This window comes from Triturus cristatus, chromosome 6, assembly GCF_964204655.1.
Source record: "Triturus cristatus chromosome 6, aTriCri1.1, whole genome shotgun sequence".
In the NCBI taxonomy this organism is placed as follows: domain Eukaryota; kingdom Metazoa; phylum Chordata; class Amphibia; order Caudata; family Salamandridae; genus Triturus; species Triturus cristatus.
Window position 1 is genome coordinate 1,632,325,988 of NC_140589.1, and position 144,179 is coordinate 1,632,470,166.

Here is a 144,179-nt window from a genome sequence, read left to right on the forward strand (position 1 = left end):
GTAAAAAGTGGGCCTATGATAAACAAAAACAATATGTGACTAGAGAAGGTAAAGTATAAAAAAAATGTTTTATTTATTATTTATGAAAATAGGGTATTTATGAAAGATATTTTAAATATGTTACCTTTTTTGATTATTAGAAGGATGACAATGAAAAATAATATCAATAACAATTTTGGTAGACATGCAATTTCTCTCTAGGTCTATGTATTAAGTACAGGATGAATATAAAATTGTTGCTAATAATATTCACACATACTGATTCATTCATACATGGCCTTAGAATACATCATATTTTATTAGAGCATGTCAAACATGATGTTATAATTCTAAACATAAACTTATATAATAAAATAGTATCAAGACAAAATGTTCAATACATATATTATTTTGAGCAACTAAACAGTGTGGTCATGGCTAACGTAATTCGTATCGCTATGCGCGTTTCAGCGGTATGCCTTCATCAGGTAGCCATGTTGGTCTTAAAGGATCTAAAATGAAACACAAGAATAAGGAATAGTTCTGATCGCATATTCAGGGTCCTACTAGAGTTTTCTGCTATAATATAAGTCAGAAACATGATTTAAGAGAAGGGAAAAATTTTAAATGTCACAGGAAAAAGATTCAGTATATTAATCAAGGTTGGAAATAATAAATAAAGAGAAAGAAGGAAAACGGTGCAATATTGATAGAATAGAACCGATTCCAAGTTTTAACTGATAGACATTTCTTAAAAAACCAGTCACCATAAGATTGTGAATAGATGATGATAGGAGAAAAGACACTTGAACAGGGAACCGTGTATATACAAGATTATGCCTTGATCGTCAGGTAGGGCTAAGAACGTCAACAGTTATGAGGTGACAATATGGCCAGCAAATGTGTGGAGGTTCATCATAATCTAAAAAGATTTTACCTTATTAGATGTAGGATATCATCTAACAGAGAAGTTTAGATTGAAACTGATGGCAGCGCTAAATATGAAGGGAACACCTAAGAGGATAATAAAGAAAGACATATGATACTGAAGTTTATACATGTAGGCAATCTATTTAGGAGAAAGAAAATCCTGGTGATATGGATAATTCAAAGGCGAGTGTTAAAAACTTACCCAATATTCATAAAATCGTGATAATTTTCATCACAGCTCTAAGCTTGTGTGAATATACTGATTTTTCAGTGATAGTTGTAACACCATAGATGCAGCGCGATGAAAAGATGATACAGTTCACTTTGTGGTGAAAATGATGGGAGAAGATATTTGTTATAATACTTATAAATATAGTCCCATGCCAATATAATGGCAATGCAAATGTATTAGTTTAATGTTCAAAGTTTGAACTTCAAGTGTCTAATGTCTTACCTCTTTTAATTCTGTTATGAAGAAATCCTGTGGATAAACTAATATTTCTGCCAAATACTCGATGCGGTATTAAAATGCAAGTTTCAGACATAGTTGAGGAAACACGCAATGAATTTCTATTTGGAAAAATATAATTGGCAACTTGTAATTAAGATTGTTTAACCGATATATAGCGTAACACTTTATAGCTCATGCAGGTGGCTCTTGAATTCAGAGCTTTTCTATACCTTCAAACGATGTAGATCTTATATGAGGGGGTGGAACAATCCCGTGGATAGACTAGAATTTGTGCCAACAGCCCGGTATGATATTAAAAATGCATATTTCTGACCTCAGTTGAAAGGCAGACGACAAATTCCTGTGCAGGAAAACATCATAGGCAACTGGTAAACGGAAATGTATGACCGACTTGCAGCGCCACAATATATAGCGCGTATCAAATTGCAGGTTAAATCTAGGTGTTTCCCGTACCTTTAAACAATATAGATGGGCCGACAATGGATAGCGCTAAAAGGTCCACCACAGGTAATGGTGAAGACACAAACGCGGCCTCCACATCAAAATCCAGGCATCCGCAATCTGTCAGTGTGGCTTCAGGAACCACGGTGAAAGACTCCCACAATACTGTGCCATAAAAAGCACACCAAAGGTGTTACCGCTTTATCGCGAAATTTAAACTAAATCCAGGCGCGCTCAGGCAGCCCAACCATTTCCAGATGTGACGGTGGTCAAGTCAGATAGGTTGTATATAATGAAGAAGTGGGTCCTGATTCTTCTGAAGTACGACTGGAAATTAGGGAATACCAAATCCGCCATTTTGAACCGGTGGTAATGAGTTTATCTGTATCCGCGAAATCGTGGAAAGTGTATAAATTCAGGGGATACAAAACTAACCACCACACAATTACTTGAAACAGCCACTAATCCCATATTTTCATAGGTTGTTATTAAAATTAGAATTAAGATATAGCAATATTATGACCACCTAAATGGACTGTCATAGAGGGTTGATAAACATGACCCGATCCAGAGACCAGCTTATCTGCCCAGGTGTGGGTATGTGTTCCCATTAAAGACGGATAAACTACATTGATGAAACCAACTATGTAGCAGACCATCATAATAACTGCAGAAAACTAATACTTAGCCCGTTAGATGAACGGGTGATACCCCATTCAAACGCCATGTTCAGAAATATGAGCCAGTTATATAGAATGGATCCAACATGCCCCAATGTGAGAAATGAAATAAAAAAATAAAAAAATAGTGAATGAGTATAAAAGGAGACTGTCCTGGGTGTACCATATTTAACTTTTGACTGCACTGAATGGATTTATATTTGAAGTGCAACATGGCCACAGAATTATCTGAATGTCCTCTAGTCAGTGATGGCGCGAAATAAATTTGGGGGACAGACCATAGTATACAGGAAAATGAATTCTCAGCTATTATTATATCAAATCACCTGATCCCAGGGGATTTCATTATTCATTCCGTGTTTATATGTATCGAGAGTGTAAATCCAATATACCTCTCTTCGTTTACATATTTCCGTACTCTGGCTTCCAGAATTAATACGTATTTTTTCCAGAATGAGCCATTTTATTTCCTGAGTAGAGTGTTGGGCTTCCATATAGTGTTTAACCAACGGGCCAGCAATTTTCTTCGTTCTAATGGATGACCTATGTTCAGTTAAACGGGTAGCCATAGAACGGGAGGTTTTCCCCAACATATCCAAGGTTGCAAGGGCATAAGATGAGATATATAATATTAGTGGTCTTGCAGTTGGTTAATGATTTCAATTCAATATTGATTCCGTGTGTGTGGTAGTTTCAATGGCAAGCTGGCATGCAACACAGGACATGCATTTGAAATTCCCAATAGGGAAATCATTACGTAATAGGGATGTCTGTGTAAGATTTCTCTGAGAATTTTTAATTTTTGAATGTCATATCAGATCTTTAAGAATTTTTTTTTCTGTGTGTAAAAAGAGGTTTGGCTATAGAATTTTTGCATTCTCTGGTTGCATTAAGGATGTGCCAACTACTGTGATGTGACGAATTTTTCATTCACCGTAAAGTGGCGTGTAACAAATACCAGTCTAGGGTTAAGTGTTTTAGTGTGCGGTGTCAGCAGATGTTGTCTATCGTCAAAATGAGCCCCTTTGTTCGAATCCCGCACTAGGCGTCTGGGGTAGCCTCGAGCCATAAACTTGGCTTTCTTTATTATCCTCTTGGGTGTTCCCTCCATATTTAGCGCTGCCATCAGTTTCAATCTAAACTTCTCTGCTAGATGATATTCTACATCTAATAAGATAAAATCTTTTTGGATTATGATGAAACTCCATGCATTTGCTGGCCATATTGTCACCTCACAACTGCTGATGTTCTTAGCTCTACCTCACGGTCAAGGCATAATCTTGTATATACACAGTTCCCTGTTCAAGTGTCTTTTCTCCTATCATCATCTATACATAATCTTATGGTGACTGTTTTTTTAAAAATGTCTATCAGTTAAAACTTGGCATCGGTTCTATTGTTTCAATATTGCACCGTTTTCATTCTTTCTCTTTATTTATTAATTCCAACCTTGATTAATATACTGAATCTTTTTCCTGGGACATTTAACATTTTCCCTTTCTCTTAAATAATGTTTATGACTTATATTATAGCAGAAAACTCTAGTAGGACTCTCAATATGTGATCAGAACTATTCCTTATACTTGTGTTTCCTTTTAGATCCTTTAAGACCAACATGGCTACCTGATAAAGGCGTACCGCCGAAACGCGCATAGAGATACGAATTACGTTAGCCATGACCACACTGTTTGGTTGTTCATAATAATATATGTATTGAACTTTTTGTCTTGATACTATTTTATTATATAAGTTTATGCTTAGAATTATAACATCATGTTTGACATGCTCTAATAAAATATGATGTATTATAAGGCCATGTATGAATGAATCAGTATGCGTGAATATTATTAGCAACAATTTTATATTCATCCTGTACTTAATACATAGACCTAGAGAGAAATTGCATGTCTATCAAAATTGTTATTGATGTTATTTTTCATTGTCATCCTTCTATTAATTAAAATATCTTTCATAAATACCCTATTTTCATAAATAATGAAAAATATATTTTTGATACCATACCTTTTCTGGTCACATATTGTATTTGTTTATCATAGGTCCACTTTTTACTCATTTCCTAAATGTTTATTCACATATATTATAGCTTCAGTGTAGTACCCAGACCCATATGCTGACATCAAGTGTGCATGCTGTGTGTGTGTGTGATGCATCTATACTAGTGACACTGTGTGCAATGTGGTTATTTGCTGGCACCAGTGGGATTCATTTTGAATGGCCCTTGGTTTAGCATGACAGAAGACTGAGGATGGGTTTAGCTTTTACCAGACAGTTGAAATGAATTATTTGTATACCTGAAACCAGCCAGAGGGGATGACCCAGACACTGCATTGAAGTGAAGCAGGATGGAAATAGGTCCGCCTTTAGAAATTCCATGAGGAAACTATTTCGCCAGGGTCTGCTGATTAGATTTTGCTGTGCTTTGCCATTTGGCAGATGGTGTTAGAGAAGAGGTGAGTTTGCAGATTCAGTTGTTAATTGCGGGAAAGTTTCTAGACAGGGTCTGCCATTTTTTCTGTCTCTGACTGCTACTTCAGGAATACTGATGACAGCCTGCGCCGAGTCTTCACACTTTTTGTGCTCATGTTCTGAATACTCTTGCAGATGTCAGAACGAGAGCCATCACCTTGCACAAATGGTTTGTCTGCATGGTAGCGAGAAAATTACATTTAAAAGGGAACCATCCTAAAGCGGTTCCAGGACCTTAGACAGTGAATCCACATCCCAGTGTGGGAAATGAGTATAAACATGTGACCCAATTTACTCCACTTTGTTCAAGTTCCAAGTTGTTATTGATAAGAAAGGAAGTACTTAAAGAGCTGCTGTAAGAGCAGTGGTGGTAGCTGCATGCCAGGCAGTCTCCAAGAGTTGAGAGATGACAGGACATCAGCTGAAGTGTGCAACTTACTGAAGAAATGCTAGTTCTGCTTAGCAGCTAGAAGCTTGCTTGCCTCCATGCTCAGAGAGGGAAGGAGAGAACCTGGATCCGCAGGAGGAGAGGCTGTCTATAAGGAGAAGCCCAGCTGTTCCCCTGGTGTGTGGGACACCTAGAAAAAGCTAACTAACCAGTTGGAACATCACAGACATCAACCTATGCTGGGAGAGGTCTTCCAGGCCCGAGAGTGGTTCTAGTGGGAATCTGCTTGAAGAAGATCACATAGCGCTTTGCCGATTTCCACTTCGGCAGTCAGTAGACTGGTGCTGCCACTGCAGAAAGGGGGGTGCAACTTCGAAATATCAGTTACTGCCAAAGTCGGAAGTCTGTTCAATCTGAAGGCAGACCTGCCAGGGACACCCAGCTTGAAGGCCACATCTACCAAGAAACCCAGCCCAGGGGCTGTTTCTCATAAAGGAAAACCCTCAGCAGTACAGCAGTGAAGTGGTGTGTGAGTGAGAGAGAGAGACAGCACTATCGCCATGGACAAAGAAGACATCACCAAAGACATTGACCGGTTTATGTCAATCCACACACCAGCCAGAACCTGCCAGGTCGAATCCTTCACCAAGCAGGTAACAGCAAGGCACAGCATCCTCCACAGACTGAGATCCTAAATGCATGCTTAGCAAAACTGTGATAAAGGTTTATTCTTGTCAGTAAGATTTGTTCGTGCTAGAGAACTATGCAAACTGATTCACCAGTTGCGCTGGGGCAACCACTTATTGAAACTTGCAACTATGCCTAAATTGCCTAACCTCGACTTACAGAAGAGGACCACCGTCGACAACAGGGGATACCACAGGGCTATGAGGAGGGCACCGAAACGTATTCAGCATTTCAGTATGACATCATTTAACCTTATATCAGATACCTATCTTTTTGTGGAGTGTTTCAAAATGCTGTGATATTAAAAGGTATTTTCTCAAAAGACAAGCACTGGACTGGAAAGTGATTTATTGCATCTGTTGATTGATCTTTGAGGTCTGATTCCATGCTCCCCCACGCTACATCCCTGAGCTGGCTTTGACTGTCTCCCTCGTTACCCTGAGTGCCAAGTACAGAAGGGGTATACTTGGCCCAGTTTGCAGAACCATGGGGTGGCTGGGGGCCAGTAGCCTCTGTTTGCTATCTGGTCCACTGAACGGGATCTGATATCCACCTTCTCAGATCAGTTGCTGCATAGTAATTTACTGGTGTCATAGATAGTATTAGTGGACATACTTCCTGGTGTTCTTCATTATTTAGGGCTGTTGCCATTGGGGCAAATCCTACGTATTTCAGCATTGAAGAATGTCCTGGAAATCCACTCCACTCTTCTTCATTAATCTCTCCTGCCCCCCTGTTCATGGAAAATGTTATAAAGAATTACAGCACATTTTTAAAAATACATTAACAAAGCATTTCATGAGGCAGCCCATCCATTTATAAGAGCAGCCGCTATCTTACAGCCCACAGGAAATGCTAGAAAGCCCACACGGTCAATTTGGCCATGCAATTAGAACTAAGAGAAGGGACATGTAAGCCTATCACTCTCCAGTGCAAACAATGACAGTTTGAAAACAAAACAAAGTCAAAAGCACTCTAATACATCAACCAATATTGAAAAATATAGTTATAAAAATATCATATTTGGGAAGAAAACAAAGTAATTCAGAATTGTCATTTGTTTCAAACTACTGTAATCCATTCAACCTACCAGGACAGCAAAGGCAAGTACATGCCTTATGATTTACAAGGGACTTTATTGTTTCGGAGACATATACAATGCTACATGTCCCCTTGGGTATGAAGACTCTCTGCTGCATTCCTTTCACTGCCAGTCCTTATCCTGCCTGCACTGCACAGTGGGATAAGGCGTTGCAGCAGGTGCAGCCAGGGTAATGAAAAAAATTAGAAATGGGATTGGGGACACAGGGAGGCCTCCCACCTTAAAAGATAAAAAAAAGTTGCACAAATAGATGGGGATCACAAAAGCTCACTAACGAAAAACATCTGTGTGGCAGTCTGCCCCCCTACCAAAGGACCATATTACGGACGCTCTTCCACAAATACAAATACAAAGAGGGAAAAGAAAGAGCGATTAACTTTGAGGAAGAGTAGTTCATTTTGAGGAATAGCAGACCCTGAAAAAAGTTATAAGGAGGGAAGATCAGCAGGGAAAGCCACTAGGTAGAGGATTCACCGGAGAACAAACACCAGTGCTAAGCATGCGTCAGTGAAAATCCTGTGGTGAAAAGTCTTAGAACTGTCCCATGGTAGTTACTTCAAAGCACTGAAGGTATGGCAAAAAGTGTATTTTGATCAAGATTCAGATGTTAGGTTGGTTGGGTGAAGTGAGATGTGCAGAATATGACACATGTTTTTCAGTTGCTGTCCCTATTCTCCATGAAGTTCAATTGTGGGTAAACAGATTGAATTCTCATATGGTTGAAGAGAGAGATTGCTATCAAAGTGGTAACTGTCATGATCCATGGCCCATACTCACTGTATATGTTGGGTGGATGTAGAGACGTGCTTCCCAAATGTTAGGAGGCGCTTGAATCTTCCGCTCATGAGTAGGTCAGTAGTACATGCAGAATATGGGTGTTGCTTGGTGTGAAAGACTGCTTGCACTATGTGAAACTTGCAAGTGGAGTCAAGACAAACTACACGTGTCATGGTTGTAAAGAGGGCTCACTGTTTCCATAGACATATCTTATCAGACATCAGACTCCACATACTTATGACTAGGACATGGAGACTACGGAGACCCATAACACGACTTTAGATGTGCCAGCAATGTGTGCATCCTTCCCATTCCATCAGGTTACCTGTTTCCATTGGAGAGTACAGTCATTTCCCAGTCCAAGATGATTTAGGACTACTTTCAGGTCAAATGGGGAAGAGACTGTATTTAACCCAAAACATGAGAACACCTTGCTTGGCAGCTGTGCGTTTTGTTGTGTTTTTCTGCTCTCGTACCTGTTTACACCTGACTTTTCCTTTGTATGCAACTTCATTGTTTTGGTCACTCCCTTCAGTTCCCCTCTGATGATGTTCTGCTTCACATTTGCAGTTCATTCTTCCAGGTCTCTACCTCCATAACCAAGCTCCTGGAATAAAACTGCTAAGACCTCCTCCTCCTCTCTTCTGAGTCCACTATTGAAGTGTTTCTTCACTGTGTGGAGGACACCTTACCCATAGCAAACAGTAGTGAGTACTACCAACTAACTTGCCACGTATCAATAATAATGTGAATTCAATTTATGACTACAGATAATATACTCATTCTTGGCTTAGGTGGTGGACAACCACAGAGTAAGGGTAGCAGTCCTAACACTTACCAGTGTTTCTTCGCTATATCCCCTGACTCTTATAGATAGTGTTAGTTTTATTAACTACTTGTAGTCACATTAGCTGGGGGGAACGGGGTTGGCAATAGCAGCCATACCACAGAGGGCTGACAACATGTCCCAGAGCACCTTGGGACAAGACTTGCAATGTTGGTGGCCATCCTAGATGCATAGAGTATAATTTCCTCATGATTCAGAGCATTCTTTGCTCAGCAATTAAGATACTAAGGGGCATATTATCAAGGTAATGAGATAAACATCGCAAATAGCGCTTATCGTGTTTACCATTATCGCCGTCTATCGCTGATTCACATCGCCGTGTTAGCGGCGTATTAGCAACGCTTTGCTGAATGGCGATGTGAAAACCAGCGATAGACGGCGATAATCAACAATAGCGCGTGAAATCAAGCGATGATTTCACAGTGCTAAAGGAATGCTTGATAATATGGGAGTGTGGACTTAACCTGTAAATCCACCTCCCATATTACAGATAGCTTAGTCAGGATTTTACCAGGCGTTAGATACCGGCGAAAACCGCTGTTAGCGCAGCTTTTTTCATCTCTTCACGGATCTGCTCCATGCTTGTAAATATCGCGAAGCCTTGTTAGCGATTATTTACATGGAGTAATGGTCAGGAATGCCATCTTTGCATCTCATTAGCGATGTATATCGCTAAGATGCGTGGCCTTACAAAAATTGCAGCTAACATGCGCTAATGCATGTTAGCGCCGTGTTGTTGATAGGGAGATAATATTATCGTCGCTTTTTTGGCTTTTAAAGCCAAAAAAGCTGCGAGATGGCCCTTGATAATATGCCCCTAAGTTTCTGCAGCCAAAACCTTGTTTGAAACTCATTGTGCTCTCATCTGGAGTTGTCAAAGCCTTACTGAATTCAGAGGGGTATTTTGAATAACGCTTGAGATTAAAGAATTTAACTTCCACATTATACTGGAGCCATACTTCCAAGTATTATGGACTCTATTGCAATTGTTTTCAAGAGAAGGGAGAGGAATCCCTAACTTGTACAGACTTTGGTTATATTTATTTAAGTCACGTACAGAATTAAGATATCGCCTGTGGTGCATGTATAGTGTCAGGGGTGAATGCACAAGATTGTGTATTCATTGTGTTACAGCTGATGAGCTATGTACATTGAGAATCACTCAGGCTCCAGACTTGATTTGCAGTTCATCGAAGGTAGTTATCTATAAAAGAGCACCTGTAATAGCTCAGGTTATTCCATCAATCTACTATAAATGTTTAATTTACCTTTCCGCTATGGCAAATCCTAAAGTTTTCACCAACCATACAGAGTCAAATATGCAGTGATTGTAACAATTTATATCATATGCAATTCAAATGATAAAATACTAAAAAAATGATTTCTTGTTGTAGACATCAACACTTCTGCAGTACAGGTTGAGCCCAACAGAACAGGCAAAGTAAAGATTTCCTGTGTCTCTGGTGCTATAAAATTTGTCCCATTTCCCTTTCCCTGGGTCAGCTGCTGACTGGTATAAATATCCTTTGCTTAGTCGTCACTGATTACAGGGAAGTGTGGATTCCAGGGTTGCTCCTCTTGGAACCAGATAACCAGGTTAATGCAGCCCTGACAGTAACTTTATACTTTTACTTTAAACTGATGCTAGGGGAATCTCCACTGTAATCCTAGATCACAAAGATCAATATTTTATTTAAGATTGTTACATAAACTACGTCTGTCCTAGTTCTACAAGGTTTGCTTTCCTACCCACGGGTAACCCAAGTGAACTTAGTTCAATGCACCAGAGCTGAATGCGAAAGACAAGTTATTATAGTCTTACAGAACCCCACTCAGTATATAGTCGCAGAGAAGTAATTGCTTTTGGGGTACTAACAACCAAAGAAAAGGGATCAGGGGCAGTGTGGTAACAGTAAACCTAATTCGCACTTCACAGTATCACACAAACAGTACTAAGAAGAAAATAAAATAAAAGCTCTTATTACAACAGGGCGAACCTGTTTCTTAGTACATCTTTAATATTCACAAAGGATATCATAAAAACAGCAAGAAGTAACGTCCCAAACAACAAGAATAAAATTAACGTTTCTAACACTGAAAAAATTTAATCTAAAAGCCAACGTCCTAAAACCTACTTCTGTGCGCTAACCTAGAAGAGCATGTAGTAGAGTAACTTGCAGTCAAGAGATTCTCAGGGAGAAGCGGCACACTGCACATATCATGTTGCAGCTCAGGCAGTTCTTTTTGGAGAAGCTGTGGAGGGATCGTTCCCTGAGAAAGGCAAGCACTCGCTGAGGTAGCAGCCTCCTTCCGGTACTCGGCTCTTATCAGTGTCAGGCAAGATACATCATCTTATCTGAGTGCCGGCAGTCACCAAGATCGACTGCAGTGTCTTGCAGGATAATCTGGGGTGAAGGACCTCTCTACCCAAGGGGTCGAGTGGTAGTCCTAAAATACTAAACATTATCAGTAATGAAAACCTCTGACTTAATTTCATAGATAATGAGCCCCAGAGAAAGGGTTCTAGACATATATTTAAGAAGATGGGAGACAAGGGGACTTTAATTTGAACTACACCTCCTTGATGAATTATCTAGGGATGTGTCTTGATGGCCCTAACACATTGATAAGGGAATACTTATTCCAGACTGGGTGTCTCACCAGGTGTTATATCTGGGTCATTATCAGAATGACTTGACACTCTCTCAGTTTTACGAATAATAAGGGTGAACGACATTCATGCTATTATTGTTTTTAACAGATACGACATTCAGTTGACCAAATTCAGGAGAAGTATTGTCCAAGATGGAATTGGGGACTGACTGGAATGGAGTCAGACCTTAGGGACTTTACATCATCCCCGGCTTGTAGATTCAAATGTGATTTCACAGTGGGCACAGAAATCAGTGGAAGGGATAATTAGTGTACCAAAATTTTCGCTCTCCATTTCAAAACTATATAATTCTATAGGTAATACCTATTTCTATGTAAAATCAGTAAAAATAATCTCTGATTTTAAGAAAAGCGAAACATGAATAATTTGAGCCTTGCATTGTTTCAAGTATTTGGTGTATAATCTCTATAGAGAGATACATGTTAGTGACCAAATACACCAGTGATAGAATGGAATAGGCCTCATAAAAAGTATTCGGTATAAAAAAAAAAAAACTTGAAGAAGTAGAGATGTGTTTCCATACTATGATCTAGGATCACTGTGGGATTGAGATAGAAGTTCTGTATCAAAAAGTCATAGTTCATTCTCCTCAGAGGACTATTGATATCCCTTAGTTCATCCATGGGATAGGTATGATCTTTGTAGAGGCCAGGCAAGGCATGTCTATATTCATAAGTCCGTACATTTGATGGTTCAGCACTAATTGCCTCGCCGGAGGCACTTGTTGATGAGCGAAACTCAACCTCGAGGTGGCTAATATGCCAGCAGCCCATCGAGCCATTGGTCAAGAGAGGCGTCGAAGAATGGGAAAGAGAGAGAAGCAGTGCTTGGCATTGTCTCTGGTGATCATGTAATAAATGAATCACGGCCTCTGTAGCAAAATAGGCCACCGGCAGTTTAGGTAGTTGTTCCAGTGGTAAATCCAGGATGATCTCAGTCAGACAATGTATGCACCAGAATACAGGTCTCACTTGTAATGCGTCCATTTTCTGTACATTTAGCATCCATTTCTCACTTAGCTCAGATAACCAAGCATGTCTGATAAACAAGAATTTCTCTACAGTTTTGTTCAGCTGGATACATGTGCGTCATGATGTTGGTTTCCTTGTAGAAACAGGAGGAAGACGATGATACCACAGCCAATTGGCAGTAGAATGGTCAGAACTCCTCCAAAATTACTGGAGAAGAGAGAGTGAGATAATAATGGAATCAGTCCAAATACTTCCTTGAACCCAGTCACCAGACTAGATCTGATATCCTTAAAAAGATGTACAGCACCAGTGGTCACAGATGAAATATATATAGTTCTACAATACCAGCAAAGTGCATGGGGTACTGTGTGCACAACAACCTCTGTATTTCTAAACCACTTCTGGATGTCTGCAGATTTATACCTTAGTCACTAAAGTCAAAGGGACTGCTTTTTGTAATAAAACTGACAATATTTATGTAGGTCTTCAAAACACGTCCCTCATACTAATATGAGGCCAAAGAACATTATTGATTACATGCTTGAGAGGGGGATACACAGTTCTTCCACAACATTGTATTGTTTTTGGAACCATTATCAGATAGGCCTCTCCTGGTTCCAAACCACAGTACGTAACATTGGTTAAAAGTAAATAGGAACCATTGTTCAGTAGTTCCTGATGTGTAAGGATGGACACAGTGGAATTACAGATAAGATACAGCACAACCTTGGCATTCAAGTTCTACACATGCTGTGCACAGTTACAGAATCACAGAGAAGGGAGTGTTCCAGAGGATTTTTGAAATTAGCTATACTGAGAAACACTTGGGGCCAGATGTACAACCCTTTTGCGTGCTCGCAAACGGGTGATCGGCCCGTTTGCGACCGCAAAACAGGTAATGGCATGTACAAACGCTATTTTGGTAGTCACTGACTTGCAAATTAGCATTTGGGACTCTCGGTATTAGGAAGGGATGCCGCTTCCTAATAGCGAGACTCACTGCCATGAACTATTGTTTTGCGACCGCATTTGTGGCTGCAAAATGCTCGCAGTTTACCACCTACTTCAAGTAGGTGGTTAACCACTTGCAAATGGGAAGGGGTCCCCAGGGGACTCCTTCCTCTTTTGTGAGTGTGTGATAAAATATGTTTTAAGAGCAGGCAGTGTCCCTTAAAAAAAAACAGGCTGCATGTAAAAAAAAAAACAGCTTTCTTTAAAAAGCAGTCCCAGACATGGTGGTCTGCTGATCCCAGCAGGCCACCATCCCTGGGAGTGCTAGCCATTCCCAATGGGGTCATAAACTGCGCTTGCCTCATGAATATTGATGAGGCATGCAATTTGCGACCCCATTAGGAATCGCTAACAGTGTCTGTGACACTGTTGTACATTGCATTTTGCGAGTCGCAGAATGTAAGGGTCGTACATCTGGCCCATGGTCATCTTCATTTAAACAAATGTGGGAAAAGTGAAACTTCTTTGAATAAAACAATTGTGTATTATGCATTGCTTCGTACCAGCCCATAGGTTTGTATTTGTTTCAGTTGTGAAAATGAAATGTAGTAACAGGTATACAAAAAGTGATTTGTATTAACCAGGTGATAAGTGGGATGTCACTAACAGTGAAAGGGTACTCATTTATTTGCTCATGTTTAACAATATGTATGTGGACTCTTTTTTGCCATTGTTCTTTGGATTGATGCCAAATTGTAAGGTTCAAAGATAGCTGTTTTGTTTAGAAGTTCCCAAGGCACAACACCTGATCTGAGTGTTTGTAATGCCCAATTCAAATGTATAATGGCTTGTAATTGAGCTTATCGATGTTGCAAAAAAACAGGTTTCCTCTCATGAGGTCTGAGGATGAGGACAATATATGATCCAATAAGTACACTCTTTTGGAAAGCGCATATATTCAATTGTCGAGAACCTTAAAACCTGCTTGCAGATTTTCTCGTTCTATCTGCCCAATATATTCCTCAGCCTCTTTATCTGTGTATTTATTTAACTCACATAATAGAGCATATATTCCTATTAACATGAATCATTTATTTCTGGTAGGACGTGGCCCCAAACGGCAGTCAGAAACAACCATGTTTTCTTTAATCAGGGAAAAATGCTCTTTCACAGTTGACAGGCTGGAATGCTCCAGCCATCTTTGGTATACTTTTCCTACACAGTATGTGGTAACTACTACAGGTGCTTGTGTGTTATAGCGGGGATCAGGACAATTAGCTTTAGATCCAGGAGTGTCGGAAAGGAAACAATGCATGCAGGTTTCTGAATCGTGGGGCCATAATGCCAAAACCTCACCAGAATATTTAGACAAGTAGTCTGTTGGACAGTTTTGTTAAAGAATATTATTTCTTTCAGAATCATGCATGCACGAAACAGGGCTACTTTACTTACATCTGCCCAAATTTGGTTCCCCCAATATTTTTTGCATCAATATTTATTTTCCAATACTCATATCTCTGTATAGACAGACTCTAACTAAACTCAGTGGAGTAAATTAGTTTGTTAGTGGTAATTAGATTTATTTGAAACTGTTGTGGCTCTTTTGAAAAATAAAAAGCAAAAGGGTGTGTTCTGCCCCTACTTTGGAAGTAGGAGAGCTTCTGTGAGAAATTAGGGTGTCTATCAGGAGGTGGTGCCTCACCATGTTCCTATTGTGTATAGTTTTAAATCTCTCTAGGTAAGCTGGTCCTATGTATGTGATAATTTGCATAGTGGCGATAACAATACATTTCTGGGTAATTAGCTACATTCAAATAAGAATCATCATCACTCAAAGTAAAATAGGCCTGCAAGTCAGACATCATTCATTTAACATTCTCTTTATCTCAGTCATCTGAACCAGAACCAGGAATCACAATGTCATTCATTGAAGCCTTAATTACATATGGTAATTGCAATGTCTCAGTGGGACCCATAATTTGATATGGGACTTTTCCCAAGCTATGCATTCGGACGCATGATAAGATATAAAGTGGAGGTCTCTGGAAGCCCTGTGGGAGGAAGAATGCGGCTGCAGTTCATGAACCACAGAGAATGCAATTGTTCTTCTGGGGACAAAATGACCATTTAGTAGCAGTATATAGGAACTCCGAAGAGAACCTTGCATGGAGTGCGTCCTCCCAATTCACATCTAGGCAGGTTATTCAATGCTCTTGGACCCCATACAGATTATGGTACCAACTAAGACCTGAACTTGGCACCCCAGCAGTCAAGGCTTGTTTAATCATGCCGTTGGCTCATTTAACAATGCTGTTAGCCTCGGCTCTAAAGCGGTTGTGGAATTGCAAGCAAACGCCCAAGGTAGACCTTAAATCCCTGTAAGTATTGGAGGAAAACACAGGACTGTTATCTGAATGAAATTAATGAACTGCCCCAACAGTTTGTGTACGAAGGGTGGGATCATACCAAAACTTTACATCAACGGCACTTAAGGAAGATACCACTGTACACATAGCGGGTGTAGGGCGTGAGCATTAGGAATTAGGATGACTGCCTCTAGTGCCGATACGAGAGAAGGAACAATCATGTTTTTACCCTGCGACAAAGGATGCTCCTTCAAAGTAGCTGTCTGTTCATCTACAAGCATTCTTTCAATAGCAAGTGGTAATTTGCAAGTGTTTTGCGACCGCAATCGCAGTTGCAAAACATTACTACATGGCTATCGAGTCGCTATTTGAAAAGGAACGCCCCTTCGCAATTTATTTGTGACTCGCAAAAAACTGTTTGTACATGAGCCCATGGTTTTTAGTGTTTGCAAACGGGTCTAAGACCCATTTGCGCATGCTAAAAACCGTTGTACATCTGGCCCTAAGACTATTCTAAAGGAGCCGTCAGGTTTGGAGATGGTAAAAAGGGGCACATTCATGGAAGAGAGGCTAGGTGTTTTTTATGCCTTGATACTGTAACGGATCCAGTATTATTTTAATCCAATGCTTGGCTTCTGGCTTCAAAGGTTATTGAACCTGTGCATGTGGCTCACTGCGTAAAGGAATAGCATGTGGAAGGGATTCTCCATCCCACCTTGTTTAGTTTCTTTATAAGAATAGTGCCTGTTTACAGCCCATTCACTGGTGTAAATTTCCCTAACATCTTCAGGTACTATGGGAGAGAAGGCTACTCTTATGACTTTCTTTCCCCAGGTTGCTTCCCTAACAAAGATAGGAGGTCAGTCTTCTTTGACTAGTATGATGTCACATCTAAACAAAAAGAGGGTAGCTGTTCCTCTGAAGAAGAAGTATAGATGGAATGTATGCTGAGTGAGGGAATCTTCAGAATTGGAAGATATAGCCCTCACACACAAATGTGGGTGTCATGCTTCATCATCGGGCCTAGCTCCTCGTGGGTCTGGCCCTGCAATGCCCCACGGGCCCCCCTAAAGAACACTTTAGCAGAGATCTACTCTTTTTAGCTGTGAGGTTGATGTGCTGTGCTGTGATGAGTGCGTTGTGTGGGGATTCAATAGTGTGTTTGGTGAAACGTATATTAAAACTCCCTTTGGAGTACCGTTACATGATAATCAGTGATCCCCTTGGTAGGGTTAAAAACAGGTGAGTGTAGATTGTCAAGGAATTGATACAAAAAGTGGCAATCTCTCGGTAAGGTCGACATGGTTCACTGCTGTGTGGTTCAGGAGGGAACTGTGGCATATCTTCAGGACCAACTGAATAAAGTGTCCCTACCCTATCTCTGGATGGGGAATGAGAATTGAGAATGACATGGGTATGTCTGATGATATCTAGGGATACCAAAAGGTAATTTGTGCTCTGCCCACATGGAGACCTAGTCCCACTCAGCAAGCCGACTCATAGCTGTGGAGGCATGATTTTTAGAAAGTCCTGCTGCTTTCTTCTTTTTCATTGGAGTTTTGGAGTCAGATCCTTCCTCCTCCCTTCTTTGATATACACGGATCAGGTCCCTCTTTCAGTTTGTTTACCGTCAACGTCCTTAAAAGAACGTGAAGAGTGGCTATCAGAATGCTGATGCCATTCAGAGTTTTTTATTTTTTCATAGTCCCTCAAGTTGTAATCACCCCTACCGGGTTCCCAAAATGCAGGTGATCTGGTCCATCTTTTCTCTTTCTCCCTGTGTTTCTTTTTGATTTCTGTTGCAGATTTCCCTTTAACAGAATCTTCAGTGTCACTTTTAGGTTTTAAATGTTATTTAATGGCTCCTGCCCCTCTTTATCACAACCCCCAGAGGTGAAGACATCAACGATTATTTTAGCTATTTCCTGTTTGTGATCTTGAACTGTAACAGCTTCTAGTGTCTGACGTATTGCCAGAACTGAAGTTTCTCTCTTAATATTGCTTATGATGATGGAGGAAACTGTGGAGATGATTCCTATTAGTTTCATACCTAAATCTAGAGCTGGTGCTGCACCATGCTCATTCTGTGCCTGTTTCAGTACATCAGAGAGTACTACCAGTGAAGGTGTATTATGTGTACTAGAGTAGATGCATGCAAATAGGCTTCCCCAGGAGTTACACTCCTCTACGCAACGCAACAGCCCAAGAGGAAAACACAGAGTCCTGTGCTTATCATGGGGGGTGGTTTATGGATATACCGCTTCCAACTGGTTAGTCTTTTAACCAATCCAGAAGGCCATCTCATCTTCCTTTGTGGTTGCCTTACCCTTGATAACATTAATAGTATGAAGACTAATAGTTTGTACTTGCGTTGGAGTTACTGGCCCTGCTGCGAGAGTGCAGGGAGAACTCAAAGTGCGCTGTACGAACTGTGCCAGTCTCCTGTATAGGCTACTGTGTAGTTAAGCACTCTAACCACCTCAGCAGGTGCTAAGGTATCAGAACGCGGAACGGGCATATAACAAGCCAAGATTTGCCATGTAGCCCCCTTCATTGCTTAGAGGCCCCAGGCAGACATTCCTGTGCATGTGTGGTAATTGACTAGCGAACCTGTTCTAGTGTTCCTGGTGAGTCAAAGGGATTTCCAAATCTTGGTAAGCTCTATCATGTCCGGCGGATCTACTGCTGTCAAGTCTTGAAACCGCCCTGTAGCAGCATCGATAGTTTCAAACTCCACCCATCAGCAAAATGTCTCAAAGGCATATGCTGCCTGTGCAACAACTACAAAAGTAATTGCCCCCTCAGTGACACCTCGAGATTTTAGATGCTGAGCGACTGCTTCCCTGTAATTGGCTCCTATCACCATTGGATGTTGCCATGGTGAGCCAATTCAATTGAAAATGGAATCAAAGAATTAGAAAACCCACAGAATGGGGAATAACATTTTAAAAGTCACGCTTGACAAAACTGCAGAAATAGATGCTCCCTTATCTCCAGTAGGAGGTAACCATGATTATGACAGATGTCTCCTTAAGGACATCGTAATGGTTCAAGTGTATGTGTGAATAGTGAAAGAACGTCTCAAGGCATGACTAAAATATATGGGTCCCGCATTGGGCGGCAAGTGTTGTGTAAACTACGACTTTGGTGTAGTTCTACTAGGTTTGCTGTCCCACCTACGGGTGACCCAAGTAAACTTAGTTCAATGCACCAGCGCTGAATGTGAAAGACTGGTTATTGCAGTCTCGCAGAACAACGCTCAATACATAATTAAAGTAAAGTCACTGCTTTTGGGTTACTAACCAGCCCCGAAAAAGGATCAGAGGCACCGTGGTAACAGTAAACCTATGTCACTCTTCACTGTATCACACACAGTACTAATAAGAACAAATATTTTTAACTAAAAGTGTTTGTTACAAGAGGGCAAACCTGTTTCTTAGTACATCTACAATAATCACAAAGGATATAATAAAAAAGCAAGAAGGCACGTTGTAAACAACGAGAATAAAATGAGCATTTCTAACATAGTTAAAATATAATCCTTTAATACATAAAAACCAACTTCTAGGTGCTACCCTAGGAAAGCATGTAGTAGAAAATCTCTACCGCACCGCTAAAAGCCTGTCTCAATGCAGCAGCTAGACTCATAACAGGGTCTAGGAAATTTGACCACATATCACCACATCTGAAAGCTCTCAACTGGTTACCCTACGATGCCCGAATCCAGCTAAAAATAGCTTGCATCACACACAAAGCGTTACACCACAACACCCCCCAGTAGCTAGCCCAAAAACTCACCTTATCTGGAGGAAACAGGAATTCAAGGAGCTCAAACAATCTACTTCTGAAACCCTCACGTTTCAAAAAGTCTAAAACTTCCGACAGAGCTTTCTCCGGGGCTGCGCCAAGGATATGGAACTCTCTTCCACCATTCATCAGGAAAATCTCCGCTACACCTCTCTTCAAAAAGGAAGCAAAAGCATACCTGATGAGCAAATTCCTACTTTAATTCCACACAACCTCGACCCTTGAACCTCAACCACTAACTACCTCTACTGTGGGTTCCCTGCCCGGAACTATGACCTACACGAGCTTGAACTATATCGTAAGGCTCAGAGCATTTCTTCCCAATGCTGACACATGAAGTGTAATCCGCCACGAATGCGGAATGTTTTACTACTTGAACTATTCATTTCATTGTTGTTACTCCTTGTTTCTTTCGGAGTATGTCTTTTTATATGCAATGTTCTCCTTTGTAAGTGCTCACCGTATGCCTTCTGTAAAGTGCTCTTATACCCTTACCTGGGTCTGGTTCGCGCTCTATAAAACTTTAAAAATAAATAAATAAATAGAGTAACTTGCAGTCTAAAGTTTCTCAGGGAGAAGCGACGCCCTGCATACATTGTTGACAGCTAAGGCTGTTGTTATTGGGAAAGCAGTGGAGGGAGCATCCCATGTGAAAGGCAAACAAGTGCTGCAGTAGTCCACTCTTATTAGTGCCATGCAAGATACATCATCATCAATGAGTGCCAGCCATCACCAAGATTTAGTGGTAGTCCATAAATACTAAGCATTATCAGGGATGAAAACCTCTGACATAGTTTACGGGTGCCAGAGATAGGGTTCTAGACATATCTTTAGGAAGATGGGAGATGAGGGGACATTGGTTTTAACTACACCTCTTTGATAAATTATCTTGAGATGTTTCTTGATGGCCCTGACATATTGATGAGTGAACACTTGTTCCGGAATGGGTGTCTCATCAGTTGTAATATCTGGGTCATTATTGGAATGACTTGACACACTCTCATTACTGTGACTGATAAGGGCGGTCGACATTCATGTTATTATTGCTTACAACTGATACAACAGCGAGTTGACAGAATTCTAGAGAAGTATTGTCCAATATGAAATTGGGGCCTGACCGGAATGGAGTCGGACCTTAGGGACTTTAGGTTCAAGATCTCATAATCTTAAACAAGCAGTGCCAAAATCATTAGTTCTTTTTAAAGCAATGGCATTCACATTTCCTTGCTCTTTAAAAGCCTTAATTGCTATTTACAGTACTAGGTGTTGTACCTTGAGGTGTTACTGGGGAGTCCTGTAGTTAGTTACAGGTGCTTTCTTACGCCCTTCCTAGAGATCCCAGAGGGATAACTTGCCCTTTTTTTCCCTAAACCACCACCCCAGGACTGGTGTAAGATATATGCACTGCAGAAGTGATGGTAGGTTAAATATGTTATGTCAGGTGTGGTATGATAGGTATAGTAGTTTAGGTTAAGTAGATTACATATAGTCGGTAAGGTAGGTAGATGTGGTCAGTATGGAAGGTATCATAGGTATAGTAGGTACGTTAGGTATGGGAGGTTAGTTATGGTAGAAGGGTATATAGATAGTTATGGTAAATTATTGGGTATGATAGGTGGGTAGGTAGGTATGATTCATTAAATATGGCAATGTAGGTCTTGTAGATGCGGAAGGCAGGTATGGTATCAGCAAACAATAAAGATAAAATCAGCAATTGCCAGCAAAATAAATACATCAACAACACAAACTGGTCCTCAGTTTTATGTCATGTTGCAGAAGACTTGACACCATCACCAGAATCTAATGGGAGCACAAATGGGGCGATATAACTATCATGAAAATGCTTGTTCTTGATGGACAGCCCAACCGAGCAATTCCAAACCATGAAAAACATATAAAAGCCACTAGTTGAAGGTGACTGATTCAAAGCCCACCCTATCTTTACACTTGTTCATACTTATTTTGGAAGCATTCATTACCAGAGCTCTCAAAACAATCAGCTAAATCAGTCTAGTGCAAAAACTAAAAACACTGCTCATTTAGATGCTGATTTTGACCATATCTCTTGAAATTGTTTTTTGTTGTTGCTATGAGATTACCAGAACAGGTAATAACAGCAGGAAAACAATTGTGGCTCATAAGTCCCGACATTGCAGGGACTCGCCCAGAAACAGGGCCGGCTTTAGGGCGGTGCGACCAGTGCCACCGCACCGGGTGCTGGCTTCCTGGGGGCGCCGTGTTTGAAAGTTTATTAAGCTTTTGAAGCACCTGCTGCAGCGTTTCTTTCCCCTGGCAATTACCAGGCCTTACATAAATGTCAACATAACTCGTGTGATTAATTATCTTCCTGGAGAGAGATCAGCGTTTTGTATAGTTGAGGTTTTGACTTAGGTGAAGTTAGTGCAGAGGGTTAATATGCCTGCTGCAAAGAACTTGTATCAAGTAGATTACAGAGAGAGTATAATGTAAACAGATCAGCAGGTTACTGCTTTCAAAAGAGACATCCTTCTGTTACTTGCAATTTATAACTTAAAGTCCTAATATACAACAGTGAGCTATTAACTTTCATCCCAGAACTGCATACACACTGCAATGTATACATTATGAGAACATTGATTAATGTTGCAAAAAGGGTTAATTTGGCTAGAAATCGATTCTTATTATTAAAGAAAACTCCCAACTATGCTGTTTCTTTTTCGACTCTGCGTTTGTGCTTCTCCACACCAAGCACTCTTAAACTATACTGCCTACCAGTATAGGTGACATGTGACTCCTACACTTTCAGTCCTTTGGCTTAAGTAACATTTCCTATACACTGATTTACACTCTTATGATTCATTGTCTCTGTGTAATGTGTGTGTGATGCAAAGTGCTCGGACACCCTACACTGGTATGAGTGGCGCTATATAACTAATTCAATGCATCTGAGAGAGTGTGGTTATGGTGACTTGGTCACTGTTAAAGGGTGCTAGTGAGAGAATCCGTGGTGGAAGTGGTCATTGGGGGGGCGCCAACAAACATTGTCGCACAGGGCGCCACCAGCACTAAAGCCGGCCCTGCCCAGAAACATTACTTTACAAAGAAAAGCGCTTTTATTGAATCAGACTATCGCGATTCTAGAATTTTTGGTTTAGGAGTAAATGTAGAACTTCATTTTCCAAACATTAGAAAACGCTGGCAGTTCAACGTTGCCACTCTCGTCTCTGCTGTACCTCTATTTTACACTGATAAGAAATGCAGACCATACTTCTAAATGCATTATGAGTTTATAGATAATGTTGACATATTTCTGTATTTTGGTTGACATTTATGTATGACTGTATATTTACTGAATACCTTCTACCAGCAGACACAAATGTGTGTTATTAGACGTGACTGAATGATGCTATAAGATGACTCTAACACATGTAATTATTCAACTGCCTTCCTATTATAAAGGTCAAGCGAATAACACTACAAATTCCATTTGACAACACTGGTTTAAAATAAGACGTATAGGTTACATACATTTCTGCTATGTTGATGATTAGGTCTTGCTGGAAATGGCACTCTCAGTATGTTCTGCCTTCACCTGGAGGAGGTCACACAAGATAAAGCGATGACAATTCTGGCCATTGTCAGTTCAGATGCTTATGGAAATGCATGAAACAAAACCATATGTTACTCAGGGGTGTAATTAGGCCTGCAGTCCTATCGTTAAAGGAAGGCCACCAACTCCTAGGACCATGGTCTTTTGTATATCTGTGAGGTGGCCTCATGACTATATGCAACGGGGACCATGAGTTTACCTTATGTCATGGATGAAATGTGGTTGCCTTAACAGGAAACTCAGATTACAGAACATTGACATTTAGTTAAAAAAATGAAAGATGTCCTACAAACACAACAAAGATGACTTTTACATATATGTAGTGTCTGTTACAGAATTGTGTTCAGCAGTATCGAATACTATTTCCCACCACAGCAACACTGTGCAATTATCTGGTATGTTATGTTTGTGGTAGACACACAGTTAAATGTGGCTCTCTTTTTATTCCTCTTGTTGGGTGATATTCCACAACTAGGGCCAGATGTACAAAGCTATTTAGCTTTTCTTAACGGGACGAATCGCTATTTAGGCCCATTAACAAATGATAAATAGCCTTTTGGCATGTACAAAGGTCGTTTGGGAATCACAAAATGCGATTTCTACCTAGTAGAAATCGCATTTGCAACACCCAAATAAGAAATCCCAAATAGGGATTTCTAATTTGTGATTTCCTATGCACATTTACAAAGCATTTCTTAATGCCGATTTCAAGACAGTGATTGTGACTGCCGGCTGATGTGTGTGAGCTGGGCGGCCATGACAGGCATGCGGCCATGTTGCTGGGTGCTGCCTAAGGTGTAGGGGCATCAGAATGGAGACTGGAGACATAAGGGGGCCCAGAGTCGGCAGCGTGGGTGAGCATGCTTGTGAGGAGGAGGATGAGATACCCTGTGAATTTTGCCTGACACAGCTGGTCCTCAGCAATTGTGAACATAAGGATGCGCTGCGGAGAAAAGTGCCTTTTCCGTGACGCGCGGGTTCTGTGAGCGCAGCATTGCTTTGCCCAGTGAGGTCACGCGCTGGCGGGCGGATTAGTGCTCCCTAAGATTACTCTGAAGGGTGAGGTGATGCCCGGACATTTGGTTGAAGAAAGGTTGACGGATACGGCCTGGCACCCTGTGGAGCTAGTCAGGAGCCCTTGCTGCAGAAAGTGAGACACTGGGAAGGACAGGGCCCTGTTAAGACCCCTAAAACAAAGCAAGAAGTTGTGGCGCATCCTGAGTAAAGGTTGAAGACAAGGCTGAGGCACTGGGCTCGCATTCCTGCATTCTGCAGAGCTGATATAGGCTAGAGGTGAATGCAGTTTCAGGGTTGGTGGTCTAGGAATTGAGAAGGACACCAGGAAACACCATTCATGCCTGGAAAACTGTAGTGGGGCTGTGACCCAACCAGTTTCAATGTGAACTCACACTTATCAACTGTGACCATGGTGTTATTCCCCACACACTATACCCTTGCTTGGTGGGGACGGTGCTCAGGAGATGGATGAGGTGTCCTGGAGAGGGAAAACGTCCTGCTGGTGGAAACAACTTCCTTGAGTGAAGTACATTAGTCTGAAGTACATTAGTCTGAGCACCAGATGATGAGAGGACAGCCTGCCAGGTGATTGAGATATGGTCGCTGTGACTGCTGTTGGTGATTATGGAGGCCTGGAGTTGAATCCTTTATCCCCCTTAAAGCATGCATTTGTGCCCCCCAGGATTAATAACCCGCCACAAGATGAAGAATAATATTGAGGGTCACAAATATCAAGAACACAAGGACATGGACATAAATCTGGACTCTGTAAACCCTCACGGACTAGAGTCGCGCAGCCATACTTACCATCAAGGCAGCACTGGAACACAAGCTCGATGCAGTAGCCCTGAATGTTGGGGTGCATCAGGCAGAAAATAAAAAAATTAAAGTGGCAGGAACGGAATCCACTCTTGCACAGGTAAGACCCACAGTATTACAAGTTCACACAATAATGCAGAGCCTGCAAAATGAAGTAAACCTCTTGATGGAAAAACATGATGATGCAGATGGTCGGTCTAGGATTAAGAACGTGTGACTGGTCGGGGTAGCAGAGAAGGCTGAGGGTCTAAGTGTGGACCTGTCTGTGGAGGAGTGGGCTGCTGTCAGCAGTTCTTAGAGAAAAAGCCTTAAAACCGTTTACAGTGGAATGTGGACACGGAGTTCCTGGTAGACTGCCTGTATCGAGGGCTCCTCCACGATCATGCAAACTCGTGGAAGTTCGGTGAATATCTACCTGGACTACACCAATGCTGCACAATGGCAATGTGAAATACTTATAGTGGTTTAAAAGCACATGCAAAAGCTGAATTTGAAAAATGCTTTTTTTCCCAGCTAATCTTAAGATTGTAGGCAAGGAAGTGTCACATTGTATCACCACAGTGACAGTGTTGTGGGAGTAGCTGGAAATGTATAGCTACTCAATACTAATAGAACAGGAACAAGGCCAATCCTTGGTTTGTCAGGAACTGAAAACAATGTGTTGACCATGGAGATGTTAGAGGGCTACCCCCACAAAAGACCAGGCAAAATCGGAGATGGCAAAAGTAGTGGCAGAATTAGTCACGAGTCTCTCGCTGGCTACTGCTAATAGATTTGCAGTCTTTGCAAAAAGACTCAGTAGGGTCTGGAGCAGGCATAGCTGTTTCTGGGGACGAGACTGAAGAGACTACTGTGCAAATAGTCATTCCAATGATGTTAGATAATATTGTCTGATATATGCAAGATGAGATGTGTCTAGGAAGCGGGGTTTTGGCGAAGGATTCAATGAGTATGATGAACCAATACTTCAATCTGCAAGGCCACACCTTGAGGTAATACTACTGTGATAGTTGTTGTTACTGTTTAGCAATGTATATGATGGACATGGCAGGACGACAGACATCTTGAGAATTGGGAGACCGGTTTGTACACTCACTGAATCGGGAGATAGGATGGGGTTTTAGTTGGGGGTAGTAGTTGAGTCAACCAATATAGGTATCTAAAAATGTTCTGCGAGTGGAGCTCAGATAGGGATCCAGTGATGATCATCACATAGCACTAAATATAAACAAATTAAGAGACACATTGAGAGACAGACGACATGACCCCCAGGATATCATGTTTTAATATGAATGGTTGGGGGAATAGATTAAAGAGAGGGGTGGTGATGAAACACCTGGCTACACAAGGCACCACATTGCTTTTGTAACAGGAAATGCACCTGAAGGGAAACAACTGGGGCTTTTGGGGCCGGAGTAGGTGTAAAATGCAGGTACATGGTGGATTCTCGGCAAGCTCCTGTGGCTAGGGAGAATCCTCTGTAGCTCTCATCCATTCCAGATTACCAATACATGGGTAGACCAGATGGGCTGTCAGGCAGCAATGAGCGGATGATGGAATGGTGAGAATTTGGTGGTTGAATCCTTATATTTTCCCACGGGCTTGCAGGCAAACAGGATGGAAAAACTGAGAGATTGGATTGCAGGGATCCCCAAGGCCATTTTGATAGTGGAAGGCGATCTCAATCTGACACTACAGGGGGATATGCATAGAGTCACTATGACCAAAGGCAGCCCAGGGAGGATGTTCACCTACAGGCATTTATAGTGGCACTGGGACTGGCGGACCTTTGACGGGCCTGGTATCTGGAGCTATGGCAATATTCTCATGTCTCAAACTCAATGAACTCCATGTCGTGACTGGATTATTTCTTAGTGCCACTTCATCAAAGGTGCAGGTATAGGAATACAATATTCTTGAGGCATCTTGGATCATTCCCTACACACGTTCTGGTGTCCCAGTGGAGGCTAGACTGGTGGCACCTGACGGATTGGTCCACAAGGAGATTTATTTTAGAGATGATGGAATTATACTTTAAAGAAAATGTTGGAATGGTTGACTGGGGGATCGATTTGTGAGAGGCATACAAAATGGTCTAGCTGGTTGGCCATGTTGCCATTAAAAAGACAGAACAAGAGAGGGAAGTTTGGGTGTTGAAAATTACCCTACAGGGCTGAGAGGCAGACTATGTAGAATATCCAACTCTGGAACAAGCATACCGTAGAGAACGTAACAGCAAGAACAATAGATACATCATCCAACAGGAAGCAAGAGCACAATTTAGGGTGAGAAAGAGTAAGTTGTATGAGGTGGGGAAAAAGGCGGGGACATTGCTATCCTCGTTAGGGCAGAAAAAAAGGTCAGATGTAGATACATAAGATAAATACAGAGGATGGAACTCGTAGAAACAGCAAGCGGTATTGCCCAAATGTTTGCTGATGTCTAGTAAAATAACACATGTCACAAGCTAGGGAGAAGGGTAGAAGTGATATTGACAGCTTCGTCAGAGATATCCCAGCCCATGTGATTGGAAAGGCTGCCAGAAAAGTACTGGATGATGATATAGAGGAAGGCAAAATCAATGAGGCCTTAACACAGCTTCGGAGCAAGACATTCTTGCCTTCCCCTTAAATTATTTTAAAGTGTGAAGGGACAGATTGTGTGACCGCAAAACAATCTGTTCTATGAATGCCAGGATGGTGGGGGTTCCTCCTAGTGACCCGGGGCAGGCAGTTCTTGTTCTCATTCATAAAAATGGGAAGCCACCAGAGGAATGTGCCTCCTATAAACCGATATCACTCCTGAATATAAAGACGAAGGTCCTAGCAAAGGTTATGGTGAATAACGTGATGCAGATGATCAAAATAATTATTGACAAACTGACAGAATATTCGCTAACTTAACGGGGACACAAGGAAGGATGGGACTGCCACCTATTATAGGGAATGATGGGTATTATGTATCTGGGTTTACCATCAAAACTTGTTTTATAACCAAAATCTGGGTAGAATACTGGAAGAGTACATAAGGAATGTGGGACATTGACACCGGAAGCCCATATTGTTGCTGGGCAGAGCGGCCCTTTATAAAAAGATTTTGTTGCCAAATTCATTTATATTTTACAAAATGCTTCTTTTGAGGTCCCTGAAGTTTTTTTTTTTAATTGGTAGATACAGAAACTAGGCCATTGCCTTGGTATGCTTGGGCATCAAGGTTAGCCCTACTCACATTCACTAGAAAACTCTGCAATGAGTGAATCGCCTTTCCTTATATACAATTATAATATTGAGTAACCCAATTGTTGGTTGTTAATGAATGGACATTTGCTGTGCAGGGGGGGGGGGGGGCATCACTCCTGGCAGATAGAAAAGGCAGTGGACCTGAGAGGGTGTCTCAAGCAGTTGTACGGTACAGGTTGACTTATTGGACTACCCAACATCAATGGCCAAAGTAGTTAAATTATGGAGAAGGGTGATGCAGACATTGGGGTGGAAAGATATGATGATGCTAGAGACATCGCTGTGGGGCGCAAATGCCATGAAGGACATAGAGGAGTTGAAGGCCACCAGATATGGAATCTATTGGGTATATCCAAAGTAGGGGATGCATGAAACAAAAATGGGATGAAACTTTTCTCCGAACTGTGAAAACAGTATGAATTAGCAAGGAACCAATATTTGAGCATAATCCAAATAATACCCATCCTTTAAGGCCACGTAAATCAGCTACAGGACATGGTGGAAGACACACCGATAGAATACAGAATTCTAGGGGCACCTCTGAATAAACATGCAATCTCACAGATCTATACTACGTTACTTAATAACAGTCTACCCCCACTAAATAAACTGAGAGAAAAATGGGAACAGGACTTGGGGAGGCTTGAGGATGATGACTGAGGTGAAGCCTGTAGATACCGTGGAGAAACGTTCATAAGAGCAGGGTTGCGTCTGAGCCAATTAAAATTATTACATAGAGCCTACTGTACCAGGACTAGACTATTCGGGATGTGAAGGACAGACAATGATGGGTGTCCGAGAGGTTGTAATCAGAGGCGTACGCTACTACATAGTATATGGGGTTGTCCTAGGGTTCAGGGATATTGGAAGAAAGTGAAACGAAGAATGTCTTCTGCTCTCCGAAAACCCATAGTACTCACCCCTCAGTTGGTCACATTGGTTATCTAGGTAGTGCAGACTTTGGACAGATATTCACTACTTTTTTTGTAACGTCGTATTGATCTCTCTAGGCATGACATAATTAGATATTGGAGAGGAGTATCTGCCCCGATGTTGGAAATTTGGGAATCCAATATGGACTGATGTATGCATGCAGAGGAAGAGATCCATAAGGCATGAGGCAGCCCCAAAAAACGTGTGTGACCCCTGTAAAAGCATTATTGCTGATTTGGAATAGGGCGGTACAAAAGGGGGTGGTGATGGACGGAGCATCAGAACCAATCAAACACTCACACCTAGTCAACAGATCTGGGTTTGATCCATCACCGTTCTTTAGCCCACTCTGCCACCCCCAGTTCAGACATGGCCATATGCAAATCAGTCTGACCCTGTGCCTCATGGGAACAGTCCAGCCCGAACTGCCAAGCCATGCCTTCCCTGGACCGGAAACAAGCTTCCTAGGACCGGTTTCTGGCATTTCAGCCGTCTTCAGCCAGGCTTGCTTGAATCCAGTGGCAAAGTGAGCAAGGGACTCACGTCTGAGCATACCCTGCCAACTTATGGCGAACAAAGCGGTACAAAAGGGGGTGGTGGTGGACGATGGACGGAGCATCAGAACCAATCAAACACTCACACCCAGTCAACAGATCTGGGTTTGATCCATCACCGTTCTTTAGCACACTCTGCCACCCCTAAAAAACGGTGATGGATTTAAACCATGATCTCTTGACTTGGTAAGAGTATTCTGCATCATTCAGAAACTCTGTCCATCACCACCCCCTTTTTCCCAAATCGATTTTATCCACACTCAGTGTGGGAGGGTATGCTCAGACGTGAGTCCCTTGCTCATTGCACCATCAGGATTCAGGCAAGCCGGGCCGACCAAGGCTGTGATGCCAGAAACCGGTCCCCGGAAGCTTGTTTCCTTCCCAGTATAAGAATTGGCTTGGTAGTTTGGTTTGCCCTGTTCCCATCATGCACTGGGACAGGTACAGACTAATTTGCATGTAGCCAGGTTCTGAGCTGGGATGGTGCAGTGAGCTAAAAAACGGTGATGGATTTAAACCATGATCTCTTGACTTGGTAAGAGTATTCTGCATCATTCAGAAACTCTGTCCATCACCACCCCCTTTTTCCCAAATCGATTTTATCCACACTCAGTGTGGGAGGGTATGCTCAGACGTGAGTCCCTTGCTCATTGCACCATCAGGATTCAGGCAAGCCGGGCCGACGAAGGCTGTGATGCCAGAAACCGGTCCCCGGAAGCTTGTTTCCTTCCCAGTATAAGAATTGGCTTGGTAGTTTGGTTTGCCCTGTTCCCATCATGCACTGGGACAGGTACAGACTAATTTGCATGTAGCCAGGTTCTGAGCTGGGATGGTGCAGTGAGCTAAAAAACGGTGATGGATTTAAACCATGATCTCTTGACTTGGTAAGAGTATTCTGCATCATTCAGAAACTCTGTCCATCACCACCCCCTTTTTCCCAAATCGATTTGGAATAGGGGCCTGGGAATGTCGGCTTGGGGATTCGTTAAAATAAGGATTAGATAACATGTGTCTGCCAGATGCTACTTGAACTGCAGTGCATAAGTATAGAAATGGAGAAAGAGATGCAGGCCAAGATCCCTCTGTACCCAGTTTGACACTCTGCTGATTGTATTTATCTGTAAGGTGACTAAAACTGAACGCCATACAGTTTTATTTCTAATGTTTGTATTTACGTTACTAGAAAACCTAGGAAAACAATTTTTTTTTTAAAAAACAGTATTTTTTTTCAGGTTCCTAAAAATAACAATCATTTGGATCATAACATTGCTTAATGTAGAGCTGTATCAGTTGGAATCTTCTTGTGATGATTTTGATACAAACCTCCAACCGTTCCCACCCTGCTAAGAAGTAGGCCTGGCAAAATCGTAATTATGCCAGAGTAATCAGAGTAATTTCAGTAATTTTGTGTTACTCTCTTGACGCAGAATTGCTCGAAATTGCACAATTATGCCTGCTCGTGTAACTAATTGAGTACTAACTCTGCTAACTGCTAGAACGTCAGCGTCCCAACTGGAAATTGTTGTGCTTACCTCCTTGGCCTCCTGGGGTTGCCGTCCTTGCTGTTGCCGATTGCCTCTCCCTCCCACCGTCACATTGGTGAATCCCGCGACCGCTGTGCGGAGGGAGCTGCAAACTCCACATCCCAGGCTCCTCTGCTGCAGCCCGCCGGAAGCAGACACATTGCATTTCGCGCCTGAAAGCGCTTCAAAACAACGCCACCCCCGGCAGAGCGGGTGTTGCTAGAACATCAGCGTCCCAACTGGAAATTGTTGTGCTTACCTCCTTGGCCTCCTGGGGTTGCCGTCCTTGCTATTGCCGATTGCCTCTCCCTCCCGCCGTCGCATTGGTGAATCCCGCGACCGCTGTGCGGAGGGAGCTGCAAACTCCACATCCCAGGCTCCTCTGCTGCAGCCCGCCGGAAGCAGACACATTGCATTTCGCGCCTGAAAGCGCTTCAAAAAAAACTTCCACCCCCCGGCAGAGCGGGTGTTGCTAGAACGTCAGCGTCCCAACTGGAAATTGTTGTGCTTACCTCCTTGGCCTCCTGGGGTTGCCGTCCTTGCTGTTGCCGATTGCCTCTCCCTCCCGCCGTCGCATTGGTGAATCCCGCGACCGCTGTGCGGAGGGAGCTGCAAACTCCACATTCCAGGCTCCTCTGCTGCAGCCCGCCGGAAGCAGACACATTGCATTTCGCGCCTGATAGCGCTTCAAAAACAACTCCACCCCCCGCGTCGCGGGACCGCGCGCGGGCCTAGCCGGGCTAAGCCCGGGCAAAGGGCGGGCCGTCTACGGCCGTCCAAGGCCAATGAGGCTGGGCTGGGCCACCTCCCTTGATTGCTGGTTGCTGAGAACTTGTAAGACTTTCGTGTTTCTCAGTTAATTGTTGATTGACTGCTTGCATTGTATTGCTTAGAGGGTTGATAGCGCTCAATATTTTACTGCCATACTATGACTACCTGTTCCAGTGAAACCAGGAAATCCTTAGTGGGGGGCTCAGTCAGGGGGACATTAGACCATTTTATCACCAGGGCCGCCACTGTCCTAGAGCAAGAGATAGCCATAACAGAGCGCCGCCTTTCTTTGGACCCTCTGTTTCACAAACGTTCGTCCTTAGGCCATATTGAGAATGCTCTTTCACCTACGACTTCCAATATCGACATGGACCCTGCCTCCAACGTGGGTTCCACTCTGCAGCCTCATGACGTAACAGACACACCGGTTGCGCATAAGGCTATTGTTACGAATATTTCAAATACCCAACTTATAACGGATACCTCCTCTGAGGACCAGACTCTAATAAAAATCCCCAGAAAAAATAAGAAAAAGGTTACCAGAAGCAAAACCCCTGCCCTTAAATCTTCAGTGAAGACCATATCGCAAAAAATAAAAGGGAGGAAAAACCTCCATCCAGAGTCCCTCAAATCCACCCTTTCAACCAAGTTGATTCCAACACTTGCAGAATCTCTGCAAGACTGTACTCAGATGCCCATGTCTTATCCTCCTAATTTACTACATGATATAGAGCATCTAGTAAAATCTTTACTTTCTCCCTTGGCGGAGAGGATTAAAAATATTGCTCTACAGTCTCTGGAAACATCAATTGCATCACTTACCGTAACTAATAGGGATTTGAACACTTGTCTATCAAATAATCCTATTGTTTCTTCTAATATTGGGTCCACCCCACTTGATCATAGAGCTAGTCAGTCAATTCCATCAACCAGAAAGCCGAATACACCTGTTGTTACACCTATATTGGAGAAAAGTGCTCCCGGCGAAAAATATAGCAGACCAATGCAAACGCATAAACCTGTTGAATCTCACTGTGATAACGCAAACATGCAGCCACCCGAGAATAGCAGGGAGGGATCGATTTACCACATCGATCTGCCTCCAGAAGCAGCCCCATATGTGGTGATACTTTCAGGCGTCCCGGAGCTGGTTATGGGTAAAGTAGAGGGCTACCAAGAACTTAAAAACAAGGTAGTTCGTTGGTTGAGTAAAAATCGGCCACTTCCCAACGACATCAATGGGGAAATACTTCACGTAAGGAGACTGGGATGGGTGGGTTACAGACCGAAGGATATCCATGGAGATGTGATCATTATAAACTTCAGAGATCGCAGGGTATTGCATCATATTGCAGACTGGTACACTCCGACTAGTGGCGTAGGCATTAAGACACACACCCTAAGCTATTTTTACCCCCGTTCTCTCTTATTAAATCCACCGAAACTACACTCATTATTTGGGGCTAATACAGAAGCTCACTATTTTCCCCTTCCAACCTCAAATAGATATGCTATCCTTTCTGGCCTGGACGATTTAGATTGACTTTTAAACCCTGTGAATGAGACTGGTAATACTGTCATTGTGAGACCTCTTCAAACCACCTCAGATTTTGATCTTTTTAACCATAAGATCAACTCTATGAACTCTGGTAAGGTCGAGATAAAGTCAAAAAAATCTTTTGATTCCCACCCTTCAAACCTTGAGCTTAACCCATTAAGTAACAGTTTAATATCCAATTCTCTTCCGACCCACCATTTGATGAGCGATACTTTACGCTCACCAATTCCTTGCAAGGTACAGGAAATTATTGCGATCCCAAAGGGCGCCACGAACGGTAACACTGGCATTAATAACATCACACTGGGTGATGGCCTATTGTCTTGGAACGTGGCAGGTCTCCTCGACAAATTGACATACCCCCTATGGGTCCAAATTGTCTCCACCTATAGCATCATTTGCTTGCAGGAAACTTGGAATATCAATGAACTTCATCTTGTGGGATAGAAGACCTTACATACCCCAGCTCTTCCTAGCTTATTTGGCAGAAACAAGGGTGGTCTCGTGACTTATATATCCGTAGAATCTGGATTATTACACACAAATTTCATCGGGACTGAAAACTACCAGATTATCTCTTTGATAGGGGGTCGCTTTAAAAACATCACCCTGATTAACTTCTATAATAACATCTCTAGTCCCCGTTATGAACTGGTCCTTAATGGCTTAAAGGCCGACTTAATAAAAACTGAGACTCACCTTAAAACCGACATGTTGCTTATCTGGGTCGGGGACTTCAACTGTTCATTGTGCTTACTGAGTAACGGAGGTACTTGTGGTTTGGACTCTACTAGTAGTGACACCTCTCCCCATTTTTCGCACACCAAACTAGGAGACCTTTTAAACGGCTTAACGTCCTATTTTAATTTATCTTATATGAATGAGCTGTGCTCCCCACCGAAGTGCTTCAAACCTACTTAAAGTTGGGAGAGGCTGCCACTCTATAATTGATTATACCTTGTTATCCTCCAGGTATTCAGAGATCATATTAAACTGGGAGACACTTGATTGCGCCATCAGCGATCACTATCCAATTGCGGTGAAATTAAAATAATCTCACCTTTCGACATTGATGTAAGGGTGAAACGGCTCCATACCCCGCCACTTAACCTGGGAACTACCACGGGGCTATACTTAAAATGGGATAAAGTAGTCCCCCCAGTTTTTCTTAGCTCCTTGATCAATAATACATATGAGCACATACAGATATGTCTGTCCACTACCGAAAGTCCTCAAACCATTAGGCACTCTTTCTCCGTCATTTCATCGGAAATTAAAAAATTACTCTCAAGAGCTCCAAGGAAAATCTCACAAGGCAGCACAGGTTGGTTTAACAGGACTTGTTCTAAAGCCCTGAAACATTTAAAAATTACTTTAAAAACGAACCCTAGAAACCAGTCAGAAATACGGCAGGCTAGACAAAAGTATCGTGCAGCCCGGCTAACCAGAACAAATCAGCTGAAAGCAGAGGCCTGGCTAGCTTTACAGGAAGCTTCTAGTAACAGGGATAACACAGCTTTCTGGAAAGCAGTTAACGCACCGTTCCTGCAGTGTACCCAGTCAACAATAATCGATATGGCTATAACCGCTGAATCCTGGGTTAACCATTTTAGCAGTTTATATGATCTATCGGATCCCACAGTGCACGCGGGTACGCTGGATACTTATCATAACCTTCATAAAGAGCTGAACGTTTCTAGTCTTTTTCCTCTGGACCTTACTTTCGATTGTGCTGAGGTATTAGTGGCATTAACAGAAAGCCCCTCTGGGAAGGCCCCTGGTCCGGACTGTTTACAAATTGATGTTTTTAAATCACAGTTGGACTTATGGGCTCCCCTGCTTACTAATGTCTTAAACTCCTTGAACACTACAGGCTTTATTGATACATGGCCCGAGGCGGTTGTAGTGCCGATTTTTAAAAAAGGCGACAGGAACAACCCTTCTAATTATCGCCCTATTTCTTTGTTGGACTCTCTAATGAAAGTTGCAGGGCGAACTATCCTAAATAGAATCCACGATTGGCTGGGTGAGCAAGATATAATTTCCAACTTACAATATGGCTTCAGACAGGGTAGAGGTACCATTGAGCAAGTCCCGAACCTGACCCTTATAATTGCCAAGTACACCCAGGCAAAAAAGGGGAACCTCTTTGTGACTTTCGTAGACCTTAGCTCCGCATTTGACTGCGTCAACCATGAGCTTCTCTGGGAATCCCTTGCTGAGATTGGTATTGAGCCCCCTATTCTTGCATTCATTAAGGAGCTTTATAGGGGTGCATCAGCACGTGTTAGATATGGTAGACGGGGAGAGTGTTCCGACAGGTTTTATATTAGGAGAGGCGTTAGGCAGGGTTGCATTTTAGCTCCTCTGCTTTTTACCCTTTATATAAACGCTGTCGACCACTACCTGAATAGAAACTATTATGACTATCCTACCATAAATGGGAAACCCATACCTATACTTCTTTATGCGGACGACGCAGCAATAATGTCACAGACTCGTATGGGCCTTCAAAGGGCAGTAAAAGAATTCACCGAGTTTATGTCACAAAGAGATTTAAAAATCAATGCCTCTAAAACCTTCACCATGTCTTGTGGGCTAGGAATTGGAAAGAAACAATGTTCCATTTTCATAAACGGTAGCAAGCTGGAAAATGTTGATAGGTTTCCTTACCTTGGCATCACTTTTGACAAGAAGGGCACTTGGCGGGCTGCCGTCCAAGCTAGAGGAGCTGCATTCTCCAAAGCTTTATGCGCATTAACTAACTTCTCAAATAAATTGGGGGGACGCCCGATCAATCCCTTATTACAGATCTATAGGGCCAAGTGTGTTTCGACTGGCACATATGGATCTGGGATTTGGGGAATCGAGCAGGCTGATTATATCCAGCGCTCTGAGAATCTATTTCTGCGCTATCTTTTGGCTACCCCACGTGGCACTTCAACATATGCAATGCATAATGAACTTGGCCTGACGTACATTACGGACATTATAAAATCTTCTCCTATTATTTTATGGCATAAAGTCTGGACAACTCATGAAACACACTTCAACAGGGAAATTATCAGCGATTGTCTCAGCCTGAATGAGGCTGACAATATTAAATGGTTGAACTACATAAGAAACCTGTCACTTGATATAGGGCATCCAGAATTCTTTACTGATCCTTCTACCTTACTCAAAATATCTAGAGTTTCATTAAAACGATTGGTCGCTACCCACCTGGCCAATCGTCGCTGGTCCCTTGAAAAATCTAAGTGTACGGTTGTGGAGTATCAACATTGTACTATTGTTGAAGGGATGCAACAGTATTTATCTTTAATTTCATCCCCTTTCATCCGCATGCTTGTGACTCGTTTCCGTACTGATACCTTTTTTAGATTGTGAACATTTCCCAATCAGAACTGCTGGTCCAGAAATCTGGAGAAATGTCCATGTGATGGCCTGTCATTACAATCCAACATCCATTGCATTTTATTTTGTAAATTCTATCAATTGCCAAGGGTCACTTACCTGAAACCATTGCTTAAATCATGGGGATTACGTTCCTGCAGGACAGCTCACCATAAATTGAAGACATTAGATAGTCCACTAGCCATAGCTGTGGTCTCTTTTTGTTTGAAAGTGATTGTCAGATTAAGGGTTTCTATGCAGCCTTAGATGATAAAAGTTCCTATGTATGTTATGTACTTTTCTCTCTGAAATGATTTTGATAAAGGCTGCTAAAATAATGAAATTACGCTTACTGCAATCTTTCATCTTAAAGTTTTATCCTATTTTATGACATTTTAAATCATGATTTTTATTGTACTTTTTATGAATATGTTTTTACATATCGAATAAAGATAACTTGATTGATTGATTGATTGAGTACTAACTCAATTTATGAACTTGTGGCAATTACATAAAAAGAATGCACTGTAGCTCCTGTCTCTCATGTATGGACTCAAATTAGTTTAGCACTGCATAGCCCTACAAAAGTACTTTGGTTTTAAAGAGTTGGCCAAATACTGTACATTTTAGGTAATTTCCATCAATGGACTCTTTACATAAATGCCAGATTTTAACGTCTTCTCTCTTCATTTTCAGACTCTAATCGGAAAATTGGTTTCTGAATCAATGTTTCAGTTTTTTTATGAAGAAAACCAAACCTTCTATGCCTGATTCAGATCTCTGCTAAGACTATTGTACAGCCATGGCTCAATCGAGAAAATGGCACTCTTTCTGTTCAGACTGCCTTCTCATAATACCCTCTGAGTGTGTATACTCATCCATTCATCTACTCCCTGGACCATTAGCATTCACTCACTTAGAGAATACTGAAATATCAAACAACTCGATCTCTACACTATATATTGTCTGACCAACGATCACTATAGTCCACTTCTTTCACTCTTTCTCACACACTCTTTCTACTGATGTCTAAAGTTCATTCACCACTTTGTGCACAAACTACCTATCCCTCTCTATCTTTCTTTCTAACTATTATCTATAGTTATCACCCCTATCTATTCACCATGCCACATAATTCCACTCCACAAATACACTATACACCACACAATACCACCCCACACAATTCCACAAATAACAATTCCAATACAAACCACATAATTACACTCCACACCACATCCATCCACAAGACTACTAACAAAAACACAAGGCTAAAAGACAAAACCATTTACAATGCCAATAGCTCTAACTCTCGCAAATGCAAGACCTATTGCATTACAAATGCTTGAGCCATTTGCTATTCCTCTGCCCCTTCTTAGTCTTCTTGTAAGGTATCCCCAGGGCCCTGTTTTCTCACCCCTTTCTCTCATCTCCTTCAGCTAGGTCTTCCGGTCGTATCCCTGGGGCCCTTGAATTCATGACCATCTAGCCATTTCTCTCGAGGAGGTATCATGACACCCAAAGTCTCGCAGGAGTTCGGTTGTCACAGGAAATTGGCGGCAATTTTGTTTATGGCCCCCAAACCGGGAGACCCGCTTGCCTTCAGTCCGAATAGAGAGTTCTTTCCTTTCTCAGTCCTCCCTCACCTTAACCCAGCGCACCACCCATCGATCTCCCACTCCAAGACCTTCTTCCCTCCTGAAATCCCTCTACTGCTCACTGGATGCTGTATATCCTCCTGCAGCGAGTTCCTCTTAGGAACCTGATGCCCTGAAACAAACAAAAAATATGCATGAACTCCAGTTCTCCAGATTCCCTGTAAACCAAAAAAAGGGAAACGACATACAAGGTTACTGCACTAACGAACAAACCGTAACCCTCAAACGCTAAACTATTTACAGACTCTGGCACAATAAGAGACATTGTTTGTAAAAAAATGTATTCGTGTTTACCATGACAGTAAAGATGATACCAGCAGCAATACAAGAATTCAAGCGTGGGTGCTCCATCTTTTGACCACAAAGATCTTGAGGCAATTGGGTCTAGTTGATAGAAATCTGCATAGGAATCACTAATTCTAAGCACCACATTGAGAGCACTGACAACTGTAAACTACTTTGATGATGAATGCAGGGAGTGTTGTTTTGAGGACACATTGAGGTCCCACTCTCCCCTTTTTTGCAACTAGTGCTTGATACAGCCCTGATCTAAGCTGGCCGGGGCACAAGTAACACAGAGACAGCAACACTGGTGGAGGCACTCAGCTGAAGCCGAAACTGACACGCCTTCTGCAACGCGCCCAGAACCTTCGCTTCTGGTGAACGACATGGGAGGCACGGCCTCTAGCAGTCGTCAGACCACCGCTCACTCTGGCCCCGGGCGGTGCAGACTGACTGAGAAAATCAAATGTCAGGATGGAGCCACAAAAGGAGCGACAACGCGTCCCCTCAGCTGTGGGAAAAAAACCGACGCCGAGGCCTCGCACACTGCCAATAACAAACCCACACTCGAAGTAAACTTATAGAAGGCAATAATGAAAGCCTATGGGACTTGCATCCCCTACTTATCCTTACGTGAAAAGGAAGGACAGCGACAGTTACGGGGGCTGGAGGCGCCTGATTGGACAGATTTATTATTTGCTAGTACTTCATGGTTTCCCTGGCATCATGGGAAACAAAGTCCTTTGTGGTTGTTTATCAAGTTTAATATGGCTGCTGTTGATAACAAAGAAGAAAGATGATGCCTAATCTCCGCCTGTCCTCTCTGGGTTTGTGGTTTGATCTGTGTTTGCAAGCCTCTATATTTAGTCTGTGATTACTCCCTTCATCATCTCCCTAGTGCATGGGTTTCATGACTATATCAATGGTGACCAAACCTTACAGCTCAGAAGGGAATGTGACCACCAAGCGCAAAGGATTGCCATTTTTCATTATGTTAGTGGCGTACTTTTTGGGGATTTCCTTAGATCTGTGAATCTGGTTATCTGCAGCCGAGACCACAAACTACTGACAAATATCTATTTGTCATGGGTCTATACTCAAACCAAAATAAGGAATTTTGCAATATTTGCTCTAGTAAGCAGAACATTTGAACAGAGCCAAACAACAAGAGCAGTCCTTGAAGCACTGTAATGACCCAAACTAGGAGTGATCTACAGGGACCCTAACAACTCTTTGCCCACCTTCAGATGAGTTCTGAGCACAGAGCTAACCTCTCCTGTAACATTGCACTCAGCCTCTGTATCTGACACAAATATATTAAAGGGTTTTGCTGGCATGGGCAAATAGATTATTGGGAAGAGATAATGGAATGGCGCAGTGATCATAGTGGCACTGAAGCGGAATTTGCTGCTCTCTCCCTGCCCATTCTTTACACTTCTCTATCTCACTCTTTCTCACATCTTCTCATAACTCTGTTCAGTCCCACTCTCTTTTTTTATTTGCTTCACTCTGTTCTGGTCTCTCCATTTGCTGCTCTCTCTATTCCACTGTCTGGCTTGCCTCTGTCCTCCCTGTGCTTCCTGATGTGACTTATCCTTTTATAGACTGGTATGTACTTTGCCATCCAGTTTCACATAAGTGTTAAAATCTCCTAGGATGTATATTAGGTATCTTTTGGACTTTCTTCAATATTTGGAAGCATAGTTGACTAGAAGGTATGAAACTGTAAAGGTTTTGAATGTAATGGTTTGCTAAGGCATATTAGAACATTGGAATATGGAGCACTCCATTGTAGACAATGGAGTGCTCCATGCTTCTACGGGCCGGTAAAGGCCCGCAGAGCAACATTCCAATGTTTTACAAAAGCCTCTCGAAGCTCGAGGGGATTTAAATCCCCTCTAGCTTCGAGAATACTTTGTTTAATTTATTAGAACATTCTGCCCTCTAGTGGCAGTATGTTCTAATAGCCTTATAGCCCTTCGTAGCAGGGCTATACCGGCTTTTAAAGTCCCTCTTCTTTGTTAAAGTCCCTCCTGCAGCGGGCCTTTACCAGCCGGTATAGCCCGCTACGGCGGGCTATAAGGCTATAGTAAATTATACACAGTTACTGCACAGATAAAAATGTTCCTTAAGGCCCTTCTTTACCTTGCCCTGTGACTCATAGGTCAGGGAGTAGAACAGACGCTAATATAATAACACAACAGCAAAGATGATGCCATGACACATCCGTTGGATGGAAGGAAGGGAGTGCCAAAGGAGAGTGACACAGAGAAAGGGAAAATAGCAAAGAAAACAATAAGTGCACAGCAAATGAAATTAAGAAGAGCAAAACAAGGAAGGAAAAACAATACAAAAGGTGAAGAAGGAAAGAAACAAGATGGAGCTAAGGAGGAAGCAATGGAAACAAGAAGCAAAATGCCTGGGAAAGGAAGAAGCGTAGAAAGAAGCAGGAAGCAAGGGGTGAGGAAGAAAGGAGGAAAGTAGGAAGAAAGAAAGAAGGATGGAAGAAAGAAGGAAGGAAGAAATTAATGAAGCAAGAAGGAAGGAAGAAAGAAAGAATGGAAGGCAGTAAGATGCAAGACTGAAGAAAGCACGGAAGGAAAGATGATGACACAAGGGAAGAAGAGGATGGAAAAAGGGACGAAGGAAGGCAATGAGAATGATAAGAAAGAAGGAAAGAAAATTAAATAGCATAAGGACAAAATAATGTGAGAGGATAAATGGTGTAAAGAAGTAGACAATAAGAAAAAGATTAATAAAGACAAGACGAAAGGATATGTTAACATTGGATGAAGGAAAGTAGGAAGAAAGGAAAGAAACAGATAGAAAGACAGAAAAAACAAAAGAATAAAGAATAAAAGTAAGAAAAATGAAAGACAGACACAATATAGAAACGATACATGGAAAGAACCTGATTGCAATAAAAGTAAAATAAAAAATATGGAAGGAAAGATTGGAAAAAAAGAGCAATGAAAGAATTATGAAAGGAACAATGAAATCAATAGAAAGAGAAAAAGCAAACAAAGCAAACAAAAAATAAAACAAATGATAAATACATTTGGAAACGTAAGTAGCGTGAGAGAAAAATAAAAAGAAAGAAGAAAACAAAAGATGAATTAGATGCTGGAGAAGCAAAAAAATATCAAAGAATGAAGGAAAGAGAAAGAAGAGACAGACTAGGACATGAAAGAATGAAGCACAGTTAGAAAGAAAGAATAAAAGAGGCAAAGATCAAGGTGTACATGAAGGATCATGGAAACTAAGACTGGGTTGGCATATAAATATGAAAAAAAACAATCAGCGGCAAAGACATATATATGAAGCAACAAGAAATAAAACCAAGTGGGAAGAAATGGAGAGAGGGTGTTAGAAAAGAGAAAAAGAAAAGAAAAGAAAATCATGGGAAGTTGGCAAAGGATAAAATTAGAACAAGAAAGGTTGGGGCAACGTTAGAATGGAAAGAAAAATCAAAGAAGAATGAACACAAGGAATAAAGAAGTATGAAGAAATAAACAAAATGACCTATTTTATGGATGATTATCCACCCCCATACATTTAAGCGTGAATATAGGCCTGCAACATCAGCCTATCAAGAACGTGTTATAACTGCCATTTTGATTTTTTTTATTCACCCTTTTAAGAGGCCTATACCTTCCCTTTTAATATTGATGTCACCTTGAAAGTAGGCCCTAAGTACCCATACTGCAGGGTGTATGGAATTGAAAAAGTAGGACATGTGTTACTTATGTTCAACATGCCCTGTCAGGGAAACATCTCTGAAGTCGTTTTTCACTGTGGAAAGGCTGGCTCTCCCATAGAGAAGTACTAGGCTACATTATAACCCCTCGTAATTTATAACTTCAGTTTGAGGACTCAAATTAATAGTCATTTAAAATCCAATGTCATGTTAAAGCTGGAATTGGAATTACTATTTTGAAAATGCCACTTTTGGAATATTGGCATTTTCCTGCCTAAAAGCCTCTGGTAGTCTCTATCACCTGGCAATCTGCTGGGATATGGGAATTGCTCACATGCAAGGGAACAAAAGAGCATTGGCTGGGAAGAGGTGTGACATCTCCAGATAAAATAGCTTGGGGGATGTGCCCACCAACTGCACAAGCTTCAAATTGCCATACGCTGTCACAGGTAGATAAACTCACACTCTGGCTTGCCCCAGCCATGGTCCAATTAGCCAGAGTGGCACGAATCCCAGTGTGGGGAAACAGGTTTCCAGGGCGGGTTTCTCATTTCCCAAGACACACCTCTGGTGTGTGCTCAGAGCTCTGGCCAGGGCAAGAAAGTTTCTGCCATGTTAAATTTTGGCAGAGCAGTAAACTGTGGGACAGTTTAGGGCCAATCCCCCAGAATGTGATATCAAAGTGGGTAGGGTTGTATTCGGCTGGTGAGGGACCTTCCTTGGGCTTGAATTTCAAATGTCTACCCCCTGAGACCTTTCCTGTCAAAAGTCACCAGCTTCACCAGGACTTTGTCTGAGGACTATCTGGTCCTGTGGAATCCATTTGGTCCACAACCTGCTGTTTTGCCATGCTGAGAACAGCCTGCTGCTTTGCCCCGCTGAGGATTTTTGACCTCCATTCCACAGACTTAGGGCCTTATAATGACTACAGAGGTCCATCGGACAACCTTAGCCAGGGTGGCGGTGTGGGCACCGCTGCGGCCCACCAAGCATATTATGAGTTTCCTAACTGCCATACTTTTCATGGCAGTTCAAAAAGTGTGGCAGTGAGGAAACAAAAGGTGCCCTACCGGGCCCCTTTTTGCCTTTGTGCCATGGGGTGCATGCAGGGGGGCACATGCTGTGCCCACCTGTATGCATGCACCCCCAGTTCCTGCAGGGCATGGACTTCTGAGTCCATGCCCTGCAGGAACTAACTTTGACACTCCCATTGCGGTGCCTTTTTCAAAGGCACCGCCGTGGGACTGCCAAAGAACTGTCCGCTAGAGGCTTTAAAAGTCATACTCTGGGGTGTGTGTTTTTTTATGGCTTTGGCAGTCTCAGAGCGGGGTGGCACTTTTTTGCTCTAGAAACATCTAAAACAAATGCAATTTTAGTCGTTTTGGTGTCTGTTTAAAGAGTCAAATGTTTACTCTTTTTTGTCAGTTGGAGTGGGATTTTTTATTGTATCATGTTGCTACTTTTTAACAGTTTTGTTACTGATACATTCTTTACACATTTCCCCTAAATTTAGCCTGCTTGCTCTGTGATACAGCTATGAAGGGGTGAGCTCAGGTTCCAATTATTGAGACCTAACTGGACCTAGTAAGGAATAGTCCCATTATTACTTGAAGAGGACTACCACCCACTTTCTCATAGTGAACAAAGAAAAGAAAAGCTGGGACAATGGAAGTTCGAAACGCTGAAATAAGAGGTGATAGAATGAGAGGTGTACATAAGATGGAAATTTTGAGACTGAGGTGTCAATCACACTGGTGGAGATTGTTGTGCACATTCAAAGTTTTGTGATGGCCGTATTTGGCATACATAAGCGATTCTAGGCATTATGGTGGCACTACTTGACATTGTTTGGGCATACTAGGAATTGTTGTAGCATTGGCATGAAGTGTTCCTTAAAGGCATATTGTAAGCATTGTAGGCCTCATGGAGGTATGAAATATGGTAATCATTACTGGCATATTGTAAATACGTGTTAAGGCAGCCAGACATTTGTTGACTCTCATTAGCCTGTTTGACAAATCCTAGGTATCCTGTTTCTTGTCATTCAATATCTATGACTAGCATGAGATAGACATCCCTGACATGATTGTGATACATGGGCATGTAAGTCAGATTCTGGTCATGTGGGATAAGAGTTCATGTAAGTACTTGATGAAAATGCCAAGCTGGTATTTGGAGATAGAGATCAGCTGTCTAATGAGAGTGGTAAATAATGATTTGTGGTGTACATTAAAATACACATCGAACAAAATATATAATCTGAATCACCATCCCTGAGCTCTAAAATCTTCCTTCTACCTAATATAGACTATCCACCCTTGAATCCTACAAGACTCCTTACTACCCTTCCCAAACCTGAACCCTTAAAACATCTACTGCCCTTATACACTACACATCTCTGAGACGTAAACAACTTCTTACTAAGAACTATCCATTCTGAAGCCCTAAAAATACCTTACTACCCCATACATTATCCATCCATCCACCCTAAAATATTCTTACTCTCCCTATATACAACCATCACTGATCTCTAAAAGGTTAAATCCATTCCTGAACCCTAAAACCTCCTCACTACAACTAAACATTGACCATTCCTGAATCCGAAAAAAGTCCTTACAACCACAAACACTATGAAATTATGACATCCAGTAGCTGAGATATAATTTAAGAAGGTTTATTTAGTCTTAGTTATAAAGTTCATGCAGAGGAGCCCCACCAGGAGCCGCCTGCCTGCTGCTCAGCCCATACTCCAACTGTCACATCTCACCTCACAGGCACCCAAACATTCCATTCATGTCCATCACACCAACATTCCACACAGCACTTTCACACTGACTGAGCAGCTAGGGAGAAAGTACCCTACCCATTATCCATGTCCAAGCTCAAAAACACCCTCATACCCATATACATAACCCATCACTGAACCCTAAAAAGCTCCATTCTACTTCTATTGACTGTGCATTCCTGAGCCCTAAAAACTCCTTAATACCGTTATCCAGAGACCTAAAAACTCGGTACTAATCTTTTCAATTTAAAAAAATAAAACCACATACCCATATATGATAATATATATATTATATATGAATATACATGTACATACATATATATTTATTATACTGTTTATGTTAAGTAACTTAAAACAATTGAAAGATAACTTGTCAGCAAAGTAAAATTCTGCAAAGTGAAGTGCTCAACACTCAATCAATCAATCAATGAGGGGAATTGTAAGTGCGCAACTCATCCGTGAGGGTCTCAAGGCGCTGGGGGGGTGGTGAGCAGCTCCGTTCAGTCGAAGAGCCAGGTCTTGAGCATCTTCCTGAAGATGTTCAGGGAGAGGGCGCGTCTGATGTTGAGCGGGAGCTCATTCCAAGTCTTGGCTGCGATGTAGGAGAAGGTTCTTCCACCTGTTCTGCCTCTGCGGATGCGCGGAAATTTGGCGAGGTCGGCGGATCGAGGTTTCACTTGGGTACGTGGAGGGAGATTCTCTCGTTGAGGTATTGGGGTCCGGTGTTGTGGATGCATTTGTAGGTGTGGGTGAGTATCTTGAAAGTGTCTCTCGTCTCTATGGGGAGCCAGTGGAGGTTCCGTAGGTGTTGGGTGGTGTACTTGTGTCGAGGAATGTCGAGGATGAGTCTGGCTGCGGTGTTCTGTATGGTCTGGAGCTTGCGGATCGGAGACTTGTTGATCCCGGAGTAGAGGGTGTTTCTGTAGTCCAGTCTACTGGTGATGAGCGCATGGGTGACGGCCTTCCTTGATTCATTGGGGATCCACTTGAAGGTCTTTCAGAGGATTCCCAGGGTGTTGAAGCAGTTGGAGGCGACGGCATTGACCTGTCGGGTCATGGAGAGGGAGGAGTCGAGTGCGATGCCGAGGTTTCGGGCATGGTTCGTGTGTGTGGGGGTGCTGCAGAGGGCAGTAGGCCACCAGGTGTTGTTCCATGCTGAGGGGAAGGGTCCGAGGACGAGGACCCCTGTCTTCTCCGGGTTGAGCTTCAGGCAGTTTCTGCTCATCCAGGATGCGACGTCCTTCATTCCTTCCTGGAAGTTGAGTCTGGTGGTGATTGGGCCCTTGGTGAGGGAGAGGATGAGCTGGGTGTCGTAGGTGTAGGATACTATGCTGAGTCTGCTGTCTGACGATGGCAGCGAGGGGGGCCATGTAGATGTTGAAGAGTGTGGGGCTGAGCGATGATCCTTGGGGCACTCCGCAGTTGATTTCCGTGGGTTTGGAGAGGAAGGGTGGTCGTCTGATTCTTTGCGTTCTGCCAGTGAGGAACGAGCGGATCCATTTGAGGGCGGTTCCTTGTATGCCGGCGTCATGGAGTCTGGCAGTGAGTGTGCAGTGGGAGACCGTGTCGAATCCTGCAGAGAGGTCGAGTAGGATCAGTGTCAGTAGGATCGGTGTGTCCCCGGTCGAGGAGGGTGCGGATGTCGTCTGTGGCGGCGAGTAGGACGGTTTTGGTGCTTTGGTTACTGTGAAATCCGGATTGGGAGGGGTCAAGGATGGAGTTTTCTTCGATGAATTTGGTTAGTTGTGCATTGACGGTCTTCTCTGTGACTTTGGTGGTGAAGAGGAGGAGGAAGATGGGTCGGTAGTTCTTGAGGTCGGTGGAGTCTGCTGAGGGCTTCTTGAGCAGGGGTCTGACTTATGCGTGTTTCCAGTCATCAGGAACGGTGCCGGTCTTGAAGGTGGTGTTGATGGTGTGTCATAGTTCGGGAGCGATGGCGGTGGCGGCTCTGTGGAAAATGTGTGGGGGGCAGGAGTCCATGAGGGCTCCTGAGTGGATGCCTTTCATGGTTGAAGTGGTGCCTTCAGTGGTGACTGGGGTCTAGGAGGAGATGGTGGGCTGGATGGCGTTGCTGGAGCAGTAAGTGGATTCGGAGTTGGATGTCTGGTCATTGAAGTTGTCGTACAGTGACTTGATTTTCTGATGGAAGTAGGATCCAAGCTTGTCGCAGAGGTCCTGGGAAGGGGTGATGTCCGTGGTTTCGCTGAGAGGCTTGGTAAATTCCTGGATGACGCTGAAGAGTTGCTTGGAGTTGCCGGCATTGGCGAGGATCTTGTTTTGGATGAAGGTACTTTTGGTGGATCTGATGCGTTGGTGGTATTCTGACATGGCGTTTTTGTAGGTGGTGTGGTCTTCTGGCGTTTTGCTGTGTCTCCAGTTCTTCTCAAGATGTCTACAGGTGTGTCTGGATTCTTGGAGCTCAGCGGTGAATCAGGTGGCTTTTCTGGGGCGTTGTCAGTTGGGGTTGCGTAGTGGTGCAAGCTTGTCTGCGCAGCTGGAGATCCATGTGTGGAGTTCTTTGGCCACGAGGTTGGCATCGGTCGTGGTGGTGGGGGCATCGTAGTTGAGGGTGGAGTTGAGTTGTTTCTCAGTGACTTTGCTCCAGTTCCTTCATGGGGGCACTTACCTTGATGTAAATACTCCTGATTTACTTACCTGCTATGTAATGACTATCAAAGTAAAATCTGTGATGTACAGTTAGCATGCTGGAAATATGTGGCAAGACAAGGGTGGAATTCAACTCATGAGAGGACTGGATCATGGCGAGTATGGTGAACTAGGGCATCGCATTTTGGAGGTCATAGGTTAAGGGCGCAAGCACATTCTAACGCCTAAATTTGTACTTTGCAGAGTCACTACTGGGTCCTCATTGGGAGCAACAGTATAAGACTCAACAATTCCTTTGGATCTGTGCCTTGCAACTTCATGTGTTTTTATTGTTTTTTCTTGTGTCACTTAAGTTCACACCCAGCTGTTCTACTTCCCTCATTTTGGTATTTTCTACCTTCCCAGTTCCCCCGGGTAACCTCTTAGATGTATTATATGCGTGTCCATTTCCTGCCCTAACTGTGCTTTGCTTCAGACTCACATCCTACTTCTCAAGCAACAAGGTTGGCTTCTGGTCTTCCTTGGGTTCATTATGGAGTTTAACTTCAAGTAGGCAGATGATTTATCTACTCAGAATTACTCAGACACTTATATATTAAGTTGCTGATGTTTCATTGTCATGCTCACCCTATAGTCATCTTCTTGTATAGTGGTGCTGAATATACCATTGACGAATTCAACTCTGAGACTCCTGGGTTCCTTACGAAGTACCATCGTCTGCAAATGACCAGTGTTTCATTCTCTTCTCAACCACATCCACTGGTTTCTGGGGTAACACTGTGTTTTCCAGTATTTGCTAACAGTTTAAGGGAAGATAGCAATTGGTTTTGGGTAGATTAGCACTTTAGCAGATTCCTTACCTCACCTCTGTAACAGTATATAGTTAAAGAAGAAACAGTTTTACACCAGCCATATTAATCATGGTGTAAAAAAGATACATTTACAAATTCTATAATTTAAGGCATATACAGATTATGTGCTCAAATATTTACCTGGCCTTCCCATACAAGTAGCACATTTGAACAGTTGTGGAATACTTTGTAAAATTAGAGCGTATATTACATTTTTAAGTGAATAAAGTCAATATACCTACCCATGAGATTTAAGGCTGTCCGCTCACTGTATAAGTACCCATGACATAGTTGGGTACTTATACTTATACTTTATTTAAATTTTTTAATAAACATTGAAATTGAGTATAATTTAGTTATGATCTTCTGGCCAGGGAACTTGACTATAGCTTAAATTAGCTATCTGTCAGTATTCACCAAGTCAACATCAATTAAGCTTTACCGTTTATCTCTCATCTAATTTCTTAATTTACCGATCTTTGCTTTTTGAAATTGCATCATATACAGTAAAGCTAGTCGGTCTTTCATTGATAGCTGAAGTCAAAGAAAAGAACCCAGAAATTGATTGCTTAATAGGTAAAAACATGTCAAGCTGTTTTGGAAAAGTGAAACAATGTGATGCAACTAATTACAATAGAAAGACCAAAGATGATAGAAAGAGCAGCCTTGTATGCGAGAGCAGTAGATATTGAAGCAAAAAAAAAGGATGGAGGAGAAGGCAAGACCAGCACTGGTAGGATTGTACGGAAGAAACTGTTCTGTAAATACGAGGGTCCTTTATTTTGAAAAGGAACAATGACAGATAAACAAAGGTTTAAATAAGGAACAGAAAACCAATGGCGACTAATAAGCTGTTCCAAAACAATAGATCTGAGGAGTAGACCTGGAATCAATCAGGCCACAGCATCTTGAGTCAGCTGCAGACATTCAAGACGCTATGCTGACAGACCAATGGACATGGAGCTGCAATGATCCTACAGAGAAATTGGCAATTTTGTTTAAGAAAAATAGGAACGATCAGGGTGAATTCGAACAGAGTGAATACCTCCTTATTGCCCGACCAGCATTCAGCGCCATAAATCTCCTACCAATAATTATATTTTATTTATACAATGTTGCCGAAAGATACAAAGGTATTATTTCCAAGTTAACATGGGCCCCAAAATAAGACCCAGATATGTATATTCTTTTACTGAGCAAATCCTTTTGGTATTTGTAAACCAGGAAAATATCAATGTTGCCTACGAAAAAGGCATCCCTTTAGTTTTGTTTGTGGAGATCTGTTCAAGTTATATCCTCCCCACTTTAGCACCTCCAATTAAATTCCCAGTCATAACATATGACTGCAAATCAATGCACACCCTTAATATGTAAGTCAGAATATCAATGGAACTAAATATTAAAGCCAGAATATCGATAATGTAGTTAGATGGACATAAGTATTTTTGTTGGTAAGTATATCATTTTTGGATCTTATACAATATTGACTTTTAACCATCTAAAACTTGAACATTGTTGTAGATAATTATTTAAAAAAAGATGTAAGTATTATTGTTGGTAAGTATATCATTTTCGTACCTTATACAATATTGACATTTAAACATTTAAAACTTGAATATTGCTGTATACAATAGTTTTTAAGTGTTTTGCATGTGTTATTTATATGTAATTTTTATAATATTTATTTGAATTTTAAATGTGTTTGTGTATTTGAAAAATGGTACAGTTTAAGTGTGTGGATGTGTGTATGTGCGTATATCTATGTTTTTTATATTAATTAATAATGTTCTTTTTTTAAAAAGACATTTTTGTTGTGGGGTGTTGGGTATTGTAGGGGATTAGGGTGGGTAGTGTATTAAAATTGGATAATTTAGTATTATTATTATTTTTTTATTTGATTTTCGAAGATTTTATTCATTTTTTTACATTCACTAATGCTATTTATTATTCAGGTTTCTGATCATAATGGAGATTTGGGTGAGCAGTTTATGAAATTCTTTTTGTAGTTTTAGAATTCTAATATTTTTTTTTAAATATAAAAAGGGAATTACATTATTTATTGTTTGAGTTTTTTAGTTTTGCACTGGTTTTATGTGGGTAGTATATTACATTGGTCGCGAGCAGCCAGTCCAATACAGGGGCCATTATTCAATAATGTCCGAGACTTCCAGGCCAACCCATTATGTTTGTTATTTTTTGTATTAATCTTACAAATCTGTATTATTGTAATCTATATTTTTTGTTTAGATACGTTTTATCTTTAGATATTTTTGAATAACAATATTTTAGATTCTCTTGTATTGTTAATTTAATTATAAGAACAGGGTTGTCTATATTATGTGGGTTTATATTTGGGTCTTAAATTTGTATGTGTCAATATTTTTAACTCTGATATTTAGCAGTACAATCCTGCAAATGGTGAGGGTCGGATGGAAATACGAAAGAAGAAGGAGGGGCGGCATGACTGCGCGCAGCCGCTAGTGGCCAAGCTCCTCCCCCAACCCTTAGATCACTCTCGGCAATGGACGCCGCTGCGGGAGAAGCCGCGGAGGCAGAGTGTTGTGGTCCTCTATAGACGGCGGCGCAGGGAGAGTCGTGCTAGCGGCGGCGGTTTTTCGAATGCCTTTTTCAAGCCCTTTATTTGATAACAGTTTGACAGCTATTTTGGACGGAGACAAGGGCAGGCGACTGATGTCTGATTCTCCAGCGTGAAGAAGGATGGTTACAGGCTACAGGTGACGTGAGAAGATGAGCCTGGCAACTCGGTCTGGGCGGTGAGAGCGAGAGAGGCACTGGGCTGCCACAGGACAACAGTGAATGACGGCTCCTTTACTCAACAGTGTGGGGTGCAGATCACGGGTCTAGGGAGAAAATTTGCTATCTTTTCTTTTGCCTTCCTGGCATCTTTGCTGCCTTTGTGTTTGTTTGTCCTGTTCGCCATGTTTCAGCCATAGGGGAATAAAAAACAACAAAAAAAAACAAAGAGAGAAAACTTAAAGCGCCAGTGGAAGTAAGGGGATAAGGACAAATATGAGATGGGAAGCCGGTGGTAATCAATCCTTTCACCTAATAGAGACCTGTGCTGAGCTGGGCAATCGATGACAATTCAGGGTGTGTAAACCACTTGATGAGCTCAGATTTAAGTACTGTAGCTGGAAGAGATCCCCAGATTTTACAGACAAAATGGGAAAACATCTAAAGTTGACTCTGTGGTAGGTCTCAAAGCCAAAACGCGGCTAGCACAATCAAAGGCAGTGTCAACCGTGGCAAGATCAGAGCATAATTTAACAAGCATTTGCAATGCAATCGGTCTCACCTTTAGGAACCTGTATGTATTTAGCTATGCAGCACATTAGCCTGGGTGCTGAACATCTACTGTTCTTTAAAATGGAGGGAGAGTAGCACCAAACTGCGTGACATGCCAGATATGGGAACACATGGAGAGAAATATTGCCTTTCAGGGGGAAATGGTATTGTCCAAAGCTCTGTTTTTAATATAAAATCAGAGCCTTCGGTGGTCAAATCACTGAAAATACAAGATTTGAGAAAAATATTTGTGTCTACGGGTGCTCGTGGAAGACAATTTCTATGGGCGGGAATCTAGAGCATGCTAAAGTGATTCTGGTATTTTACTGACCTCTGATGGTCGTTTTCTATCAAGACAAATAGAGAGAGTTGAACAGAAAAAAAACTCCTTAAGCGGAAGCAGACAAGTCCTAGGGCTGATCTCTAGAGCCCATATAGTACATGCACATATAAGTATATAATAAGTATATACTAAAGTATATAAAAGAGGTCTCGAATGCTCGAGCTAAACACATAAAGGGGAAAGACGGAGGATGAGAAAGACTTAAGTACCGTCACAAAGGGAGACAGCAGGCACAAGCAAGAGGAATAAATGAGCCAAGGGTGTCAGGTACTGATAAAGAGGCCTAGGGTGGTTTCAATTCTTGAGAGCCCTCGTATTTGGCCTGTCAACATTTATTTAATAGGACTTCCGAGCATAACTTTGGGCACCGGTACTCATTATTTGACAAATTAAACACTGACGGATCTGAAAAATACTTTTCCTTCGACGATGCACACAGCACTCATCCCACTGTGGCGCTGTGCTTTCCTATTCACATTCCACTCGCAGGCTCCCGCACCCCGCGTGTGGAAGTGCTTCGGGCTCGGGCTCTGACCAACTTGCTCCTTTAATGGACTGTAATGGAAGTGAAGTTCCTTGTGCGCTGCAGGGATCGGGGTTTACTGCTCCGGTTCTAGATTGCTATGTGTGACATTTTCATAATTTCTTTGTAATTATGAGTGCCATTAGAACTACAATGAGTGACACTTTTCTCGCCAGCAAAATCAACCAATAAAAGATGAGGGAAACATAAATATCAGAAATCTGACCCATTTGAGCAACAAGAAACTCTAAGATCTTAAAACTGCTGCAAAGTCATGAGGTGGCTGAGTCATAATTACAACAAAATTATCCAAATATCATACATAGCAATCTGAAACCTTGGCAGATATGAAAGAGGGCAAGCATCACTTCACATGACATAGCACTGAAGACCATGCCCATACTTCTGTTCTTGACACCAAGTCTTGTTTACCTAAATATTTAATAAAAGTGATTGGAAGTATGTGTTTTATTCTATTGCTATTTTATTGCTTCTCTTGTACAATGCTGATCATATAATAAACTTGTGAATTTTGGTTGGCATAATGTATTGACTAATAAGAATAAAAAGGCAGAAGCAATGCCAATTAGACAAAAAGAAAAGAAAAGGAGCATGGTAAAACAAGGAGAATAAAACAAATCACTTTTACCAGGTGGTGTTTGTTGTTCAAGACGAAGCCATGCAAAAAATTAATGTGATGGGAAAAGGTTTTCACTTGGAGTGGGGTGAACTAAGGCGGTAAAGCTGTCACTGCAGGGGCCACCTTATTCATAAGCGAATGCTGTAAGTAGGAAAGTAAGACTTGTGAAGTAACTACTAATATTAGTCTCAGATGTCACCACTAGGAGAAAAAAAAAAGTGGACAGCTGGAAAGCAGGTCACATGGCTCCGCTAAGAATTAACACTAAAAGGAGCAAGGACTTGCGTTTATACTGAAGAACCACCTAACAGGGTGTGAGAGGCCCTAACACAGAGCCCAGATGCCTCGGGCCTATAGCGTACATTAATTAGAGTCAGCTGACTCACTGACTCCGGCTGGCACAGTTAGCAGTGTCATGACAGCATGGAGATGGGCTGGCCTCAGGAGAGGCTGGGAGATACACACAGCGGTCACAGCAGGCTGTATTATTTAAAAATGTAACACCAGTGATGTGAACAGTCTAGGGGTCTGGCGCACCACAGCTACACAATACACTTACTTGAACGAGTCAATAAATAAGAGAACTGCATGTACTCTGTAGCAAAGAGAAACCTTTTAAGTCATTTTTAAAACATACTTACTGCATATTTGCTATGCCGTGGATTTGAGAACAAGCTGCGCATGGTTCACCCTGCAGCAGAGCCTATCTTCCTCCTGCAGAGTACATCTTCTTGCCCGCGCTGTGACCTGGGAAATGTCTGGGAGCCCCAAGAGATTGTCAGATACAGGAGACTGGTCGGGCCAGGAGAGGTAGGGGACACGTTTGTACTCAGCAAGGAATGTTCGAGTACTTAAATCTCAGATTTTTTTTTAATAAATCCCGAAGGTTTATTTTCCAGTGTAAAAAACACTTAAGCCGCTCTTTTTAATGAATGGATAAACCTTTCCTCTTGAAGCAATATCGTGATCGGAACAAGAGGACAATACTCCCTCGGCGCATAATTGAAAATGTCTGAAATCAGTTATTGTGTTGGATTGCTGAATTTTACTTAACCCACATGTATGGAAATAGAGAATTTTCATATTCTGCAGGGTACATTGAAATGATGGTTCTGAGGTAGACAGTTTGATTGTTTTGAAAATAAATTGCTGCGAAGTCATTTGTTTGGAGCTCTGCTGCTCTCTTGTGGGCTCTGTCGGCACTGACATTGGCGCGGCATATAAGGGAAAGCCGGAGAGCATACATTTTCTTTCATCTAATTGCTGAACCGGTCTAATCTACAGGGTAGGTTATATAATGTTGTGACCCTAAAGCACTGCGTAAAACAGATTAGAGTAATACCAACAAGCATTGGCAGTGCAATACTGCTCGCATTTACGCGAGACCTATTGCATTGCAAATAGCAATGCGTGCGGGCAATGAGGCACGAGGGGGTGCGGCGGTGAGAAGGCATCGGACTGCGGGAGGGGGGCACAGGAAGAAAGTAGTCTGTGCTGTGAAGGGGCCAGTAGCCGTGGAAGGACACAAATGACTGACATGGCTGTTATGGGGAGGGACTAACAAGCTTAAAACCAATCGGAAGGCAGCATTTAGAACCTAAGCCAATAAAGAAGATGGGCCGGAGAGTGGGTGGAGCTTCCACAAAGCTTCCACACTATAGTGTATACTGCATGCCTCACAAAGCGTTGCAGCGCTTTCGCGCTGCAACGCTAGGCGAGACCTAAGAAGAAGAAAGTAGTCTGTGCTGTGAAGGGGCCAGTAGCCGTGGAAGGACACAAATGACTGGCATGGCTATTTTGGGGAGGGACTAACAAGCTTAAAACCAATCGGAAGTCAGCATTTAGAACCTAAGCCAATGAAGAAGATGGGCCGGAGAATGGGCAGAGCTTCCACAAAGCTTCCAAACTATAGTCTATACTGCATGCCTCGCAAAGCGATGGCAGCACATTCGTACTGCAACGCTAGACGAGACCTAAAAATGAGACCTGGTATGAATTTTAGCTCAGAGAGCTCGGAGGAGGGACACCAGAAATCCATCAGGAATGGGGTGTGAGTGACCTAGGCGCAGAGAAGGAAGTGGGAGGATCACTGGAGGAGGGAACAAGACCAGAGGAAGAACAGAAATTTGATCTAATTGCCAGGGGGGAGAGGAAGTTACTAAGAGCCATAAATACTTCCCATTGTTTTCATAGGGAAAGGCATCTCAGACTGCTCAGTCTACACCAGCAAAATTACCGGCAAAACCATGAAGGTTCCTGGAGGGCTCTCTCGAGAAGACATCAACTAGCTCCTCCCAAAACATGCATTTACCCTCACGAAAACTATCTACCTTGGAAGAAAAAGGTCTAAAAAACTCCCCTCAAAGGAGCAATAACACCTTGATGGATCTCCAGCCTCCAGGACAGGTATCACCATCACTGCCACAGACTTAGGCTCAGCTACAGGCACCTCCACAAGAATCAATATTATCACAGCAGAAAACTCAACATCAGCACCAGTCTCAGCCACAGCCCCAGCCCCAATCACCTAATAAAGGAGGCTTTGAAATGTTGGGCCAGCACGACGCAAACCAGAAGGAAAATGGTGAGTCACAACATAGCTTCCCGGAACAGATCCAAGGAAAAGGCTTCACCCACCAATGGGATATAAAGACCATAATGAATCTTATTTTAGAGGAGATAAGAGATATGAAGACATCGAAAGCAAACAAAATAGCCTCTTTAAATCAACGCCTCAGAAAAATCAAGGAGGTTGTAGCCAAATTTCCAGCCAGAATACAAAAAGCAGAATCAAGGATTGCACATCTGGAAGACCAAATGAACTCGATGCACCAGAAAGTGAGTGAAGCAACAAAGGAAAAAATTGCCCTAGAGTGTAAACTTGAGGATCATTCATGGCGTACAAACTTACGTATAGTTGGGGTTACCGAGGGAAGTGAGGGGTCACAAATAGTTCAATGAGTGGAGACTTTTATTATGAAAATCGTTTCGTCAGAATTTACCGGAGACCTCACGATAACAAGGGCTCATCGGGTCCCCTCGCACCCATTGCTGAACTCAAAATTGTCACGGACAATTCTGATTAATTTTGTGGATTTTCTTATTAAAGAATAGATTTCAACAAAGGCAATTCAGCAGAAGCAATTTGCAATCAATGAGGGCACTAGATGTCGGATATTTGCTGAGATGTCGGCTGCTGCCGCACGTAGACCGAAAGAGTTCGTTAAATGGCTGTGTCTTTTTGAGGCGCAAGGTGCGCAGTCTTCAATAGCTCAGCAATCGAAGCTACGAGTGCTTGTGAGAGGCAAATTTCACATTTTTGCTAACATAGAGGAAGCGCAGGACCTGCTGAGAGACATTTACTCTCCAAAATAACATAGAAGTAGAGATTGATATGAATGGTCACTGAGGTGGGGAGCGGAGGGGTCACCCAGGGTGCAGTACCAGGGCACCCCATAGGAGCAGTTGGGGGGACGAGATGTGGCTTGCCTGCTTTTGCACATCTCCTGGGGAGGGAAGGGACTGGGAGGGAGTAGATGGGTTTTGGGAGCAAAGGGTAAAAAAGAGCAGATTCATAGGGGTGGGATGGCGGAAAAACAGTGTATTGTGCTGAATGGATTAATGCAATACTTAATGCAATACTTAAGCATGAAAGTTGAAAATGAAATTTAAATGCCGGATAATTTCAGTCAATGTAAACGGTGTGCTAAACAAACAGAAGTATGGAGGGGTAATAAGGTGGCTAGCTTCATTTACACCACAGGTCCTTTTCTTCCAAGAAACTCATCTGAAAACAAACACTCCAAAACATTTTGTACCTAAAAGGTTTTCCAAAGCCTTTATTGCATCAGCAGGGTTGGCAGTAAGGGGGGTCGCCATATATTTTTCTCAAGTCCAGGGGGATCCACATGGTCGATGGCTTTGGGTCACAACAAGCTTAGAAGGGAATATTTCTAACTTTATTAATTATTACGGTCCAATTGTTGATGACCAGTGGCCATGGTGAAGATCAATGAGATACTCAGAGGGGCTACAGGGTAAATTATCCTTGGCGTGGATTTTAATTATATTCAGAACTTAACCAAGGATACCTCAAATAAGAATAAAAAACAGCTGAAGCCGAAGACTAAAAAGGTAATCGATGTCATTGTACATGATTATCAGCTAATAGACCAATGGCATGAAGCCCATTGCGAGTCAATTCCAGTCAGCCTCACGCATTGACTTCTTCTTGATCTCTCGCTCTTTGAAATATTCTGGAGCAGAAATGGGAGCTAACTCCTTCTCGGACCACTCACTGGTCAAAGTTGAAATAGAAATAGATGAGGTCGGGAGGATGAGGTCCTGGTGGTAGATGGATCGACTCCTTCACTCGAATCAACAATGGCTAGTTGATACTAGAAATGGATATTGGAATTTTTTAGGGTTAACAAGGGTACAGCAGATTCTTTTTCCTTCTGGGGGCTTTTAAGGCCACAATTCGTGGGGAGCTGATTGCTTTTATGTCCGCACAGTATAAAACTCGCACATCTCATATAGATCAACTCCAATCGGCGGTTGATTCTGCCCTGCTCCAGAAAAATATTTCTTTAGGAAGAAAGAGCCAGTGGGAGGGCAGCTTCAAAAAGCTAAACAGGAGTGAAAGGAGTTTTTTATTCATAAAAAGATTAACAGCTCCCGCACATTCCAGCAGCGAGTCTATGAAGAGAGCCAAATGGTAGGCAAGCTGCTGGCCTGGTCTACCAAGACTAAGCAGGATGCGGCCCTAATTACTGAAGTTTTAGAATTTAATACAAGAACTCCGGTGACCAATAAGGAAATGATTTCAACATTTTTTTTTCAGCATTACGAGCTGTTGTATGCAACTAAATATATAGTGGGGCAAGAGGAAATACATTTTTTTTTCAAGGACATCAATCTCCCGAAACGATCAAATAGCTAGATAGATTAGGTTCAAGCTGATATTTCTCTAGCTGATATTCAGCTAGCCCTTGACTCTATGTCAGGAGGAAAAGCGTGTGGTAATGATGGGCTACCAATAGAATTTTATAACGTTTTTGCCAAAGAATTAACACCCTTCTTGGTCGAGATTTTTAATTATGTAAAAATGGGGGGCTGGGTCCGACAGCCTTTAAGGAGTTCAACATTGTCAGCTTTGTGAAGAAGGGTAAGAATCCCAGAAAGATTAACTCATATAGACCAATAAGTTTACTTAATTCAGACCACAAAATTTTAATGACAATCTGGGCACAGCGCTTCTCTTCTCTTGCACAAAAAGTGATCCATAAAGTTCAGACAGGGTTTATTGCAGGAAGGTTGATGTCCACTAATACAGGGGTTTTAGTACATGCGCTAGATTTTTGTAGCTGCAATCAAACTCCAGCTCTCATTATGATGGTCAGCTCCGAAAAAGCGCTTGACCTAGTGAATTGGGATGCCCTTTTTATGGTCTGGGTAGGTATGGGATTCCCTCCCAGGTTATAACAATGCTTTATAATATCTATCAAGGCACTCAGTCACAGGTGATTATTAATTCCAATTTAGCTGGGATGGTTAATGTTAACTGGGGGATGAGGCAAGGGTGCCCACTTTCCCCTGTGCTTTTTACCTTTTTTATTGAACCCTAGCCACTAGAACTCGCAATACCATGGAGATTAAAGCACCGATATCAGGTGTGGCTAAATTGAAGCTGTTTGCTGACGATATAATTCTTTATCTTATCCCGGATAGAAAGAATATAGATTTATTATTAGCTGAATTTACACAATTTGAATCAATTGGAGGTTATAAAATTAATCGGAATAAGACTGAGGTTTTATCAATGAATACTTCACATGATTTTCTTCCCGATAATTTTAAACAGCAAGCCTTTATTCCCGGCCCAATCCGATATTTAGGGATTTACATTCCTAGTCAATATACGGAAATATTTAAATTAAACTATGAACCCATGAGGAAAATAATTATAAAACTGTTAGAGGAGTGGTCGCTACTACCGCGTACTTTGATAGGTTGGGTGGCTCTTATAAAAATGTCAACCTTACCCTTGTGGACCCAGACGGCGCGTAGATATGGCGAGGGAGATAGACCGGGACGCACACTGGCTCAGGCTTTGAGGCCTCCGTATGGTAGGTCCTTGATAGTTGAGGTGAGGGGCGTGGATGGCTCGCTCCGCGCAACTCCCACGGCGATCAGAGACGAATTCCTGTCCTACTTCTCCGACCTATACAAGACCAAGTTGGGGGAATCCCCAGCCTCTCGTGCGGCCTACTTGTCCGAAATCGCACTTGTGTTTCTCGATAAGGGTATGCAGGAGTTCATGGCTGAGCCTATTACTGTGGCGGAGGTGCGCGGGGCGATTAAGGTGCTTCGCGGGTCCACGGCCCCCGGCCTAGATGGCTTCTCTGGGGATTTTTATAAGGCGTTCACTGATCAGCTGGCGCCACAACTGATAGAGGTATATGCGGAGGCCCTGGAGCGCGGCTCCCTACCGGCCACCCTCAGCGAAGCGGTGATAGTTCTCCTTCCTAAACCAAACAAGGACCCGACGTTGTGTAGTTCCTATCGCCCCCTCTCCCTTTTAAACTTCGACTACAAGATCCTGGCAAAGATTGTGGCCAACAGGCTCTCGCAATTGATGGAATTTATCATTTCGCCCGTCCAATCGGGCTTTGTCCCGCGTCGCTCTACGTCTTTAAATCTGCGAACGCTTTTTACGGTCCTCCATAGAATTAACCCTGCCACGCCGGCGGCGGCGGTCCTCCTGGATACCGAAAAGGCCTTCGACACTCTAGAATGGCCCTTTTTTCTCGCCGTCATGCAACGTATGGGCATGCCGGAGACCTTCCTTGCCACTACGAGGCTTTTGTATAGCCGCCCCACGGCCCGATTGCGTATCAATGGCACGCTGTCCTGTCCCTTCTCTTTAACGCGTGGTACGCGGCAGGGCTGCCCGCTCTCACCACTACTGTTCATTTTGGCCATGGACCCCTTGATCCGACATTTTCAGGAGCGCCACCTCCACAGGGGTCTCCAGTTCCGGACGGGCCCACTGCTAGCGTCCCTCTACGCAGACGACACCATACTGTATGTAAGAGAACCGCAGGTCAACCTTGCCCCCCTGATACGGGAGATCCTCCGCTTTGGCGCACACTCCGGGCTGGGCATCAACTGGCATAAGTCCGTCATCTTCCCCTTGACCAGCGGCACCTCCCCATGGCAGTGCGAGTACCCGTTGGAGTGGTGCTCTGACTCGGTTAGGTACCTGGGTGTGCAGATCCATCTCAACACGGACGAACTTATTCGTCTCAACTATGGCCGCGCTTTGGACAGGCTGGAGACACAGGTGGAGGGATGGTTGAGACTCCCGCTGTCTATGTCGGCCAGAATTGCAATCATAAAAATGATAGTTCTCCCTAGATTTTTATACCTCTTCAATAATATCCCCGTCCCCATCACCCGTGCCTTTTTCACCGCGTTGCGATCCCAGCTGATCAGGCTGGTATGGGGCGGGAAGCACCCCCGGATTGGTTGGAAGACCCTCATGCTCCCTCCTGATAGGGGCGGCCTCGGGGTACCGGATCTGTATTTGTATTATCTGGTGGCGCAATGTGCACATGCCTATGCCTGGTACCACCCTGACGCTCGCATTCCGTTCCTGCGTCCCGAGGCGGATTTCGTTCTCCCGGGCCGTTTAGCGGCGGTGTTGCCGAAGGGGGTCCCCAGAGACCCAGTTGATATCCAAACGGTGTCCACCACAAGTTGGGCGTGGCACCGTCTTACTCGTTATCTAGCCCAGCCCCTCCTTTACTCCTCTTCTCTTCCACTTCCTAATCCCGGATTGCTGTCTGGCACGGGGGAGGCGCTGGTTCAGCGTACACTGACCAAGTTTCACCTTGCTACGACCGGGGACCTCTACCCGGGGGGCCACATATTTTCGGTCTCGGAGGAGGAGCGCTTCAGTGAGGCCACGTTCATGGACAAATTTGTCCTGCGCCGGCTTTACTGTGCGGCTCGTTCAGACATTGCGGGATTCCCTCTCGAGCCAACATCCTTCGAGCCTCTGACTCTCCTCATTGACGACGACTCGGGTGCCCATATGGTATCTAAGCTGTACAGGGCATGCGCGGCGCTGATTCCATGTGAGGATGGCCGGTTGAGAGCGGCCTGGGAGGCGGACTTGGGTAGGCCGATCACAGATGAACAATGGACCGCTTGCTGCAGAGTCACTAATGCGATCTCGCTAAATAGTCGGCATAAGCTCCTCCATTATAAATTTCTTCGCCGCTGCTACATGACCCCAGCTAGGCTCCACGCCATTGACCCGGCGCGCCCGCACACATGTTGGAAATGCGCTGCACCACACGCTGACTTTGCACACCTGTCCTGGACGTGCCCCAGACTGCAACCATACTGGACGCGGGTCCACGAGATCCTTGGCGCTATTTTGGAACTCACGCTGGTTCCCACTCCTGAGGTTGCATTACTGGGCTATACAGTGAACTTCCCCAAGGGCGTCCGCAGGCTTGCCTCCCTGGGCCTGCTGCTCGCCAAGAGGGAGGTGGCAAAGCATTGGGGCGGTAGGTCGGCCCCCACTGCCGAGACGTGGCTCACGTCAATGGCTTATTGCAGCACAAACAGCGAGATATCTGCTAGTCTCCTCCCTGCAGTTGCGCGTCCCAAGGATATCTGGGGCCCCTACAAGACCTATATCGCTAACCTCCCGAGCACTTCCCCACCGCGTGCCAGCTCTGGAATAGTACCCACAGGGGTGGGGTAGCTCTGATGGTCCTCCCTGTGGGGAATTGGGGGGAATGAGTGCACGCTGCGCGGGCTGCATAGGTGGAGATGTGCCGACCATGGGGGTGCCCACTGCAGATGGTTGGGGAGTCCTGACTGAATCATTTCCCTTCGATGGGCACGGGCGGAGGAGAGGGGTGGGCTCTGGATGGGGGGTCTATCTATGGTCTGCTGTCATACAATCGAACTGCTGCTTATATATGAGGGAAGAGTGTAATGATGTATCTCCGCACTTGTGCCTACAGATCTGTACAGCCGATATTCTTGCATTGTTCTGTTTTTCAAAACTCAATAAAAACAGTTTAAAAAAAAAAAAAAAAAAAAAAAAAAACCTTACCCTTGTGGTCTTCTTTCTTACAAATCTTCCTATACAATTAATACGACCAATTTTAAGGATTTAGAAATGCTTAGAAAATTTGTTTGGAATAAGAAGGCTTTGAGAATAAAACTTCCGGTGCTCCTACTTGACATTAGTCAGTGGGGGATTGTACTTCCTCAAATCCACACATATTATGAAGCAGCGTTATTGGATGTAACAGCCCGTTTACTTGATGGCAAGGGCACTATTGACGATTTCTTATTAGATAAGATGGTGCAGGTTCACAGGTATTCTTGAAAACAGGTAAACTCCCTAAACAAACGAGGTATAAGACCCGGCAGGAGTACACCTACAGACTCCAGAATTTTTATTGGAAACAGGCCTGCTTCATAGGATCTTATTTTTTAGAATTAATCGAATGCAAGAGCTTGGATCTTCTAATACAGGCCAGCCATCGAAGGTCCTGGACTAATTTGGGATTTAAAGAGTTAGGGCACTTTGTAGTGGCTGGCAGAGGCATTACATGGCAAGAAGTCCAAGCAAGGGGTGGCGCCCTGAGTAAGCCTCTCTTTCTTTAATATATCCAGATCTTACAGCTGTTAGAAAGGACAGTCTCTTAATTGGCCTCAGCCCAACTCCACTTGTGATTGCTTTATTTAGACCAAAGGTGAGAGAGCTGGGCAACTGGTATTGCTGTATACGGTCTCAAGGGGAACCAATCATCGTTAATAACCATTTAGAAAAAGTGTCACTTGAGACCCAATGTAGGTTCTCAAATCAAGATTGGCAAGCCATCTCACGGCTAGGCAGCAAGGCCCTAAGAGCTGCTAATTTTAGAAGAATGGCTTTTCTGTCACGTTGGATGGCATACTATACTCCCCAAGCTCTCCACAAACCTTGCCCAGAATTAGAGAACAAATGTTTTCGCTGCCAGATGTCAGGTGGGGGAGGTAGGCTCCATACTTTTTTCACCTGCCCAAAGTTAGGACAATTCTGGGAGAAGTTCTTCTTGGCTTTAAGCTGGGGAGTTCAGAAAAGTTTGGTTCCTGATGCTGAGATTGCACTTTTTGGCTGGGCAAGCCAGAGACGGAACCTCGGAATGTCCAGAGTGGAGGAGACTTTTGTAGCAAGTGCCTCCTTCGTGGCACGTTCATTGATATTGCAGAACTGGAGGTCCCAAAAAATACCCACTTAGTCGCAATAGATAATAAATTCATGCGTACTGGGAAGAGAATTGGCGCCAATAAAAGTTTTAATGCTGTATGGAGTTTTATGGAGAGGCTAGAGACCTTTTCGGAAATGTAGGGGCGGGTCAAATAAACAAAAGGGGGAGAGAAAAGGAAAAATGGAGGAAATGGCAAGAGAAAGAGGAGGATTTTTTTTTTACAAAACTTTTTTTTTAAAAGAGAGAAAAAAAATTCCTTCTGCACTTTATCCACTGCACTTTTGTAGTTTTTTAGCTAGGATAATATTGTCCTAAATTTAATACACGGCATTTGGAAGATGAAGATGAATGTTTTCTTTTTTTCCCTCTTTTTCTCTCTCTATTAAAGTATGATTAGACGGCAAATTATCATATTGCATTTTAGACGTGACTGTCTCCAGAGGGGGAAATTTGCAATGGTAAGTCTTGAGGGTAACCAGCACATTGCACTTTAGTTGGAAAATTTACCTATTAGGATTTAATCCTAATTGGATAGGAGTAGTACATATTAGTCATATAACACATCTTGCACTTTATACATGGTGTAGTTTTTTTTCAGCAAAGATCAAGCGTTAGTTTCATGTTTAAATGGAAGTTGGCATATGGCACTGCTATGGGAAAAGAGCTGCTAATGTTTACTCCATCAAGAATGACATATTCTGATTAAATATAGCACATTGCACTTTGTATTTGTTATAGTTGGTAACTTATGTGAATATCAAGATGCCTACTGTCTAAACCAATTGGCAGCTTTTTTTTTCTTCTTCTTTTTCTGTATCCTCTGTGCTTCTGCTCACTAAAAACAAAAAAAAGAAAGAAGAAGGAAAGTGAAAGTAAATAATAGTGCTATATAGAGCTTGAAAAATGTCAGGATACATCAAATTGCATACCCAGGTTGTGTAACTAACTGTTAACTCAAAGCTTTAAGACAACTTTCGGGACTTTAGACTAAAAAATCTTCCTTTTCCTAATGTTGTGCTACTGTTTCTCCAAGTTGTCTTGGGATCTGGGGGAGATGAATCCCCAATACACCTGGAAGACTCTGACATGTTTGGCTAACCTTAAATGTATTAGAATATGTCATGAATGCCACTTCAGAATTGGCTGTAAAAACGTAAGCTTTTGTGGTTAATTTATTTTAAAAATCTTCTGTAAAGTCCAATTTGGCATGATTTCATCATACGTTCCTCACAGGATGACCTCCCAACACTTATCAGAAAAATGTTTGTTTTTTGGGAGTATTTAATGAGTACGATTCAAGATCTGCATGGTAAACATACACCATTGTAGTAAAATTCTTCAAAACCAATTTGTTGACCTATTGAAACCTGTTTTGCATATGCCCTGGCTTTGTTTGCAGAACCATTATGTGCCTTAGAGCGCATTTTCCAGTGTCACTAGATTATGGGGTATATTCTCAAGAACGTGTGATAACCATCGCAAAAGTTACTTAACGCAACCCTCAACATCGCAGTCTATCGCGGGAAACTTACGCGTGTTAACCAGGTATTCACAACATGGCGGTACCATGCGATAGACACCAGACAGCGTGTCAAATCGCTGCATTGAAATCAACGGCACGCCACAAAAATGCGAAACACAAATGCAAAAAAAATCAGAGATGAGGCCAATCGCAATAAAAAAATCAGCCACAGTCCTTGCAGTCCATACGCGTCAGGCGGGAACAATCACCATAAAAGATGAAAAAAAAACGACAAACAAATGCCAAAACCATGGATGTTGCCGAAGCAAGTACTGAGGAGAACCAGAACCCCACAAGCCCCCCGGGGGACCTGCCTGGGACCTCGGGGTCAGGGAAGGCTAAGGCGAAGAAGAGTAGGAAGAAGCGCTTCAGTCCGCAGGAGAACAGGATCCTGATGACGGAGGTGGTCAAACACCATCAACAACTGTTCGTCACCTCCACTGTGTCCTTGGCGACAAAAAATGGACTATGGCAGGCCATCGTGGACAATGGACGAGGTCAAGAGGTGCTGGAATGGCGTCAAGCGCAAAACCAACCTGAAACTCGCCAACAGCCGGAAGGTAGCAATGCAGACTGGAGGTGGCAGTCCTGCGCCACAGGAGGAGCTGGACGACATGGAGGAAATGCTGTCCACAGTCATCGGTGGGGAGACGGTGGCAGGAGTTGGGGGACCGGACACTGCTCAACAGGACCGGACACAACAGCAAGAGGGTGTGTAATGCCCAGGTACGGGGAGACGGGGGAGATGGGCACAATTGCACACATGCACAATTAAGTAGAGCACAGCTGCGGACAAATCATGCCCAGACCTCAACTCCCACCAAGAGAACTATGTACCCAGGTATGCAACATTTCAGCACTGTATAAGCACAGAAGTCAGAGGCACACAGCATGTAATAAATAAGGGGCAGCCAAATCAGAGCTGCAGGGGCGACTCCCCCAAAATGCGGTACACACACATCACGTGCACAGCACATCAACATTGACAACGAGTAGCACAAACCGCAACACGTTCACCACAGAACAGAGGACACAACTGGTGCCGACTGGGAGTAGACACTGGCCAATCACAAGTGGTATTGCAGGGAAATGTGAGTTGATAATGTACAAGTACAAACATACAGCCGTGATGTTGTCGAAATGTCCACTGTCCCACAGCAAATGGGCAGCCCCTCTGAAACAGCCACGATGTACACAGTCATGCAGTCTGTATGTAAACATGTACAATGCGACAACACACATGTGAACACATTGTTAAACTGCATCTCCCCTTCACATTGCAGAGGGACAATCACCACCTCCTGCAGAGTAGTCCCAACCTCTCTTCTCTGATGACAAAGAGGACCACAACACCTTTGACTCCGACGCCCTCTGAGAGTTCATTGACAGTCTCCGCAGCACCCCTCCAGGAGCAGGGCAGCCCAGCTACAATGAGGAGAACCCACCCCCTGCACAGACCACACTGCAGGCAGCACCCACCACCACTGCTGCCTCCCAGGACCCCCACGAAGAACACATGGCCTTCCAACGCTGTGTGTTGGGATGACAGGAGCAGCTGGCTGAACAGGTGCGTGTGGGCTTCGACCACATGGCAGACAAACTAGATGCCATACGTGGGTGTCTTAGTCCCATCAGGGACCACTCTCAGTCTCTAACGGACACCAACAGTCCGCTCCATGCTCTCCAATGAACCATGTCTGACATCGCTAGAGTCCTGACTGTGAGACAAGAACGACTGTCTAGTCACAGTGGCTCCAGCGAGCTCGCCCGGGAGTTGGGACTCATGCGGAGGCTTATGGACAACATGGAGCGGGCCAATGCGGAAGGAGCGGCTGCCAAGGCTGCACACCAGTGAGAGGTAGCTGGGTTCTACAATGACCTCAAAACCATCCTCATTGCATTGCTGCCAAAAGGCCTGGTGCTGATGCATGCGGCTGCTACCACTACATCCACATCTACGCCCCCTGAAGTGTCGGTGCCCCAAAGTGCGGCAGACATTCCACCTCCGGCCCCTGAGCTGTCACTGCCACACAGTGCTGGAGAAAGGCCAGCACCACCCACATGTGAGGCACATGAAACAGTAGAGGACGAAGATGCGGATGAATCTGCCCTCATGATCAGAAGGAAGCGGTAGCATCCATCTCCACATCATGGCCGGTTTCAGCTTGGTTCTGCCCTCTGCATCATCACCTTCCATTATCCCCCAATACACTCTGCGACAATCACCTTGGACCTCGACATGGACTGCCATAACCTGGATTGAACTCTTCCACTTTCTTTGGACTGGTCATTCCCTGAATGACTCTGGCTGGCCCTCCACGGGCCAACATTTGAAAGTCGGGTTTGCATGGCCCTGTACTGCTCCAGATGCAACACTCCACTGAATGTGCATTAAACATTTTGAATCACACAGATGTGTCGTTCCTATGGTCTTTCAAGTGTGGTATGGATGAATGTAGGGTCAGTAAATTCCTCTTGCGTCCATGTGGCTCATGTCGTTGGACTTGGGTCACAGGGTGACACATTGTCGATTGTCGTCCGGGTGGCGCCGACACAACAACATTGACACACACATTTGTTACTTCCTTGTCCAGCCCCGTACAGAAGCACACACAGAGACCCAGGCCAGCCCACTACAATTACGCTCCGGGGGGGACAACAACGCCACATGTGACATGACTCCCCTGTAGTGATCTGCTGCTCACAGGTCTAGTTGTTAGCATGCCACGGCCACTCCCTCAGGGCTGGTTTACACCCACACCACACCCATCCAGCACATGTGACCCTGCCAATAAAAAGGGCCGGGCGCACGTGCACGCCATTTCCAACCTCTCTCGGGGTGTATCCATGTGGTGTGCATGTAGGCATGAGGGCGACATCACATTCCGCAGGCCCAGAGGGGACATGATGGCGTCCGCACCACGATACCCAATCATAGAGGGTCCATGACTGTGGGGGCACAGACTTGGTGGCACCGGATACACTGCGGCCAGCACTGGCACACCGCCACGGGACAGTGACTTTCGGTGCACTGAGGTAGGGGTAGGCCTGGGCGATAAATTCCATTCCGCTCATGGAATTTGTGGAATTTGGGTCATTTTGCGTTCCGCGGAGAATGTGGAATTGCACAAACTGGCACATGCATCAACAATGCCATTTGCGATTCCTTAATAGCGAAAAATAAGGATTCGCTAATAAGGAATAGCAAAAGGCTATGCATGTAGAAATCGCTTACAAAATAGCGATTTCTAAACATTCCTTAATTGCGACTCGCAAATTGCGAGTCGCAATTAAGGAATACCTCCCCATTGATTCCTATGGGCCTAGAGGCCCATAGGAATGAATGGGAGGACTTTCTCAATTTGCTAATCTCAATTAGAGAATCGCAAATTGTTCATGCTATTTCAAGGGTGCCAGGGCGTCAAAAAGACACCCTGTTGCACCCCTGAAATCTGCATATGAATACATCTTGCACACACACATGCCCCAAGGGCATGTGTGGGTGTAAAATGGAACTTTGAAAAATGCACTTTAGTGCATTTTTCAAAGTTTTTGCAAATTACCATGAAGTTCAACTTCATGGTAATTTGCTCCCCCTATTAGCGAAATCGTAAATTTTTAAACTTTCATGCATTGCATTTAAGGAATCTCAATTTGGGATTCCTTAAATGCAATCGCAATTTAAGGAATCGCTATTTAGAGATTCCTTAAATAGCGATTTTTGCATTTGGGATGATGCATCCCAAATGCAAAAATACCGGTCGCAAAGGGGCAGATTCTGCTAATCTGCCCGTTTGCGAGCAGTTTTCTCGTTGATGCATGTGGCCCAAAATTCTCTGTTCCGCGGCTTTGTGGAATGTTTTGCTTGTTTGCGTTCTCAAAATGCGTGTTTTACAAGATATTTCCCCCCGAGCACGCAAACAGCGATCGTGAACAGGAAAAAAGCGTTGCGAACAAGCAATTCCGCGTGTTCGCAGAATTTCTGCGTGTTCGCGGAGATTCTTTACTATTTTGCAGAGCTTTGTGTAGCGCGACAATGCAAATTCCGCCCACCACTAGGTAGGGGCACCTTAAGTGCTGAGCTGGTGTGCAGCCTGTAATGATGCCCCGTCCCACGGTCCGGACAGCTCAGGTTTTGTGTGCCCTGCTGGACCGCAGTGTAGGCCTGAGCCAGCGGGCAGCGCAGGCCTACTGCAACGTGGCGTCGCCTCCTGGATCACAGAGTTAGTGGCACCTATGAGGCTGAGCGGGTGCGCAGCCTGCGATGAGGCCAGGTGCACTGGTATGATCTCTGCCATGGAGTAATCAAGACCCAGCATCAAATGTGAGACCTGGTGGCCTGCGGAGCGGGCCTGCATGATGTAGATGGTGCCATGTCTGCGGGCCCCGGGCTTGTGGCTTGCAGTGGCACGTGGTGGGCCCTCTCTTCTACACGCCATGGCGGAAGGTGAGCAGTGAGGCCTGGGTGCGCAGGGGCGGACATGCACCGCTGGGCAGCAGGAGGGGCTGGGGTGCAGCTGCCTGGGTGCGCAGGGGTGGGCATGCACCGCTGGGTGGCGGGAGGGGCTTGGGGGCAGCTGCCTGGGTGCGCAGGGGAGGGCATACACCGCTGGGCGGCAGGAGGGGCTTTGATGCAGCTGCCTGGGTGCGCAGGGGCAGACAGGCGATGAAGTCTTGTGCAATTGTATGTACTTTGCCATTCAGGTATCTGGACTCAATTTCAGATGGCGGGTCTGTCTCAGATGTGGGACCTGGTGAACTGCACTACATACCGGCACATGGTTGGAGACACACGGGTGACGGCAGGTGGGCAGTGTGGACTGGGTGCGCAGTGTCGGCACTCTCTCTCCCTGTCCCTATCTTCTTTTCTCTATCTTTCTCTCCCCCTATCTGTTCGTATATCCCTCTCTGTCCGTCTTTTTCTCACTCCCCCTCTCTTTCCGTCTTTCTCTTACTCCCCCTCTCTGTCCGTCTTTCTCTCGCTCCCCCTCTCTGTCCATCTTTCTCTTGCTCCCTCGCCTTCGCTCTCTCTCTCCTTCGCTCTCTCTCTGTCCTTTGATGTGCGCAAGACACACCTTCTCATCATGATTTTTGTCTTGCAGGCTGTGACCTACGGATTGTCCTGAGGGGAGCCGACGTGTGTCTTCATTTCTGTTCTGTGTTTAATTTAATACATTTTCATTTGCAGCTTTGAAGGTGAATGTGTGATGCTCATTTTTGTGACGACACATGCATGTCACCAGATGTGATTGTGTGACATCATGCGGGTTATTTGGTATATGATTCCGTGTGGTTGATGTGACATATCTTGGGGTGAGTGGGGGGTGCCCGGAGTGAGGCCCGGGGGGGGGGGGGTTCTTGAGGGTGATGGCGGTGGGTGTTGTTGCCCTCTAGGGGCTCCGGGATGCATGTTCTATGGTTCCATGGCATCTGTTGTTCTTCAGGTGTGGCTCTGGGCTGAGCTCTCTTTTGTGGTGCAGGTTATAGTCCGACTTTGCACCAGGTCGGAGCAGGTGTTAGTTTCCTGGTGCTAACACACCTTATCGCATGTTTTGTGTTCTTATCGCAGATCAGGCTGGTCATTGAGAATGTTGTGGTGTGGTGTTGTCGTGACCTTTTGCTCGGGAACGCCTACTCTGCATCTCCTTAGCGATAGTTGCCAGGGTCATCATTGGCGATGTTTTTTGCGGCTGCTATCACCGGAAAACTGGTGATATGGAATGTTTGCACCAGCGTGTGAATGGGGTGGTAAGTTTATCGCAAATATGGCTGCATTAAGGTGCCGATAACTCGGCGATAGCTCCTTGAGAATATGGTCCCGAGGGGCATATTTACAGGCCACTTGCGCCGCCGGTGCATCACTTTTTCCCATAATAAAAGTGACGCCCCGGTGGCGCAAAGGGCTTTTACATAAGCCCCAGTGTGTTCTGTAATATTTAAGAAAGGACAGCTGATGGTGAGTTATCGATATAGCTAAACATCAGCAATCTTAAAAAGCTAACTGATCTATAGGAGGTATATCTATTGTTGAATATGATACAATGCCATAACATTTAGCACCTTGAACCGCAGCTATTATTCGCATGAAATCAATCTAGTTGGCCAGATTAATTGGTCTGTTAAGACAAAACAAATCACATCAAGTAAAAGACATGGTTGTGTTTTGTCAACTAGGGCTCTTTTACTAGTTGGGGAAGAAATGGCAGAAGGTGAAAAAACAGGATTTTGTAGGAGCTGAACTTTCTGAACACATTCAAACATTTGGTCTTTAATTTAATTAATTTGTTGAGGTATTGTGTCACAGTTTACATGATTTATCTGATGTGTGTTTTGACACTCTAAAACCGAGGCTTTCACTTTTGTGTTCCCGGTCTCAGGTGTTTTGTTGCACATTTTCAGTAGCTAGTGACCAAATATCCCTACCCTATCCCCCATAGGGGGGATAGGGTAGGGAGAAGTGTGTTATGGATGAGTAGTCCTGACACCAAGTGGAAGAGATCAAGAGGGAGGGCGAAGGAAGTACTTAGTGTACAAACCAATCAGCTTAATATCAGGCTGTTCTGAATGCTTACATATTAATTTGCTGTAAAAAGGATGTCCTAAATATAACAAATTTAAAGCTCTGACATATATGTACTGCCTCCTTCCTTAAGTATGTCTTTGTAAATCCCAGCTTGCGATCTGCTGTCAACTAAAACACAAAGTCAGACCGCCTGAAAGTGTCACTATTTGTTAAACAGACCAATTGATGCTGGACCCAAATCAAAGCAGATTAGCTCAATACCACACGAGTAATGCATGTGCTGTCATTTGGTAATACATAAGAGGGAGATTTAGAGGATAAGCTGGGGAAATGTAATGTCCACATTAACTTGCATTGGAGTCAAGGAAGTTTTAGGATAGAGAAAGTTAAAATATATTTATGTTTAAAATAAACAAGCAAGAATGGCCCTAAAAACTAAATTTGGAGAATTTGGGCACTAGAAAATGTAAAACAGCAGAGAAGATATGTAATTAGATAAACGAATATCAGAAGTAAAAGTGTGTAGTGGATATGTTTTAAAAAGCACACCAAACATGATGCAGCATACAACTTATATTCGAATGGATTTACTGTGACCTCACCAAAATCGCCCTAAACGTTTAATGTCGGAAAAAATAATTATTAAACTAAGGGAATTGTGTTCATGATGGAAAATCCCAAACAAACCGTAGAGGTGTAGCTGTGGAACGTAGCAGGCAGGAGACCTTTCACTCAGTACTAAGGGTGACAAGTGAACATGAAAGAACCTAAGCTTCAGTAGAGCCCATCTCAGAGATACATTTTAAATAACATTGGTTTTTCGATGGCACATTTCTTATTAGCACATGGCCAGACCTGGAGAAGGGGGTTGTTATTTTTTTAGGTTCTTGATACCCTTCTGAGTCTGGAAATTAATCAAAGACACGGGGTCCTTAGAGGTGTAGGCCACTAGAAAAAACCTGGCTGTCCCTGTGTTATAGGGTGTCAGTGGAACAAAGTTAGACCAGGACAGTCCAGATTCACAAGGCATATTCAACACAAAGAGTTAGGCAACATGTTGTCTTCTGTGTGTGTTGTGTGCCTGCACATGTATCAGTCTTTACATTAGCACAGTGCATCTTCTTTGAGATGTCCATTGGTAGGAATTCCCCAAGATATCTCAGCAGCAACCATCTAATCTTCAGGATATCAAACATCTGGAAAGAAATCTAGGAAGACACCACACCGATGGAGAACTGTGTCCAAAACAAATGAATTGGAGTTCAAGCTCAAAGTTGAAGCCAAACTGGGATTATTGGCCTACAAACTACATTTTCCAAGGACTTCTTGTGATCCTATTATGACAGTTGTAGGACTCTAAGTATTCTCTTGTTACAAGAGCTCAGAGGCTAGGGTGGGTAACGTTACTCTTTAAAGACTCCACTCAACAATTCTTCCACACACATTCACTCTCTGAGAGCTGAGGGAGAGACTGCACTTCCGGACATTCCATTCACACCAAAAGAACAATCCAACACCTCAGCCTGTATCACAACTAGAGTAACTCCCCTAATGTATACAACTTCTTGGCTTACAGCTCAGCCAGTGATCGTGAACTCCCGACCCTAGAGATCTTCTGCTGTTCAAAGAATTTAGGCAATATCCTTGGACAAACACTTCTTTTTCAGTCAAGAACTTCTGTTACGCAATGTGTATGGTAGTAAACACATCCATGACGTAATATGGGTACCACAGAAAATAGGAGACTTTGTGATTGGTAGTGTGTGAACAAAAACACTTCAAACAGTCCAGTTTAGAACTTAGTCCAGTACCTTAAGATGTTCACTAAGACTGGCCTCATTCGTATCACTAGGATAAAGCGGGTTATTTCGTTAGTCAGACCAGAGTTAGTTAGAGAATAGAAAATAGAGAAAATACACAAAGACACTTATGTCCATATTGTTTTGTTTTGAAAGCTTAAACACTTTATATTTAAGAAGAGGTTAGTTAAAGAGAGAGAAGAGCAGGCGCCACGGTGATATTCAGGGAATCAAAAGGTAAGAAATCACGTAGTAATAGGATCATTGTAACTTACATGATGGGCTAGGTCTAATCATAAATCAAGTACATCAAAAATGCTCTACCCCTGCAAGAGTGGGATGATCATTCTGGTGAGGAAATCACATGCTACAAAAACCTTTCTTTCCCATACCTGATTCCTCCCACTGATTTTGAGATCAGTCTCAATATAGGAAGTTGTATGAGTGATACAAGATTCCATGGGGTGAAGTGTGAACCTGTGTCTGACTTCAGGATGTCTTTAGCGCGGATGGTCACGTCCTGTAATTGACACTTTCTTGTAATGACTGTGGTTCAAACACGATAGCCAACTATCAATGATCCTCAGCTCGTTTTCATACACAATTAGCTAAGCACCTCTGATTTGAAAGTTTCAGAGACCTTTAAATGACTCACAGACACTTTCATATATGTAATCTCATCCACAGTGGCCAACAGTTTTCTGTCAGTCACTCCCAGCTGGTCATTCAACACTTTCAAACAGCCCCCTGAGAACCTTTGCATGCCGACAGAGAGCAAGGCCACAGAGACATTCAGCAAAGAAGTAGAAATCTTCGGTCTGCTATCGGACACAGTCAGTCTAACATCAGATGCATTCAGACCATCCTCAAACTTCCTGAACTGGCAGTTGGAGATACTGACTGACCTTAAGTCTGAGCAAAAATAAATTTTGGTCACTAGCTACTTCAACCAGCATTCGGCTCACCTTCAGACTCCCCCCTGCTGTTCATTAGATCCCGCTTTCTCAGTAGGTCCTCAGAGAACGTACAGCCCACAGACACACCAGCTTTGCTTTTAAACAAGTGCAGGTCAGTCCTCACAACCTCTAGCTGTCCCTCAGCTTGCCAATCAGGCACCTACATTTGGTTTTAGACATAAAGGAAAATTCCTCAGCTTGCCATCAGACACCATCAGCATGTCCTAAGAATCCTTTACCATGCTCTCAGTCTCTGAGACTGCCACCGATCTCAAATCGGCCCTAAACAGTCCCGATCAGCTCTTAGAGCCTCTAGCCCTCAGGAAACACTCAGCCTCTCTTCAAGCACCCTCAGTTGGTCATCACACTCCCCAAGCAGGCCCTGTGATACACTCAGTCTGCCATTAGATGCCCCACCAGGCCCTTGAAAAACACTCATTGCTCCTTCAGAGACCCTCAGCTGATCCTCAGAACTCATCTCCACAGACTATAACTCAGCATTCTGACACCTTCAAAGGGTGCTCTTTCATTTGTCACAAATGAACCCAAAAAGATTGAGTCCTCAATGAGCAGTGAGTCAAGCCACCTCTCTGCTCTCCTTTCTAGCCCTCAGATTTCTGCAGCATGCCTTGAGAAGACACTCAGTCTGTCTTCAGTTATCCCTGCTGCCCCTTACACTCCTGAACTACTCAGTTCCTGGAAACCCTCAGTCTCCCTTCAAACTCCATAGGCCCTCGAAGGCACCGATCTCAGACATTAAAATTCTGTCAACTGTTAAAAAATGTTCTGACCTTCAATAACTTGGACAACAGGCTGCCACCTACCTCCCTTACAATTCAGCACTTGAAGCTACTTCACCGATTATGAGGGAGCAGGATTTATATATTGGAATATGGTCTGGCTGAAAATTACGTTTTCCCACACTATCCCTCCTCTTGAACTATGCCATTCAAAGTTGTTCCCCACAGAATGGGGACTAACCAGCAGACCCAGTAATCTGGGTCAAATTATGCACATAATTCCCAATTATATGTGTTTTAACGCTCTATTTACCACAGGCTTTGAGGAGGTAGTAAATGGGAGTAGGGGACTTGAGTGGGGCAGGTGGAGGGGATAGTGATGGTATCATTACAGTGCAGACTGGACTGGCAGTCATCTCAAGACAGTTATTTAGTTAAGATAATAATATTTCATGATCTGCAGTACAAGAAACTGCATAGAAATTGAGTAGAATCAGTGCTTAATTTGAGCCGACAGTTGCCAGTGGGGCCCACCGGCATCATTTTTGGGAACAGGCATTTATTTTGACTTTGATGTAGAGCAAAAAAGAGGAAAACACAAAAGGGGATTGGAAAAAGCAGAGATTAAAAAGAACCTGCAAGAGTGAGGTAAAAGAAAGTGAATGTCTGGTGTTGGATTAAAGAGGCAGGAGGTGCAGTTAAGACAATGCAGCCGTGATATTTGGTACCCAGACCAATGATAGCTTTGGCTACTGGCGCCTGAGCAACACTTTGGGCACTGGCATTTTTTTCTTTTTCAAATTAAGCACAAAGTAGAATCAGTGCACCATGGCGGCCTTCATCGAGGGTGATGAGTGGTGCCACTCTAATGGCACCCAAGGTAAATTTGGTCCCACTCCTGGGTCTGAATCTTCATTGAAGGTCATTGAAAGAGAACCTTTAAGGGAAATCTGAAAAAAATACCCTAAACATACCATCACAAAATGATTTATTTTCCAGCATGCAATCCTGTTTCAGAGTCCTTATTAAAGGTACCTCTGGACAACCGGCAGCGCTACAAGGCCACACTAAAGGCAGTCTCTGTACAATGCACATCAGTAGCATGATATAATATTGGCTAGTGACTGCAGGGACATTTTAAGGATTCTGGGGGCCCAGGGTCAAATGTATTTTGCGGGCCCCTGTTCGGAACAGTTTTGAATTTTTGATCCAATTTTAGCTCTTTCATGCCCTCATTGGCCAGATCACTTAGTGCACAGGCACAATCATCCAAATTCTAAATGTGTTTGCATCTAATATTCAGGGATAGTGATGTGTGTTTTCAATATTGTGTCACAGCAGCAGCTCACTAATATTACTGCAAATAATCTCTGTGACCCTCCCATTTCACATATGTGAGATCCTGTTTTGATCTAAAAGAAACTTTTTATCAATGTTGCATAAAACAAACACGCCATTTCTCGTAAAAATGTCTGTAATAGACTCTCACACATCACCCACATTATAAATAAATTAAAGAAAAATGGTATTTGAAACAATCTGTTTACGAATTATTCAAGATCATGAGGGCAATAATCTGCAGAACAGAGCTGGCTCTATCAGGGGGCCCCCCTGAAAGGCTGGGGCCCTGGGCCAGAGCCACTTTGCCCATGCCTTAAAATGTCTCTGAGTGACATCAATGCAAACTTAAGTTTCAATTCTGTCAACGTTGATTTATTTCTATCCCCCTTTCCTGATTTCAATATTCAAGAAAGAAGTCCTTGAATAAAGTTAGGAAGTATTGAACTAGCCCTAAGGTGCTAATGCACCCGTAGTCTACAAATGCATTTACTCGACTAGTAGAATTAAAGGTATAGCAACTAACAGAATTGTGCAAATGAAGTGCAAAGCAACCAAAATGTTCTTAGCTCATATAAAGAAAATATATTTTAGATTTTTTTCAGTCAGTTACACTCATAGAAGGTCTGCAAATGTTCATCAAATAATTCATAGTGATGAGCCATATTTTGTAATCAAAGTTTTTGCATTATTGTCGAGGTTTTTCCTCCCAAGACTGAAACATCAGGGACATGTCCCTCATTCAGCCGGAAGGAGTTGCTGTCATTCATCGAGCTAATCAATGACCTAGATTAATGATGACATGCAATGTTGGGCTCAAAGAGAGGTCTTTTGCATTGCGTGCACTGCTAATCAATACCTGGCATGAAGGAAGCGGCAGGGCACAGGACAACGAACAGAAAATAGCTTTTAATAAATGTCACTACCTGACACTTCCTCCTGGTGGTTTGGTCTATTTTGGGGTCAGCCGGATGCAGAAAATCATACGTCTACTTGAAGTGTGTATTTGTAGGTTAATGAACATCACAGGATTGTCAACTGGAAAACTTTTGAGGAAAATATGTACATATAAAGCTATTAAACATTTAAGACATGGGATATGTTGCTTTTACTGTTTGATATCTGAGAATAAACGGGGAAAAGTATTGCTAACAAATAACGAGAAACATATAGGACCCTAGGCACAAAGGAAATAATGGAAAAGTCTTAAATTTGTTTCTGTGGGATTATTCCTAGTTTACCACAAAATTGTGAAATCTATTCTTGAAAACTAGACAAAGTTTCCACGTATGCCCAAATGGGTAATGTATGAATGTCGAATATGTAGTCAGGCTGTGCTCCTGCCCTCAGCCCCTATCCATCTCCTATAGCGGTTTCAATCGGTGCATATTTGCACCCAGTGAAATTAGGCCTGGTGCCTACTGGGTCAGAAATATGGGGCACAGAGTTTGCTCACCATGGACAGTATTATGCATAGTGCATCAGGGGCTCACCAGGCATGTGTGTTCCCTTTGTGTGCACCTGGGGCTCTATGGTATTACAAAATTGAGGCAGCAGATGCTTGTGCGGTCCACTTCTGTTATACTGACAGCGCTGTCACACATGTAGTGCCAGCACTATCTTGAGAGGGCGTTTCCTCATTTGCATTAAATCTATCTTATATTCTTTGTGGAAATGATGAGTCCATTTACTGAGTAAAGAATCAAAAGTATTTCTTGTGCAGCGTCTTCACCCTGCAACAAGCCAAGAACTGGTCTCACTGGTACATGGTCATTTGAGCAATAACAATTCTAACAATCTACTACAGAACATGGAATTCCAAAGCAGGGATATTCTTCACAACTAACACAGGAGACAGTAGCGGGCGGGTGTCAGCAGAGGAGAGGGGCAGTGGGGGGGGGGGGGCGGGGGGGATGAACAACGGAAATAAGTGAGATAAATAAAAGAACTGACCCGCTGCCTTCAGCTCGCCGCATCGCCGTCTTCTGCCGTCTTTGGCTCCTCGTGGCTCCACTGCACGGCAGCGGGTCCCAGCCTACCCTGCGGCAAATCCTGAAGCTGCTCTCATATTTGAGATCAGCTTCTGGATTGACCTGAGCAACGATGATTTGTATTCCCAGGGAAACTGGGAGTCTGTGCTTTGCTCTCTCCAACCCAGCAATTCAGCTAGGTTGGAGAGAGTATTAATGCGTATGGCCGGCCAAACCGTCATGTGCATTAATAACAGTGCATACCATTCCCCGTGGGTGCCTGTTATTCCCCTGGCCCTGCCCCCAAAACCCCAGGAAAAAAAATAAAACAATAATAAACCCAGGTTTATTATCGTTTTTTTTGTATTTTTTATCCTGCTGGCAGGGGGGGGCGACGTTCTTCCGCCATAGTGGAGGAGCCACCCCTGACAGAAGAGCTAACTCAGCGAGACCCATGCAAAAGATTAAATCACTTTGCCTCTGCACCTGCATTCTACTATGGATGCGGGCGCAGGGGCGAACATGCTCCTAGGGGGCACAGTGTGAGTGCATCAATTTAGGGCAGCCCTCTTGAGGGTAGGGGTGTGTCACACCTGCAGGAAGATCTCTGTACTCTCTTTAAATTTCAGGCGTTTGCAGCCTGCACTGTGAAACACAGAGTGCCTAGGGCCAGTGCATCCATGATAATAAGGCACACTCTCCTAGTCTGCGCGAGGAGCACCTTTTGGAAGGGGTGCTGTGGTGCAAACTGGCACAGTGCGCCCTATGTATAATACAGGACCTGGAATTACCAACTCAGAAAGACAGGGCAACTTAGAACAGCGAATAGTGAAATTCAACTGGGTTCACTGCTCCGTATTGAAAACTGCCACTTATAATGAATCCCTATGTGTTGAGAAAATGTAACCTACTAAACAGGTCTTATTGTTTGTGAACATGGTCATTGTTCATTGAATGCATTGACGTGTATGGACAAAATTCAGGGCATAGAAGATGGCCTTTTCATTTCTAAGGTGAGCCTCTCAGCTTTATGAATCAGGGAGCCTCAAACATTCGACTGATCCAATCGTGCACTTTACCTTTGGTCCTGGGGGAGAGGAGAAGGGCTGCTGTGCGTCTGTGGTCTCACCTGCAGTTCCAAATCGCCGCCGCTGCTGTGGGTCCTGCCTGCAGTGCATGGAGTTCGTGGACCACAGCCCCCAGAATTCCCCGCTGTGGGCCCGCCCCCAATTAACCTCACTTCCGCGCCCGGAGGCGCTAAAAGCGGACAAGCTCCCTCGGTGGAGTGGGAGCCTCAAACATTCGACTGATCCAATCGTGCACTTTACCTTTGGTCCTGGGGGAGAGGAGAAGGGCTGCTGTGCGTCTGTGGTCTCACCTGCAGTTCAAAATCGCCGCCGCTGCTGTGGGTCCTGCCTGCAGTGCGCGGAGTTCGTGGACCACAGCCCCCAGAATTCCCCGCTGTGGGCCCGCCCCCAATTAACCTCACTTCCGCGCCCGGAGGCGCTAAAAGCCGACAAGCTCCCTCGGTGGAGCGGGAGCCTCAAACATTTGACTGATCCAATCGTGCCCTTTACCTTTGGTCCTGGGGGAGAGGAGAAGGGCTGCTGTGCGTCTGTGGTCTCACCTGCAGTTCAAAATCGCCGCCGCTGCTGTGGGTCCTGCCTGCAGTGCGCGGAGTTCGTGGACCACGGCCCCCAGAATTCCCCACTGTGGGCCCGCCCCCAATTAACCTCACTTCCGCGCCCGGAGGCGCTAAAAGCGGAAGGCTCCCTCGGTGGAGCGGGAGCCTCAAACATTCGACTGATCCAATCGTGCACTTTACCTTTGGTCCTGGGGGAGAGGAGATGGGCTGCTGTGCGTCTGTGGTCTCACCTGCAGTTCAAAATCGCCGCCGCTGCTGTGGGTCCTGCCTGCAGTGCGTGGAGTTCGTGGACCACAGTCCCCAGAATTCCCCGCTGTGGGCCCGCCCCCAATTAACCTCACTTTCGCGCCCGGAGGCGCTAAAAGCGGACAAGCTCCCTCCGCGTCGCGGGACGCGCGCGGGCGGCGCCGGGATAAGCCCGGGCAAAGGACGAGCCGTCTGTGGCCGTCAGGGGCCAGAGAAGGCTGGGCTGGGCCACCCCCTTTAAATAACATTCCTGGTCATAAATGTTGGATGTAAGACACTATCCTTGCTCATCAGACCATACTACGAAATTGAAATCATATTCCTGTTCCTAGTTACGGTATTTTGTTTCCCATATAGTTGTGTGTGCTCAAGGCCTCGTTACGCCTGCAGCCGTTAGGGGCTGAAGGGGCGGAAGGAGGCGGGGCTGGGCCCGCTTCCTAACATATTTGTTTAATCAGGATTAGTGAGAAGTGGAGGTGTGTTGTTCTTTGGATGCTTCCGTCTTCTTGCTAGTTGTTACATAGCGAGTCCTGATTACTGCCCCTGCCCATTATATCCTATGGCTAAAAGTAAGAGTAAGTGCCCTGCAATGGGGGGTACGGGGACATTAGATGCTTTTTACAAAAAAGACGAAACCGTTGTTTCCAGGGAAATTGAACTGGTGGAAAGGAGGTTATCTTTGGAGCCATTAACCCAGATTAATCTTGTGAAACAACCCGGTGATACTACCTTAGGTTTAGGTGCCTTACAGGCTGCATGTCATTTTTCTAGTGGGTCGGTGTTAGAGTCCAGCCTTGTAATTTCTCCCGCCTCTACGAGTATCTCTAGTCCCCCTCCTTCACCGCCAGTCACTCGCACTAGGCAGCAACAGGCCCTTCCTGTCGCTGTTACTAAAATAGCCAAGGGGAAAAGAAAAGCTAATAACGCCCCCAAAGGAAGTCGGCAACAAGCCAAACAACCCAGGAACAAAGATTCCGTACATGGGCTGGCCAGACAGGAAAGTATTGTGGTTGTTCAGGACACGGTTGATAAGCGTCACGGGTGTAACGAGTGTACTGACCAAGGGGAAGTAGATATCATGGGGGTTAAGACGGACGAACTGTTAAAGCTCATGGATGAGCGTTTGCGAGCGATTATATTGCCAGTCATGGATAGACTCAATAAGATTGATGACAGACTTGTCCTTATTGAACGTCATATAGCGGGTCAGAATGCATCGATGCCAAGGCAAAATCCACCTGAGATGCACCCTTTAAGTGCAGTAGCAACTAGAGTTTCTGAGTTGGTTGAGTCTATGACGACCCCTGCTGTAGGCCCTATAAATCCTCCTCCATCTACTTCAGGAACTAATGGTGGAGTTAGTTTGGGGCCTAGGGGCCCGATAGGGAGACTAAGTCCTCCTTCTGAGTATCCATCAAGGGAACGTCCTCTGTACTTGCCGCCGGAGGATTGTACGTATACTGTAATTTTGGCAAACGTCCCGAAAACTCGTGATGGTAGGGAAGAGCATTGGTCCTCGTTAAAAAATAAAGCCCTCCACTACTTGGCTGGTAAGACAGTATTAGGGAGCCGCCTTTTTGAAAATTTTAAAATGGTAAGAAGAGTCCCATGGGTGGGGAAGACCAATAAGTCGTTGAAGGGTGACTGCGTTGTAGTGAGCTTCAGCTCTCCTGACTTAGTAGATCACATTTTGAGGCAGGCAGGTTCGAATAGAATACACCAGGACTATGTAAATGTTCTCCCGCTGTTTTTTTTTATCCACCTCACAATTCGGGATTTTCTGGAAATAGAGGGTATATCTCTCAGTTTGCCCCTTCGAGTAGTACATTGGTTCTTAGTAATAGATACGAGTCCCTTAGCACTTTAGATGTCAATGATTGACTCAGAGCTGATAGAACTCAGGCCCATAATAATGAACTTAGAGCGGTTTTTTCTAATGACCCTGGGCTTCTGTTTCCCACTGTGTTGGCTGCGAAAGACAGTATTGACCTTAATGGCATTGGAGACAGACTTTTACCCCTAAAGACAGCTTGTGGAAAAGGAACTAGCCAGATGACCACTGAGGAGGTTCAAGCAGATGGGAGAGAAATAGTTCCCCCTATTGTAACTGCTAATCTGATTGTTACAGTACCTGTAAATAGAGAGGATGTTGATTTTCAACTCCTTTCACTGAATCTAGAGAATACCGTGACACAAGAGATGGGGCATGGGGGGGGAACCCCAATAACGAATAAAATTATGACTTTATCATGGAATATTGCTGGCCTGCGATCAAAAAGAGGTGATATAAATTGGAAGGCCTTTCTCTCCACCCATCATATAATTGCCATTCAAGAAACGTGGGAGGCCAAAGATCCCTATCATTTGGATGGGTACCAGTCCTTTAATAAAAATGCCGTGCCTTCCACTATGGGGAGATCACGGGGGGGTCTCTTGTTATTATTTAGTCTCAAGTTATTATACAGTACTGAGTTGTTAGAGACTAGTTCTCCAAACATTTTGGCGGTTAAACTTGAAGGTGCCAACTTGCCGTCATTATTAGTGGTGAATTTTTATAACTCATTCACTAGGTGTGATGAATTGGAGCACCTAAAAGCACTGTTTACATTTTTGGACGAGCATGATGCAAATAATGTTACACCTTATTTTCTTTTACTTTTTGGCGATTTTAATATCCATGTATGTCATCTTAATTGTTTTGAAAATAATAATTATGATCTTTGCCCTCAAGAGGCCACCCATTTTGAACACTCTAAGGGTGGGATGTACCTAAAGAGTATTGCATCTGCCCTTCACTTATTTGCCCCTGTACAAGATTCTTTGTCTCCTGTCCCTACGTTTACTGGACAAGGCCATTATAGCACGATTGATTATATTTTCGTGTCTTGTCTTTTGAAGAACTTAATAGGTGCCTTTTGTGTCACTCAAAATGCCTTAAGTGATCACAATCCTCTCACTATGGAAATTAAAGTCAAGGCTCTGATGAGGGATAATCCACTGCCTATGATTTCTAATTTAAATTTAGTTTCTAAAAATCAGGGAAGACGATTGAGATGGGATGTTATCACCCCGGCTGATTTCCTCGAGAAATTGTATAATAGTAATAACGAGGATCTAAGTCAATGCTTGTCGACAGAGTCGCAACCAGTGGAAATCCTTGGTGCTTTCGAGAGAATAACAAAACAGGTAGTGGCTAACTTAACCTGTCACGGGAGACCAAGGCCTAAGAAAAATTGGTTTGATCATGCCTGCTCTAGTGCTCATACCGCACTCCTGTTAGCACTGAAAGAAAGTGGAAAAGACTCAAGTAAGATTGTAGAGGCAAGAAGGTCCTATAAAAAAGCAATAAAGGCAAGGAAAATTCAGTTAAGAAATATGGCATGGGATGAATTGTCAGAGGCAAGTGTTTTGAAAAATAGCACTCAATTCTGGAAGGTGATTAATAGTCCACTATTTGATGAGTTGGAGAACACAAACAAAGATTGTCTTATCCCGCCAGATAGATGGGTGGACCACTTTAGTGGTCTTTATTCTGAGATTCATCAACTTAACCCAGTAAATTACGGGGACATTAAACAGGCCTCAAATATTCACTTTAAGGACGATGACGTCCTGGAGGCCATTGTGTTAATGGCAAAAGGTAAAGCACCAGGTCCGGACGGTGTCCCCGTGGACCTTTATAGGGCAGATACAAGGTACTGGGCAAAGATTTTAACTTCTGTTTTTAATGCAGTATCAAAGGCGGGTGCCCCCATGTCATGGGGAAAAGCAGTTATAGTTCCATTATTTAAAAAAGGGTCAAGAGAAGATCCGGCATGCTACCGGACAATTTCTCTCTTGGACTCTGCCATGAAGATAATGGGTAAAGTAGTCCTCGTTCGATTAACAAATTGGCTGGAAGATAAATCCATAATTTCTGACTTACAATACGGGTTCAGACAAGGAAAGGGCACAGTGGGTCAATGCCTCAATTTACATCTTATCATTGGGAAGTACACGGTCGCTAAACAGGGGGACTTACATTTAGCATTTATGGATTTGTCCACTGCCTTCGATCTTGTAAATCGTCAAAAATTATGGGCCTCCCTAGTGGTACTGGGGCTTGACCCCGTGTTGATATCCTTCCTGGCGGTTATCCACGAGGACACTACCGCAGTCGTCCGCTACAATGAAGACGGGAGTCTGTCAGAAGCTTGGCAAGTAAAACGAGGGGTAAGACAGGGGTGTATACTTGCCCGCCTGCTCTTCTCGCTTTACATTAATAACCTGGGTGTGGCTCTAATTTCGACTAGTAAGGATATTCCTAGAGCCGGCTCAAAATTGATTCCCGCATTAGTGTATGCCGACGACACGGTTCTGCTGGCAAGAGCCGCGCGAGGCCTACAAGCCCTTTTAAATGGATTTAATGATTTTATGGTCTCTTTAGACTTAATAATAAATTTTAAAAAATCACATTCCATGTCAATTGGTTGTGGGAGGGCGAAAAAGGCTAAATTCTACTGTAACGGGCAGGAGCTCACAAAAGTGCAGACCTTCCCATATTTGGGGATTGTCTTTGATGACAGGAGATCTTGGGTCATGCAACGCGCCCAGAAAAAGAACATTCTTGCTAGGGCGACAGGAGCGCTGTTGGGCTTTGCAAAACGTTTGGGGTGTAAACCCCTACCCGCTCTTATGAAGATATATAGAGCTAAGTGTGTTCCTATGGCCCTATATGGTAGCGAGGTATGGGGTTACAAGGCTACGACCGAAATCCAAACAGTAGAAAATGCCTTTTTTCGGAAAATGTTTTCACTCCCCCCATCTGCTCCTATTTTTAATATACATGAAGATTTGGGGGTAGGCTATCTTATTGACCAAATTTCTGTGGCTCCATTATTAGGTTGGTTGAGAGTTTGGGCACAGCAACCTCCGAACCTAAATCAACTTATTATTCAAGACTGTTTGTCTCTTGATAAAGCCATGTCTATTCCATGGTTTCGATATATTAAAATTTATTTGGAGTCACTTGGCTGTCTCAAATTGTTTGACAAACCAAGTGCGTTGAGTAAAGCAGAGATAAAGGCCTTTAAGACTCAGTTCTTGAGTAGAGCGATGTTACTGAGGGAAGGAGGTGAACTGGGAAAGCCGGCAGTCAGGAGGTTTGTCACGCTAAGTATAGGTAGAGAGATCCAGCCATACCTGACCTACATAAACAAACCATTTCCTCTGTTTTTGTTAATAAGGTTCAAGCATGGCATGCTTCCCTGGCTACTGGCTTACCCTAAGGGTTTTTTCAAAGAGGGAACCCTGGGGCCCTGTCCTTGTGATAATACCTCAGAACAAAACACGTTGCATTTGATATTCTTTTGTAAATTTTATTCTTTGCAGAGTAAGAAATTTATTTTTCCTATTCTTAAGAACTGTAATTTTGAGCAAGTGAGGCCCGCACTGGTTTATCTGCAAATGCTTGGGTCACCACTGGTATGCTTCGGAGTAGCCAGTTACATTACAGGGGCCATTAGGTGTAGAAATAGGGTGCAGTGTTTTTAGTAACCTCCCCATATTTTATTAGTACTGTTTTTAATAGTTGGAGAATGTGGAATGATGAAGTAGTAATGGTTTTATGGGATTTGTAAAAATGGCAGAATTATTTGGATGATATACTTTTTATTGTGATTATGTGCCAATCGTATTGTATTGTTTATTATGCATGAAATGTAGTAAATTGTGTTTAATTTGTATTGTGTTAGTGGTCTTATTTGATTTTTGTAATTATAACTACTTGCACTATGAAATATTGTCCTCAGTAGTGTTAGTGCAGCATTTTATGCCCAGTAGAACATTTGTAGCACTCCCACCTTGACTGCAGCTGGCTGGGAAGCGCCTGTGGCCGGAGGGAGCAGAGTTTGTATGGAGCATCTCATTCAGAGCTGAAGCATGCACACTGGTAAAGAAGGTGACAGTGTGTAAGTGGAATCTGACAGCGTGAGGACTCCTCTTCTTTATGGGGAATTAATCCGAAGGAAGCACCTATGCCCCCCCCACCCATCACTTTAAGGGAGGAAAACATACAGGTTTACCAGTTAATACTGACACACCCTTCTAGGTGCTGGCCAATGAAAGCAATTCAAAGGTCAGGGAGGAAAGGAAAGAACAAGAAACAGGAAAATGTGGGTTTAGAGCAGTCGCGGCTGCCACAATAAAGAGGTGGTGGGGCAGCATGGGAGGGGAGCGCACGGGGGGGGGTTTGTGGGTTATAATAAAAAATGTATTTAAAATAAAAACGGACCTGGTGCTGCCTCCCACGTTGTGCTCGCTTTTGTCCTTCCAGATCCCAGCAGGCACTGAGGCCATGTCACAGACTCCCATCAAATCCCCGTGCTGCAGAGCAGCGTGGGGATTGGTCTGAGCAGGCAGGAAAGATGCCCTGCTCAGACCAGGAAGTCTGTGGGGTTTCACCAGCCCGGCTGCTCAATGCAGCTGGGCTGGAGAAAACCTAAGTGTGCATGTGTGTTTTGGGTTTTGGTCGGCCTGAGACGGCCGGCCAAACACATATGCGCACTTAGGGTGGAGTGTACGTCACACTCCTCCTCCCAATGCCCTGCCCCTCCCTTTGCAAGCTGGCTCAGAGGCGGAAAAAGTAAAATAAAACCATGACATTGTTTTATTTTTTCATTTACTGTCTCTGAGCTAGTGAGTGGGGCTAGAGTAGGGATTTAGAGTGGCATTATGAGCAGGGCAAACATGTATTGCTAGGAAATTTTGGAAAAAGGCAATGTGTGTCACCTGCAGCGCTATGGAAACTGGTATAGTATGCTAAATATTAATTTCTGAAATACGGCCAGACATACATATTGGGCATTATCGAAATGTGTATTTTGTTTAGGCATATGTGGCATTTTTTATGGGTAAATGTGGTTTTATGTAGTTCCCAATTATTGGCCTACCTGTAGTATGTAGAGTTTCCTGCTTTTTCCATGCCTATGCACTTGGGTGGGTTTCTTTTGCTAGTGTTAGATGGCACCAGTAACTTTTATAAATATTTTGTGTACTTTTACAAAACACTTGTAAATGTCCATATTTTATTTTGAAAGCCAAATTGTGGTGGATCTATGCAACCTCTGCATATTAGTTTTATAGATTTTACAAGAAATACCCAAAGTTTGCAAGGAAAATCCTTTCCAACTTTGGACACACTCAATTTTGTGAATACTAACAATATCTGCAAAATAGGGCATTATAGAAATTAACACTGCATGCATAGCTAGTTGTTATGACATCTGGGTCGGTATCACAGATGGAGCACGCTGCTCTGGGCTGCACGGCAGAGCACCTTTAACTTGATTCACAATGAATGTGCGGCCTCCATAGGCATGAACCGCTGCCTGTCGTGGAGGCAGCACATTAGGGAAAGGTATATCAGCGGTTTGAAGCTGCCACTCCATCTTTCACTGTGCAGGCAGCAATCAGGCCTGTACTTCAATACAAAAAGGAGATCCCCCTGAAGATGGTACAGAAATGAATCCACAACGCCTTCTATAAAGTCTTCCATTAAATCATGTCAAGATTTTTCCAGACCAGGTTTAATTGAAAATTCCACTCTGCAACTAGTTTCTCCACAAGATTATTTGGGGTGAACCCTAATTTACTCTCTAAATTAGATTCTTGTACATTCTATTTAGTTTGGACCATTGTTAGTTTATAAACGTATTTTAAATTACAGTGTCTCCAAATAGCTCCCCTATCATGCAAGATTTGCCTAAATGTTACTGACTAAGGGCCTGATTACGAGTTGGTTGGTCTTACCTCTGTACCGCCTGTCGATGGTCCCAAGAAGACCATCATGGTGGGGGTCTCCCACCTGCCGTATTATGATGTTCCCGACTGGCTGGTGTCTGTCTTTCTGACGGTGGTGAGTGTTTTTAATATTTGTTGATGCATGTGTGTATATTTTGACTGCACAAGTGTTAAATGTACACATATGCATGACACATGGAAAAAATACCTACAACCCATTGTTAGAGTCTGGACCATTTGTGCCCAGTCCAGTCAACGGGTAAATAGTGCAAAACAGACTTCCCTGGATAACAGCGCCAACAGGGTAATTTTCTTGGGGGTCCAGATGCTGCTGTGAAGGGGGACCTAGAAAACTGGATCCATGTCGCAGACTGTAGGGAAGAAAAGGAAATGGGTGAGTATGTAACCCAAATCCTTTAATTCCGACAACTTGAATCCGGTGGTCTTACCATCACGGTGGGTTAGTCGGAAAGCCAACACGTAATTCTGACGGCAGTGAAACTTCTTAGTACTGCCCTATGACGGCTCCTTTCCCCCGACCGACGCTGCGATGGTCTACGAATGGCTATTGGTGTCAGCTGTCCTCTGGTGGTCTTTCGTACAGCAATCTGACAACATTTTAATACAGTGGGCAAACCGCCTAGTCGGTGGCAGTGAATCCGACATGACGACAGTGGTGGGACCACCAAACTTGTAATCGGGCCCTAAGTGTGCTTTAAAAATTCTAATTGTGCTGCTGTTTTTGGTTTGCATGGAGGGTATACACACTTAAATCAAAACTTGTTTATTTTGCCTGATAGGTTCACCAACTTCAAAGCCTGTATTTGTGAGGGTCAGTAGTGTAGCTCAATCCTTTGCTGAACCAACAACACTTAAGTTTGACCTATAATCTTTCGTATTTAAACTTGCTATTTAATTGTATAAGTAAAACTAAAGTAATGATAACCTCAACTTTATCAGTTTATTTAAAAAAAGTAATTTCTAGATTCAGCTTAAAGAAGTCTGCCAGCTGCAGGCATATTTATGGGCAATAAAGATTTTTTTTCCTGCTAGCAGCACTGTTTCAGGTATATTACCTTATCTCCCTGCGGTGTGGATCCTGTGCGTTGAGTACTGTGCTGTCAAGCAGGCCCTTTTTAGAGTGGACGCTTCGTGAATATGTCAATCACCAGAGAAAATGCATGTTTGCTAACCATCTCCAACAGGTTGATAGCATCTTTATCAAAAGTAAATTCCCTCTTCTCAGGAGAATAAGTACTAAATCTCTGAGTCGAGTCAATGGGCAGGCGGTCATTGATTGTGCTGTTATTCTGCATAAACGATCATCTAAAGAATCCAAACATCTACAGTATGACTCACTGTTCTTGATGGTCCTGAATCTCAGAACCTACATGCAGTTAGCCTAGACGCAAAGTGACCACGCACTTTAGAACGGGTGTAACAATGTTATTTACTTACTCATTGTTATATCATTCCAAGATGGCCATCACTTTACATGTAGCGACTTCCATCATGGAAATATGCAAAATAATATTCCAAGATTGCCGCCTGCTGTTATTGGCTTTGCTACAATCCTACAAGCTTTAGAAAAGCCAATGCCAGCAGAGAAAACGTGTTGTCAACGTGAGACTGGTTGGCTTTGCCAGTGCTTGTTCGTTTGTGGGTGCCCTTTTCAGTATTGCTGCTTCAGGTTTCTCCCTGGACCCAACTTGCTTTATTTTTTTACATTGTCTATTTGAATGTCATTTATATTTAACATTTGAACCAGCTACTTTTATCCAATTTGCTGATCTCTCTTGTACATGAGATCTGATACATCTGTTTTGTTTTTATAATACTGGTTTATATCTCTGTTTCACAAGATGGAGCAGTGGACGTTGACACTATGCACTAAACTAATGCTCCTTCATTATACTGCCTACGTGAATGTGCCCAAAAATCAATAAAACTTCATGTAAAAAAAAAAAAACATTTGCACCAGTTTTGCAATTTATAGTTTAGTTTTAAATATTTTTCTTGGAACATTTTCTTCAGTACCTTTATTGTTTTAATATAATAACGATACCTGTCCATGAATCATATCTCTAAACAAACATATAGACTCAAAAGAGAAAAATATAATTTGATAAAACCAGACAAAATATATATTTTTTCTTAAGAGTTCACATGTATCTTATATTGTGTTACTTATCTAAATGATCATGGCAGTACTGTTTACATTGAAAACACTAAATGTAACATGCATACCAATACAAATTGCACGCACAAACATAAAGGGCCTTATTTATAGTTTGGCGGACAGGATACTGTGACAAAAATGTGTGTCAAACATATTTTTTTTCCTGCTATACTTAGAGTTGAGTGAACCGCTGTGATTCCACCAGTGGCGCCTAGGCTGCCTTCCCTAGTGGAAGCCTTTGACTTGCTGGTTGGCTGACATTGGGCAGTTGGTCAATGGATGTCAGACCATGAAGACTATTTAGGGGGGATTTTCTGAAGTTATTTTTTCCTGTTCTGGAGCGCCAGAAAAAACTTGGCAGCCCCAAACAGGAAATAGGCTTAATGTTCCCCATGTGCTGGGCAAAAGTTCCCAGCACCTCGTGGCCATTAATTTTGCTTTTCTAAAGCAAAACTGCTGCTTTGGCAGTGTGTTTTTGAAACAGAAAACAAAATATCTGTGTGGGTGAATTGAAGATGGTGCCCACAGAGCAAAGGTTACGCGCCTTCAGTGGCAGCTCTGCTAAAGGCACAGTGATCACTACCTGCCTGGCAGAGATCTCTATACATGGCAGGCTGTCCTCAGCCAGGCCAGCAGAATCCACCCCTGTGCTGACTTGATGGGATGGAGGACAGCTGCCATTTTTTTTTTTTTTAAAGAATTTTTATTGAATTTCCCCCCGACTATCGCTGCATCAGATCAACGTTACATACAATAGCCTCATGCTAGAGCGCTAGGCAACTTAAGGCAGTACAGTAGAAGTTAGATCCGCAGCATTCTCTTCCCTAACACCCCCACCCCGCCCCCTCTCTACCCCCACCCCCCCTTGTCAGTGTGCCCGCAGCAGACCCCCTCCCCACTAGAAACATAGTGCCCCAAGATTCAGGAGAGCCGACCTCAATATTATGGGATGAGCCCCAGTGGCGTTCTCGAAAGGACCAAAGGCTGCGCGCCGCCACTCATATGCACACCACTCCTACGGCCCAACCACTCGTCACAGCTTAAGATACTATACAAGTGCCAATTGCTCGCGGAAAGTATTCAAGTGGCCTCACCCTGAGCAGACTCCCCAGCAGACCCAGGGGGCCCCACCCCATTCCCCATATTCCGGGCCATGCGTGCATGATCCCCATCTTCCTCATCCTGCTCCCCTGGGCTGGAGGACAGCCGCCATACTTGAAATAAGGCCCTAAGCCCTGGTTACCGGAACACTGCTGTGATTGGTGGTTTTAACAAAACCTGATAATTAATTACCCTGGAATTCGGAATTTATTGGGTGCGATAAATAGATTTCCAGTCATTTCCTTTTAATGGGGAATAAAATGTTTTTGTTATGCTTACCACATCAAAATTCTCATGTTTTAGTAAATACTGAGCTTCTTCCCCAGTAAAAGTGCGGTCGGTTTGACCTTTAAATGTAATGGTGGGTGCAAACTTAATGGCACCCAATTATAACTGCCTGCAATAAAGATCGCACCACTTTTAATCGTGATCCCTGCACAAACAGGTTTTTTCAGAGTGAATGCAAACGGGAAAGTTCAAATCGGGGGCAACGTCTCCACTACAGTTTTCATGATAACTCTTTTGAACCTTTCTCTTTTATATTAATTTCGTACATATCCTTTTTTATCTTTTGTTACATGCATGTCATTTTATTTTCTGACATATTATTTTTCTATATGATATGACTTTTGGTTTTTCACTGTTACCAGACAATGAGTACTAATTCGAAAGACATTAACAGCCCCTGTTTAGTATTTTAGAAAGTATTATTTTAGAGCTTGTTTTGTATTTTACCTGCAAAGATTAGCTCTTTGTAAAACACTATCCAACTAAGATTAAAGTGATGTGCTTTGGTTGCACAGATATTCGGCATTTTTAAGCTTGCCAAGCTATACTTTCTAACGCCAGGCAGCGTTCTCTCCATGCTCTCCTGAGCTGCATGTAACCGCATGTAAATGTATTTTGAAATGGCCTCCATGATATGATTGGCGCACACAACAACTCCAATAAATATTTAGATGCCACAGACACGCATTAAAAGAGGCTTTGCAGATTCTCGACCGTGCAGCACTCTTGGGGCCGCTCTCCGTGTGGACTCCCCATAACACGCATCGTCCCTGCAGCGAGGCCTGGCAACTGAGTGCCCGGACGCTGCCTGGCATCAGGCAGACACTGGAGAGCATGCCAGCCGCTTACCACCCCACACACCAGCAAGCACACGAGCATCGAGGCTCGCAAGACTAATAACGGGCTATCAATCTAGCCTTAATAGGAACATTACACACAGATCTTACTGAAGGCATAATTAACCATGCAATTGCAACTGTCATTGTTTTATAGTTAAATTGCAATTGTACTTTTACATCAAATGTTTTTGACATATTTTCTCGAAAATATAAGTCCTGTGTGATCAGGCTTAACACATAGTTTCCCCCCTTTCAGTTTTGAATAAAGACTGAGGCACTTAGATGTGATGCTGAACACAGCATCATTCGAGGAGTCCCATCTGACTTTGGCAGGCAGCAGTGCGCGAGGCTGGCAGCTGTTTTGGATGCGTTTCTCAGTCTGTCATACAATTAGACTGTTGATGGATGTCTAAACTATCTACTCCAGGAACAAAATAAAGACCGCTTAATTTCTCATGATTTACCTTTGACTGAAACAAACTGACGTGTGTGTTGTAAGCAAGAAACCACTTTGTAAAATACATGACATGAAACCCATGGAATGACTACTTTAGCTTTCAAAGCATTCCCGAAAATGTGTTGGCATTAATGTTATTATTATTATAATTATTACTACTACCACTGTTAGTATTATCTTAACAGCCAAAGTGACCAACATGTTTAACTCTTGTATTTCTGAGGCAGGACGCTAGGGGTGACTTTCCTCATTATTATTTGAGTGCACAATTTTCATTTTTTAAATATTGTCAGTTGCAGATGAACAAAGATTATATTTGACACATATATCAATTTTGGAGAACAGGTTGTCATAAATGGCCATCACATGTGACTGCTTTCTGCTTGTCTCACCCCATTTTCCTCTCCTGCTCTGTCTTTGCTCTTGCATGTTTTTGGTGTTTATTCCTTTACACTTGTTCACAACCTTTTTTAGGGTTTGATGCGAAGATCTTTAGTTTTTTTAAGGAGATCTTGTAATACATACAGAAAAGGCACATAGTTGACATTAGGGGTTCCTATGCAGTTTTTAAGCTGCCTCATTGGTCCTTAACAAGGAATTCGGGCATTGTGCCTGAGATGAGGAGGTCTACAGTTGCACCATTAGCATATGCTATTCCCTGACACTGATTGTTGCTTTTTGTGAATAATGTAAGTGCCCCAATAGGAATCAGTTTTGTTTTGTAAAGCAGTGCACTATTTTGTCATTCTTTTCATTGTATCCAGGTTTACATGCACCATTACACAATCAATACCGAACATTAATGTAGAAAACGCAGTTATTAAAACAATACTTAATTATTCACATTAATAAACATGCACCACACTTGGCATTAACCTGACAATTTTGAAACACAACTGAAAGGAGTTACTGTCTTTTGTGTGGTGTACCCCCAGATTGAATGTTTTCCTTGATTGTTTTTGCTGGCTCTGTGTACTTTACCCCTGCTAGCCAGAGGTAAAGTGGCAGTGCTGCCCCTTTCAATATGATGAAATTAGCATAGCACTAAATGGCATACTTACGTTGCATACTAGTCCCTTCCATATGATACAAAGTAGACCCAGGGCCTGTAAGTTAAATGCCACTAGTGGACAGTAGTACCCACTGTGCCATCCACAACAGTGGCAGTGCAAAGACGACTATAGGCCTACCCTTTGTAGCCTGGCTGTTGGAATTTTAAACTGAATATTCAACTTGTCTAAGTCACCCTTTTTGACAGGTTAAAACCTTCCTTTTAAATATTTATAAGACACCCCTAATTAGGACGTATTGCCCATAAGGCAGGGTGCATGGTATTTAAAAGTAGGACAAGTAAACATTTTATGATAAACATGTCCTTACAGTGAAAAACCCACAAAATCTATTTTCACCATAGCAAGGCTGGCTGATTCATAGGAAAACATTGCTTTACATTATTATATTTAATAATGCTACTTTGGGTTAGGAAACAGCTAGAAATATGATTCAAAGACTTTTCTGATAGCTATTCAAAAAAATCCAACTTAACAGTAATATCACATTTATAACAAGTATTAGGGAAAAGGCACTTTTAGAAAGTTACCTTTCCCTGTTTAAATCCTCTGGAGGTCCATTTGCATAAGCTCCAACTGTCACAGCTGACAGCTGAATAGCCCCCTTGAGTAGGTATGAAAACTGCTTCAAGAGCAGGACAAAGGCCTTCGGTGTGGGGAGGTGTTGCTGTTCTCTTGACAAGATGGTCAGTAGGATGAGTCCAGGAAGTTGATCAATTTCAAAGAGGCCTATGCTGGGTCAGGCAATTGTTAGCTGACATCTGGGCAGGCCCTTCGTTTCCCCCCCAGTTAAGAAAGTACTAATCCCAGTGAGCAAGGAGCTGCCCCTAGAACTGGTTTAGAGTGACCACAGAGGAGGGGTTGCCCATTCCCATGGCCACACCTCTGGGGTGGGCACATAAGCTCAACACAGGGAAGGAAAGTTTCTGCCATCTTGGTTTTAGGTAGAGAGGAGTACTGTGAGATTGTTTGCAATAGGGCACACAGGAAATGACTGTGAACATTCCCTGAGAACTTTTACCCTATTGGTTAGGAAGGGACTGGGAGTCACCCACACCCCTGAGCAGGTGCCAGGGGCAAATGTGGCACCCATATACCCTCCTCAGAACACTACAGAGCCTGTGGAAGACAAGAAGAGGACTAAATCTGACCTGCTATCTGAGACCTAAGAAGAGCCTTGAAGTCTTTATCTGCTCTCCCTCTTGCAACCAGGACACAAAATGGACTCCAAGGGTTATAAGACTGGCTTACTGGTCAAGCTACAGGAATGCCACAAGCTACAACAGGCCTTTCCTACAACTTCCCAACTGAACAGTTCCAACTGGACCTTTCCTGCACCCTATTGGTGGCTTCTAATGGAATGACCTGCACAAGGCGCAAAGTTGGCATTTTTCCTGCTCACAGCTTTCCAGCCCCCATTACAATTGTCCCCTGGGAGGAGAAGGTCTTGGCCATCCTGCATTCTGAGGTCTTGACAGGAATAGCTGGGGGAATGGAGTATGGTAAGTTACACTTCACTAACTGTCACAATACCTCAATGTCCTGTTGGCTCTCAACTCTGCTTTTGCTATTGTGTTGACAACCTACTTTCCTAACATTCAACCCTCCAAGTATCAGAGATGTTGGTTTGACAGTGTAAATGTTTATTGTTGGAGAGGGGCCACGCGGCCCCCTCCAAAAAACAAAAATTAAAAGAATGGCCAGGCCCCATGGAATGGGGTCCCCAGGGCCATAATTGGCCTTTGGAGGGGGGCCATGCAGTACCCCTCCGCATAATGTTTTTTAAAAAAGGGTGATGGGGTCCCGGGGCCAAAAGTGGCCAAGGGAAAGGGGGCCACGCAGCTCTCTCCCCCAAAAAGTTTTGAAAAAAAGGAACCGGCAAATCGCCAGAGGCCCCGCCCCCTCCCCGCACTAGTGTGCAAACGCACCCCGTGGTGCATTTTAAGGTAGGCAATTAGTTCCCTTTGAATCCTGAGAGTCCCTGGGGGCTATGTAGCCCACCAGGTACCTCCAGTACGCACCACAGGGATGTGTTGCAGAGAGGTGGTCTGAGGCCACGCCCCTTTTTACACCTCTCTGCAACACAGTTGTGTGGTGCTTACTTGAGGTACCTGGTGGGCTAGTTAGACCCCAGGGACCCTCAGGATTCAAGGGAACTCAATCCCCCAACTTAAAATGCGGCACGGGGTGCGTTTGCACATTGGTGAAGGGAGGGGGCGTGGCCCAATGTGACATGTATGCAAACATGCCCTGTGGCGTGTTTTAAGTTGGGGTATTAAGTCCCCTTGAATCCTGAGGCTCCCTGGGGGCCAACTAGCCCACCAGGTGCCTCCAGGTAAGCACCACAGAGACAAACGCATATTTACTTTCTTATACAATCACTGATACAAGTACACACTCATCCATACAGCCACTCTCTCAATCACTGACTCTCTCGTATAGTCATTTATATACTCCAACTCTTACATGCACTGCCTTTTACATATGTAGTTACTTGGACATGTACCACTGAGACATCCATCCTCTCACCAACACACCCATACACACACTCACCCACTCCCGTGAATCAACCACTCATACATCTATGCACAGAGTCAAACACCTCCCACCCACCCACACACACACTCAGGCACCCATACAAATACTCGGGCAACCAATCAATAGCCCATATAGACACGCATGTAGCTACTGACCAACCCATGCAGCAGCTTACATAACAACAGACAGACATTCACACATTTTAGTCACTAACCCATGCATTCAGTAAGACATGTTTAATCACTCACTTATACAATCAGTCACACACCTACAAACTCCTCCATCCACACACTTATACACCCACTCATTCTTCAATACACCTTGGCATATATATATATAAAACATATTTAAACATTTACAGAAACACACAGTCACTGGATGATATCATCAGTGACGTCATCAGTGATGTCATTTGAGATGTCATCATTGATATCATCAGTGATGTCACTGCCCATGTCATGAATGATGTAATATGTGACGTCATCAGAAGTGCATTGCGGGTGCGCGAGATATAATTAGCTGAATTAACTATAATGGGGCAATTTCTATGGTTTTGTACGAGAGAAATGTCCAACTAACTATAACGTCGCTGAAACCATTCACGGGGGCATAATCCACCTTCGGATTTATTGGCACTGTTGGACTGGATCCTTTTTGCAGGGTCATCCCTGAACTTTTTGCCTTCCTCCTATATTTTTTCTGACCTGTTGTTGGCTGTTTTATGACTCTGGGCACTTTACCACTGCTGATCAGTGCTAAAGTGCATATGCTCTCCCTATTGTAAATTATTGTACGAATTAGTGATTCCATGATTGGTTGGTTTGGTTTACTTGTCAGACCCTAGTACAGTGCACCAGGAGTGCCCAGGGTATGTAAATCCAAATGCTGCTGGTGGGCTTGCAGCACTGGTTGTGCCACCCACAGAAGCAGCCTGTAAAAGTGTGTCTAAGGCTTGCCATTGCAGAGCCTGCGTGCAGTCTGGTACTGTCATGCTGACTGGGCAAGTGCACCCACTTGCCAGTCCTTAAACATTTCCTTTTCTTCATATCAGACAACCCTATGGTAGGCCCAAGGGCAGGGTGCATTGTAAGGATAAGGTAGGACATGCCCTGGGGTGTGTGGCATGTTCTAATAGTGAATTACAGCCATTTTTGTTTTTCACTATTGCAAGGCTACCTGTTCTCCATAGGCCAGAATGGGCAGTTTGATTATTACATCTTATAATCTTAACTGACTCAGGGAACATGGTAGAAATTCGTATTTAGTATGCCTGAACTCAGAATGATAAAATACACCTTTTAGTGAAGTTGGTTTTAACATTCTGTGTTTGAAAATACCACTTTTAGAAAGCAGGTATTTTCTTGTCTAACCATTCAAACCTGCCTCCGCTAGGCTGTGCATTCCTTGTCTGGAGTTTGAGTGACAGGGCTGGGGAATTCCTGGAGACAGGATGAGGTGGCCCAGTGGTGAATAGAGAGATCTGCATCTAGATGGGAGGGAGGAGCTGCACCTGGGACCTGAATAGGGATGTGCCTTCCCTCCACAATGCTGGCTCCACCTCCTGTGGTGCGTCTGATGTCTCTGCCCTGCACTCTGAAAGGAAAGAAGGAGTCAGGTAAACAAAGTGCTCCAGGACTGACCAGAACCAGTTTGAACAAGGCAAATGCCCCTCTGCCCTCAGAGGACAAAGGATTTTGGGATATAAGTATTGGGACCCTGATCCCAAGAATTTAGATCACTTTGGGAAACAAGAAGGAACTCTGCTGAGGAGAGGAACCAAGAAGAAACTGAGGAGAGACTATCCCTGAAACTGGGGAATTGGCCTGCAGGGGTTGCCTACTGCCAAAGAGAGGAGAAAGGAACTTTGTGTGTACTTTTGCTCAAGTTGTGAAGGATCTCCAAGGGCTTGGAAAAGAGCTTGCCTCCTGCTGAAGTTTCAGGAACAACAGACTTCAACCACCAGCTCACCAGAGTTCCTTGGAAGTGCCTGCTGCTGTCTTTTGGCCTTCTGAGGGACTGCGTGTCGCAAGAGCTGGAGGCGCGACTCAAGAAGGAGAAGCATGCCGCCGTCTGAGCTGTTGTCGTTGCATCGCGTAAAGTGTGTCACCAGGGCAGCTGTCGCATCGAGCAGAAGCGTCTCGCATCATCGAAGAAGCGTCTCGCAACGCCGAAGAAGCATGTCACCATCGCAGCCATCGTAGCTGACGCATTTCACCGCATCAAGAGAAGAGTCTCGCATCGAGGAAGAAGCGTGTCGCCATCGCAGCCATCGCAGATGTCGCATTGCACCGCATCAAGAAAAGCGCCTCGCATCCACGGAGAAGCGTGCCACCGTAGGAGGTGTTGTCGTCGCATCGCGTAAAGTTTTATTCGCCGCTGCAAGCTGTCGCATCAAGCGGAAGTGTCTCGCAACGTCGGAGAAGAGTGTCGCCGCCAAGGCTGCTATCGTTGCTGCTGCAGCTGATGCATCAAATCAGGTCTTCTCGCAACATCGGAGAAGCATGCCGCATCTGGAAGATCTTCACGTCTTTATTTCTTTGCACCAAAATCTTCAACGCATCAACATCGTTGCAACACTTTAGTTGCCCTGTGTGTCGCATCTAAAAGGTACATTGACTTAAAGTGTTGCATTTAAGAATTAAAGAGAACTAAGCTAAATTCTACCATCTAAAGTAACAGCATTGGGTATTTTTGTCGTTTATGGTCTTGTGGTAAATCTATATACAGAATACTTATTTTTGATATAAAACCTGTGTGGTGTCCATCTGTAGTGTTGTCACTTGATTACTGTATGTGTTCACAAATGCTTTACACACTGCCTCTGAGATAAGCCTGTCTGCTCATGCCAAGCTACCAAGGCGGTGAGCAGGGGTTATTTTAGGAATGTACCCCTTTACCCTGACTAGAGGCGAGGGTCCCTATTTGTCACAAGTGCATATCTGTACCAACTAGAGACCCCCAAGTCTAACAGGCACAAAGTGAACAAAACAAACACGTTTCAGCGGTACGCCTTCCTGTTATTTGTTCCAGCTCTTGCATGTCACTCACTCGATCTAGCACGTATCTGCATGTGTTAATCCCCCATGCATGCTGAAAAAAAAATGCTTTGTCTTGAAGATAACTAGCGTAAAGGGAGGGCTGACGAATCACTGAAGTCCTGCTAGTTAGTACTGGGACAATCTAACTTGGAATTTTAATAATGCTCTAATCTGGAAACAACTAGTAAACATTATGGCAATCATATCAATTTTGGAGAGACCTAGGCTACCTTTCTTAGCCAATTTCATTAATGTAATATATTTCCACGTAATACAGCTTTAAAATATATCTACTTATTTTATTAGGATTATTATTTATATTTTTTACCATTTAAGTGATATCCATACCAGGTAATTAGTTCCTTGCAAAGCTACTTCAACAATTCCAGAACATTAATGTTCAATATATGCCCCTTCCTGTGATGCCACTTCCTGTGATGTCACATCTCAGAGGGGCCTTGTATTTTTTTATTCTGCCCGGGGCCCAATAAACCCTGGGACCGGCCCTGCACCCAAGCACACAGATTAATATGCTGACACACTCAGTCAAACACTCAAATATACACTGGCACACCTATAGACACACTAATACATTAGCTGAAACACCCAGGTACATACTAATGCATACACTAATTCACCCAGGTACATACTAATGCATATGCTGACACACCCAGCTACATACTAATGCAGACACTAACACACCCAGGGACATACTAATGCATACACTAACACACCCTGGCACATACTGATACCTACTGTAACACACCCAGGCACACACTGATTCATATGGTAATACACCCAGACACACACTGATGCATACACTTACACACCCAAGCATACACTGATTCATACGCTGACACACCCAGTCATACACACTCATGCATACACTGACCCACCCAGGCACATTGTATTGCATAAGCTGACATACCCACGCATACACTAACCCCAACTAAAGACACAGTAATAGATAGAAAAACACACCCAACCAGAGACTTATGCAGATACTAATCCACACATCCACACACTCATAGATACAGTGATGCACCCACAGACACATTGATTTCTAGAGTAATACATCCATGTACTCACTACCATACACAGTAAGATATAGGCAGAAAATAATAAGGAGACGGGCACAACCTTTTATGGAAAATATGGCGGTTCTAAAAAGAGCCTTTTTTTCCAAAACAATTTTTGATTTATTTTCTTTTAAATGAAACATATCCAATGGTAAAAGAACAAAATTTTATGCATAACAGTTGCATACTGGGAAATGTTACTGTATTACAACAGTAAGAAGAAAAGAAAAAAAATACCTGTGGTGACTCTTTTGCTACATGGTGATAATGTCATTCGTTTTCTTAATCATAAGTTCTTAGCACTTGCCACAGTGAACAACCATTTTGTTTTGTTTCGGCTTTGTGCAGGTTGGTGGATTATTAATATTTACAGAAGGTTGGCTGATGTTAAGGTTGGTAGATGTTAATGCTCCAGTAAGTTGCTTCATCTCTCAGCTTTCTTAAATAAACATGTTCATGGTTGCTTTTGATATTCTTCCAAAATGATGATGTGCCATAACTGTATTTTTTCATTGTCCTCTTGAAAGCTGGTCCCACACAGCTTACATTTTACATATCTTGCACAGGCCTTCTTTCCTCCTGATAGTACAGAGAACTAGATTCATTCATCACTCTCCTTTCGGGTGAAAGCAACTTCTTTTCGTTCATCTCCTTCTTCATCTGGTGGACGAGAACCATCTACAATATTACATTCTGCCATATTTCCCAGCAATAACCTTTCCACCATTCTGCAGCAACAGCTAGCATAAAAGTGACTGTTTAGAGTGTGGTTCACCAAAACCGGGTGTGGTAGAGCAAGGACCAATAGCAAATAAGCTTTAAATTTTGACATTGTACGAGTCTGCGGTTTGCGCCGCAGATCCTCAGATTCACCACACTGAAGAAACATTTCTTTTGAACAGAATAAAAAGATAATTTATAAGATTTAAATTTTTTTTACTCCTAAAGGTAAAATTTTATTTTACGGCTCCAATATCCCAAAAATAATGTTTTGGGAATTTCCTGAATAGGCTCCACAGATTTGCTACTATCACGTGATCGGAACAAAAATCTGTAAATATATTTACAAAAAAAGACAAAGTAATAATAGTTTTGTCTACATTAACAATACTGTACAATAGTTTTATCCAACAAAATTTATTTTTGTTGTATATATTTTGTCCTTATTGTCACTGCTTTGCTATTGATTTTTCTACTGTATGGACTATATCCTATCCTTCCTTTTCTGTTAGTGTCACTGCTTTCTCCTTGCTGTTTTTCTACTGTTTACAACACTTTCTGTTTCTTTTTTACCAAAATTAAATAACTTTTTTCTTTCTTACTGCTATATTTTGAAACTACCTATTCATTATTTTTTAAAGACACTGTGAACTGCAAACAATGGGCCACTTAGTCTAGTTGTAGGATAGGTCCTATGATCAATCAACCACCGCAATGAACAAATGAAAAAACTGGAGATATTCACTGAAAAAAAACAAAGGTTACATGGATGTTATATTTAGGAAATAGAATTTATTTAAAAGACATTACAATTCACACACAAAATCTAAGTTTACAAGGACGTTATAGTTATAAAATAGTATTTAAAAAACCTTAACAATTTACTGAAAAAATATAGGTTACAGGGACGTTATAGTTAGGAAATAGAATTTAAAAAACCTTAGAAATGTACTGAAATAACAAAAGGTTACAGGTACGTTACAGTTAGGCCAACATTCGCTCATACATACCCAGAGAAATTCAGCAGTTATAGTTACCTGAGCTAACAACAACTTGGGGAGAAAAGTAGCCATAACAGCTAGGGCGGTCAACCTCGAATCCGGGGAACTGGGTTCGAGTCTCGGCAATGATGCTGAACATCCTGTGATTCCAGGCAAATCACTTACTCTCCCTGTGACTAACAAAAATGAATGTGTCCTCATGTAATGCAACTGGTGCTATGTAAGGCGCTCTGATACCCGATACGGGTCATGTTCGCGCTATATAAAACTACATATGATCTCACATATTACATCACTCATGACATGGTCAGTAACATCACTGATGACATCTCAAGTGACTTCACTGATGACATCGTCCAGTGAGTATAAGTGATTGTAAGTGTATGGATATGTGAGTGGCTGTATGAGTAGCTGTATGGGTTAGTAAGTGTCAGTGTCAGTAGTTGTATGGGAAAGTGTGTGCATGTGTGACTCACTGCATTGAGTGAGCGAGTGAGTGAGTGAGTGGGTGAGTGGGTGAGTAGGTGAGTGAGTGAGTGAGTGGGTGTATGACTCCTTGTATTGATGAGTGACTGGGTTTGTTAGTAACCGCATTGTTGAGGGAGTGGGTATATGAGTGGTTGTTAAAAACAAAACAAAACACCAGTTTGTTTAAGATGAGATTCGAGTTTAAGGCAAATATGTGTCTCTTTTCAACCAGGACCCTGTGGATGTTATTTACTAAGGGTTGTGTGGGAACTTGAGTGGCTGTGCATAATTTGTTACAGCACCTATATGCTTTTGCAAAAGGTGTAAATCAATACAGTGCTTTGTGTTGCTTCGTTCCATTTGGTTTGTCTTGGTCCAAGAGCAAAACCTTACTAAGGACCTGATTTAGAACTTAATGGTCTTACCGCCGTTCCACCGTGACTGTGGTCCCTAGTACTATATCGAGCTGACAGCAGTCCACCCGGCGATCCATGGACTGCTGTGTTGGCATTCTGCCCTGTTGTCTCCCAGTATTCTGCCTCCATCAGGTCGGTGGGATTGCGCAACCCCGATTTAGATGTTCCTGATGTGCTGGCGGTGTCCTCATCATGGGGATAGTAGTGACAGGTAAGTAAAACTTATATATACATAAATACATGCATGTGTCATGTTTACATGCAATGTGCTATGTCCCTTTCTGGTATATGTTGCATGCCAGTCACACAACACAAGCCTACAGCGATTGTCAACACATGATGCATAGGACTTTTTTACAAGTAGCTTAACTAAGATCTTGGTGTTAATAGAGGCGTTTGGGGTTGTGCTGGAGGCGGAAATGCAAAAGAGGAGCCTAGACAATGGGGCATGAAACGCAAGAGAAAAACAGGAAAAGGTAAATTTTTACCTCTTTTCCTTCGATTCCACCATTGGAATTTGGAGATCTTCCTGCCACAGTTGCCTGGGTGGAAAGACACATCGACATAGCTCAGTGTGACTCTTGCTTGAAGTCCCGCCGCCAACCAATTCTGGCTGTGCTGTCGTCAACGTGGTCCAGGATTCCTGGTGGAGGCAGCCAGACTGCAGCGGTCTTCCATCCAATGACCAGCCAACATCTAAATCGGGCGGGCAGGCTGTCAAGTTGGCAGGTGGGAAGACCGCTAAATGTGACAGTGGGACCGATTCCACAAATCTCTAATTTAGGTGCTAAATAACTTCCAAAGTGTCCAGTCTTGGTTTGTCTCTTTACTAGCCATGGATTTTGGTACACTAGTCTAATTTGTTTAATTGAAGTGAACCAAAATGTCATAGGTTAGCATGCAATTATAAAAGAAAAACCCATTGTCACAATGAAGTCCAGTAGTCAGGGGCACTGAAAGTAGGGAAGTGCTGCGGCACCCCCAAAATAACCTAGGAGGACAGGAGGAAACTAAGCATCTGGGAAGCATTTAGATTTTGTTTGTGCCATGTTGCAGTTGTTGTGCATTCTAAAGCAGAGATCAAATGTCAGGCAAATTCTTTTAACAAATTGTTGCTCATTCTTTTAACATGGAGATTACTATTTACTTTTATTGGACAGTTTTATATAGTGTGAACTTGACCCAAAGGTAATGGAGTGCTTTAAATTAGCACCAGTTAAATTTTTCCTACTGCAAGGTGAGGGAAATTTACAATGTGAACCAAGTGACAATCTTGCTGGCCTATATTGAGCTTGAAAGGAAAGGCTGTAGAATGTCAAATGCTTTCTAACATACGATAAAATGTAAATAGTTGTAAATTAACTAATCAAACATTTCAAAATATACTACCAGTAAGGAAAATACAAATGAGGCTTATTGGATTTTTTGGTAACTATGAATTTTTCAGGATCAAAGCAAAGCTGACATTGTACTTGTGCTATACACAAATGATATATATGTCCTGAAACCCAGTTTCTATAAGTCATCGCTTGTGAGTCATACATGTTTATCAGTGAGACTGCATGTCAGATATAAATTTAGTGGCCATATCCAGAGGCCATTTCAAAGGAAAATGTGCTCTTTGTCATTGCCAGTACACTGCAATAACATGGTTTAGTGATATATTTTGGATTTTCACTATTACTATAACTTCAGTGATGTACATTGATGCAAATACCCAACTCTTAAAATTGTTCTAGCATCAGTGCCCATAGTTGTAAATCACAGCAAGCCTCTTTCAAATAGTTTGTATAGGATCTGGCATATTTTTGGTGGATATTGATGTTGATTCTTTGAATAGATGTTAATTAGCTCATGTCATGAGAGTGACTTTCATCCAGTCCTGTCTTCTGAACCAACAGCACAAAGCATATTGGTACTCGAAGGCCAAAACATATAATGGAAGAAATGAAAATATAAATTCCAGTATGCTTATTGCTGAGAAACCTAGGGCCTCGTTTTTGAGGAAATGGCACAGGGCAGCACCACAACTCTTCTTGCTGCGCTGCCCTACGCAATGTGAAAAGGCAGGAATTTACCGTATTTATGAAGTATGGTGCATTCATGTCCTTTTCCCCAGTGCTGGCACACAATCTGCTGCCTAGCACTAATGTAGGCACCCTTGCATCATGGTGCAAGGGGGCCTCCATTGCAGGCAGGATTGTTTGTGTGCAGGAAGGGGCACCTTCCTGCACAAAAACATTCCCAAGAGGTGTTTTCCTCTTTCAGCGTGTGATGCAGAATGCAGCACACATTGAAAGAGGACAAAACAAAGAGAAATACAAATATTTCACCTCGTTACACCTGCTCTGGAGATGTGTAAGGTTTGGGAGCTGCCCCAGGTTTACGTGATTGAGTAAATCTGGGGCAGCATCAAAATCCATGGGTGCTGTGTGGGAAAACCCACCACAAAGTCCATGAAATGCCTCCTTGACACAGAGTAAGGCACAACAGTGACTTGCTCTGCTTTATCTTACTCCATATCTGTGAGGCCATGCAAAGCCACACAGAGTGGCTTTGCGTGGCCTCATAGATATGATTGAGAGGCTTGTGCAGCCGGAGCGTCAAAAAAAGTGACACGGTCACAGTTTGTAATAATGGGGTAATCCTGCATTTCACAGAACCTGGGTATAAATAGCAGAATCAGTGACAGTGCTCCATAATGAATTATTATGGTAATTATTCTGGTTCCATTTTGCATTGTATAAATGGTTTGTTTCAATTGGTACTTGCTATTAGATGGAACATATGTGGAGCCATTGTGTTTAGTCGCATAGATCAATCCATAATTTAGAATTTCAGTGACAGCCAGCAGCAAGCATGGATGCTGCTCTCAAGGTTGCTGACTACCACTCCAAGCATAAGAAAGCAGCATGTATGTGCCTGTTGCTCTGCCATGCATGAGAAACGGCATTAACTACATGGACTGAACCATGCGTGCTGTAACAACACAAGCGTTACCATACTTGCCTTTACCACGCATTAGTCTTTACCATGCATATTACATTACCACACATGCCTTTCCAACGATTTTTGTTGCGAAGGCAGTAAAGGAATATGCGTGGTGAAGGCAGTCAGCACTCTAGACTCAGAGGAATGGGTGTGGGTGGGAGGTATTGGAGAGCGGCTTCCTACCCAGATGAGATTGGGAGGAAGGAGAAGGATCCAGATGCAGCTTGGTGAGTAGTTTTTAGGTTTTACAGCTCGGGGCAGGGGGTAGGGGTAATTTTAATGGCCGGGATTGGGGTAGTTATGAGGGCTGGGGGCCAGTTTTAGGGATCATGGCGGGGGCTGGGGTGTTTTAAGGGCAGGGGTCTGGGTAGTTTTAAAGTCTGGGGGCGGGTTTTCCTGGCTCAGGGTGGGAAGCTGGGGTGTAAACTTTACCACTTATTTACCTTAATCAATCATGCCTTTTCAATTAAATTCATTGTAAAGGCATGCATGGTAAAGGCGCTGTCGTGGTAAAGACCGCCTTGTTAAGACATGAGAAGTAATCTCATGAGTGATTCTGTCATACAGCCCGATGCACTGACTTCCTTGACAGAGATTTAGCAGTATGTTTTAAGCATACAGCCGAATAAAAGCTAACTATTTTTCAAAATAATATTCCACATTTTATAGAAACAATGCAACTGTTGTGTGCATTCCTATGTTTTTTTGTTGTCGTTTCTATTTTCATGCAAACAACTTAACATTAGAACCAAAGAATTGTTGAAGCCAAAATGCGAACACCTTTGCTAGTCTGCTCCTATTTATTAGCATCATCCCTGCAAAGGTGCCTGGTTGTCGCACGGCAGCCCATTGTGTGCCGGCACTGCCGGCTCAGCGATGAAAGGACAGGAATGGTTTGTATCTAATAGATATGGCTCCTTACTGTCTTTTTCTTTTTCCGTACGGCAGTGCAGCAGCGAGGCCTGCTGCTCTGCCCTATGGCAAAAAAACCATAAATGAGACCCATATTTCTTATGATCTCCACAATAAGGTTCTAGAGGGATCTATCAAGCCTAGAACGTACCAATCTCCAAAACCCCAGGGATATTTTTTCTCACCCTGATCTCCTTTTCTTTCCACTCTGCCCCTCCTTCACCCTCTTTTCACCGCTCACCTCTGAGAAAACACCTCAGCTCCTCCCCGTTGGGGAGTCGTGGCCCCCACCTTGGACCTTCCAATCCAGGTGTGAGGAGGGAACCCATTTGATAAAGCATGTCACCAAATGGTGAGTGAGGGTTCTCATCCTGAAAGGATTTCTGCCCCTTCCTTTTTTATGTTCTGACAGCTTCACTTCATATAGTTAAATTGCCACTATATATTTCCAATCTGTTTCGCCTATAGCCAGTTGTACATGGTGTAAAATTGAATTTGCCCATATTTCTTAGCCATTAGTGTCGACCTAAAATATGACCTTGGACCTAATGATTAAGTTACTTAAGCATGTTGTGGGTGTCCTTACTACCTACCAAATCGATAGGCAATTTATCAATGGTTTGCGAACCAAAGCCATTGAAATGCTACTGACCCCAGGTTGGGCTGTAACACTTGTTAGTCACTTGGCTGCATGCTCTTGGTGTACAACTGGACCATTCACATAGTGAATCTGTGAAAGGCCCCACCCTGAAAAAAATATTTCCCAAGTCTCCCCGACCCAAAATTTTCGAATAATTGACAATACTTACAGCAAACACCTCAAATATGTGTACGACTATATATATGGGTAGCGTGCAAGAAGCCAGTTCAATGATATCTCTGTTGAAAAAAGACAAACATCTGTCACAAAGTTGGTTTCTTGGCAGTATATTTCACATTCTTCATAATGAGGCTGTGTAGAGTTTGCTCAGCTCTTTATGCTGTGCTTTTCTTAGCATAGGTGCTTCTAAGGTAGCATCTGTGGCCGAATCACCCACGTGGGTTTCTACAGAAATGCTCCCGAATCATAGCATTCAGTTCCACATCAAAAGCCCATAGAATGCTTCACCACAACCTTCTTCCTTAGAGCCTACCAGTGATCTATGCTTTCTCCACCTCCAAATTATTTACATGTGGTATTTAGTGCCTATCTGATGGAGCTGGAGAATACATGTGAAAAGAGTATTCACGTTAGTAACTTAGGCACTGCTAGCCCAATGACACCTTAACATCCTTCACACCCATCGTTCATGCCTGGCATAGTTCTAGTTGCCTTATTTCTTTGTAGGCCTTATGCCAAGGCTTTGGGCATGGGTTCAATGTGTTGAAGTCCCACATCTCTCTTCCACAGACAAGTGACCATCAGGAAGGGATCATCATACACTTCATAGGATCTGTAGGGCTGACAGTAGTACTACTAGATGCTATCTCCATTCAGCCTCTAAATGTTCCCACATTAGTTCTATTCAATGCTTACCTCATCATCATTATAAAAGTGAATAAGGTCACTCCTAATTTGATCTAAATGAAGATGAGGTCCCGGTGAGCCAGGATTAAACAGGAGGAATTTACAGGTACCCTCTCTAATTCAATGTTCTTCAAGTCATAGCAATGTGTCTGATGGAGGACTGGCGTTAAACACATAAACATGTATCCTTAATGTTCAGTGTGAAATCCTTTTGTATTTTAAGCTCATCCCAAATGAATCACCCTCAAGTCTTAAAAAATCTACTATTTTAAAAGAAAATGGAGGAGTTTTGGGCATGTTATACTGAACTTCAATTGATCGACATTGGTGGTTTACTACTTTGTACATTCCCTCTGTAATAACGTGCTTTCAATATTCCTCTCTTCGGTCCACTAAAACTGTGTTGCTGATCTTTCTTCAAATTTTTGCCCCTCACCAACTTTCAAGTTATTAAACATATTACAGTGAGACTTCAGTTCCCACCAATCATGGCTTGTCACCTTTACTCCACTAGTGGAGAAAGATTTTCCCAGCTTAATGATAAAACTGTGGGTGAATGCACTGGGGTGCTGGGTGGTAACCCATTTTCAAAAGGTAACAGGGTCCCTTTTGAATCCTTTTCTCTTTGTGATTGCTGGAAAAAGTTTAAGGGACAGTAGGTAATAGTCCACAATATTTATTTTTTTAACACAATCCAGTTTCCCAGAAAGAAAAAGGAGGACATTTTTAAACCTTAAGAGGGGAGGTGGGTTAGCCTTTATTTATCATGGAAAACTTGGAGCTACTTTCACTTTAGCCCCAAACCCTCACTGTGAAGCACTTCACTTCGCTCTAGAAATAAATCCAAAAAAGACTTTAAGAGGCATCCTCCTGTACCGCCCCCCAGGTTCAAGAAGCAGTTTTGTTAACAACATAGAATCCCTTCTTTAACTTGAACTTATTATAAGTGAGTTTACAAACCTGGGCGACTTTAACATCTACTTAGAAGACAATTCTGATAAGGACACAGCTATTCTCTTAGACACTTTAGGGACTTTAAGACTATCACAAATGGTGCACATACTCACACATAAGGCTGGACATATGTTAGATGCTATTTTCACATCAGAATCGACTTTCGCAGTAAAGAATATCCATCCTTTAACCTGGACAGATCACTCAATAATTCTGTTTAGTAATACTATCCCGAAAGTACCTGGGGTAGTAATTGCTAGGGCACATCAAACAGTCTACAAAGCTAGGAACAAGATCGATACTGATAATCTTCTGACTTAGCTGAATATGTCTTTGCCTACGTTAAGTGCAAATCCAGATTTAGCAGCCAGTGAATATACAAACTGGCTTAATGAGGCCTTTAATGAAACGGTTCCTATCTGTAAGAATTCAGGCAACCACAAACTGCCATCCGCTCCGTGGTTCACGGAAACACTGCGACTAAAGAAACAAAATTGCTGCAGACTAGAAAGACATCTCTTTTTAATATCTATGTGTCGGAACTAGCCCCTTTGATCCAGCAGTTCGGCTTTAGTTTAACTTCCTATGCTGACGATACACAGATTATGGTGGCTGTTTATAAAGATCAAACTCCCCCTGCACTTCGGTTCAAAAACTGCATGCTTGAAATTAATAGCTGGATGAGCAAGCACTGTCTGAAGCTTAATTCGGAGAAAACCGAAATAGGGATTTTTGGTAACCTCCAACCTAAATTGGACACCTCATGGTGGCCTAACAAGATGGGAGAATTACCAAAACTGGTTGCAAAAGTTAAAAATCTAGCGGTAATCATTGATAACAAGCTATCATACTCACAGCAAACTAACACTATTGTTTCAGTTTTTTTTTTATTAAAAAACTGAAGTATCTCCTTCCTTACATTCCTATCAATTCCAGGAGGACTGTTGTGACTGCACTTGTGCTATCAAAGCTGGACTACCGTAATGGGTTGTACCAGAATATGCAAAAACAACACCTAAAACGGTTGCAGATGATACAAAATGCAGCTGCAAGACTCCTACTGAATCTGCCTAAACACAAGTCAGTTTCTGATGAAATCCGAAAACTCCATTGGCTTCCTGTAGCGAGCCGAATCAAGTTTAAGACACTATGTCTAGCTTATAAAGCCTTGAAAAATATGGGACCTACATCCTTAAAAAGCATTTTCAACTGGTACCACCCTGGTAGACAGTTGCACTCTACTGGCGCTAGGCTCATGATCGTTCCTAGGTTTTGCACTTCCAGTTTGAGGGGATACGGGGGGGCGAAGGCTTAGCTACGGAACAGTTAAATTATGGAAAACACTCCCAATGCATATTAGGTTAGCAAGATCTCTATCTTCCTTTAGAAGGAGTCTTAAAACCTGGCTGTTCCACAATTAGATCACGATCCCCTTAGGCTCACATTTAGCTTCAGCGCCAAGACACCTCCGGGTATTCGCACGCTCAATAAGTTAAATTAACATAACATAACATAACACTTCCCATTAGTAAGTTGGGATTCAACAGTAACATGCATGTGCAAACTTCAATGGTGCCATCACCATTTGTGGCTACATGTTGCTCAGTGTACATTTCACTGTTGCTTTATCTGCAATGACATTTGAAGATTCATTCCCTGACTGGTGACATGCATCATGGAGTGAGATGCAGAAATGTAGAGATTGTATGTGAATGCCTTACAAGCCAATTTGTGTTTGCTATCCCAAATGGGGCTGTGATGTGCCATTCCATTATGACTATAGTTTTCCTACCTCTTCATGTTATAGATATTCAGAGACACACAACAACATTCAAAGGTGCATTGGCCTGTAGGAATGACATCAATAAATGGTATTATCCCATATACCAAGAAGGACTGGGTTGTTAATTTGGATGTGAGAAGTAATATGCGATGTGCATTTGGAGTATCTATCTCCCAAAACATTTTTCTTTCATTGTCTCCAGGCTACGTTTCTATGCTGCATGTAATCCCTAGGTAAACTTCTTCAGTACAGCTTTCGCTAGATTTTTCAGATAGGGGACATATGATGAAGTTTCAAGTCAAATGTGTCATCACTGTGCAATGAGCATTTGCATGTGACATGATGTCTGCTACAGCACATATTGAAGGCCTTTAACATGACCTTCAAGACATCATGATGTGTGTTGAAGAAAATTAATATTTTTTTTAATGTGGGCCTTGTGTGAACAGTGTGTAAATGGAAAAATGATATCCGTTCTATTTGGAAACATCATTTACTTTGGTATACTATAAGTGCCAAAGTATGCAAGGTGATCAACTATTCTAGAATGGCCATAAGGATGGAGTATAGAAAAGTCAAAAAATGCATTTGGAGCAGTCTGGGGTTATGACATAAGTGGAACCAACTGTTTTCAGGTTATGTGGCATGCATGCATGAACTCATGCTCATGGTGAAGCCCATATGTTGAAACCATTAAGCGGGTGGGATATGTGCACTTAATAAATGTTTTCTGTTGATATGTGATGGTCAGGTGTGGAAATACAGTTGCAATAAACCTATTTTACATGTGATTTCAGATTCATTCAGGGCAAGCAAAGGAGAAAGGGCTAACGTCGGTGTGGACACAGCTGGTCACAGTGGTTCCTGACGGGATAGCACAGACACAGAAGGACCCAATGACTAGGAGGGTGTGGGTAGTACCACGGAGGATACACTCTCAAGTTCATCTTCATCCGAGTCTTCCTCCGGTGGACACTCCCAAGTGGTGGCAGACCCCACAGGATTAGTTCTACCTTAATCCTTGTCCGCCACCCCCAGTTCAGTCGCCACCTCCCTGTTGTCCACCAACCAGTTGGCCGGCCCGTTTCCCTAAGAGGTCAGCTGTCTCCTTTGCTGCAGTCACCTCAGCCCCTACCCCTGTTACCCTAGCTGTCCTGAGTGAGGAGGCTATTGACCTGGCAAGAAACATCTCTGTCTGTCAGACAGCACTCCTGAATGCTATCCTTGTGCAAGGCAGCCAGCTGAAACAGATGGTGGCCTACCTGGAAGGCACCCACTGTGCTTTGTCTGGCCTACAGAGGTCTTTTCAGGCTTGTGCCCCCTCACTCACTGCAGACTTCCACCCACCCCAACCTTCTGCCCCACCTCTTGCTCATTCCCCAACAAATGCCCTAATCTCATACCTGTCCCAAGCACACATACACATCAGCATGCACACACTTCATCAGACCCAAGCAACACACACAAACACAAAAACTTCATAAAAATGCAGGCATGCAGCCACTCACCTGACACTAACCCCCCTCACCACCACCAACATACCCCCAGATAACACAGCAACAGACACAGACCCCTCCACAACACCCAGCATTCACACAGACACCACAGCAACAGACCCCTCTACAACACCCATCATTCACGCAGACACAACACAGACACCCACAGACCCCTCCACATCACCTAGCATGTCCTATCACAGAAACAAAAAAACACAAATGCTCACAGTCACCCAACACAACAAACACCTACAGAACACGCAAGACATACTGCACACACACCTCTCACTTCCATTCCCTCTAACTTCCAAGCCCAACTCCCTCCCGAACATCCTACCCATTTTCCCCATGAAGATGTCTTGTTAGCCTTTTCCCTTTCCCTTGTGCCAACAAACTCCCTCCCTAAGTAAAAAAAAATCTCCCAAACCCCAACCTCTCTCTTCCACATCCAAATCCACCCCGGGGAAACTTTGGGTTATACATTTAAAAAACATCCGAACAGGGTCCCACAAAATATGTTTGGCCCAGGGACCCCAACCCCCTTGCCAGGTCCATGGCAGGGCATAGATGTGCTGAGAAGTCTATGGAAACAGGTAAGAGTACAACTTACCGCTGGTTACGTCCATGACGGTGTCTTTTTTGGAGGTCATCTAGCAGGTACAGCAGCAGCAGGACATGTACGAATGGCTCCATGGTGGCACAGTACGTGTGAAGGTGAGTACTGGTGAGTTTCGGCAATATATCCCTCCCTTTTTGCCAGCTCAGATGTGGTGGCTGGACCGCCACATTCACACCAGCTGCTAGGCACCTCATAATTGGGTCAGCTATTACACTGGCGGTCTGCCGTATGACAGGCACATTGGCATATCTCGCTGGACACCATCATCAGGGTTTGCTGGCGGCCGCGGCAGAACCGCGGCGGTCTTTCATCTACATAGCAGCATGCCTTGTAATACGGCGGTCGGACTGCGGTGGTGAATCTGATGCTGACGCCACAGCAGCAGTCAGACTGCCAAATGCATAATCAGGCCCTAAGTCAGAAGAGAAAAGTTTCGGCCAGGTCTGAGGACTATCCCATGTCCTCTGGAAATGGGATCGTTCTTGAAGAGGTCCTGCTGAATCCGTTAATTGTGGCGTCAAAAGCTCAGAGCAAGAAAATTAAAATTTTGTGGCAGCAGAAGCCCTCTGGTCAAGGTTGGTACCTTCGGACCTGTTCACTTTTTTGGAGCTCTAAATCCTCCAGTGGGGCAAGCTTAGAAGCTGCATGTGACAAAGGCATCCCTGAAATAGATACCTTTGCAGCGAGGTCCCATTGAAGCTCCAAAGGTCTTGGAATCCTAACTTTTCAGACTCTCTGGAGCAGTTCCTCTTGGACTCTTCTAAGGTTCATAGGACCCGATGGTCAGCACTCAGAGGCCAGGACTCACTCCAGCAGAGACCACCAGCAAAGTACAATCCAGGTCCAGGTGTTTCTGGTGACGTCAGTAAAGAGGTTTCTTGCAGCTTGTTTTATCCCTGATGCCATAAAGGAGGTGAAATGACCCTTGAAGTCCACTTCTCAGTCATAGGTACAAGTGGAGCCAGTCTAGCTCCTGAGGTCTCCACTTAGGGGCTACTTTTGTAGGATTCATTAGCCAGTGGGTAAAGGTGACTCCTGGTCACTTCTTAAGCAATGAGAAGAAAGGTCCCAATGGCAATCTGCACACTTTTGCAGCACATCCTGTTTGCTGTCCTGCAAGTTATCCCCCAGTGCACTAAAATTCAACATGGCAGAACCTTTTTTCCCCCCTTGGTTGTCCCTAGTGTCCAGGCCAGTGGGGTGTATAGGTAAATGAGCAGTCAATTTCCTTAACCACACCAAACTGTTTCTAGGGCCAGTATCCCCTCACCGGGCCTGGGCCTGTGCCAAGCTGGCTACAGTTTGCACTAACAAAACAGTCTTCTCTTCCCAAGGTCTCCCTTTACACTTACACAGGAATGTAGAGCCCTCTCTGGTCATTTTGAAGCTAATGAAATTCATGAACCCTTCTCCGCTAACCTTCCTGAGCAGAGGAGTCACATACCTTCAAGGTCGTCCTGTCAAAAGGCCTAAGCCATTGCTTCTGCTCTTAGAGCAGTTGTCACACCTCATTAAGGGGAAGGCACTAACAGGGAGGAGCTGCTGGCAGGCTAATGCTAATTGGCACAATAGAGCTACATGACTATTATGTATCAGAAATCAAACTTCGCCATTTAATTGGATTTGTAATTTATATTACAAAACAGTGGTTGTATCACTTCTATAGCTTATCCCAAACCAAAGTTAGGAAAAATAGGATTTTATTTAATCTTTAGTTTTTCTTATAGGATCAGCTAAAACCCCTTACTGTGAAAATAACTTGTGGGAGGTAGTCACTGCAGTATAATGCTAACATAAAGTTCTCATATAGTCCACTTTTAAATTCTAGGCACCCTGTTTGTAGGCTACAAGTACTATTTAGGAGTGACTTATGTACTATTTAAAAGTAGGCTTCCTTTTTGTCAAAAAGTGGTATTTTGACAGGCTTGCCTGCAGGTTTAAAAGCTGCTGCACACAGGTTACAGATGTAGGTCTGAAGGAAAGTTTTCCCTGTCAGCCTAGTGAAAGACGAAATAGGTGCTGCAGTCAATAGGTCACATTTAACTGTAAATGCTATTGATGTATTTTCCTGCACCATCTACTTTGGCCTTACTATAAAGTTAAATATAAAAGTTGCAGATTAGCCAATTTTACCATGTTTTAGGGGTCAGAGCACATACACTGGGGACTGGATTGCAGTCCCCCAGTGTGCAGAGTAAAAAAAAGCCAGCAAATATTAGCCATCAAAAAGAGGGTGCCCTAGGCACTCCCCTATAAGCAAGGGACACTTATTTATTGTAGAGGATCCTTCAAAAAGCAGTTACAGAATTCAATATGGTTATTAGGGACAATGATTTCCGAAAAATTGTTAATACCTCGTTTTTCCACAATGACTGTACAGGAATAGGTGCATATTTGAGTAAATTAGTGGGCTTCATTTTTCTAAAATGTATAACCTCATAGTTTCTGGTCAGATTAGTGTCAGACAGCTATATAATGTTTTCTAAGGTTAAATAATTTTTTTTGTATGACAGGGGTTGGAGAGGCCATTAGGACTAGCCCTTTTGGGGAAGCTCGATGGACCAACGGAGTGCCCATGGATCTTTTAAAACACCACTTGGATATGTAAGCACCTGCTGTCACTAATATGTTAAATGTTGTATGTTCTTACCTGCTGTTTCAACAGCAGGTAAGAACCACACAGGTAAGTGATGCTAATGGGTTTTTAACTTTACCCCACATCCTTTATCACGTGGTACTTTCCTCTGTGGGTAAATAAGTATGTAAAAAATAAAAAATAAAATAGTTTTGATGTCATTTTAAAATAAAAAAGGGTTAAAGGTGAAGGGTAGAGGTAAAGAGGTTAAAGATGATTTTAGGGTTATAGGGTGGTAGAGGTAATGGGGTAGGGATGATTTTACTGTTAAGGGGTGGGTGGGTAACAGTAATACTGTAAGGATGATTTTAGGGTTTGGGGGTGAGTAGAGGTACATGGGAGTACTGGTAATGTTAGGGTTAAGGGGTCGGAAGAGGTAAAGGAAGGTCAGGGTGATTTTAGGGATAAGGGTGGTAAAAAGTAAAGGGAGGTAAGGTGATTTTAGGGTTAATGGATGAGTAGATTTAAAGGGAAGTAAGGGTGATTTTATAGTTAGCAGGTGAGTAGAGGTAAAGAGTGAAAGGGTTTATTAATGTTCAGGGGTGGGTAGAGGTAAAGGGAGTTCAGGGTTTTTTATTTAAAAAAGGGAGGTTTGAGGGGTTACTCCCAAAAATGGCCCCAATAGAAGGGGGGGGGGGGGTTAGGGGACACAGAACTACAAGAGCAGAGCTCGTGATGTGAAGAATTCAATTCCGGAAGGGAAGGTTCATCTATGCATGAGCAGCAAGGTTATCTCCACAAGATTGGCTTATTTTGCTCTTGTCAATAAATTGTTGTGGAGTGTGCAAGCGCTCCTTCTTCAACCTGTGGCTTGAATGTTACCTTATGCTCTTTGCCACAAGAAAAAAATGCTAGATGGCAGATGGGTATGGAGAAATTCTTGGTTATTGTTATCTTTCCTAAGATTTTGATGAATTGGAGCTAATGGTAGCACAATTAAAGATGAGCAAACACTTATGATTTGTTTCAGCTACAGTTGGAAAGGGTTTTCATTAAGGATCTAGGAAGTTTTTTTCTAAATTGAGAGATTGACCAATACAGTCACTAACATCATTGAACTAATAATGAGAGGCCATGGACTGAGGCCAAGTTACAAGAAGAACTGTTTCAGCAATTTGGGAGCTGAATATTTCCAGCAAAAGAAATTGCCATTGGACTTCCTCAACAAGCAATGCCTCAATCTTGACTCTGACCCAAGGTACAACAACTGAGTTATACACATCCTGCACTACAGCGATCTTATTTACAAAGGACTAAAGGGAATCCTTCCATCTTTCCCCAGGTTTAATAAACATAATGGCGACGAAGCATGGCATACCATTCTCAACAGGCCATCTCTCAGTATAATTATTTTGACAAAAGATTAATCGCAACTAAAATCTCTTTGGCATACTCAAATTGCCATATCTGAAGGGTTATCTAGCAAATTTCGAAGTGTGATCCGTGTAACCAACATTTAAGCTTATGTTGTGCCTGATTGACGGCCCGAACTTCATCCAAATATCAAGTTGCATTCACTGTAAATGCCACTGATTGTTGGGGACTAATTTTATCGGTGGTTAATCTCAGTATACATTTGTACTTTTTTAATGGTGTATCAGTGTTCCCAATTTTTGTGAATGAAGATAAATGTCTCATTCATTCCACTGCACTAGTGATGTATAGATTTGTCATGAAGGGGTGTACCTAGTACAACCCTTAGATGTATATATACATCATGGTCACAACAAACAAATTTCAAGAGAAGTATGTTTGTACAAGTTCGTTATAGTGCATTTGTTTAAGGATAGATACATCCATATTGGTTTCATCAGAAGTTGGTGGTCTGTGCTTTTCCATGACCTTTTGAGTGATATAAACCTGCTGAGATACATTCCTCTCCAGGTGTGCGGACCTAAAAAGGATTAAGTAGTCTTTGTGGAAGTAATTGGAACATATGCACTTAAAGACAGTGCCTCCCTGATGTTCTTACATGGGTGAGTGTGCCTGACCCAAAAGACTGTACTGAGAGACAGGGGACAGAACAGCTGGAGGGCAGGGGATGTGAAAGACGTTATCACCTGGCTCCACACCTAATGAAGTAACTAACAATAAACAATATTGCAGAATAGAGGTATAAACACAACTCATATTAACGAACACTCCCAGCAGCGTTCAACATAAACAATAATTTATTATGCTGCTGGTGAGGGAGGCAACTGCTTTAGAATATATACACATCAAGCTTGTCTTAACGCATGACAGAACATGCACTAATAATCACAGTCACTCTAAATGGTGCTAACAACTGATGCACAGTCTTCTCCCAAAAAGATTAAAAATAAGGCCTTTTAGTGTTCTTGGTGTTGCTGTTTAATGGCTTAGCATTAGTAGACCTTTGCGTAAGGTTTGGGATGGTGAAGATGTAACACCCAGTAGAGGTGAAGTGGGGATGCTGTTCACTGCACCACATGAGACTGTGCAGTGGTATGGGCCTGTGCCCAAATTATTTTCACCATTTACATTAAAATATGTGAATATGGCAGCTAGTTCCCCCCATCCCTTCAGCTATCCGCAGTGGGATATGTGCAGTGATGGTTGGAAGCAAGGCATAGCGTTTCGCTAAACAATCTCCAGGCAACTAACCCCAGCAATGCACATGAATCACCCATGTGCAGTGGGAGTTGACCGCAGAGCCTGGAATACAGGAGTGCCTGCAGCCAACCCATCATGGGGGTACACCTCAAAAGCTGGCTTATATCCAGGTCCTGTGGCCAACCCACCACTAGTGGAAAACTTTCTCTGCAAACCACCTACAGATGTGAAAAGACTTTGTTTTGGGAAAGGTTTGGGTAGATTCATCAAACGGTTTAGTTATACTTGAGTTTCCATAGAAAGAGCACTTTTTGTTTTGCTAATAACTTTGGTGCAGTTTGATGAATCTTCAAAAAACTTACCAAAAAGAGTTCATCCACCTCAACTACCTCCTGGAAAGTTTTGGTGTAATTCTGTTGTACAGTTTAGAGAAATTTATGTTAAAATATATAAATATCTGTTGCAGCGGGACTGTTACAAGATTCACATGGAAAACTGTGCCAAAAAATTAATTCTGATTTGTTTGTTTGCGTGCGGGAGTCTAGCAAGACCGAGCAATCTGACTGGGTTAATTGGCAGCCTCAACATGAAGAAAAATGATGCACCCACCATTACAGGACTTGGTCCCCAAGTCCTGTGCATATTATAAAAAACATATAGAAGGGGACAGGGTAGAAATACCCCGACCCCCTAGCTCTTGTGGCAGCAGAGACTTACACTCAGTGGACCCGAGAGGGCCGTAGGTCTATTGGCCATTTCTTTTATGTGGATGGCCCGCTGATGTTTGAAGAACTCTGCGCACAACAGAACCTCCCTGGGTCAGAACGCTTTCGCTACCACCAGATCAGACACTGGGTACTGCAAACAGGGATTCGTAGCAAAGCGCAGAGACACCTCACTCCATTCGAGAAATGGTTGGTGACTAAACATTCAGACTCTCGCTTATAACTGCACTGCCTTCTCAGAAACGCCCCAATGGTTGATAAATCCCCAGGTCAAAAGAGATGGGAAACAGAACCGGGAAGTACGCTCTCGAAAAAGTAATGGAAAGACATCTATTACAGAGCCTGACACACTGAGCATAATGTTGCAAGCATTGAGACAGCTACAAAAATAGTCACTTGTTGGTATCTAACCCCCCCAAAGACTCGAAAGAGGGAATCCAGCCCGATACCCCCTGTGCTGGAGGACCTTCAGCTCACCTGGCACACTGACTCATCTGCTATGGGATTGACCCAACATCTCCAACTACTGGTCACATGTGTTAGATGACATAGATGCTCACTTCAAAACTCAGCTCCCCCGCTTTCTGGCCTACACCCTACTGGGACTGCCCAAACGCTCTCTCTTTCCCACTTAAATCGCAAAGAGGCCGAAACTTAGCCTTCCACTGGATGCCACCCTCTAGAATATTTTGGCTGACTGGGGTTCAAGTAGACTTCCTACCCACCTAGGGTGGCTCCACTTTTTATGGTACACCTTGGGGATAGAGAGGATATCTCATACCCTTTCCAACCAAGGAGCCTAATTTCAAGACCTCTGGAAACCATTTTTATCACTACTCACTCCTGAATTTCGGGAGGTCACATGTCCCAAATACCATTGGCTACGACGGCTTACAGAGCCCCCATCAGTAGCACCAGGAATCATAACTATATTCACATAATTCCAACAGGTGCATATAAAGGGATCCAAATGGGAGACATGGACGGGGGCGAATCCTTTGGGGGAGAGGGAGGAGTTAGGGGATTTAATGTATTATCCCTTTTTATAAGCTATCCTAAGTCCTGTAGGATCCTAGATTCAAATACAAACTCTTTATTTGGTCCGTTATTAAGTATTGTTTATGTCTTGTAATGTCAATAAAGAAATGTAAACATAAAAAAAGAAAAGAAAATGTTGGTCAACCAACAACCCATACCCTCCGTGCACGGCTGAAGGCCCCACAGCCACCCCCTCCCTGTGCACTGTTGTGATGCACTGATTATGACCTCACATAGTACATCACTGATGACATCTGAAATCTATGGTGGTGCAAGTTATTCTTATGTCAGTACGTAAAACTGGTGAATTTCTCCTTTTTTTGTTTTTAAACTGTAGTGCTTTTTCAGTGAATTTCTAAGGCTTATCTTAGTACCTTCCTCACATATAACACTTTAACCTTTGTTTTAAAATATATATATATATATATATATTATATATAAATACATATACCTAAAAAAATATATATATATTATCTACTGGCTATCGCCAGTAGATAGTTATAGTTAGAACCTAGTTTTAATATAAAAAGCATTTTTTGATTTGCTTATAACTTTGGCGTTTTTTGACGAATCATTACGAAATATTCCAAAAAGTTCCTCTTTTTAGGTCAGCTCCTATCCTGAAAGTTGGGGGTGATTCGTGAAGGGGGGCTGAGAAAAAAGGGGGTCCCAAAACGTATTTTCTCCATGCAATTTCCATAGGAATCTTTAGTCACGGCTACAGGTCAAACTGCTGAACGGAATTACGCCAAATATGGCAGGGAGAAATGTCTTGGTCCAGAAAGCACGCTTTTGTTTAAATGATGTAAATCCGTTCAGTAGTTTTAGAGAAATATCAGAATTTACAGATATCGATAATTGAGAATTCTGACATCTGATTGGCTGAGGCGTTACGAGCACAAGCGTGCGGCTCATTGGCTGCGAACTGTTGAAACTAGGAAGTGTTGGCAGCCATTTTGTGACTGAGTTGAAAGGCGTAGGGCGGAAAATAAGAAACTATTTGTACAAGAGGGTATAGTAGGAACACTGTGGTCTTAGTTTAAGCAGTCTGTACGGTGCAGAGGCAGGGAGTTTGAATGTTGCGTAGGCCGCGGAAATTACATCCGCAGAACAACAGTGCGCAGTATTGCGGCAAGGTAGCATAGGCTCTGGAAATCCCGTCAGGAAAACAATGCGCGGAATTGCGGCAAGCAGTGTGTAGGGTGCACACACTGGTAGTGTGAATGTGTGGTATTGCGGCAATGTTCAGTAGCCTGTGTAACGATGCACACACAGGTAGTGTGAATGTGCGGTATTAGGGCAAAAGAAGGCTGTGTAAATCATATTGGGAAAATAACAATGCGCCGTATTGCAGCTTTCCTTTAATGTAATGCCCAGTAATGTTTACTTATAATGCGGTGTTCACTTTTATCACGGACAGTGTCACTTTCTTAGACGAAATGTAATATTATGTGGGAGGGCGTGTTCTGTTCCTGTGCCCGGAACAAAATTAACGTTTAATTGGCTGAGGTGTTCCAACAACGAGCTCAATGTTCATTGGCTGCGAACCATTGAAAGTAGAAGTGTTGCCAGCCATTTCTTCCCCGTCCATGGAGTAGCAGTGACATCTGATTGGTTGACGTGTTCCAAGCAGGACCTTCCCAAGCTTCATGTTCATTGGCTGCGAACCATTGAAGTAGAAGTGTTGCCAGCCATTTCCTCCCCTTCCGCGGAGTAGCAGGGACATCTGATTGGCTGACGTGTTCCAAGCAGTACTTTCCCAAGCTTAATGTTCATTGGCTGTAAACCATTGAAAGTAGAAGTGTTGCCAGCCATTCAATCCCCCTCTGCGGAGCATCAGGGACGTCTGATTGGGTAACGTGTTCCAAGCAGGACCTTCCCAAGCTTAATGTTCATTGGCTGTAAACCATTGAAAGTAGTAGCAGGGAGGGTAGGAACACTATTAACTCGATATACCAGTGTGTGTTGCGGTCTTCTTTTTATTGAGTTAGCAGTTGGGATACTTCCCAGGAGCACTATTTACTTATAATGTGGTGTTTACTTTTCTGACGGGGAGCTGTGGTTGTGCAGTAAAAATTTCAGTCTAGGTTTGAAACAGTTTTTATTAAGCAATTACAAATATACTTCCTTCGGAAACTGAAGCTGTATATATCAAAGGGGTGACAAATAAAAACGCAATTCATAAAATATCCCTTAAGCGCAGCCACACCCTCCCTTTTTTTCTGCTATAGTTTGTAAAAGTGTTGCCCTATATTCTTGATAATATAAGAGGGCATGAGTTACTTTTCGATAAAGTAGAAAAGAAGTGCTACAAGAAACACTCCCGCACTACGCTTGCGCAGCAAAAATTTCAGTCTAGGTTTGAAACAGTTTTTATTAAGCAATTACAAATATACTTCCTTCGGAAACTGAAGCTGTATATATCAAAGGGGTGACAAATAAAAACGCAATTCATAAAATATCCCTTAAGCACAGCCACATTCTCCCTTTTTTTCTGCTATAGTTTGTAAAAGTGTTGCCCTATATTCTTGATAATATAAGAGGGCATGAGTTACTTTTCGATAAAGTAGAAAAGAAGTGCTACAAGAAACACTCCCGCACTACGGTTGCGCAGCAAAAATTTCAGTCTAGGTTTGAAACAGTTTTTATTAAGCAATTACAAATATACTTCCTTCGGAAACTGAAGCTGTATATATCAAAGGGGTGACAAAAAAAAACGCAATTCATAAAATAACCGTTAAGCGTGGCCACACCCTCCCTTTATTTTCTACTATAGTTTGTAAAAGTGTTACCCATATTCTTGATAATATAAGAGGGCATGAGTTACTTTTAGATAAAGTAGAAAAGAAGTGCTGCAAGAAACACTCCCGCACTACATCATCTAAGGTCAGAAGAACAATAGGAAGTAAAAACAGTTAAACACAAATGACTTTATATTATATACAAATGTACGATTTATCATTTAAAAAAAATTCTATTCTGTAGAATTCTGGAAAGTTCTATCGTAGTGCTTAGAGGTCGCTTACTGCTCCGCTAACAAATCACGTACTCTTTTGAGAATATATAGGATGGTAGTTTAATAATATACGCTACTGGTCCTATATATTCTATAGGGAGAAGGTGAATAGGAACTGCAACAGAGAAAAATAGAAATACACAAAAAAATGTAGGGTTTATCAAAGATATTCACTAAGAAAGTATACAAACTAACTTTATTTAAACTGTAATTTTGAAAAATATTCTCACTGTGAAAATATCTGATCAAGTAAGTTATAAAGGTTAGAAAGCTGTTTTTTAGCTGGGTTACTGCTGGCGGCGACAAATCTCCACTTCCTGTTGTTTGGAAATATGACACTCTATTACAATATATAGAGTGTCACTGATGTCACACAAAAAGGAAAAGGAGCATAACCTCATGAATAAAAAAGAAGATCAATAACAAAATACTTGCGATGAATATGTTCAGAGCTTTTTTTCTCCGGGACTTCAAAATGTTTTATCTTCGCGCCGACGGGTCATAAACTCCTCTGAGATCATAATGTGTGGCTATTATAATATACATACTCACACTATATGATCCCAAGGAGGAAACAGACTAAGACCAAGAGGCTGCTGACGTTACATATAAATTATTAGTCTTCGCGTCAACGGATCATAAACTCCTCTGAGATCATAATGACTGTGAATATTATAATATACATATTCACAGTATATGATCCCAAGGGGGAAACACAGGAAGAAACAGAAGCTGCTGACGTTACACATGAATCTTTGTCTTCGCGCCGACGGGTCACCAACACCTCTGACGTCAAGTTCATTGTCAATATTATAATATACAAAGTCACACTATATGAGCTCAAAGGAGGTAAAAAAGGAACAATGTTTGCTGTATTCTGTCTGTTTCTGAAAACAATCTGCTGACGTTACATATAAATGGCAAAAACAATCAATGACAAATAAATATTGACAAATGGCTACTTATTATCAATATCTACTATGCCATAATCAAACAACTTACAACTCTGTATTATGTTTTGTGGCAGCAAAAGAAGAATCTGACTCTAGGAAAGAGCACCTACATCACTGAATGGACACGCATAAATAACTTGCAAAAACTAAACTAATCTATTAACGGGTGTAGTTTATATACTTTTTGGTTATAACTCGCAAAAAATAAACTAATCTATCAACGGGTGTGGTTTATATACTTTTTGGTTATTGAGTAGTCTATGGAAGGAAGATGTGGCTCCGCCCATTTAGATGTCACGTTTTACAATTGACACGTGCTCACATTTTAACTGTTTGACTTGTGCACGTGTTGGGAAAAGTTACAAAATGTGAAGCGGTAAAGGTTTCAATTTCGATCCTAACCTGTATAAGGTCCTTAATATGTACATACGTAGGAGAGCTTTAAAACTGATACACGGCAAACCGTGTCACTTCCATTCTCATGTCTAAATACATCTATTAATTGCTATAATTCTAAATAGAAGACATAAAAAAAAATATCTTTCAAAATAGAAGAAAAAAAACGTGCTAATATTTTTCATCAGTATGGTTTTAAATTAAAAAAATGAGAGCATTTGTAAAGCGTAGAGCTACCCCTGGAAAGGTTTGTTGGCGCTCGGGCGTCAGAAAGATTAAGCAAGGTCTTGCCCACAGTGACATAGTGGTGGGCTAATGTGCCGCTGGAGCCGGGAATCGAACTGTGAACGCTGTTGTTCGAAGTCAGGTATCACACTTTTTCCATACTTATATGTTAATTACTGCTAATTACATTTCAAACATTGTTAAATTATAACTTATAACAGACTACTGTTACAGTTAGTTTTTTACTACAAAAAGTATGCATGTCTTTTTAAAATGTACTTAAAAACAACATAGGTTTCAGGGACATTGTAGTTAGAAATTAGCATTTATAAAACCTTTGAAATTCACTGAAAGAACCATAGGTTTTACAGACGTTATAGTTAGAAATTAGCATTTAAAAAAACCTTAGAAATTCACTAAAAAACATAGGTTTCAGGGACGTTATAGTTAGCTGGACATTTCACTCTTATAAAACCATAGAAATTCCACCGTTATAGTTAGTTCAGCTAACTATAACTCACGCACCCGTAATGCACTGCTCATGACGTCACATATTACATCATTCATGACATGGTCAGTGACATCACTGATGACATCACTGATGACATCACTGATGACATCATCCTGTGACTGTGTGTTTCTATAATTTTTAAATATGTTTTATATATATATATATATATATATAAGTGTCTGGATGGACGATTTACTAGGTGGGTGACTGACTGTATAAGCGAGTGATTAAATGTGTCTTACTGAATTCAACAACGTCGTTTCAACTCTTATTTACAAATATATGCTGCTTATTTCTCGCTACTTGGATTGGAATATGTTATGTTGTACATGGGACATTAAAACACACTGAATTGATCAGAAGGAAAATATCTTTTGGTGCTGTTGCTTTGTTGCTTATTGTATTAGATTGTATGTGATTAGAGGCTTTGCTTCTGCGCAGGGGGACATTGTGGATGGCACAGTGTTTTAACATTGAGCATGCAATAAGACAAGCTATCCCACATGTATGCAAAACTATAACAGAGGTGCTGACTGTTGTTGTAGCTACCATTGCCATCATCTGGATTGTATATATATATATATATATATATATTCACTGAAAAAACCATGGGTTTCACACACGTTATAGTTAGGAATTAGCATTTAAAAAACCTTAGAAATTCAATGAAAAAACCAAAGGTTTCACACATGTTATAGTTAGCTGGACATTTCACTCGTAAAAAACCAATGAAATTCCCCCGTTATAGTTAGTTCAGCTAACTATAACTCGCGCGCCCGCAATGCACTGCTGATGACGTCACATATTACATCACTCATGACATGGTCAGTGACACCACTCATGACATCACTGATGACATCTCAAATGACATCACTGATGACATCACTGATGACATCATCCTTGTGATAGAGTGGCAGACCTCCTCTCACCCTAATATAACCTTTGATACACACATTCAAAAATAGAGACTAAAATTTTCAAAACAATGGACATACCAATACCAGTTACAACAACCTCTTCAGTAATTCTAAGATCCACATACACATCCACTCATTCACCAACAGTCCTATACAGTCACTCATACATGTACTCACTCATCATATGTACTCATACACCTATACATCCTGTTACACAATGCCACTCATCCATAGAGTTACTCACACACATACTCACTCATGCTAATAAAGAATCAAACATACATTTGCTTGCATATACAGTTATACACACACCACCACACTTACTTCTACGGAAACTTACTCATACTTAGTCTTTTAAACAATCACTTATAGAAACACATACTTATTCATACAGGAACTCTTTCAATCTTTCACTCTCACATATATTCGCTTATATACACCAATAGTCACATATACTATTTTAAAACATATGTAGTTACTCATAAAGACACTATTGAGACAGTCATTCACTCACTAACACACCCATACACTCACTCATCCACCCATAGAGTCCTGCACACATGCTGTCTTCAACACATACAAAGAGTGAGTCACTCATTCATGCACCTATGCACTACGCAATACCCCCACCGAACCATGCAGACACTCAGACTGATACTCATAAAACCAACTAATAACCTATATAGACACCCATGTAGCTACTCACCAACCCATGCAGCCACTTATACACAAAGTGAGAGACTGATACAGATATTTACATATTTAAAAATTGCTCACTTAGCTATGTATTCACTATGATACACTAAATCAGTCAATTACACAATCAATTTTTCAAAAACAAATCATCCATTTAGACACTTATATACCCATTTATTCTTCCATCGACCTTGAGATATACATATATATAACATATTTAATTTTCAGAAAAACACACATTCACTGGATGATGTCATCAGTGATGTCATCAGTGATGTCATTTGAGATGTCATCAGTGATGTCATGAGTGATGTCACTGACCATGTCATGAGTGATGTAATATGTGACGTCATCAGCAGTGCATTGCGGGCGCGCGAGTTATAGTTAGCTGAACTAACTATAACGGGGGAATTTCATTGGTTTTTTTCGAGTGAAATGTCCAGCTAACTATAACATGTGTGAAACCTTTGGTTTTTTCATTGAATTTCTAAGGTTTTTTAAATGCTAATTCCTAACTATAATGTGTGTGAAACCCATGTTTTTTTCAGTGAATTTGCAAGGTTTTTTAAATGCTAATTCTTATATTTTCCTTTTATTTATTTATTTTTTTTTTTGCAATGTTTTTTACATATTTTTATTTTAAATTTATATCCTCTTTTAAGACTATGGTTAAATTTTAAAAATTCTACAATATATTTTTTATTTTTACCTTTTTTTTTAAACTAAACAGGTAAGATTTAGTAGTATAACATAGTTAATCTTTTTTTCCCTTTTCTTTTTTTTTTTAGTATTTTTTTAACGTGCGCTTACCGTACGCGCACGTCTTGCTTTTAGTACGTTAGATTTCTATGCTGTTTGCGTACAGTTACGCAATTTGCGTAGACGTGCGTCACGCGCACGCGGCGCGTAACGCGTATGCTGTATGCGCATGTTACGCGGAAGTGAAGGGGCGTGCCTGTTTTGCGCATGCGCGCGTGCGCGTGTCTTTTTTACGCGCATGCGTACTTTTACCGTAAGCGCTCCGTAAGCGCACCGTAAGCGTAACGTACGCGCACGTTGGGTCATGTGATCAAGAAACAACACTTTTGATTGGTTTTTACAACTTTCAGTTCTAGATCTCTCCTACACCACACCCATTCCCCTCATTTCTGCTTGTGATCCCTTAGGAGAAGGAGCTGAGTTGTCTTTGTGATACGATGGCAGAACAGCAGACCTCTTCAGAGAGTGAGGCTAGCAGCACTACCTTGAGGCAGAGAAGGAGGAAACAAAAGAGCTCTTTCATATGGGAGTATTTTTCTTTTCCAGAGGGCAAGAAAAAGGTAAATGCACCTTTAGTGACTTGTAAGCTGTGTGACCGTGTACTTTCAAGAGGGAATCCTAACAAGAAGTATTCCTTCGGGAATCACACTATGTTGAGACACCTTCATGATGTACACGGTAGGACATATGCTCGACATACTGGAGGAAACCCTTCAGTAAGTCAACCAAGCACATCCACAGCAGCTCAGCCTGGTCCATCATCTACAGGGCCGAGTCCATCTTCGGCAGGTCAGCTGAGCCCTTCATCTGTGGGGGGAGCATCTCCTTTTTCTGGTCCTCAGGAAACTAACCATCGGTTTGCGAGGGTTACTATGCGGTGCGCCACTTGTTATGGTCTAATTGTTCATAGGGAGACCAGTGTTGCCCTAGTTAACAATAAAATAGACCAGCACATTTGTCCTACCGACTAATATTCCCATTCTTTCTTTCCTCTGTCCCTGTACGAACACAACGGCTCTTTTAAGAGCCAACCTTACCTTTCAACTTTTTTTTATATATTTTTTAAAACATTTTTTTTTTTTTTTTTTACCGTACGCGTACTGTTTTTTTTTTTTTTTTTTAAAACACTAAAAATCAATTATCACATTACAAGGTCCTTGAGAGATTACAATGAAAAACTGAAAATGTGATTGTGGAGAAGTGGAAAAAAGGGACCATGAAATTTCTGACTTACCATATCCACTCAAAAAATTATTTATTAATTAAAATGTAATTTTAATTGCTATAAAAATGGTTCAAGTTTTCGAAAATTTTCTTTCTCAATCTGAGAAAAACGAAAAAAGTATTAATATTTAATAAAACATTTTATAATACAGTACACATATTTACATATTGTCCATAAACAATTTTTTGCCTTTTATTTGCTGTTTTCAGAATATATTGCTTTTCACTATAAATCGTGAAAGCAATTGCATTCATCACTTAACAGCGGGCAAAAAAAAAATGACAATCTCAAAGATTGTTTAAAAAAAGCCCAGAATCTCTTCTCAGTTAAACATAACATTATCAAAATGCAAAATATTATTCATTAAAAATATCATCTAATAACAAAAACTATTTCTAAAAAATACCGTCTGACAATTTTCTTACAGAAGCATAATCTCAAAAATAATATATCTCAAATAAATCCACAATACATCTAGTTTCTTTTCTTTTAGGCCAAATGTTAATTTTTGAAATTATTTTTTGATTAAATTTCCAACGATAATCGAATAAAATTTCAAAATTTAAATTGTACAGATGTTACCAATTCTCTCAAAAATGTTGGTTTCCGAAAGATTAATTAGGATTTAATTAAGTCCACAATACAATTGGATACCTTTCCTTTAGGCCAAATGGTAATTTTAAAAATCTTTTTTGATTAAATTTCCAACGGTAATCCAAAAAATACAAGAATTTAAATTGTACAGATGTTACCGATTCTCTGTAAAATGTTGTTTTCTGAAACATTAATTAAGAATTATATAAGTCCACAATACAATTGGTTACCTTTCCTTTAGGCCAAATGATAATTTTAAAAATCTTTAAATTTGAAAATTCCAATGGTAATCCAAAAAAATGGTAAAATTGTTTTGTACAGATCTTGCCAAGTCTCTCTAAAATTTAGGTTTCAGAAAGATTAGATAGGAATTTGCTAAATCAAAAGGCAAACGTTGCTTGAAAATCAATTTTGAATCATTACACAGTGTCCAGCCTTTTTCACATTTAAGATAAACTGTGTAATGTCCAGAAGTAACAGTAGGTCCTTCATGGAAAATTATTGCAACTGTTACAAAAGTTTTTCCTGAAATTGATAATTGTTGTCCTGTAAACTTCTTTATTAAAGTATCCAATTTTGAACCATCAGCTCTACATCGTTGCATCATTAAAATTACATACTGTCCGTATTCCTTTAAAATTAACGTTGAAAACATGTCAGATTTACACTCACCGCATTGCATGCTATGATTAGCATCTTTAACTAATTTAGCAAAAGTGACTGTTTTACTCTCTGGCAATGTTAAATAAATAAACCTTTCAGAATCAACATTAGAGCCACATGTATTGAAACAGTTTTCACAACTATGTTCCCATTTATAAGACAGACCAAACAAATTTTCAATGTGTACACCTTCTTCTTCCAGTACCTGAAGAAAATACAACAAGAATTCCTGTGCGTCTTGCTGTACATTTTGAGAAAACTGTGTACATCCTGAACATACATCTAAAAGTTTTCTAATTTCAGTAGCACTTTCTATTTGAGTTTTATCATTACTCAGCTTTTGAAAAAGGAGACTCAACTCAGAACAGAATCTTTTTCTCTGATTTACTATTATCTGCTCTTGCAAACTTTCCAGATAAAATGCAACATTCAGCACTACATTAGCGTAGCAGTTGACACCAGAGCTATTTTCAAAATGACATCCTACAACCTCTTCTTCATTTTCCTTTTTCTTTTTGCTTGCAATTACATCACTCCTCTTTTTTTTCCTCCTCTCTACATCCTCATTACAGATATTCTCATTTCTCCTTTTACGAGAAACTACACGTTTCTCTAACACAGGATACTGACCTAAATGAGGAGCATAGGTTCTTCTTAATCTATTGTACTCCTTTACACAATTTGCATCAGCACTAACTTTTGAATCATCAAAGTCTATCATGAATAAACCAGATAATGTTTTCACTCGTGACAAAGCTACATAAGCCATACCTTCTTTGAACACAGTTGAACCAATGTTTACAAATGCACAATCTACAGTCAATCCTTGAGACTTGTGAATAGTTACAGCATATGCTAGAGAAAACGGAAACTGTTTCCTTTGTACATATAAGTCTTTCACAAGCATAAAACGAACTGTACAACGACAAATATCTATAACTTCTTCTATCTGATCAAATTTTATTTTTAAACATTCAATTCCATCTTTTTTCTGATAATTAATAAAACCCACAACTCTTCCCATAGCTCCATTAACTAAACCTTTTTCAACATCCAAATTTCTCCTTAAAAATACTCTACAGTTCATGCAAACATATAGATTTTTTTCTAATCCAGCAGTTTTGGAAATGTTCTTCTCTAGTGAATCCAATTTATTTTTCAGTTTGCTTGTTAATGTGATAGTAATTATTCCATCCTGAATTTTGTCCACTGCTTCCAATTTCCTGATATCTTCCTTTTCCAATTTCAAAAGCTCCTCATTGAATATTGAGCATTCACGTAGAGTTGGCATTAAGCAGATGACACTTTTCTTTTCTGCAATGTTCTTGTATATCTTCTCTGCAACTATTTCTTCCTTTGGAAATAAATTATGTAGCAACCGACTCTGTAATGCTTTTGTGCCAGCTTCAGTGAGTAGTCCAATTCTGATATCTTTCAGAATACTTCCATATTCTTCATCGTTTGCTTGTCTCATATTAGTAGTAAGTTCCTTGTACTCAAAGAAGGACCAAATATTTGCATTACCGATGCTTCCCAATGACTTCTTTGTGTCTTCATGTGTCACAGTATTAAACACTGGTTGTCCTTTAACTGGAGTAAGCTGTAGAAGATCCCCAAAAACTATGACATGTTTTCCACCAAATAACACGTCATAGTCTGTCCTTAGAGTTTGCTGCATTCTTAAATGCACAAAGGCAAGCATTATGTTTGATACCATGCTCACCTCATCAATAATGAGAACTTGCATCTTCTTCAATACTCTTGAAACTTCCAAGCATGCTTCTCCAGTTAGCTTGTGGTATTGTATTTTGTTCTCATGCTCCACTGGTAACATTAGCAAACGATGTAAGGTGATTCCTTTTATGTTATATGCTGCTAACCCAGTTGGAGCAGTAACCACACAAGACAAAGTTGAATCCGTTTTTTGCTGTAGGTAGCTTCTGATGACTTTTATTAGGAAACTTTTTCCAGTTCCAGCTTGTCCGCTTACATACATCCTGATTGGTTGAAATGATGTGCATGAGCACTCTTTTTTTTCATGTAGTAATCCGTGATCAATTTTGTTTCTGATTTCTTCATAAATTTGTTGCTGCTCTTCATTCAGTTGTCTTTCCAAATTTGATAAGTCTATATATTCTTCTTGAGCTTGATTCATAGCCGTTTCCACTTCATTCATGGCTATTGCAGCTTCATTTTCAACGATTGGTTGTCCTAGGGGATCTTGACTGAGTGTTCCTGAACTTTGTCTTGAGAACTGTCTCTTGCTACTTCAGCTGCAATTGAAGTTTCCTGTTCAATTTCTTCATTTAACATTTGCACATAAGTTGTGAATGTACTGCATTGTATGCTGTCTTTGCAAGCATTAAATGAATCTTCATAGCTTTGAAATTCTCCCAGTAGTTCATCCTCTGTACGCCATGGTTTAAATAGCTGTAAAAGAGCCAAGTAGTAAAATTCCTTTTTGTCAGTAGTGTCGCAACTCAGCTTCCTGTGATTTATCAAACTTCCTTTTGTTTGCTTCACCAAACATCCTCACCAATGACTTTATATTTTCCATTGTTGATGTCTTCTGCAGCTTTCCGTGAATAAATGTAGTTCTGCAGCACTTCATAGAGACACATGTTCTCCAGATGATGACTTCTCTTGGGATAATATGTGTCCAACATGTTTGATTTCAAAATATCTGTACTTTCTGGGTCATTCTCGGCCAAATATTCAATTTCTCCAACAGATTTCAGTACCCGATTTCTCATTGCTGCAAGGCCTAAACTTGCCCAAATTATTCTTCTTGATTTCGAGTAGAGACTTGCAGAACATAACCTATCTGAACATTCGTAGGATCCAATTTCTCGATGCGATAACATCTTTAAACTGAAACTGTACAGCTTCTTACTGACAGTCTTCTCGTGACAAATCTCGTCCCACATTTCTTTCAATTCAGTTTTTTCTGATTTAGTAATGTAAGACGTTACATATCGAGCAACAGCAATGGAATTGTCAGCTACATACTGTATGTCCATGTTAGCATTCCACATGGATAAAATGACTGGGTTGTAGTCATTTATATTTTTTGATTCTTCTTTTCTTTTAAGGTTGTAGGTATTCTTAGGTGATTTTCTTGTGATAGTATGTCTCACAGATGACATAAAACTGTTTACTCTTCCATTTGAAAGAACAGGTCTAGGAAATCCAAATCGACATTTAGTGTAGTATTTATCTTTGCTCTTGTATTTCCGTCGACAGTATTTTCCACACCGATGACTTTGGAAACGTAAAACTTGCTCCTTTAGCTTTTTCTCTTCTGTGCTTTTTGGTATAGCACATGTTGCATATTCTTCAATGAAAGATAACACTGCTTCATCAGTATCTGTTCCAAACTTTGGGGCATCCTTGATCCACAACAGCATATGAATATGAGGAGCACCTCTTGCCTGGTACTCTTTTCTCCAAAAGAAATCCTCTACTTCTCCAAGAGGTGGATTTTTTTTATTGCAGATGAAGGACATCATAGCCTCAAATCTATGATTGAAATATCTGCAAACATTAACCGGATCCAATGAGCACAGTTCTCCAGCTGTCTTGTATTCGATGTTTTTAATGTTTGAATTTGCCTCTCGTAGAAAATCCAGTAAATCATCCCAAGCGTACTCAGCACAGCTTAGGGTAAGGAACCATGTTGGTGTTCCTAAATTTCGTAACATGCATTTTAATTCACCATGGCGTCGGTACCAATATTCATTTGTCCCTCGCTGACAAGCCATCAGATTGATGAGTTGTGTTTCCAAATGATCATCTCGGTGCTGCACTTTCTCCATAAAATCCTTAGCAGACACATTTTGTAAATGTACTCCACTTTTTAAAATGTGATTTACTGCATATGATAATGCAGACAAGTCGCTTTCAAATAAAAGATGGAATAAATAAGGAATACTTTGTCGAAATCTTGGATCTTCTGCATATAGTCTTGTAGTCCGATACTCAGAAGCTGGAATCTGTTCTGGATGTTCATCGTATCGTCCTCCTTTACCTGTAGGAATCAGCTGGGGAAAACATTGAGCTTCCAAGCTCTCCTCCCATACACTCACGGGAGTTCCTTTTGCTTTCCTCATCTGAAACAGATCAATATTGTCTCCCATAACTTCTTTTGAATGAAGAGGATGTATGCTAAAATGTTCATAAATTTCTTCTTCCTTTGACTTGTCCACTTTTTCAATTTGTCCAGTTGGTGTTTCTGTGTCTTCTTGTAAATCTTCTTCTTCTTCTTCTATATAAATTGATTCATACCATTTGTTATTCCTTTTCAAATACAAATTTGCTCTTTGTACTTTCCGTACATCTACCAGCTCCTGCCAAATCTTCTTATTCTTTGTAGGTACACCATTAAGCAGAAGAACTAATGGTTCAGTTTCCAAAGTATCTGCATCAATAGTTTCCATATTTTTTTTCAAATCCAAGGGCAAATACACCACTCTACCTTTTAAACCTCTCAGTAAATCTGAAGGAGGTAATTTACCAGTTTTGGGCTCCATACGTACTATGGTCTGGAATGGATGAACACATTGAATAAGTATAGACTCATATGTATTTAATTCAGAAAGTTCGGCAGGAATAACATCCAATTCTAAATTATTATGTACAGCTCTGGTCGGCATTCTATTTTCCTCTAACTTGTTGTAACAGTATTTACAAATACGCTGATCTTCACCCAATTCAAAACAATTTTCAAGAAATATATATGTGGCAAAATCCTTCCACTTATAATTATCTTCATTTTCACTTTTTCTGTAGAGATCAACATTCCTAGTTTGTTTTCTATAATGAGTTCTGCGGCAACAAATACAAGTAATATTTGGTCTTTCATTAGAGATTATTGCAAATTTTGTTATGTGATCATTAAATGTCTTACTTACAGAGGGTTCTACATTCTCTTCCACTTCTTCCTCATTTACTGTGTCCTTTTCTGCACTGTCTTGTTCAGGACCAAAGTAACAAAACTGAATTTCATCAATAACCATCTCTACATCTGATACCGTTCCACGGAACAGAGCCCTATTCAATTCATCTAACTTTATTGCTGGACTTTTAGCAAAATACAACCGTCTCACAAACTTTCTCATTTCAGTATGATGAACAGCCAGCATCCTAAAATGATGAAAAACACTTTTACACACTTTTCTAGATAGACAAGCCAGAGAATGTCCCTGCAAACCAGTATTCTCTCTCACTCTGCATGGATCTAGACTTTGAAGCACCTTAATCTTCTGTTTTACACTTTTTTTACTATATTCTCTTAGAAACTCACGAAATTGATCAATAGATTCCTGACGCACAGTGCAAATACTACTACAATTCCAAGTGTACACTGGGGCTTTAGGACGTCTCCCCATAGCCTCATCCGCCATCACTTGTACCTCATCTCTTGGAACCATTTTCTCCTTCTCCATTATGCAACCATTTTTCACTTCGTAAGCACGACCTCTGGTGTCAACTGCATGCAGCAAACTATTACTTTGAAAATAACTCTCTTCATTAAAAAAAGGTTCACTACTTGAACTATGCATCCATTCTCCTAAAAACACTTTACAAAAGTTTGTTCTTTTCACTACTCTTTTCCTTTTGCTTTGTGATTTCAGTACATTGACCATTTTATCTAATGTACGCATCCTATTCAAAATTAAAATGAATAGTTTCCTTTTTAATTCTAATGCCTTAGCTGCAATGGCTTCAATTTCTTTTTTTCTCTTATAAAATTTAGCCTTTTGCTTATATTTCTTCACATCCTTTATCAAATTGGACATAACTCTTCTCTGAAACATTTTTCTACGTATCTCTTTAAACGCTGTTTTTCTGTTTAAGTTAATCTTTATTGTTTCTGAAGGTATATTTGCATTAACTAAATGCTCAATTTTTTCCTGTTCTTTTCTATTTAAAACATTCTTTCCAGTACAGACATTTTGTACATTTTTCCTTTTTTTGAAGATGTTCTTTAAAAAATCTTTTGTCTGCTTACCAGAAGACTTTCTCTTTTTCCCAACATGAGCATCTCCAACTAACTTAGGTCCTCCAGTTGTCTTCAAATATAGTTTTTTTTGTGGTTTTTCCTTAGTCTGGATTTTGTAGGCATCTTAAATTTTGTTCACTGCTCTTCAGCAATACCTGAAAAAAACGAATTTTTTTTTAATTTATTTTATTTAAATATATTACTACATTTTTTATGATCTTTTCAAATCTTAAAATACTAAGTACCCCTTTCCTACAAGTGAAAATCACAATAAAACCATCACAAATTAAATATCTAAAAACAATTCCTGTGTGCACACAGAGACATGGTTTGATATTAGGCAGAAAACGAAATTTCTTTGCCATTTTGAAAGCACACTTACTACTCTTTTTTTTGGCAAGTGATAAGTACTTTTAAAGTCTGACACATTTTGAATCCACTTTTCAGATTCTTAAAAAAGCACATGTCCAAACAGCTTTTTGAGACCACCAACATCTGTAACCTGGGTGACTGACTACACTCCAGCAAGGGCAACCAGCCTTAGTGATGCTGAATGTATTTGCATTACTGACTGCAACCTCAAACCCCACTCGGTTGTGAATACTGTGCATGATTCCACAGGGTAAGCAGCTGGCTGTGTGCTAAGAGTCTGCTTCTGCACAAAAAAAATAGTTCCCCCTTTCCTACTAATGCAACTGTAAAATTACCAGAGCAATACGCAATAAATCTCTGCCTGTAATTCCTCTTTGCACACAGAGTCATGTTTACATATTAGTCAGAAAACGAAATTTCTTTGCCAATTTGAAAGCACACTTACTACTCTTTTTTTTGCCAATTGATAAGTACTTTTAAAGTCTGACACATTTTGAATCCACTTTTCAGATTCTTAAAAAAGCACATGTCCAAACAGCTTTTTGAGACCACCAACATGTGTAACCTGGGTGACTGACTACACTCCAGCAAGGGCAACCAGCCTTAGTGATGCTGAATGTATTTGCATTATTGACTGCAACCTCAAACCCCACTCGGTTGTGAATACTGTGCATGATTCCACCGGGTAAGCAGCTGGCTGTGTGCTAAGACTCTGCTTCTGCACAAAAAAATAGCTCCCCCTTTCCTACTAATGCAACTGTAAAATTACCAAAGCAATACACAATAAATCTCTGCCTGTAATTCCTCTTTGCACACAGAGTCATGTTTTCATATTAGTCAGAAAACGAAATTTCTTTGCCAATTTGAAAGCACACTTACTACTCTTTTTTTTGCCAATTGAGAAGTACTTTTACAGTCTGACACATTTTGAATCCACTTTTCAGATTCTTAAAAAAGCACATGTCCAAACAGCTTTTTGAGACCACCAACATCTGTAACCTGGGTGACTGACTACACTCCAGCAAGGGCAACCAGCCTTAGTGATGCTGAATGTATTTGCATTACTGACTGCAACTTCAAACCCCACTCGGTTGTGAATACTGTGCATGATTCCACAGGATAAGCAGCTGGCTGTGTGCTAAGAGTCTGCTTCTGCACAAAAAAATAGCTCCCCCTTTCCTACTAATGCAACTGTAAAATTACCAAAGCAATACACAATAAATCTCTGCCTGTAATTCCTCTTTGCACACAGAGTCATGTTTTCATATTAGTCAGAAAACGAAATTTCTTTGCCAATTTGAAAGCACACTTACTACTCTTTTTTTTGCCAATTGATAAGTACTTTTAAAGTCTGACACATTTTGAATCCACTTTTCAGATTCTTAAAAAAGCACATGTCCAAACAGCTTTTTGAGACCACCAACATGTGTAACCTGGGTGACTGACTACACTCCAGCAAGGGCAACCAGCCTTAGTGATGCTGAATGTATTTGCATTACTGACTGCAACCTCAAACCCCACTCGGTTGTGAATACTGTGCATGATTCCACCAGGTAAGCAGCTGGATGTGTGCTAAGACTCTGCTTCTGCACAAAAAAAATTGTTCCCCCTTTCCTACTAATGCAACTGTAAAATTACCAGAGCAATACGCAATAAATCTCTGCCTGTAATTCCTCTTTGCACACAGAGTCATGTTTTCATATTAGTCAGAAAACGAAATTTCTTTGGCAATTTGAAAGCACACTTACTACTCTTTTTTTTGCCAATTGATAAGTACTTTTAAAGTCTGACACATTTTGAATTCACTTTTCAGATTCTTAAAAAAGCACATGTCCAAACAGCTTTTTGAGACCACCAACATGTGTAACCTGGGTGACTGACTACACTCCAGCAAGGGCAACCAGCCTTAGTGATGCTGAATGTATTTGCATTACTGACTGCAACCTCAAACCCCACTCGGTTGTGAATACTGTGCATGATTCCACCAGGTAAGCAGCTGGCTGTGTGCTAAGACTCTGCTTCTGCACAAAAAAAATAGCTCCCCCTTTCCTACTAATGCAACTGTAAAATTACCAAAGCAATACACAATAAATCTCTGCCTGTAATTCCTCTTTTCACACAGAGTCATGTTTTCATATTAGTCAGAAAACGAAATTTCTTTGCCAATTTGAAAGCACACTTACTACTCTTTTTTTTGCCAATTGATAAGTACTTTTAAAGTCTGACACATTTTGAATCCACTTTTCAGATACTTAAAAAAGCACATGTCCAAACAGCTTTTTGAGACCACCAACATGTGTAACCTGGGTGACTGACTACACTCCAGCAAGGGCAACCAGCCTTAGTGATGCTGAATGTATTTGCATTACTGACTGCAACCTCAAACCCCACTCGGTTGTGAATACTGTGCATGATTCCACAGGATAAGCAGCTGGCTGTGTGCTAAGAGTCTGCTTCTGCATAAAAAAATAGCTCCCCCTTTCCATCTAATGCAAATGTAAAATCACCAGAGCAATACCAAACAGCTTTCTGAGACCAGCAACATGTGTAACCTGGGTGACTGACTACACTCCAGCAAGGGCAACCAGCCTTAGTGATGCTGAATGTATTTGCATTACTGGCTGGAACCTCAAACCCTAAAAGTATTCCTTATTTATACCAGTACACCTTAATTTATGGTGAAAACATAGTCCATATTATTTTACATGTTCGTCACATTTAAATTTCTCCCAAAACACAAAATGATAAACACAACTTCAACAAAAGGAATTCCAATGCTATTATTCATTTCTTAATTTAACATATACATCCCCTCTCAAACTCTTAACTCACCTTTAAAATTAGTTAGTTGTGAAAGAAATGTGGCACTCAAACAGCAGATTATCAGAGCCAGGATCTCTGTTCTGTACACCTCTCTCCTCTCAGCAGAACCAGATAATGGCAAAGTTTCCCTCTCTTTTTCCACACATATACATGTTAGGTTCAAATCTCAGTGCTTCCCCCTTTTTTTCAAATGTAATCACACATTTCTATTGGATGAAAACCAACACTTTTCCAACTGTACCCTTCCCCCAACTTGACTTCAGCCTAGTACCCTTCCCCCAACTTGACTTCTGCCTGCTACCATAGCAACAGCTCATAGAACACTGCTGTCTACAGTCAGGTCAGAAGTTCACCACACAATGTTTCATTTTCAATGAGCAAGAGTGCTTGACTTTTCTAACCTAACAGCAAATCCATACTAATGTTCTTTGGTAACACATTTTTCTGTACCAATACAAAACATGCTTCTATAAATTGACACACACAGCCTAGTTTTTAGTGTAGAATGGTATGAAACAGCCAATGAGTTCATTTTATTTTAAAAAAATATGTATGCCTCCATTTCCAAACTGTCTTTCATTTCATTTTCCCATTCTACTGAAATACACCTCCTAAGTGCATCCAGATCTCCTTTGAAGATGTTCACAGTGTGGATTGTAGGGCACAGCTATGTTTTCTGGAGTGAAAAGTTTGCAGAGAAAACAGGTATGGCGAGAAACCTTGCTTTGCCAAATGTAGACATTAAATGGATTGGTCAGAGAGGGTTAAAGTGGCACCAATTAATGCCATTGGTGAAATCCGTCATGCAAATCCAACACCCTGACCTCATAATAGTGCACTGTGGTGGCAATGACCTAGGCACTTTGACTGGGGTAGGTCTGGAAATGCTTATGAAGGAGACCTTTGCACAACTGTTTTCACTTTTCCCTAAAACTGCCTTTGTGTTTTCTAACATATGCCAAAGGCAAAAATGGAACTGGTCCAATCATTTTTGTCCACAGATTGACAAAGCAAGAAAGCACGTCAACAAATCTGTTTCTGCTTTCCTCCGTGACAATGGTATGGGTTCCATTTACCACAACAACTTGCGTTACGACATGCAAGACATTTATAGAGGAGATGGTGTACACTTCACTGATGAAGAGAACAGAGTCTTCCTCTTGAACCTTAGACTCTGCATCGGTACTTACTTGTAGGTACTGAAAAACACTTCATAAACACAACGGCTCTTTTTAGAGCCCCTTAACCCCTTCAGCGCTGGGCGAATTCCGCCGCGGTGCTGAAGGGTTCGAGCGCGGGCGGGACCATGACGGAACGGTTCCGTCATGAGCACAGCTCAACCGTGGCTCATGACGGAACCGTTCCGTCATGAGCATGGAAGGGGTTAATATCTAAACACTTAAATCTGAATTTTATTTCTTTTTTTATTTTTTTTTTCTACCGTACGCGTACGGTAAGCTCACCGTAAGCTTACCGTACGCGTACCTCGCGATTTTTTTTTAAAATTAATAAATGTTTTTTTTGTACTTTTCTGTCCTTCTTAGACCCCCTTTCAAATGTTAGGGGGTCTGTAACTCTCTTCCTTGCCCCCTTTTCAAGTTATTTCCTTTTTCTTTCTGAGGGAAACACACGAAATGGCGGCCGCCGCTTCCTGGTTTCGACCGATTCGAATGTTTACTAAGATCTTACAGCCAATCAGAAGCGCGCTCGCGCACGTCACCGTACGCGTACGGTAAGCGCACGGTAAGCGCACCGTAAGCTGGCTCAGATATATATATTGATTTAAAGGCTATTGTCTCTGAAACTACTGAACAGATTTACACCAGATCTACAAAAGGCACTTCCTTGACCTGAGGACTACCTCTCTGCCAAATTTCAAGTAACTCTGTTCAGCCGTTCGGGCTGTAGCTGTGTCTAAAGGTCCTATGGAAAAATGCATGGGAAAAACGCGTTTTGGGACCCCCCTTTTATCTCAGCCCCCGCTTGACGAATCCCCCCGAGACTTTCAGGGTAGGAGCGGAGCATAGCGCCCCACCTATTTTGAAAATTTCGCGAGGATTCGTCGACCGGCGCCAAAGTTATTCCAAATAGAATGTTGCGGATTTCCTATGGAAACGTGGTCCTAACTATAACTACCTACTGGCGACTGCCAGTAGGTAATATATATATATATATATATATATATATATATATATATATATATATATATATATATATATATATATAATCCAACACACGCCTTGACGTTTCGATAAGGTCACCCGACGGCACCCCTCGCATCCGGGCTGTGTCCTCGTTAGCTTTCACAAACAGTTCCCTGATCTCGGGAACAAGCCGATGCGTTTCGAGGCTATGGCGCCTCTTCTTCCAGGGCTCATACAGAACATCACTGTTGAGTTACCTGACTGCCAATACCACATCCTTTATTTGAGCAGTTGCCAATCACGGCATACCAACATATCACACTGCATTGCGTGGCTTATAGTCTTTTAAGGTGATTCAAAATATAACTTAAGTAAGCACAGAGTCTGTTCCTCAATAGTTGATTTATTATTACACCTTAAGTAGGTGGGGAACTGGTTGCGATTGCTTCAATTACCGCAGGGTGTCGTGCTGATGGATCCGACGTAGTTCAGGTCCTCAGCCTTCCCATATGCGCGCTTCCGCTGGGAATGGTGCTCCTTACCAGGACCAGACAGCCCTCCAAATATACAATCCAACACACGCCTTGACGTTTCGATAAGGTCACTCGACCGCACCCCTCCCATCCGGGCTGTGTCCTCGTTAGCTTTCACAAACAGTTCCCTGATCTTGGGAACAAGCTGGCTCGTTTCGAGGCTATGGCGCCTCTTCTTCCAGGGCTCATACGGAACATCACTGTCGAGTCACCTGACTGCCAATACCACATCCTTTATTTGAGCAGTTGCCAATCACGGCATACCATCATATCACACTGCATTGTGGGGCTTATAGTCTTTTAAGGTGATTCAAAATATAACTTTAAGTAAGCACAGATTCTGTTCCTCAATAGTTGATGTATATATACACATGCTGGTGCATATGAGTTCCTTTACAAAATGACTTTATTCAACAAAGACAGACGGCCTCAGACATGTTAAGCAAACACAGTTAATGTGGAGGCTTCAGAGGTTTGCCATATCACAAGCTTGTTTGGCAAAGTGATTCATTACGAGCCATTCTTATACACCTTTCAATTGAAATCTTCTTCATCATATTATATTCTCAAGTGTTTGCAGCATCTAAACAAAAAGCTAAATGTACACCGTGAGAATTCATTCTCAGGATCAGAGAGTGTTATGAAATTAGCATAACCTGGTAAATAATTGTGTACTAATTGTGTGAATAGACCAGCATCTGTGGAGTTCACACCGACATCTGCAATAGTTATCTGAATTACATGGATAAATATAGAGCAGGAGCAGGTGTAAAATGCATGCTGAGCAAATATTTTAGTCTCTATGGGCGTAATATTTAAAATTCCAATGGCCTTCTTGTTATTACAAGGGAATCGCAGGACAAATATGTAAAATTCATAATACATTTATCAAATCAAGAATGACAAAAAGGAAGCAGATGGTGCTCAGCTTTTGAAATTCAATTCAGGCATCAAAAAGCATGCCAATATACCAAAGAATGCGCTGAGAAGGAAGGGATTTCAAAAACTGTCTCATAAATGAGAATGTAAAACAATATGTTTGCTTAAAATTGTATAAATGCTATCTTGGCATGAATCACTGCTTGAGAGATAATACAGAAGACTGGAAATTGACAGATGCATTTGCTTTAAAGTGATATGAACCCATTCAAACAGTACCTTAGAACATCAGAACCTAATTTGCAGTTGGAATGAACATTTATCTTTTCAGTGCACTCATAAACAGGAGCGTACGAGTGCATTTTTAAAGCACTCTGCCTTACAAAAAAGCGGTTCCAGGTATGATTTGTACCTAGCTACAACCCAAGACCCCTCTGTGCACGGCCCATTTCACATCAATTATCTCTTACCTTTTTGCTCCTCTCTTGCACTCCTTGTAATACCTACTCTCAGAAAACAAAGGAGGGATCATTGCACAGGTAAATTGTGGACTAAAATTGTATTCAATTTTTATTTATCTTTTCTATTTTTCTTTACAG